At 30.2% G+C, this 112,267-nt stretch overlaps 4 protein-coding genes and 2 non-coding genes across 7 annotated transcripts; 3 read left to right on the top strand and 3 right to left on the bottom strand.

Moving 5' to 3' along the window:
• Positions 1-5,958: 5,958 nt before the first annotated feature.
• Positions 5,959-8,968, bottom strand: LOC111613187 (tigger transposable element-derived protein 6-like). Its single transcript, XM_023354535.1, has one exon. It carries the CDS (start codon positions 7,846-7,848, stop codon positions 5,959-5,961), a length of 1,890 nt encoding a protein of 629 aa, XP_023210303.1. The 5' UTR covers positions 7,849-8,968.
• A 7,922-nt stretch (positions 8,969-16,890) lies between these two features.
• Positions 16,891-37,709, bottom strand: LOC111613188 (mitochondrial-processing peptidase subunit beta-like). Its single transcript, XM_023354537.1, has 12 exons — positions 37,680-37,709; positions 35,730-35,939; positions 35,529-35,658; positions 33,848-34,046; positions 33,202-33,281; positions 31,318-31,430; positions 28,229-28,333; positions 24,425-24,463; positions 22,739-22,833; positions 22,442-22,507; positions 19,375-19,491; positions 16,891-17,050 (listed from the first exon to the last, which is right to left on the bottom strand). The coding sequence occupies exons 1-12, from the start codon at positions 37,707-37,709 to the stop codon at positions 16,891-16,893; spliced, it is 1,344 nt and encodes a 447-aa protein (XP_023210305.1).
• Positions 37,710-38,386: 677 nt separating this feature from the next.
• Positions 38,387-50,979, bottom strand: LOC111613186 (mitochondrial-processing peptidase subunit beta-like). The gene is made up of 6 exons (XM_023354534.1): positions 50,828-50,979; positions 42,865-43,074; positions 42,664-42,793; positions 40,983-41,181; positions 40,337-40,416; positions 38,387-38,565 (listed from the first exon to the last, which is right to left on the bottom strand). Exons 1-6 carry the CDS (start codon positions 50,888-50,890, stop codon positions 38,402-38,404), a joined length of 846 nt encoding a protein of 281 aa, XP_023210302.1. The 5' UTR covers positions 50,891-50,979; the 3' UTR covers positions 38,387-38,401.
• LOC111613185 (N-acyl-phosphatidylethanolamine-hydrolyzing phospholipase D-like) lies at positions 50,912-96,889 on the top strand. 2 transcript variants are annotated; one of them, XM_023354533.1, is made up of 8 exons: positions 50,922-50,988; positions 65,236-65,317; positions 72,088-72,603; positions 81,308-81,609; positions 85,410-85,596; positions 90,998-91,146; positions 92,913-93,027; positions 96,585-96,889. In XM_023354533.1, the coding sequence occupies exons 3-8, from the start codon at positions 72,106-72,108 to the stop codon at positions 96,720-96,722; spliced, it is 1,389 nt and encodes a 462-aa protein (XP_023210301.1). In that variant the 5' UTR covers positions 50,922-50,988; positions 65,236-65,317; positions 72,088-72,105; the 3' UTR covers positions 96,723-96,889. The 2 variants fall into 2 exon arrangements, with proteins under 2 accessions (XP_023210300.1, XP_023210301.1); XM_023354532.1 differs by lacking the exon at positions 65,236-65,317 and having other exon boundaries at positions 50,912-50,988.
• Positions 96,890-101,504: 4,615 nt separating this feature from the next.
• LOC111613190 lies at positions 101,505-101,621 on the top strand. The gene has a single exon (XR_002754731.1). It is a non-coding gene; the product is annotated as a U5 spliceosomal RNA (small nuclear RNA).
• A 1,503-nt stretch (positions 101,622-103,124) lies between these two features.
• Positions 103,125-103,241, top strand: LOC111613189. The gene has a single exon (XR_002754730.1). It is a non-coding gene; the product is annotated as a U5 spliceosomal RNA (small nuclear RNA).
• The last annotated feature ends 9,026 nt before the right edge of the window (positions 103,242-112,267 follow it).

Here is a 112,267-nt window from a genome sequence, read left to right on the forward strand (position 1 = left end):
ATAATATAATAAGTGAATTTTCCATTAAAATATTTGTCAACAGACAAAATGATTAGCTGAAAGGAAATTACAAGTTTTAAACAATGCATTGCAAATGATCATCATAACTATGATATAAAAATTTATGTTCACTGATGATAACAGAATTACTATTGAGTTATATGTATGAGGAAACAAATTATTAAACAAAAAGATCATGATAACAAAATTGTAATGTATTTTCTATGAGGAGGATAGAATAAGAGTCATTACATATTTATGAACAACTTTTATTCATTTTTTTAAATTATTAAAGAGAAAAACAAAGATTAAACGGGAAAAAATTACTACATTTTCTTGATTCCCATGTATCAATAAATCTAATGCAAAACTGATTTTTCAGACGTCAAAACCTAAAAAAATTAGTCTGCAAATGAAACGTGTACTCTATATCAAAAATACAGCCAGAATAAGAATGCATTTAAATAACAACGGTGAAGTACCGTAAACTAAAAGGAAAGTAAAATGCTTTTCAAAACATTCACTTTATTTTCATGTTTACAGTGTTTCAGTATGTTCACATTTTCAAATGTATTCATTTATGACTCCATTATCAGATACAGAAAAACTGTAGACCAACACAAAATGACAGTCAAAACTACTATATTATCAACACTTTAACAGCAAGGTATTGTATTAGTATGCACAAACACAAAATTTACCAGTTACATAGCATTCAACTGAAATATCTGTATATATGAGGCATGTCCAAAAAGTATATACATTGCATATAAGCAGAAAGTTAATGTTTTAGTGCATACATTGACAACAGAGATGATTTGACCTTGAACCCTTTGCACTCTTTTTGTGGTCATTTGTCATTGCTATGCTGAGTCTGGTTAAAGTAGCATGTGTTTACAATGGATGTGCCAATTCAGAATCCTGCCAAATGTGAAGTGCACTCCATCACACCATATTTTCATGGATAGACTGGCATGCCACTTATAACCGAGGGAGACCAGTATGCCAGAAACTGACTAAAAGATAAAATTAATCAGATCTAACAAAACTAATTGTTAAATAGATGTTAAAGAAAACATTCTTCCAATTACAATAAAATAATAACATTGCAATCAGCAACTTATTGACATTATTATTATTCTGTTGGATTTAGTGAGTTATACTCGATTGACACTAGTTGGTGTGTACTATGACAGACCAGTCAAGACATAGCAACCAAAACAAGACAAAAATTAAATAAGTATGTCAGTGTCTATATTCAGAAATTTCCTAACATTATGACATGTATTCAATATAGGATCCTTCTGTAGTGTGGTGTATGTGTTTCTATTCAACTGTAATGTTTTTAGGCTTTTGTGTAGTGTATATGGTATGAAACTTTCAGAGGAGAGAACAACAGGTACAATAAGCACCCTATTCATCCACTGTAGATGCCTTATTTCCTGGGCAAGTTCTGTGTACTTGCTGATTTTTTCAGTGCATGTGTTTTGTACATTGTAAATATTTGGAATGGATATGTCTGTAATATATGTGATTCTATTATGTTTGTCAATGAGTGTGATGTCTGGTCTTTTGTGGTAAATTTTTATCTGTGATTATGGCTCTGTCATAGTACATTTTGTGCATGTTGTTTTCCAATACTGTCTGTGGAATGCATTTGTAGTATGGTTTGTGGATGTCAAATAATTTGTGTTTGTTTTGTAAGCTCTTGATGTATTATATTTGCTACTTGATTATGTCTATGTAAATAATCTGTCTGTGCCAAGAGCTTGCAAGCAGAAGTGATGTGTTGTATAGTTTCTGGCATGATGTGACATTTTCTGCATGTATCATTTGTGAGTGTTGTATGGCCAGGAACACAAATGCGTAAAATTTGGCATAAAATCTAGCATAAAACAGAAAGTGTAAAAATTTTTCTGAAATTTTGGCTGAAAAATAACTGAAAAAAAAAAGAGTAGAACATGTCTCTACTTCTTACGCTGTAAAATTTTTACGCCAAATTTCTTCCAATAAAGAGAAGTCTTTTTTGTGACATCAAAGTAGACACGTGGTTTTTATTCTAATGGTGGCAATGAGGGTTAACCCTACAATTGTGACAGTCTCAAAAACACAAAAAATAAATAAAATAGAGGAGTTTATTGAATCTGTTTGACCACACCAGTGTCTTTATGACAAAAAATGTGTCATGTATAAAGACACTGTGTTTAAACAAAGTGTATAGACGGCCATAAGTGCTAAATTTCAAACAACAGGTAGTAGAATCAATATATGTATAGTATTTAGATCACACATTATTTTAATTCAAAATACAAGTCTATAAATTTAAATTTTCTGAATTATAGCAGAGGCAGCAGAGAAAAAATGGAAGGTACAAAGGGATAGATATATGAGAGAAAAAAATTAATAAAATGTAGCACTGTTAGTGGCAGTGGAGTTTCCTATTCAACCAGAATTTTTACGTATATGTTTTCTGGCATAAATGCTTAAAACAGAAAGTGAACCAAAAGCTGATTTCTGATTCAGTTTTCTGTCACACAATTTTACGCATGTGTGTTCTTGGCCTATCTTTGAGTAAGTGTTTTCTGTAGTTTTTAGTATTTATGACCTGATCCTGTATGGCAATCATGAACCCTTCTGTCTCCCCACAGAGGCATCCAATCTATCCTGACCTTAACACCTTCTCAGATTTCACACAAAGTGGACTTAATCAGTGCAAATTGAGATAATTTACAGCAAGTTTCCTAAATTTAGTATGTTTATTTTTGCATTTTTGGATGGAATTACAATAAAATAAACATAAAATAAAGCACTTTCTAATGATGTAAAGTATTTTACATCATTAGAAAGAAAGATGATGAAATGCAGAAATTAAACATATAATTGTAGCTTTTGATGTAATGCTGACAGTTTCACAGTTTTAGAATAAAATTTGTTCATTGTTATGTGATATAACTCGTTCGTTTTTTCATGTGCCCTCTAGAGAGAGAGAGATGTATAACTTCACTTAAACTGGCATGCTGGCTTTTACCATATAGAATATCCAATTTCCTGGTCTCCACTGAATAGACTGACATGCCCAACAATCCATGAAAATATGGTATGTTTCTCAATGCAAAATGTGAGTGCCCAGCAGATATTTGCAAACAAATTGTTTCCATTTCTGAAAACATTATGAATTGACAAAGTGTAAGAAAGTGGTGCCGTGAATTCCATGGAGCATAATTGATGTTCATGACGAACACAGGATGGTTAGGCTGTCTATGATCTCTGATAAACTTCAAAGAACTAAGGAAGCAATTCATGCAAATCAGCATCTCACAATAAGAGAATTGTATGAAATCATTCCAGAAGTGTCTAAGTCCACGCTTCTTGAACAATTCAAGTGGGACATTTTCGACCATTCGACATACAGCTCAGATCTTGCTCCAAGCGACTTCCACTTGTTTCTTTATCTGAAGAAACATCTTGCAGGACAACACCCATGATCCATGACAATGAAATCAAAAATAACATTGAAATGTGGTTCTGGCAGCAAGCTGTAGAATTCTATAACTCTGGGTTACAGAAGCTAGTACCCAGACTTAACAAATGTTTGGACTACGGCAGCAATTATGTACAAAAATAATGCATGTACCAGTAAATAAGGTGTAGTGGATGTTTGGTCAAATAAAACTGTTTTGAATGAATACTAGCTATTGTATCTTTACTTATTAGACATGCCATGTATGTTCTTCAGCATAGCAGATAACTCTGGTTAAACACAGCTTTACAAAAGATTCATCTACAAGACTTTATTCATTTGGTTTGCTGAAATTCTTTATTTGTTATTCAAAACATACAAGGTGATGCCCAATGTACAAAGTAAGCTACACCATCATTAACAATAACCAATTAAAATCTATAATAATAACAATAAAAACAAAAAAATAACCATGAATTTTAAAAAGAGAATGATGATAAAAACTAACATATAAGGATTTTTTTTCAATGTTGTTTAAATTTAAATATTCTAAAATAGAAAAGGTTTTCAACATTTTTAATTGAATTTATAAATCTGTAAAAGAAAGTCCTTTGTAATATATTAAGTCCAAATTGAGGTATATAAAAACAACAGTTATTATAAATAATGAAGTTAAATATGCATAAAGTAAAAATGCTTGCACACTTAGTCTATGCATATTTAATTTCATTACTTGCAAGGGAAAATAATTTATTAAAAAAATTGATGGCTGAATGGCTGAGTGGTTAATATAGCGGCATCTAAGATCAAATCACAAAGGATCAAAAACCCCAGGAACTTTTTGGAAGGGTGGTCTGTCTGAATATGTCAGGCCCAGTCCCTTACCATACGGTCACCCCATTCTAGGTCTGGCCAAATCCCTAACAGTGCTTGGTGCCCACAGATTGAAAAAATTTAGAAAAATCCATTTAAATTTATATGTAAAATTCTATCGTAGTATGTAACTATCTTGCATGTTTTGGAGACCAAGTCATGTACAAGCAATTTTGAGAGAATTAGTAAAAGGTAAGTTGGCAAGTTTGTTCAATAGAAGATATGTTTTAGAAATTTTTTAATGATTTTTTAATGAGAATATTAAAAGCAGTAGTCCATACAGACATACAAGAAAGACTTCGACTGTACACGAGGTGTTTAGCCAGTGGAAAAGAGGGTAAGGGAAAAGGGAGGGGAAGAAGGAAAGAGAGGAGATAGATAATAGAGAAAGGTAGGATCCCTCTGAATGGCATATGTATGGCTACAGTACCCTCTATGTTTGATGTTGGTGTGCAGTTTTTAGGCTGCAAGGTCTTAGTCCCCCAAAAGGTCTAAAAGAAAACCTGAGTGTAGCGAACACCAATGATTCAGTGCTGCCACGAATAGCTAAGTGTAGAAGTTAGTGTCAAGTGGCTGTTAGTAAGAAGACTTATAATTACTTAATGCTAATGAAACTGAATGCGAGTGTGAATTTTAATACTACTTAACAGCTAGATAGACAGTGCAAAAAAAACAAACAAACAACAACAAACTAAACAAGACGAACAAATGGACGGACAAAAGACAAACAAGCAAGACCCCTATTTTTTTATTTTATTTATTTATTTATTTTTAAGCATTAACTTACTCACTAACTAAACTAATCTACCATAACCTAGGACGAACCTAACCAGAAATCAAGCTAAGAGTCCTTAATCTAAGTTACAACTAGGACTAACTTAAACTAACCGAATTTAGACCGAAAAGAAGATGGAAAATAATTAAAATACAAAGTTGAAAGCAGCTATAGGGTAAAGATGCCGAATATGAGATACCATTTTTATTTTTGACTATAAAAAAATAACTATTACACTTGGAGCGTCACAAATTACAATTTTGAATAGGGAATTTAATATATTTAGCAATATAATTGCTATTTAGTCCTAAGTATAATACATTTTTAGTTATGTTAGATAAAATGAAAAAACTCCGAAATTGCGTCTTAGGTAAATGGTCTCCTATTATGAGATATTAGGGGTTGCTAATATGAGATAGTATCTCTTATTAGGTTCCTTCAGGTTTATAGTATAAATAACAAATGGAAAAACAAAACATACCCAATTAAAATCACACTTTTAATTTGCACTTATTAATTAAATGTACACTAACATCAATCTTCAAAATAAAGGAGATATCAATTATTGTTAATTATTAATCAAAGAACAAAAATATAATTACAGCGATTTTTATAATGGCACTTTTGAAACAATATCAAAAATCAATAAATATAGATAGCGTAGAGATCTCTTCAAAAGGATTCCAAATTTTACATATCNTTCAAAATAAAGGAGATATCAATTATTGTTAATTATTAATCAAAGAACAAAAATATAATTACAGCGATTTTTATAATGGCACTTTTGAAACAATATCAAAAATCAATAAATATAGATAGCGTAGAGATCTCTTCAAAAGGATTCCAAATTTTACATATCTAAACATAAAGAACACAAAAAACGATTTTCCGTTACTTCTCCACATTCCTCATGAGTCCACTTGAAACAACCTTGACACTTAGCCCATTTTTCTCCTCTCGTGTCTTCCGAGAACCTCCCACTGCAGTATGGACATTCAGCGTCATATGATTCATCATCACTACTGCTATCTGCGAGTTCCGGTACGTTATCATCTTCAGAACTGGAACCGTCCGGCTCTTTAATTTTCTTTTTCTTCGCAACTTTCTTATTATTCTTCTTTGTCTGTTGTTCTTTGCTTGCATTCTTAGAGCTTTTCCTCTGATCCTTTTTATTTTCCTTTTCTTTCTTTTTATTTAAACATTCTATAAGTGTGTTTTTATATGGAGAAGTAGTAATTATGGCAGCTGATCCAGCCCTGGTTTTCTTGGCAGAATCATTTCTAGACAGCCTGGGTATTGGCTTAAGTGCAAAAGGTGAGACATGAGACGATGTGCTAGGCATTGGATTTTCATATAAGCCAGCACTAGATGCCAATGCGTGATTCTCATCAAGAGGATTTCCAATTGAAGGGGTTACACAGTGTTCGGCTCTCTGATCCTCCTGATTCTCATTTGACACTCCATGATCAGGTGAAACGTGGTGAGTCTGGAAAGGTCTATCTGTCTGGTCATTCAGTACACCTCGACGTTGATCTTCATCATTAAAAACTGAAAAATCTTCATCTGTAAAAATATAGCGATTGCAAGGCAACAATCCAGTTTTCCGAAAACCATTGACGGGGTTACTCATAGTTGCAGCTTTTTCATAAGCAATGCCAAATAATCTAACTACGTATTTGTTGGTCACTGTGCGTCCTGGGTTATTTCGCAGCCATGTTTCAATTTCTTGGGCGTAATAAGTTTTCAGTGGTTTCATAAACGTCACATCCATGGGCTGCATTTTGTGCGTGCAATGTGGCGGTAAGCAAACAATAGCTACATTATTTTCTCGAGCTAAATTTATTACATCAATGTTGCATGTATGTGTGTAGTGGCCATCTAAAATCAAAATAACTGGATCATCTTCACTTGGTTTTACAAAATTTATAAAATGTTGAAACCACTTTGTGAATTGGTGTGATTGGATCCAACCAGAGGGATGACAATCGCCTATTGAACCTGCAGGTGCATCGTCCATTAGTTCTTGGCCCATATTTTTCCTTGGAAAAATTATCAATGGTGGCACATAGCTACCACAAGCGTTCATGCACGTCACTACGGTCATTAGTTTGCCTCTTTCCAATGATGTCAACGCACCAACCTGTTGCTCGCCTTTCACGCTGACGACTTTGGACCGTTTATGTTGTACTACTGTTATTCCGGTCTCATCAACGTTGTACACTCTATGTGGAGAGGATTTTATCTTTTCAATTTCTGGCTCATATAAGTCAAAGAAATTATTGACGGCAACAGGATTGAACCCTTTCACTCTTGCAGCAGAAACTGCTTCAGGTGTTCTAACTGATAAAGCAGGATGTCTTCTCATATAACCACGTAGCCACTTTTTGCCAGCAGACGCTTTAGACAAGCTGAAGGGGTGTTTAAGATTATTTTTGATAGCCAATTGAAACGCCATGTACTTAATATCCTTCAGACGTAAGCCATAAAATCGTTGATCCATTTCTTTGCAATATTTTTCCAGCTCTACTTCTAAATGGTCAGGCAAGACTGGATGTCTTCCCATACGAACCTTTACAAGTACTTCAGCATGAGCATCATTCTTGACGTAGCGCTCTAGGGTACCCTTAGGAACACCAAATTGTTTTGATGCCTTTAAGTAACCCATGTGGTTGCTCCGCACTGCATTCACGGCTCGTATCATGGCATGGTGATCCCAGGTTTTCCTTTTAATTGGAGCCATCTAAAATATATAAAAAATAACTTAAACTAATACGTATACTTTCGCCTCACATATGAAATGAGATATCTCATATTAGGATACACATGTATCATAATATGAGATATCTCATTTTAGGAACCCCCATGTGTCTCATATTGAGAACACATCCAAATTTTACAAAATGGCTTCCTACTTTTTTTGCTGACAAAGAAAACAACAGTACCACACTAATATCGTGGAATTGACCTTATAATTGATACAATGAATGTAAATTAAAAGAATTTAGCGTAATAATAACGTTGTTAAATACCTCGTAAACATTTAATGTCAAAAAATTTGTTTCGTACTTCTATGAAAATTCGCACTACCACGTTCTAACAGTGTCTCTGGCCGGCACGCACTGACATACGTTTTAAGGTGTTGCCAGGACGCTTCGGGTGACAGTAGCGCCAAATGGTTGCCGTTAATAGTTTGGCCAAAACCTCGGTATCTCAAATTTGGCGCCTATCTCATAATAGGCATCTTTACCCTATACCGACAGTTGAAACAAAGCAAGGGAAAGCTAATTGCCATCTGTGCCCCCAGAGGGAGTGCTCCCAAGAACCCCACTAAGGGATATTAATGCGAATACATAATGGAACATTGTTTGCGTGTGAATGAGATGGTGCTGGTTGCAAGGCCAGTTGCACCCTTCAAGAATATAAGACAATAATCAATATTCTTTTGAGAATTGGTAAAATAAATGGTGATAGGGAAGTTTTGATGAGATGTGTTTAGTTATTCCACAATATTCCTGTATGTATTGCAAAATCTTTTATTATGTTACCAATATGACATTTACAGATGAGTTTATCATCGACTATAATAGGAATTGACAACCTATGGCAAGCATACCAGACGTGAAATGCCGGACAATTTTCAATGGCATTCTGACTGAATAGAAATGTAGCAAAAATTGTGTTTGTGTTTCAATTATTAATTACACATTTAAATGGAAGCCATAGTTCAGTGTTTGCCATAGTATACATTAAAAATAAATCTCTTGCTTGTATATTTTTATTACAACAAATGCATTTACACTCTATGTTGCCATCTACATGTCCTGCATGTGCTTGATAATATATATAACTAGCTGCAAGATCCCGCTTCGCTGGGTTTTTATTTGTATGTAATAGTATAGTTTTTTATATATTTATAAAAGACTGTTTTTCTAAGTAATCTGGAATCTAGCTGCAAGGACCCGCTTCGCCGAGCAAAAAGTAACGATAGTGAAGATTAAGATAATTACATTATAGCTAATCTTACCCGTTTTCACAAAATGCAAGAATTAGGTCCCCCGTTTCCAGACTAATTAGAGAATTTTTACGTTTAGTCAAACGAACAAATTTCAACGTTTCTGGAACGTTTTCAATTGTTCTATAATCGAACCAATTCGAATTTTATGTTCAAATTTAATTCGAACAAATTCGAAAAAATCGAACAAAACATTCGAAATAGAAAGCCACTTTCAACCACTTTCAGCCTCATATCTCCCGCACCCTTATAGCTATCGAGACGCAACTACCCGTATGCACGAATGGAAACTTGGGGCTACCACCACATACAAACACCATTCACGTGAGATGTGTAGTTTTGGCGAAAAAGTGAGATATAGGGATATACATGTCCATTTATATATATATATATATATAAATGGACATGTATGTCCCTATATCTCACTTTTTTGCCACTATTATATATATATATATATATAGATGTAACAAAATTTGTTAAATCATGTTGACACCCAGAATAACACTATAACTTTGGTTCAGCATAACAATGCTGAAAGGTTGCCGACACCCAGGGTAGACTCTACATAGGGACTAATAGGGCTTAAGTCCTGGGCCCCAAGTGTCAAGGACCCACAAAAATTGAATTATTTTGGCTAATAATATTTCTTTATTTCTTATGTTTTTTTTAATATAAAATATAAGGTATTTAATTCAATACCATTTCATAAATAAATATATTTCAACTGTTAAAAGAAAATAATAATAATTATGAAATTTTGTATTTAAGCCTTTTGGCAACACTGCGTGCAAAGATCACATGGTTGTTATATAATATAGATGGTTAATAAAAAACTTAAAAAGATTAACTGCTGTCTTGTCAATTTTTCAAACCTTAACATAAACTCTGATTTTGATGTTATTAAAAATGAATTTTAAACCCCAATTTAAAGACTCTTAATCTAACAAAAAATGGGGCCCCATTAGACTTCAATAAGTCATAGGTCTCGAAAAACCTAGACCTGCCCCTGCCGACACCTAAACTATAATATCTAATTCATTAACTGCATTGACAAAAACAAGATTATGGTTGTAAATCAGTTCAAAAAACAAATAAACCAAAATAGAGAGACGTACATGACTATACCAATATAATACACATTAATTGTTGAGCAGAGTAAAGAGAAAGTGATGCAAATAAGGTTGGAGATGGGAAATTGGGATGGAGATTAAAATCAGGTGCAAAGTTGACTTTGCACCTGATTCTAATCTCCATCCCAATTTTTGAGATCAGAAATCCAAAAAGCATGCATTAGAATCAAGAAAACACTACCTCAAATAAAATCTCAAATTTCCTGGGGATTTTTCGACCTGTCCAGATTCGATCCTGGGTCCCCCAGAGCGGTAGGCTGCCATCTTACCCACTTGGTCATCCGGCCAACCTCAGTACTTAACTCCATCATATGATTCAATAAACACACAAACATTTTTTGCCCCATTCAGAGGCATTCATCAGGTAGTATAGTTGCTCCATCAAACTCTCAAACAAAATTCATAAAATTTAAAAAAACTCTAATTTTACAAATTGTATCAACTGTTTACATAATTTTACAGAGGTGTAGCCTTTAATAAAAGGTCATCTCTGTGAAGGAAGAGTGTTTTATTCCTGATAATTGGATATAATGGAAATGAAAACAATTTAGTTTATTCTACATATATTTTTTTAAATTGTAAAAATAAAATTGCCATTTTAATTAAACTTATACTGAAAATTCTGGTGGTATCAAAATTTGGGAATATGACAGTCAAAAACTTTTGTTAAGTGTATGTGACAAAAGTATTACATAAACAAAAATATTATATTCATCAGCATGTTACGACTGGTAAACAAAAATCAATTCCAGTTGCAGTAGCAGAAACAACAGTTGCAATTGAATGCATTAAAACTATAAAATGTAGAACAACTTTTGGTGAAAAAAAATAATCTTGAATTTCTTTTCAGCAGGACTAAAGCTTTTCTGGCTGCTGATACATCAATTTTCAAGCTAGAGAACAAAGAATTCAAGCATTTTGTTTGGAAAGTATACCCTCACAATGCAGAGCTGCAAGTTTTAATCATATTTTAATTTAAATGAAAATGATGAATTGAAATCGTGTCTCTTCTGGTCCTCTTTTGCATATAGCTAATCAGGGCCTCCAGCTCCAAGTTTTCCATATCTAATCATGATTTTCATCTATCTGATTCTGTTCTTAAGATTAATGAACAGATGGATGACAGAGGAAATGTATAGGTCTGCAATTTGAAAACTGCAACTCAATAACATGACAGCTGAAGATTTTAATTCAAATATTGTGAGCAAGTTTGCTAATGTTCCAATTGTCTCTGTTGAAGTAGAAAGATTGCTTTCCAAACTTAAGTCATTTTTTGCAAAGCAACAGAGAACATCTGACTGTGGAACATAACAAATTTCATTTAGTAACTGCATGTTGGAGATTTAAAAAAAACTTTATTGTTTTTAATTAAACAACTTAGTTTTGTAAAATTACTAGAATATAAATAAAATGATGTTTGTCCTATATTTATAACTGCTTTTATAATAAAAAATAAATAAAAATGGGGTGAATAGAAACACCTTTCTGTGATTTTAAATTTGAACTTGAATTTTCTTTGTTTCTTGAATTATTTTCTTAAAAATTTCACTTTTTGTTATCTGGACATTTCTAAGAAATATTTATACTAATTGTAGACATCTAAAACTTAAAAAGTAATTTTAAAGTTATTATAAAAAAAAAGTACATTATCAAACAGAACAATTCGATTACTGTCATAGATTTATATATTAGAATGAGAATATTCAGGCTGCTAGTGTGTTTCACAAGCAAGTGATTAAAACTAAATATTTTTTTATTTTTGTAAATTGAAATTTAAAAAAATATATAAAACTCAAAACAAAATATATTTAACTGTTTAAAAATCAAGTCTATCATTAAAAAAAAAAATTCTTTTGGATTTTTGGCTGTGAGTTTGTCTTACAGAAATAGCAATCAGGGAAAAGGTTAGTTTGGCTCACACTATCGACGTTGCAAACAATAATCTTCTCTCTCCACAATGCCTCTGTAACGCATTAAAATGTATTGCAACAAAAATGAAGAACCTAATTCTTGTCTCAATTTCCCATTTCACAACCAAAATAATTTTTATAGAACATCTTCACCTTTTCTGCAAATTTCTTGCATTGCTTGGAAAGCGTATACAATGTTCATAAATATGAGTAAAGCTATTTGAATGATTGACAAACCTTTCACTTATTAATAATAAATTGATTGACTGACATAAACAAACAAAAGACAGAAAACACATTAATTTAAGAACTAAATCTGAAAGAAAGTATTCAACGGTGCCAAACATGTTTTTGAGGTACCAAAAATAGTACTAATCAATGTACATGTCAGCAATTGTACCTGCATACTGACAGATGGCACTGAACAGTCTGACCTGTTTGATAATGTTTCTTTTAGCCATAACTTCAAAATAACTATAAACCTTTTTTTATGAACACAAGAATATAGCATTCCAATACTGGTTAGCTTATACATTACAATAATTATGAAATAACTGCAAATATTAATATTCTGTCAGGTGCAATATAATACCGTAAAAAAAATGGCATAATGTATCAGAATAATCATATTTCTACAATTTTTCATTATTAATCAGATATTTCATGAACTTTTACAGTGCATTAAAAACATTATTTCTGATGAATTGTTTAGTTTTAAATCATTATCATTGTTAGAAAACAAATTACAAAATACAAGTTAATAAATTAATCTTTATAAAACTCATATTTACTTTATTATGCTTTTTCATAAAAAAAAATTAAAAAAACTACAAGTGTAAAAATGATTAAGCTGTATTTTTCATACTACGCAAAGATTTTTGTGTGTTTCTTAACAATTCATTATGCTTTATCACATCTCCATCATATGTACAAAATACTTCTTTAAGGAATGAACAAACTTCTTTTTATATTTGTATTTTGTTAGTTGCTTTTTATTCTGTAGTATATTGCAGCCATCATATACTTTTCTTTCTTTTACTTGTTTTGCATTCAATGTTATCTATTTTTTTCATTGTTCTTTGCTTTTAATGTTTGCAATATGATATTAAGTTATAAAATTAGTTTTACTGGATTTTAGTTCTAAATACTATTTTTTGAATTTACTGTACTTATTAAAATAAAACCCAGACAAAATTACAAATTGCCAGTATATATAGCTGAACAGATTCAAAGCCTTAAAATGATAAAAGAAGCAATTATTATGCAGCTTGAACGTTTTTTAAATATTAAGAATAATGATCACCACCAGGAATGAGAGAAATGAAGCTACTGGAATGCAGGCATAGCTACAATTTTCCTATTAAGAAATGACAAATCAAAATGATCATACTGTATCAAATTAATCAAATGTGTCCAATGGAACATTAAAATAAAAAAGCCTGAATATTGGCAAAGAGAATAATTCTTTAGAAAAAAAATATAAAAAACTACATCTTAATATTTAATGTAATTATAAATACATTATTATTATTTAAATTTAAAGAAGAAGGCATGAGAGTTGCTTGATAAATATGGTAAAAAAAAAGCAAATTAAACAAATGTTTGGAAAAAAATCAATTTTATTTTTTAAGATAATATCCATTGAGGGCTAATTAATCACTTGGTCCAGCAAATTTCCAATTTTTAAATCCTTTTGGAAAGGTAGCTTTCGTCAAGGTATGCAAAATAAGCATTGACATCCTTATTCGATGAGAATTTCTTTCCACCAAACCAAATTTTTAAGTTTTGAAACAGGAAGAAATTGGATGAGTCCAAGTCTGGAGAATAGGGGAATGAAGAATCAATTCAAAGCATAATTCATACAATTTTGCCATTCCAACTGTTGATTTGCAAGATGGTGCATTGTCTTAGTAAAAAAGGCACATTTTTTGTGCACCAATCTTAACCGTTTTTATTTCAGCTCTTTTTTCAAATGATCCAATAATGTTGCATAATAGGCTCCTGTTATTGTTTTACCCTTCTCTAAGTAGTCAACCAGGACAATTCCCTGAAAATCCCAAAAAACAGTGACAATCACCTTGCTAGCCAACAAAACAGTCTCTGCCTTTTTTGGTACTTTCACCACACATTGTTCACTGCTCTGACTGTTGTTTAGGCTCAGATATATAGTGGTGAATCCATGTTTTATACACAATCACAAATCAATGCAAAAAGTCCTGTGGATTGTGGTTAAACATCACCAAACACTGAGTTGAAATGTTGTTTTACATGTGTTTTTGGTCCACAGTAAACAACTGTGGCACCCATCATGCACACAGCTTTTCATGCAGGATATTGTGAACTTGTTCAGTTGAGATACCTACAGTCTCGGCAAACTAATTCACTTTTACACAGCAGTCTTTTCTAAGATACCATGAACTTTTTCAATGATTTCTGTTGTGGTTATCACAACTGGATGTCCAGCTGGCCATTTCTCTAAATGAAAATGTTTTATCATTGCACGGAACTCATTTTTTTTCCATTTTTTTGGAAACTGCTATAATACTTGCTTCAAATGTCTATAAAATGAAAAATGATAACTTATGGTTGAAATTTGAAGCTAATTTGAAAAATGACAGTTACAAGCTGCAATGTTACCAAACGAATTGTGGCATCATCTAATTAAAATTTACCAAACTAATCAAACAACCCACATAAAAATAGATGTGATTTCAGCAGAATAAAACAGACAAATTTGATAAAAATAAGCAGCATTTTGAGTTTAAAATAATAACTTAATAAAAATTTGAATATATGTTAATGTGGTACAAAAGATAAAGAAAAGAAAATTTTAGACACATGAAAATACAGAAATGTTTTCTGCACTTTTGGTAGATAAAAATATTAAGTGTAAATGAAGTGAACCTATAAATAAAAACAGATAATTAAAATTATAAAAATTTACTGTTTTCATTAAGAACATTAGCTACACTTTTCAAAACAGTTCATAAAAACATGATTCAGTTTTATTAATATATAAGCTCTTATCAACTACTGCATGAAAACAAATTGGAAATATTTTCAAGAAACTAAAACTATAACATTTGCCACTATGTATACTATACTCTTGATGTTCATGGACATCAGTGTTCAGGTATTTGAACATTCATGATCAGAAATTTATGCACAAAAATTTCAACTTTTGTGAAAGGTTTCAACCTTTTCTAAAAATTTTTAAAAACAGCAGTAATAAATAAAGTCTTGAAACAAATTATGAATTTAAAATTGAAAATGGAACTCAAAGTTTGAGAATTTGATGTTTGTGGAGGATGACTTGGTCCCTCCAATTAATCACAAAGATCAGTGTATTTCTCTAAAGCTTTTCTTTAGTATAAAAAACTTCTTAAATACATTCTGCAAGACTAATATTACATTATTCATAAAAACTCGTTGATATAAAAAAAGTCATCATTTTAAAATACACACTTTCAAAAAAATTTCAATTTACAATTTTAAGTTTTACTTTATTTTGTAATATAAAATTACATTTAAATAGTTTTAGATTATTATTTCATCAAAGAATTAATAGAAAACTTACCATCACCAAAAATGATTCCATTTAAAAAACAGATTATAAAAATAGCAAAATAATTTTTCCAGTTTTCTATTATATTTACATTCATTTAAAGAGGTCAATCATAAGGCAGATTTATTATAGTATCTATATTATATTATATATTATTATATACTATAATATAATATCATATTATATTTCTATTTATTTACTTAATTTTATAAAATAAGCATGAAATGTAAGAAATCATATCTCAGAAGAAAAACATAAAAATAAAATGCTGATAACAGATAAGTGTAGTTCTATGTATATTCTATATGTAAACTAGAAAAGGTTCAGGGTATAGTATTGCATAAGCTACAAGTTTGTTATCCAACTGTTAAAAGCAATCATGAACTGGAAAACAAACTGATGGGGCTGACCCTTCATATATTACAATATTATGTTAAAAAAACAACCACCATTTGCACATATAAGAAACAACAAAAACTAAAATGTTAAAAGAAAAACAAAACAATAGAATAATTTATACACTAATACTTTTATGTAAAAGAGACTAAATTACAAAAAATATTTCAGATGAAGTAATTCCTGGAATAAATTTGTAAGCAATAATATTAAAGTAAAAAAGGACTATTGGTATTATACAAACAGTTTTATATATGTAACTTTAATAGAAATATACATATGACACGTGGCAGTAGTATTACAATAAAATATTTTATAAACTAACTTGTAAGATTCAATAAAAATTTATGACACAGTAATAAAACTTGGAAAAACAGTTTATTTCTTGCAACGTTGCTGGTTCAAGTGAAATATACTATTTCAATTTCCAAATATTTCAAAAAACCAGTATTTTTCTAATTATTTTTAACAGATACTGAAAATGAAAAAATAGCAGATAATTTGGTAAAACTATTTGCTATCTTGAAAAACTGTTCGAATTAAAATTAAATATTTAAATAACAAATCTAATTTTTTAAAATATCAATAAATACCTTATTTGTAAATAACAGTGTTACAATAATGATTTACAATTTAAATTGAAAAATTTATTTTATTTAGGATGAAAAAAATGTTAAAGCTTCAGTTTTTATGGAACTAGCTCTACTTCATATTCATTAATTAAGTACTATTATATACTATAAAAAACAAGGTTTTAAATAAGTCCAAATTAAACCTGATACAATTTCAAATTAGAACTTATAAAATAAAATTTTGATTGATTGGATTCAGTAATTTTTATTATTTTCAATAACAAATTTAAAAAACTTACTTCAATTCTTGCTTCCAATTCTGGTATTGGGATTCTTCTGCCATAACATAACATTTGTCTGCAGAAAAAAAAATTGTAAGCGTTATCATATATAATATACAAAGAAGAAAGTTTCTTAGTATGTTTGTTCTTTATACATTGCAGCATAGTTTGAGAAACTACAATGAAACTTTTCAGGAACCATTCTCTCATTCAGGAGGAGGTCAGTGACTATTTTTAATTGAATTAACTTCAATCCCCACTCGTAACAAGCCCTCTTTCTACCTGACCAGTGGGATAATGGCATATGAATAATAATAAAAAAAAAAAATACTTAATACACAGTTATCAATAAGTACAAAATATGTTTATAGAGGTTCATGTGAATGTCAAGTTTAAATATTTAATCCATTTTCATAAAATTTGATTAGTTAGCCAATTACAGTTTTGTATTTGGCTATAAATGGTACATTAGGAGTTAATATTAGAAAAAAAAATCTGGATATCTTGAACTGTCTTCTCATGAAGGCAGAACTCTAACTATTTTTTGAAAAACATCAATTCCTGTATATCCAACCAATAAAATTGTGCTAATCTATACCATAGCATAAAACATATACTTGAAAGTTTTAAAAGTTTTCTTATGCTATTAATTCATTAAATGTATAATTTATTACAAATACAGTAAAATTTTAATTTAACAGACTAATTCAGGTGAGTGTTCATTAATGCTAAAATTCCATTATATAGCCACAGTATATTTTCTGAATGAATGTGTTAAAAAATTGACAAACTAGTCAAACTTTTACTTATGTAGATACTTTTTATGTTTGTGTAATTAAAATTATTTATTTATTTATTTATGTATGTATGTATGTATGTATGTATGTATGTATGTATGTATGTATGTATGTTTTAACTATTAAATGAAAATACAGAAATGTTTTCTGCACTTTTGGTAGATAAAAATATTAAGTGTAAATGAAGTGAACCTATAAATAAAAACAGATAATTAAAATTATAAAAATTTACTGTTTTCATTAAGAACATTAGCTACACTTTTCAAAACAGTTCATAAAAACATGATTCAGTTTTATTAATATATAAGCTCTTATCAACTACTGCATGAAAACAAATTGGAAATATTTTCAAGAAACTAAAACTATAACATTTGCCACTATGTATACTATACTCTTGATGTTCATGGACATCAGTGTTCAGGTATTTGAACATTCATGATCAGAAATTTATGCACAAAAATTTCAACTTTTGTGAAAGGTTTCAACCTTTTCTAAAAATTTTTAAAAACAGCAGTAATAAATAAAGTCTTGAAACAAATTATGAATTTAAAATTGAAAATGGAACTCAAAGTTTGAGAATTTGATGTTTGTGGAGGATGACTTGGTCCCTCCAATTAATCACAAAGATCAGTGTATTTCTCTAAAGCTTTTCTTTAGTATAAAAAACTTCTTAAATACATTCTGCAAGACTAATATTACATTATTCATAAAAACTCGTTGATATAAAAAAAGTCATCATTTTAAAATACACACTTTCAAAAAAATTTCAATTTACAATTTTAAGTTTTACTTTATTTTGTAATATAAAATTACATTTAAATAGTTTTAGATTATTATTTCATCAAAGAATTAATAGAAAACTTACCATCACCAAAAATGATTCCATTTAAAAAACAGATTATAAAAATAGCAAAATAATTTTTCCAGTTTTCTATTATATTTACATTCATTTAAAGAGGTCAATCATAAGGCAGATTTATTATAGTATCTATATTATATTATATATTATTATATACTATAANGAATTGGAAAAAAAAAAAAAAACCCTTTTAATTTAATTACATATAAAAAGCATTTTAAAATTAACGGGATGCTAATTTTCACATATGACATACGGACCAGAAATTTTGTTCATTAAATCAAAGTTTTACTGTAATTGTAATGCCTGTTATTTAAAAATTTCATAACTCACTAAGAATTGCAATCTTTGGAATTAAGATTAAACAATATGCTGTTGCAATACTTATATGATCTGAGATATATTAAAGACATCATATCTCATGGATCATATGAACTATCAAACTTTCAAAAAATGTGATATACATATTCTATTATCAAATTGGTTATTTCAAAATTTTTATATTTACAATGAAAGAATATATTAATTAAATAAATAAAATTATTATACATTACAAAAGTAATAACTAATAAATATGTTTCAGCTATAAAAATTTAGTATATTCCCATTAAAACTAATAGTGATTTTCTTCATGTATTAAATACGGAAAAGTTGCCAAAAATATTTTGAATAAGCATTTTATAAAAAAAACCAAGTCATACAAGTAATAATTAATCATTTTACAAAAAAAAACTTTGATTATACCTTCCAATGTCTTCACATATAGGAGTTGAACCATCCAACTGAAGAAACATATTAGTTTTCAATAAATTTTTTGCTCTTATAACTTCTCCATCAGTGACACTTGTACATAATCTCATCCTAAATTAAAAGAATTAAGAAACATGTTTAACACATTCCGAGTAAAAATCTTATAATTTTAATTAGTTTGTGTTTAAATAATTATGAATGTTTAAAAGACAAGAAAATCTGTTTTATAGCTTTTATTACAATGACGACAAATTTTAAATATTAAATATTAAACAAATTTATTAAACATGTCAAATATAAAAAGTTAGATTAAATAACTGGCCATTTTCTTATATATATAAAATATACATATATACATACATATATTTTTATTATATATTAGCTTACTATAAATTTTCATAAATTATTTGGCAAATTAGATTTAGAACCAACTGCCAAGCATTTCCCTCCTTTCTCAGGTGTGACTGAGAAAGGAGAGTCAGGTAGGATTTTTTTACGTATATAGATATATAATAAAATATATATATATATATATATTTATTATATATAATAAAAATCCTTGGCAGTTGGTTGTAAATCTATTTTGCCAAACAATTTATGAAAATTTATAGTAAGCTAATATCAGTTAATACCATGTTGTTCCTTTTATTGATAGGCATAATTCTGATTATTATAAAAAAAATATATTAAGATTTGTGAGAACCTGGGCTAGTACTTTTTTGTAATTTCATTGATCTTAATTTTTGTTCAAAAATTAAAAAGGAGAATTATTTTATTTTAACAAATTCAAGGGAGGAAAATTTCAAGATTTTCCTATCGATAGCACTTCCTTTGTGGGTGACACATTCTGATAAAAACTACTCAACAAAAGAAGTGTCATAAAAAAAAAATAAATAAATAAATCAGGGATTGGGCTGACCACCAGCTCTCTGCATGACCTTACCAAATATGGTCATCAGAATACAGAATAGCAGGGGAAATAACTCCAAACAAAAATAGAGGGGAAGGAAAGTCAAGAGAGTTTACCTGTTTTCGAAGTGTATGCTCATCCCCACCAAACTCCACCACTGATCTTCCCACTGAACCTTTAGCCACTTTAAACTAATGAACAATCAATTGGAAAACCATTATTGTGGATTTTACTCTTATGAACTTTGGGATTCAAGACTCTTCACCATGATTCATCATAACTAAGCAAGTGACTCTCTTACCTCTCTCCAGGATGTCCAAGCCATCCAGCAATTGTCAAACAAAGATCCAGGTATTTATCAACCCACAAACACAACTGTAAAAACTCTCTCTCCTTTTGGCATGCATTAAGACACTCCTCTCTATTTCGATTTTCTTTGTATATTTTTTTATCCACTTGAAAAATAAATATTTGTTGTTTGCTGGTTAAATGCGTAGTGGAGTGCGCTATTTCTGACATGCTGTCTCTTGATTCCATTCTCCATCCCAGACCTATTCCTTCTTTCATATGCAACCACTCGCATGATAATTATTTCGAAGATTCTTATGCACCTAAAGTCACAGGGTGGTGTCAGTCATGACTTGGGCATTGCTGATGTAATGGTCACAGATTGTTAGAGCTATATTTTATCTTCCCTCTTTAATAAAATTCTTAAATTCTATATTACTGTATAGGAGAAAGAGCTAGCTCAAATCTAAAGGAAACAGGGAAAGAAGAAAATAAGAAAATATTAGATTTATGACAAAGAGAAGCACATCCAATACACCAAAAACTAGAAATCATTTACTTTAACTGATCTGATTAATTCCAACTAATCAGATCACCAGGAGCAAATGTCTAACTAATATACTATGTTAACATGTTAAGAGTTTTCAGTTATCTAGATTTGATTGTGTTTTACTGTTATTCTTCAAAACCAATATCAATCAAGTATTTGAATTTGTAAATTTCTGTACTTGTCCCATAATTTAAAGAATTCTAATATGTTTTAGAATCTTAATACGTTCTATTACCTGAAGAAGACTTGTTAACAGTCAAAAACATTCATTATACACCTTCTCCATTTCTGAAAAAGTGTTTAGGTTGATCCTGATACATATTGAGTTAAATTCCAGCTTTAAGAATTTGTATTTTATCCCTATATGTATTCATTACATCCAAAAACACACACCAGTGAATATTTCTTCCATTATCCAATCCGCATTACTATTTTAAAAAAGTCATTAAATCTTAGTTTGTTTAGTAGCACTTTTCCTTTTCTAACTGAACAATAAGTTTTCAACAACAACAAACTAAACTTTCAATGATGTTTGCTTGATCTCTCTCAGTGATGTCATGTGTTACATAGTTTTAGTTTATTTACTAAAACTAAAACATGATTCTAGTCTCTCAAATATAGTTTTAGTACTAAAACAAAAATTACAACTATACATATATAACTATTAAAACTAAAACTCAGAAATGTGACTAAAAATAATGTTATTCATGAGCAAACAAACTCTCTTGACTCAAACACACAAAATGTTTGGTAAAGTTCAGCACTGGTATCAGTTTGGATGCATCACCAGCACCATTACCCTTTCTTCTCCAGTTCACTGTCTGACAGATAGGACCCATAACAGGTCATAACTGCAGAGTTCAAACTTGATAATCACTATACTGCATTCCAAAACAACCACTTTTACTACTATCAATGTGTACTAACATTGATTATGTTGTATTGTTCTTCCTTAAAACTAATCAAGTCTGGAATTAACATTTTTCAGGATTAAAAATTCTGACCAACAGATGTGAATAAATGATAAATCAAGAAATGACTAATGCACATTTAATTACATAGTTTCAATGAAATCAGTTTAAAATATAGCTACAGTTATTGTTTGAATAAAATGGTATTTACAGACACAAAGTTTGATAAAACAAATAGGAAAAACAGGATAGAAGAAACAAAATGTACGAGTATTTTCATAAAATAAGCAAAATTAAGAAAAATCTTTTAAATACTAATTAGTCCAGCTATATTATACAAATCATGATGCTGAGAGATAAAAAAAGAATAGATAAGCTGCAAATTTTAGAAATATGACTTACCATTCATTCTGTACGTTATGAACCATGTCATCAATCGTCAAACCTTCAGACACAAAATAAATACCCCTGAAATTTAAAACTATTTAAATAATGTTGATATCTTCAAAATATCAACATAATTATTTTTTGAAATAACTTATGTTGTCTTTTGCTATAAGGCAAAAGATAACAAGTTAGTTCATAAAAGATAACATAAGTAAGAAATTTTTGATATTATCTTATGTTCCATGTATTTTAACATTTTATTTTATAAATAATTTGAAAAAAGTTGAATTAAAACATTAAAAAGCAACATACCAAAGACCAGTATCCTTATAACAAGTATTAAATGATTGAAAACTGTGACATAAGTTGTGAGTTGCTGTATTTTGTGCAAGTTTACTTGAAACATTCTAAAAATTAGAATATGTATAAACAATGTAATGTAGATAGCATAAAAATGTAAAATTATGTAATAAAAATATTTTAAATCAAAATAAATAATTTTAATTTAAAAAATACAGTCAAACTTCCATATAAACTTCTATACTGCAAATTTCTCTTTTTAACAAATTTTTCTATGTAACATTGAAAATGACTTTTATACATTTAAAACTATCATTATTTCATAAAGTTTAATTTCTATATGACACTTTAAACAGCTGGGTGAATAAAAAAAAAAAAATACTTTTTGTATTGATAAATACTAAAAATGGTTAAAACATCGACTTATTTCTGCAACTACTCCCACTGAATGGCTGTTATGAATACAGTATCTATCTGTATTGTACTCATAGCAAGATCAACATATCTTTATCTAAGGATAGTTTCAAATAATGACTTTTTAGATACACTTAACCCCTCAGTCTCCATTGACGTATATATACGTCAAGCCTACATAGCGTTACAAAAAATGTGGTCCTTAAGGCCATTTTTGAAAAAATTTTTTTTTTGAATTTTTGGAATGTTTTTTTAGGTCCCCAAATTTTTTCAAAATTTTTTTCTCGCGCAAAAAATTTTTATCGCGATTTTAATGAGCCTATGTGAAGGCTCGATTAAGGCTTAATTGTTTTTTAATGGGAGTTTTTTATCAATTTTATTTCATGGTTCCTAAGTTGTAGCGCACGGATTTTCATTCGGTAAAGTTATTTAAAGTTAGCTTCTGATGTCAAAAACGACCTCCAATGATTTTTTAACCGCGCGAAAAAATTTTATCGCGATTTTAATTAGCCTTTGATAAGGCTCGATTAACGCTTAATTGTTTTTTAATGAGAGTTTTTTATCAATTTTATTTCATGGTTCCTAAGTTGTAGCGCACTAATTTTACTTCGGTAAAGTTATTTAAAGCTAGTTTCTGATGTCAAAAACGACCTCCAAAAGTTTTTAAATTTTTTTAATTAATATATTTTATTTTATATTAATTTAATTGATTAGGGGGGNTTTTTTCAGTTTTAAGTATTTTTAATGTATTTTAATATTAATCTTATATCAATTTAATTAATGATTGGGAATGAACTAAGAAATTGCTTTCATTAGAAAGAAAATATCCTGGATAGAATTTTTTAATTATTTAAATAAAATTAGAATTGTTTGCTAGGCAAAATAATTTTTGTTAAAAAATTTACAGGAAAAAACAATTACTATTTTATTATTGAATACTTATTATTTCAAATCATAACGTTTTCTGAATTTTAATAAAAATTATTATACCTTCAATTTGATTTTTTCATAAAAGTAAAACATACTCATAACAAAACTAAGTAATGTGTATGCAAGTTCAAGGACATTTTTGTGAAGAATAAATTATTACAATATATCTTAGTTTTCTTTTCATTACCAGTACATTTTCCATTTAATGAATATTCTATATAATGAATTATTGGTGTTTCTCAGGTGGCAATTTGCTTTATAGAAGTTTAACTGTATGTTGTATATATATATATATAAAACATAACACTTTATATGTTTGAACTTTAATATTTTATATTTATAACAAATACTTACAGCACCACCTCCAAGTGATCTGTCCCACATGCCAATCAACTGTAAAAAAAAAAAAACATTTAAATGATCAAATTTCTTATTTTAATTTTATAAATTACTTATATATAAAAACTTACAAATACCAAATTATATGAGTTAATACAGAATTTATATTTATAATAAATTACAGATCAGGAGAGAATATAGTGATTATAAATTATCAGGGAAGAAGAAACCTTATCCAAACTTCTTGCAAACTATAAAAAGTCTAATATTTTCAACATTGATGAAATGGGACTTGCTTTTTAGGTGTTTCCCAAACAAGAGTATAATCTATATATATGAAGCTGAAAAACTGGATTCTTTCTTTCTTTCTGTCATGTATGCCAAAAATGGCTACTAGAGGTGCCCTAGCTATTATTTAAATTAACAATAAAATCAGTATATTATTATTTGATGCAGTTTTTTTGTATTTTTGGCTTCATTTTAGTAGGGTATGCCATGAGAAATTCTGTATATTATTATTTTTATTTGTAATAGGAATTTTTTTATTTATACCACAGAATGACACCGCTGCTGCTAGAAAGTTTTAACTATGGTAGTCAGAATTAATGCTTCTGGGACAGAAAAGTTACCTTTGTTAGTAATAGGAAAGTATAAAAATCCATGTTGTTTCAAAAAAAATGTGAAATGTCATCCTGTTCAATACAAGGCAAACGGAACGGCACGGATAATGCTGAATTTGTTTGAAGAGTACATTCAGAATTTAGACACAATGTTTTATTTCAAGATGCAGAAAGTTTATTGTTCATAGACAATTGCTCAAAACCTCTGCTAGCAGATCAACAAACTATTAAATGTCTCCAACATTTTTATAGAAAAAGACTGGTCTAGAAGGCCATTGACAATGTAGAGAAAGTATCTGTAGTCACAATGATATCCTGCAAGCAATTGGGATGCTTTCCAATGCATGTAACAATGATGTTAACCAAACAATGATAATTATCTGAGCACTATAATGGATCTTGCTAGGACTTATCACCAAGGCTGTGGAGTCAGAGTTGTAAAGTTTTGGTGTTTTAGTTGTAGTGGTCAAAAATCTGCCGATTCAATTCCTTTTTAACTTTCCCAACTTGTTATGTATATAAAAAGGAAAAGTATTGAAATTGTGTCAAATTTAGTCCTCTGAGTTTTTTGCAAATCTACACATTTGGAGACTTCCTCAACCCAAAAAGTGTCAAATAAAGGGAAAAAATTCCAGTGTGTCTGCATTTGGCATCTAATTTGTTTAATTTCTTTATTCTCTGTTCTGAGATATTAAACAATATCTCAGAATGAGTAGAGTTTAAGAAATGAAATTTGGCATGATAGTTTATGTATAAAGGGGCATTAATGCTATTAAATTTTGGTTCTTAATTAAAGGTTGATAGGGTGGCGACATAGAAGGTAGTCATGTGTCATATCTCCAGTGTGATCAGCCTTAATGAATATTTTACTTGTTATTAGCATTCACAATTTTTTATAAAACTTGTCTCTATTCTCAAAATTAAGCTTTTTGTCATTTTATACTAGTACAGTAAAACCCAGTTAAGACATTCTCACTTGAGATGTTTTTTCTCTTAAGTCATTCAAATTCTGCAGTATCACTACTTTGCCCATAAGCAGTGGTGTCAATAGATGGTGCTGGCCCAGGGAAAAAATTTACATTGGCCTCGGAAATGATTGAAAAAAGTGAGCTTCTATATCATCTTTATTAGAACTCCATTTATTGAAGCTTTTATTCTGAGGTCACATGATGACAGAATTCCTGGCCCTATTTTGTTAACAAGTCTGTCCCTGGTCAGAAACAAAGTTGGAGTCAGTAGATTTTTTACATAACTCCATAAACATTAGTTATTTATTTGTAACTGTGGTTACAAATGACTAATGTTTATCAGTCTCCAAGTGATTTCTCAATAGTGTGTGATAAGTCATAGTAAGAGCCATTTATAGTGCTCAGATAATAAATTAAGAATAGTGGGACAAGAAGCATATCAATTCAAACAATAATTACTAATTGCTTCAAGAAGCATGGATTTTTTTGCACCCAAACATGCCAGATATTGTTGAAAACAAGTTGATGAAAAAACTAAGATATAATACAGAAATTTTTATATAGCAACAAGTATAGAGAATTTTTAAATATTGATAAAAATCATCTAAGCTGAAACTTTTCTAGGATAAGAAGACACTAGACACACCTTAAACACTTTTCCAGCATCAAAATTTAATCAAAACAAACATTTTAATGCTGAAAAAGTATGTAAGATGTGTCTGGTATCTTCTTATTGACAAAAATATGCTTATCTGCAAAGCCATGTCTGACAACGATATTGTGATGGATATCAAAAAGATAGAACACACAAGGATGATTCAGAAGATGAAAAAGAAACTGCAATTCCTTCACCCTTGACAAATGCTAAAGTAACCATGGCCACTGCAATGCTACAACAATACCTAAAAAGTAAAGACAACATTGAAATGGATTTATTTATGTATTTGCAGAAGGTTGATGATTTCCTGATAAGTAAAAGACAAAAAATTATAGAAGCAAAGATAACTACATCCTTTTAAGAAAGATTGTTAAAGTAAGATTTATATTTCATTTCGCTAATCATTCTGTACAAAGTGTTATATGTTATCTAATAATTAAACTATTTTTACAAAAATTTACTGTAATGACTTGTACTTTGTTTTGGCTTTTGCAATCTATCTGACTAACAATAACTGGAAGTTTTTAAATTGAAAAATAATAAGATCTACAGTTAACTTACTTTAGACTTTATTTGCAATTTTTTGAAAAGAATGAGAATTTGTAAAAAGTAATTTATGTACCAATAATTTCTATATAATAAATTTGAACATGTTAATGCAGGTGCAAGTTATAAATATAAGTTACAAACTATTTAATGTTCTGACTTTGTTAAGAACTGCATAAAAATATATTAGTGTGCCAATTCAGAGACAATCAGAAATTGTTTTGACAATGAAGAATTTGTTCTTGTGAGAGAATCAACTTCTGTTAAAAGCAAATTTTAAGATAGATATTATTTTGCCTGATATGACAGAACAAGCATATGCTTATGGTATGCTTGCTGCAATTGTAACTTTTGATATATTAATATATTTAGACAAAAATAATGTGTATTATTTTAAACATGTATATTTTGTATATTATACATTATTGAGTGTGACAGATGATTTTTTCACATTATTTCATTATGTAACAAGCAAATTCTTTGGTATCCTCAAAAACAGTAGCTAAACTACAAAAATGTTGGAGATATTGTTATGATGAGAACTGAAATATCTGGTAATAACTGATTTCAAACATAAAAAAAACTTAACTGTTTTTAAATTTTTAATAATAAATTTTGATAAAATTTTTGAGTCTACTGTATTAATTTTTGAAAAGTGTTAAAGCAAAGATTCAGTCAAGAAAAGAATGGCTTTGATATCTTTGAAGTTGTATACATTAATATCCAATCCTATCTGAAATTAAAAAATAACAAAGACAGACTAAGATTTAAATATTATTATTTCATATATCTAAATACAAAAATTTTCATAGCAATTAACACTTATTAAAATTTATTTCACAACTATTCACTTTCATTTTAGAGTTTAATTTAATGAATTATTTCACAATTATAACCTTTTTTATCAGATAAATATTAATATTTTTAGAATGTATATGAATCTTATTTATTAATTTTTTATATTAGAAATTTAACATATTGAAATAATTATTGTCATTACAGTAGATATAAAAATTATCCAACTCACTGTATTTGCAACCATAAGGGGAATATTATCAGGATTAGTCCATCCACATCCTTCCACAGCAATAGCAATATGAGCTAATGGCATAGCATCATCTCTAACTCGAACCTAAAATTTTCATAAAGTTATTATTTTAAATATAAATTAATTTAATGTGATTACAATTATCACATAATATACTTTGTACTAAATTTAATAAATGTTTTATTCTGTATATAAAGTTTTATTTTCATTTAACACATAACATTAACAAAGCTTAATCAAATATTAATAATCTTACAAAAAAAGTATTATTATTCTAAAATTGTTGTTATTTTGAATTAACATTAAAATTTACAATGTGAGAGACAAAATTTAATATCAAATTTAACAGATCTTCAGAGATCCAGATTAGAAAATACATGAACTGAATTATTGTAATAATGTCAAATGAATAAACAAACTGAATTCAGTTACCCTATCTATCTTGCTGAATTGCTCCAAATAACAAACAATGTATAATTGAGGAAAGAATTTAATTCATATTAAACAGTAAACTTAAGATTTAGATCCACAGTTGGAGTTATTAATTAATAAACTGAAGGAGTGAACATCAATTTGATCAGATAAGTACAGTAGACCCTCCCTATAACGCTTAGATACGTTCCACGCTAACCGAAAATTACGTTGTAGGAACGATTAAATACATGAGCCAATCGCAGCCCGATAGGTGGGAACTTTACGGACTAAGGCTGTTCGAAAGGTTTTCTTCTATAAAATTAACCGATTCTAGACTAATTCGACTCAACATTTCCAAAACACGTATAATTTTTTGGGAGTAATCCGTATAAACTATGCTATAAACAAAAAATTATAGGATTACTTACCGAGTGTGTACCGTTCGACTACGCCCGTTGTTCAAAGCTTGTCTTCGTCGCGGAACAGCACACGAAACGGCGGCCGCGATATCTGATAAATAATTTATCGCAGAAAGATAACTTGACCTTTGTAGATATCATTAATATAAATAATTTTTATGGCCGTTAAATAAGAAGTGTTTCTTTCACAAGAAATGTATAAAATTAGTGCTGTATTAGACTTACGGTACCTAATTTACATACTGTGCAGACGATAATAAACTCAACTTACTAGACTAAAATCTCCGTAGCGTGTTGCCAGGCGGCAGAAAGCATATATATAATTATAATAAAGTTACAATAAATTAAGTTAATATATAATTATATATACAGTACCAAATTTATATATATTTAATATATAATTATATGTAAATACCTAATTTATATATAATACTAAACAGACGATAGCAAACTCAATTTAGCCGCTCCGTAGCGTGGCGCAGGGTCTGAAATAAGTATTTCGGCTGCTCATCCACTATTGGTCCAGACTCTATCAATCTTCTCGCGAAACGACGTTATAGGAGGTACGTTATACGAAAGTTTCTACAATTTTTTCGCTACGTTATAGGAATTGTCATTATAGGAACGTACATTATAGGGGGGTCGACTGTATATTTGTTAAAATGATATGATTAATCAGACTAATGCTAGTTCATGATTTATTGATATATAAACATTTGTAAAAAAGCATACCATTTTGAAAAGCAAATAGAAAAATACAATTTTAAACAAATGTTCATAGTTCATATTTATTTCTGAAATTATCTAACTATATAAAGCTGAAAAACTGGATTATTTGTCACTGTATGCCAAAAATGGCCATTAGGGGTGCCCCTAGCTATTATTTAAATTAACAATAAATTCAACATATTATTATTTGATGTGGTTTTTTACATTTTTGGCTGCATTTTAGTAGGGTACGCCATGAGAAATTCAGTATATTATTATTTTTATTTGTAATAGGAATTTTTTATTTATACCATGGAATGACACCGCTGCTGCTAGAACGCCCACTAGGGGGTGTCCCGGGCTTCTAGAATAGAAGGATTAGAAGTACGAAATAATCTAATAATCTTAATCTTTGTTGTTGTTTTTTGCCCGGGCAACGCCGGGCTCATCTGCTGGTATCTTTTTAAAATTAACTTTTATTAATGTTTATATATGTTTATTATTATTATTTTGAATTCTTCTGAAGATGAGTAATTACTGTTGTTCACTTTCAAGAGATAAATGAATCTCTTGAAAAAATGTTGATGAATAAATGAATCTCTTGAAAAAACTTTAATGTTGATAATATCCAATGACTGGTTTAAGAGTCAATTTTCAAAAACTTTAATGGTTGATAGATTTTACAGTATGTTTTTGAATTTTTGCCAAAAGAAAGATGTTTTCAATTGATAAGTATGTTGTGCTTTTCTCTCACACAGGCCAAAGTTTGCCATGGTAGATACATGTGTTTCATAAGCTGGAACTCAATTTCTTCACACTCCAGATTATTTAAATAGTTAAACTATATTTCCCAAGTTAACAATATTCTTTGCAAAACAAACATATAATTAAATTGCAAAAGTCATTAAAATCAATAATTGGTCATGCAATAAGTATCTAATTGAGAAAAAAACACAAAAGAACTTGATTGATTTTAGAATAACAATCTCAATTTAGGAGTACAGTTGTAAAGATTATAAAGTAAAATAGACAAATGAACACCTTGTTTCTCACAGAATTAATTGAAATATTATGCATAATCTAAGACCCTGCATGTACATTTTAATTTTGTTTTTTTTTTTTAATTCTTTCCAAATAGGAGGGGTTAAACTCCTCCCATGTGGAAAGAATTTTTTAAAATAATACAAAAAAATGCACAACTTATGTTAAAAAAAGCAATTTTTTTAAAAAAAACTTCCCAGTCTTTTAAAAATCCTACACTTGGATCTGCTATAATCCAATAAAAATACAGCTTCTTATAAAATGTTCAAATTACTGGATTTTATAAAAGTGAATTTAAATTTTCAACTTTTTTCTTTTCAAATTTTATTGTTATGAAATATCACTTGAAAACACATTTTAATAAAGATAAGGTAACTGTGAATTAGAACAATTCATTACATTTCATATTTGAAACACTGATTCATCTTTAAAAATTCATGTGATTATATAACATAATATATATGATACTTTTATACATATACTCACATCACTTCCAGTGAATCGACATGGGAGAGCTTCTGGAATTCCACTTTTGTATTCATTTGAAAGAGATCCCAAATACTTATCGGCATATTTCACTAATTCATCATGCTTGATTCCTAGTTATAAATTGAAATATATTAATAAAAATGCTTGTTAATAAAATTTATTAATATGTATTAAGATTTTATGACATATCAAATTTAATGATCATCATGTATATTTTAAATAGTCCAGAACATTACAAATTTTTGTAAACAGGTATCTGCCTTTTTGTTACCCAGATACTAGAGATATTTCAAATATATATACCTGAATTATCCAGGAAACCAAAATATCCAGTCATGTAGTTTTCACAATTAACTTCAAAAATTTGTATCGATTTATGTTTAAGATTTAAACAAAACTAGACTGTTGACATTAAAGTTAAAACCAATTAATCATTATAATACATATAAAATTATTCCAAATGTTTAATAACAATAAAATGTTAATTAAATACATGGTTGTAATTTACATTTATTATATTCTGGAAGAGAGTGCATAAACAAAGATTTGCACAAATGTATAATTCCAGATGATTTCCTTAAATGTGTAATTATTGGGTTAAAACAATTTTTCGATTTAATGCCAAACGTAAAGGACTATTTGGCTCATTGAATCAAAAGTTAAAATTTTTAACAAAAACACGTATGTATTATATGAAACTTTTTAAAATTCAACTAAGCTACTTGTATAATAGATATAAGATAAATAAATAATATCAATTCAAAACAAGATCAGTTCACTGAAATTTTTTTTAATTGTTAGAGGTAACTTTGCATGCATTTCTTTATTTTCTCACATAAATGTATAAAGTGCATTAATTTTAATTTTTACATGTTTAAATAAGATTTATTTATTATTTCACATTACAAATTCATATTACTTTACTTGCAAAATGCAAGTATCACCAGCATTATTGAATTATCCTTTACGGAATTTTTAAATTATTTACAACTATTTAATTTACATATATAAAACTAATATTGTTTATATAAGGAATTATGTATAAACAGCAACAGACAAAGATAGGAATAAGAAACACTGGGGTTGAGCTATAGAAAGTGATAAGGAACAGACAGATATTATATTATACTGTAATACCAATCACTATATTTAAATTTTAAAACGTTTTGTGATTTTTAAAATGATAATTAGACAAAATAATGAATTTGAGAAACAATCGACAATATTTCTAATAATTAAATATCAACTTTTTAAAATTTTGAAGCAGTTTCTTTTCAAAACCTTCTTTTCTCCCTCAGTTTGAGAACAGGTGTTAATGGATTAACTGCTTTCAGGGGAAACTTTTGAATTAAAATAATGTGACTTCCAAAAATTCATATAAAGTCAATCGATGCCTCCTGTCTCTAAGGTTTCCATATCTGGTCTTGTATTTCATCTATCTACTTCTGCTCTCAAGATTAAAGAAAGATAGATGGACAGATGACAGTAGGAATTTATAGATCTACAATTTTTTTCAAATTGCAGCAGAACAAAGTTAAAATTTCTTTTATTACCTACATTGTATTTATGTTATCTGTAATTTTTCTGCATTTTATGTTTAGATAGATAATGTGTTATACCCTGCATTAAGTTCATACAGTACCCCATTAGTATATTCTGAAAGATAAAATAATAATTCTTAAAAACTAACTATTTCTACAATAGTTTGTATGGTCTTTGTTCACTTTAGAATTGAGTCCTTGAAATATGCTGATCCCAGTAAAATTTAAGAGATAAAAACAAAGAATTGTGTAAATAAATTTTCTTTTACTCTAAAATGATTAATAGATTACATATTCAAATTAAAGTTTTGAACTGATAAAGAAAAAAAAATCAGCATACCACCAGCTCCAGCTAACACAATTCTTGATCCTTTGTAATGATTATTTATATAATCCACTAAATCATCTCTTGAAATACTCCTGAAAATATTACATTTCAGAAATAGAACATACATAATTTAAACAAATTCATAATAATGTGTATTTAAAATTATTAATTCAAATTGGACAATAAAAATACTTCAATTTAACTTACAAATAACTAAATAACCTACAAATATAAATTATTCATATAGTCTGTAAGTTAAAAATAACCAAAATGTGACCAAAAACATTTCTTGAAATAAATAACTTTTTGGTTACTTTGAATAAATTTGTTAATTCATTAAATATACATACCAAATTTCATTTAATTATTTCGTTTTTGGCATGATTTTGTTATTCAATATCTCAACGCTACAGAAGTTCTGAATTTTATAATATTTTTATCCAAAATACATTTTTAAAAAATTCATGATAAATTTTATTTTGAGTTATATAATAGATTTTCAAAATGCTCATTATTTTTTTATGCTTGAGTTTTTAAATTTAAATCTTACAGTTAAAATTGAATCACTTTATAATTTTATATAGCCAATATTGTCAATAATTAATATTTTATGTAAATCTGACACTTTTAATTAGTATTTCAAATTAATTTTTCTTACTTGATATTTTCTGTTGGGCCAAGAATAGTTCTTCCTAAAGGTGTACCTTGGTAAGCGACTGAATGCAAATGATCAAACACAACTTCCTGCAAATTTGTTTCTACTTCTTGCATTTCTCTCAAAATAACACCACGTTCTCGCTCAATTTCAGCTTCTCCAAATTTACTGTTTTGGATGATATCAGCTAATATTTCAACAGCTATACAAAAATTTGTTTAAAAGTTATGATTTTAAAATACAGTTTTATTTAAAACATTTATTTTTTTATCAGAAAAATTCAAAACTACTACTATGTAATGATAAAAATAATAAGTAATAGTAAGATAATTATCAACTAAAATTAATTTAAAAGTTTATTCAACCTATCTTAAAAATAAGTTTAATTATTAAATTATGCTTTGAAACAAGTTTTAAATTTTAGTATAATAATCCTAAGTTTAAAAATCTACACTGCTTCTTAAATTAGTCAAATATTTATTATATGCAAAAACATTTTTGGCCTTTTTAGGTCCATTTCAGTTAGAATTGTTGAAAATGGAACATAAATCAAAATGTTATAGAATCAAACAGTGAAGTATTAGTCTGATATCCCAATCTATATTCTGTGACTAAAACAAATGCCTCAGATACAGCTCAGATAATGCTCTTTGCTGAACTTGAATTTGTTTGTTTTATTATTATTTATTTATTTGTTTCATCTATTGAGTTTTTATTCTCATAAATTTTCAGATGTTAAATTGGAAATTTATAAAGCATAAATATTCCTTCACTATTTAGTCATTACCTTGTATGCAGGATCAATCTAAAATGGTTATACAAAAAGTCCTATATTTTTATTGTGTTGAAAGAAAGTTGTGCTGAAGTCATCTCTAATCTTTAAAGTAATAGGTATTTATTTGTATTGGTTATTAAAAATAAGTTAGATTAAATATCTTTTTCAATACAGTCATTGATCACAGAATGTAGGCAACAATAAATGGAAGTCAAAATTGTTTCTTATTCTTCCTTGTGTTGTGTTGATTTTGAGAGTAATAAGTTTTGAAAAAAATATTTATTTTCTTACTTTGAATGCTAACAAATAACTACTAGTTACTTGTAAGCATTCTGAAAGTAGATCTGAAAATAACTAGTAGTTATCATTCATATATCACAAATATCTGCTAACTGAACTTTCTATAGTTCAATATATTATGTAAATATTTTTATAATAATTATTTGTTTTTGTTAAGAAAAAAAACATTATTATTATTTTTAAATCTAAAAAAATTTTTTTTATTTAATAAAAACTGAAATATGCAATTATGAATTTTTTAAAATAAAAATTTTAGCAACAACTGAATTATCAATTTAGAGAAATAGCATTTTTTTTTTTTTTTTTAATTTTGTAAACTACAATGTTAAAATCTCATTTAAAAATTAAGTTATCACAAAATATTATTTTATTTCAAAATGTTAAATATGAATTAAGCTGAAAAAGTTTGAGCATCTTTAAATAAATGTTTCTCAGCAGTCATAAAGTGATTAGTGATTAATAAGTAGTTAAATGCACTTTATAAAATTTTTCTATACTAGTCTTTTTTAAAAATAAATTAGATGAATTAACTAAATGAAAAAATTTGAGAAAATATTTCGATATAACTTTTCTTATAAATTTTAAATCCAAAATTTAAAATAATCATACCTTTTTCTAAATCTTTTGAAAGACACTTTGCAAAATATACTGTTTGTTCACGAGAAGTATATGCATTAAGATGAGCACCCATATTTTCTACTTCTAACTCAAGATCAACTTGTGATCGTTTAGCTGTACCCTTTAAAAGAGAAATGTCTAAATTATAAATTGACGCACTATATATATAATATATAATTTTTATTAAATTACCTTAAAAGCCATATGTTCCAAAAAATGTGCAACTCCATTATTTTTTTCAGTCTCATAACGACTTCCAGCATCAATCCATAAACCAACTGTGCATGTGGATGTACCAGAATCTTCAGTAGCTATTCGTAATCCATTGTCAAGTTTGGACACTGTTGTTTCTGGTATATTTAATAATGTCTGAGCATAAGTAGCATGTTGATACCTTTTTATCTAATAAATATTAAATAATAATAAATGAAAAGAAAAATTTTACATATAATATTTAGTAATATCCTATTTCTTAAAATAAAAATACCATAGCTCAGTTAAAAAATAATAATTCATTTACAAAACACAAAACCTGTATAAAAACTACTATATATAATAGTTTTATTTACTAATACAGTGGTGCCTCGTATAACGTACTTAATCCGTTCCAGATGCACGTCCGTTAAGTGAATAGTCCGTTATACGAAACGCATTTTCCCATAGAAATGCACGTAAAAACATATAATTCGTTCCGCAGCATAAAACAACCGTACTGTACCATAAAAAAATGAAAATGGAGCAGTCACCAATTATGCTGGGTAGTCAGATGTTGTGAGGAGGAGGTGGAGGAACACTTTCTTCACACATTCATACAGATACAGACTTTTTACTCATTGCAGCGGGTCTTTTTTTTTATTGTTTTTTTAATCGGATTCAGATTCAGGAGAGGCTACCGGAGCTTGCAGAGTCAACTCCTCTTGTTCCATTCTTTGTTTTTTGGCAGCTTGCTTCTTGAAAAACATGTCCAAGGTGGTCTGTTTCTCTCTCTTCTTCAACACCTGTTGGAAATGACGGGCAAGAGTGTCATTGTAGAGATCATTGATCCTGTTGGCCTCAGCTCTGTTTGGATAATGAGTGTTGGTAAACTCCTGAACCTCTCCCCATTCAACAAGGAAGTTTTTGTCAACTTTCACTCCTTCTGATGATTTCTTGCTTTGTTTCAATTGAAATNTAAGTATTTCGGCTGCTCATCCACTATTGGTCCAGACTCTATCAATCTTCTCGCGAAACGACGTTATAGGAGGTACGTTATACGAAAGTTTCTACAATTTTTTCGCTACGTTATAGGAATTGTCATTATAGGAACGTACATTATAGGGGGGTCGACTGTATATTTGTTAAAATGATATGATTAATCAGACTAATGCTAGTTCATGATTTATTGATATATAAACATTTGTAAAAAAGCATACCATTTTGAAAAGCAAATAGAAAAATACAATTTTAAACAAATGTTCATAGTTCATATTTATTTCTGAAATTATCTAACTATATAAAGCTGAAAAACTGGATTATTTGTCACTGTATGCCAAAAATGGCCATTAGGGGTGCCCCTAGCTATTATTTAAATTAACAATAAATTCAACATATTATTATTTGATGTGGTTTTTTACATTTTTGGCTGCATTTTAGTAGGGTACGCCATGAGAAATTCAGTATATTATTATTTTTATTTGTAATAGGAATTTTTTATTTATACCATGGAATGACACCGCTGCTGCTAGAACGCCCACTAGGGGGTGTCCCGGGCTTCTAGAATAGAAGGATTAGAAGTACGAAATAATCTAATAATCTTAATCTTTGTTGTTGTTTTTTGCCCGGGCAACGCCGGGCTCATCTGCTGGTATCTTTTTAAAATTAACTTTTATTAATGTTTATATATGTTTATTATTATTATTTTGAATTCTTCTGAAGATGAGTAATTACTGTTGTTCACTTTCAAGAGATAAATGAATCTCTTGAAAAAATGTTGATGAATAAATGAATCTCTTGAAAAAACTTTAATGTTGATAATATCCAATGACTGGTTTAAGAGTCAATTTTCAAAAACTTTAATGGTTGATAGATTTTACAGTATGTTTTTGAATTTTTGCCAAAAGAAAGATGTTTTCAATTGATAAGTATGTTGTGCTTTTCTCTCACACAGGCCAAAGTTTGCCATGGTAGATACATGTGTTTCATAAGCTGGAACTCAATTTCTTCACACTCCAGATTATTTAAATAGTTAAACTATATTTCCCAAGTTAACAATATTCTTTGCAAAACAAACATATAATTAAATTGCAAAAGTCATTAAAATCAATAATTGGTCATGCAATAAGTATCTAATTGAGAAAAAAACACAAAAGAACTTGATTGATTTTAGAATAACAATCTCAATTTAGGAGTACAGTTGTAAAGATTATAAAGTAAAATAGACAAATGAACACCTTGTTTCTCACAGAATTAATTGAAATATTATGCATAATCTAAGACCCTGCATGTACATTTTAATTTTGTTTTTTTTTTTTAATTCTTTCCAAATAGGAGGGGTTAAACTCCTCCCATGTGGAAAGAATTTTTTAAAATAATACAAAAAAATGCACAACTTATGTTAAAAAAAGCAATTTTTTTAAAAAAAACTTCCCAGTCTTTTAAAAATCCTACACTTGGATCTGCTATAATCCAATAAAAATACAGCTTCTTATAAAATGTTCAAATTACTGGATTTTATAAAAGTGAATTTAAATTTTCAACTTTTTTCTTTTCAAATTTTATTGTTATGAAATATCACTTGAAAACACATTTTAATAAAGATAAGGTAACTGTGAATTAGAACAATTCATTACATTTCATATTTGAAACACTGATTCATCTTTAAAAATTCATGTGATTATATAACATAATATATATGATACTTTTATACATATACTCACATCACTTCCAGTGAATCGACATGGGAGAGCTTCTGGAATTCCACTTTTGTATTCATTTGAAAGAGATCCCAAATACTTATCGGCATATTTCACTAATTCATCATGCTTGATTCCTAGTTATAAATTGAAATATATTAATAAAAATGCTTGTTAATAAAATTTATTAATATGTATTAAGATTTTATGACATATCAAATTTAATGATCATCATGTATATTTTAAATAGTCCAGAACATTACAAATTTTTGTAAACAGGTATCTGCCTTTTTGTTACCCAGATACTAGAGATATTTCAAATATATATACCTGAATTATCCAGGAAACCAAAATATCCAGTCATGTAGTTTTCACAATTAACTTCAAAAATTTGTATCGATTTATGTTTAAGATTTAAACAAAACTAGACTGTTGACATTAAAGTTAAAACCAATTAATCATTATAATACATATAAAATTATTCCAAATGTTTAATAACAATAAAATGTTAATTAAATACATGGTTGTAATTTACATTTATTATATTCTGGAAGAGAGTGCATAAACAAAGATTTGCACAAATGTATAATTCCAGATGATTTCCTTAAATGTGTAATTATTGGGTTAAAACAATTTTTCGATTTAATGCCAAACGTAAAGGACTATTTGGCTCATTGAATCAAAAGTTAAAATTTTTAACAAAAACACGTATGTATTATATGAAACTTTTTAAAATTCAACTAAGCTACTTGTATAATAGATATAAGATAAATAAATAATATCAATTCAAAACAAGATCAGTTCACTGAAATTTTTTTTAATTGTTAGAGGTAACTTTGCATGCATTTCTTTATTTTCTCACATAAATGTATAAAGTGCATTAATTTTAATTTTTACATGTTTAAATAAGATTTATTTATTATTTCACATTACAAATTCATATTACTTTACTTGCAAAATGCAAGTATCACCAGCATTATTGAATTATCCTTTACGGAATTTTTAAATTATTTACAACTATTTAATTTACATATATAAAACTAATATTGTTTATATAAGGAATTATGTATAAACAGCAACAGACAAAGATAGGAATAAGAAACACTGGGGTTGAGCTATAGAAAGTGATAAGGAACAGACAGATATTATATTATACTGTAATACCAATCACTATATTTAAATTTTAAAACGTTTTGTGATTTTTAAAATGATAATTAGACAAAATAATGAATTTGAGAAACAATCGACAATATTTCTAATAATTAAATATCAACTTTTTAAAATTTTGAAGCAGTTTCTTTTCAAAACCTTCTTTTCTCCCTCAGTTTGAGAACAGGTGTTAATGGATTAACTGCTTTCAGGGGAAACTTTTGAATTAAAATAATGTGACTTCCAAAAATTCATATAAAGTCAATCGATGCCTCCTGTCTCTAAGGTTTCCATATCTGGTCTTGTATTTCATCTATCTACTTCTGCTCTCAAGATTAAAGAAAGATAGATGGACAGATGACAGTAGGAATTTATAGATCTACAATTTTTTTCAAATTGCAGCAGAACAAAGTTAAAATTTCTTTTATTACCTACATTGTATTTATGTTATCTGTAATTTTTCTGCATTTTATGTTTAGATAGATAATGTGTTATACCCTGCATTAAGTTCATACAGTACCCCATTAGTATATTCTGAAAGATAAAATAATAATTCTTAAAAACTAACTATTTCTACAATAGTTTGTATGGTCTTTGTTCACTTTAGAATTGAGTCCTTGAAATATGCTGATCCCAGTAAAATTTAAGAGATAAAAACAAAGAATTGTGTAAATAAATTTTCTTTTACTCTAAAATGATTAATAGATTACATATTCAAATTAAAGTTTTGAACTGATAAAGAAAAAAAAATCAGCATACCACCAGCTCCAGCTAACACAATTCTTGATCCTTTGTAATGATTATTTATATAATCCACTAAATCATCTCTTGAAATACTCCTGAAAATATTACATTTCAGAAATAGAACATACATAATTTAAACAAATTCATAATAATGTGTATTTAAAATTATTAATTCAAATTGGACAATAAAAATACTTCAATTTAACTTACAAATAACTAAATAACCTACAAATATAAATTATTCATATAGTCTGTAAGTTAAAAATAACCAAAATGTGACCAAAAACATTTCTTGAAATAAATAACTTTTTGGTTACTTTGAATAAATTTGTTAATTCATTAAATATACATACCAAATTTCATTTAATTATTTCGTTTTTGGCATGATTTTGTTATTCAATATCTCAACGCTACAGAAGTTCTGAATTTTATAATATTTTTATCCAAAATACATTTTTAAAAAATTCATGATAAATTTTATTTTGAGTTATATAATAGATTTTCAAAATGCTCATTATTTTTTTATGCTTGAGTTTTTAAATTTAAATCTTACAGTTAAAATTGAATCACTTTATAATTTTATATAGCCAATATTGTCAATAATTAATATTTTATGTAAATCTGACACTTTTAATTAGTATTTCAAATTAATTTTTCTTACTTGATATTTTCTGTTGGGCCAAGAATAGTTCTTCCTAAAGGTGTACCTTGGTAAGCGACTGAATGCAAATGATCAAACACAACTTCCTGCAAATTTGTTTCTACTTCTTGCATTTCTCTCAAAATAACACCACGTTCTCGCTCAATTTCAGCTTCTCCAAATTTACTGTTTTGGATGATATCAGCTAATATTTCAACAGCTATACAAAAATTTGTTTAAAAGTTATGATTTTAAAATACAGTTTTATTTAAAACATTTATTTTTTTATCAGAAAAATTCAAAACTACTACTATGTAATGATAAAAATAATAAGTAATAGTAAGATAATTATCAACTAAAATTAATTTAAAAGTTTATTCAACCTATCTTAAAAATAAGTTTAATTATTAAATTATGCTTTGAAACAAGTTTTAAATTTTAGTATAATAATCCTAAGTTTAAAAATCTACACTGCTTCTTAAATTAGTCAAATATTTATTATATGCAAAAACATTTTTGGCCTTTTTAGGTCCATTTCAGTTAGAATTGTTGAAAATGGAACATAAATCAAAATGTTATAGAATCAAACAGTGAAGTATTAGTCTGATATCCCAATCTATATTCTGTGACTAAAACAAATGCCTCAGATACAGCTCAGATAATGCTCTTTGCTGAACTTGAATTTGTTTGTTTTATTATTATTTATTTATTTGTTTCATCTATTGAGTTTTTATTCTCATAAATTTTCAGATGTTAAATTGGAAATTTATAAAGCATAAATATTCCTTCACTATTTAGTCATTACCTTGTATGCAGGATCAATCTAAAATGGTTATACAAAAAGTCCTATATTTTTATTGTGTTGAAAGAAAGTTGTGCTGAAGTCATCTCTAATCTTTAAAGTAATAGGTATTTATTTGTATTGGTTATTAAAAATAAGTTAGATTAAATATCTTTTTCAATACAGTCATTGATCACAGAATGTAGGCAACAATAAATGGAAGTCAAAATTGTTTCTTATTCTTCCTTGTGTTGTGTTGATTTTGAGAGTAATAAGTTTTGAAAAAAATATTTATTTTCTTACTTTGAATGCTAACAAATAACTACTAGTTACTTGTAAGCATTCTGAAAGTAGATCTGAAAATAACTAGTAGTTATCATTCATATATCACAAATATCTGCTAACTGAACTTTCTATAGTTCAATATATTATGTAAATATTTTTATAATAATTATTTGTTTTTGTTAAGAAAAAAAACATTATTATTATTTTTAAATCTAAAAAAATTTTTTTTATTTAATAAAAACTGAAATATGCAATTATGAATTTTTTAAAATAAAAATTTTAGCAACAACTGAATTATCAATTTAGAGAAATAGCATTTTTTTTTTTTTTTTTAATTTTGTAAACTACAATGTTAAAATCTCATTTAAAAATTAAGTTATCACAAAATATTATTTTATTTCAAAATGTTAAATATGAATTAAGCTGAAAAAGTTTGAGCATCTTTAAATAAATGTTTCTCAGCAGTCATAAAGTGATTAGTGATTAATAAGTAGTTAAATGCACTTTATAAAATTTTTCTATACTAGTCTTTTTTAAAAATAAATTAGATGAATTAACTAAATGAAAAAATTTGAGAAAATATTTCGATATAACTTTTCTTATAAATTTTAAATCCAAAATTTAAAATAATCATACCTTTTTCTAAATCTTTTGAAAGACACTTTGCAAAATATACTGTTTGTTCACGAGAAGTATATGCATTAAGATGAGCACCCATATTTTCTACTTCTAACTCAAGATCAACTTGTGATCGTTTAGCTGTACCCTTTAAAAGAGAAATGTCTAAATTATAAATTGACGCACTATATATATAATATATAATTTTTATTAAATTACCTTAAAAGCCATATGTTCCAAAAAATGTGCAACTCCATTATTTTTTTCAGTCTCATAACGACTTCCAGCATCAATCCATAAACCAACTGTGCATGTGGATGTACCAGAATCTTCAGTAGCTATTCGTAATCCATTGTCAAGTTTGGACACTGTTGTTTCTGGTATATTTAATAATGTCTGAGCATAAGTAGCATGTTGATACCTTTTTATCTAATAAATATTAAATAATAATAAATGAAAAGAAAAATTTTACATATAATATTTAGTAATATCCTATTTCTTAAAATAAAAATACCATAGCTCAGTTAAAAAATAATAATTCATTTACAAAACACAAAACCTGTATAAAAACTACTATATATAATAGTTTTATTTACTAATACAGTGGTGCCTCGTATAACGTACTTAATCCGTTCCAGATGCACGTCCGTTAAGTGAATAGTCCGTTATACGAAACGCATTTTCCCATAGAAATGCACGTAAAAACATATAATTCGTTCCGCAGCATAAAACAACCGTACTGTACCATAAAAAAATGAAAATGGAGCAGTCACCAATTATGCTGGGTAGTCAGATGTTGTGAGGAGGAGGTGGAGGAACACTTTCTTCACACATTCATACAGATACAGACTTTTTACACATTGCAGCGGGTCTTTTTTTATTGTTTTTTAATCGGAGTCAGATTCAGGAGAGGCTACCGGAACTTGCAGGGTCAACTTCTCTTGTTCCATCCTTTGTTTTTTGCCCGCTGGCTTCTTGAAAAACATGACCAAGGTGGTCTGTTTCTCTTTCTTCTTTAACACCTGTCGGAAATGACGGACAAAGGTGTCATCGTAGAGATCATTGATCCTGTTGGCCTCAGCTCTGTTTGGATAATGAGTGTTGGTAAACTCCTGAACCTCTCCCCATTCGACAAGAAAGTTTTTGTCAACTTTCACTCCTGATGATTTCTTGCTTTGTTTCAATTGAAATCACCTTTCTGTTTTTTTAGAAGCCATGATGCATTATAAATGACTTAACTTGCCAGATTATATGATACGAATAATTCTTTATTAATTAAGATCACTAAACACTTCTACGAGCTACTCTCGCTCCGTTTGTTTTTTACAACCTCTTTTCGTCCCGCCACCTCGGCATCTACACAATTACATTTCGTTTATTTGAATCGTCAACATATATTACATTACATTTAATGTTTATTTAAATCATCAACATATATTACATTACATTTCTACTTCAGATATACTAATAATACATTCTAATAATACTAATATATCCTAAAAATAGCAGATTGTCATTGGCAACGGCAAAAGAGTGGAAACATCATTCGCACTTGTTCGAAGAAAGTCCATTGTTCGCCTCACGTAACTGCCGAACGGAAAGTCCGTTGTTCGAGTCAAACAGCAAGTCCGTTATTCGAGGTGTACGTTATACGAGGCACCACTGTATATATTAAAAAACAATGATTTTTTGATCTTTAAGAGCTTTGACATTTATATACAACCCATAAACAAAGTATGGAATATTTTGTTATTATTGTGGAAAAAATTATTTTGATCCTGAAATAATCAAACTCACAAAAATATTATTGAACTTTTAACATGGTACAAATACAGTAAAACCTTGAAAGTTGGACATGTGACCTTTCGGGTCGGCACCTCTTTACTGCCCTGTCAGGATTGACACATTGTGTTCTAATAAACACGGAAGCTGAGACGGCAATTACTACATCACATCATCACGTGAGCGGTCCTGTAAGTGGTCAGACAAATTCGTAATGTCAGTCAATCGAGAGAGAGCATGTGGAAGAGACTCAACTACACTTAACAATTAACAAGGATTTAATAAAAAATAAATTGGACAAAGTTTTCGTCGCGGAGAGAGAGAGTTCACATAAGATTCACGTGGTGATAAATACCTTTGGTAATAGATATTCCGATCAGGTCATGTCAAATCAAAGAACAAGATAATAGTTCTTCTTATAGGCTTTTTCAGGATTTATCCAGGGGTGAAATATCCAGTCAAAATTCTATCATGCACTAACACACACAAAAAAAAGGTTGTTGATAAAGGTTATCCTATGGGCAATGACTCCTTTCCTCTCTGAGGACTAAAACGGTGACTGACTCTTTTTTGGCTGTCTCTGGCGATGTTCCTGGACAATTTCGGCCATGCAAAGGTTAATAGTTCATGAGAAAGCGTCAGGTTGCCTTCGAGAAAATGTAACGGGAGACTTTCTCAGGTAGCTATGAACAACAATCGTTACATCTCTCAAATCATGTTGGTATTAAAGACTAATTCTAATATAGGAATTTCTGCTATCTCACAGACATCTCTCTAAGCTGGACACCCTACTAGGATACTTTTTCCTTGCACTGGACAAAAGTATAAGCTTTATAATGTATTCCTACTTTCCTAACCTGGACACCTCACTATCCCATACCTTGGACATCTCTTACCATCTCTATCATATCTTTGCACCTCTTTATCTTAGGCTGGATGGCCGAGCGGTGAAGGTGGCAGCCTACCGCTCTGGGGGACCCGGGATTGAATCCGGACGGATCAAAGAATCCCCAGGAATTTTTTGGGGGTGGTCCGTTCGAATGTCAAGTCCCGCCCCTCACCACCTGGCAGCCCCATTGTGGGCCTGGCCGAACCCATAATGGGCTTGCTAAAAGAGTCCCTCTTAATGCCCACAGGGCGGAAAGAGTTAAAAAAAAAACCTCTTTATCTTAAACACTTCTTGATGGTTCCTCCAAGTTGGTAATAAATGACAACTAGTGACAGATTAAAGCGTGCTTGCTTGAGCAATAGATAGCATTACAGAGATTGTTATTGTACAGGAGGAAAAGAGATATTTAAAGAATTTGGAAGAAAAGAGGTTCAAGATTAAGATTGAGATCATGGCACCAGTGTAGTTGTTTATACACAGAAAGCTGCATCACAAAAGATTTGCAGGCCATTAGAGTACAAGATCACTTAACCTTTAAAGGCTGGAAATCCAATATATCAGTTTATCATCTTGAACAAAAATCCTACAAAGATGCTATATTGAATATTCATAAACTGATCATCAGCTTGACACTTTAGTTATTTAAATATCTTGCAGATGTATGCACTCAATGGGAATATCATCTAGAAGCTATTCCAGTGTTTCAGGAATGAATCAGAAAGTATTTTCAAAATGATTTCAAAAACATTGGAAGTGATGCATCAGATGATGTAGAACCAGTAGCAGTGAAACAGAAAGCAACAAACCATCAGTCTGCCCTCAGACATATTACAGAACTTGAACATTATGCATTTGCACTAGGATCTTGGCTAGAGCATTTGGCACCGAGCAAACTTAAATATGGCACTTTTTGAATAAGCCTTTCATTAGTCTGTTACAAATTTAAAAATCATAGAAAAAGAAAAAAACTTTTTATTAATATAATCTTTCATACTCATATGTGACAGTTTTCACTGAATTTATTAATTCACCCATGTAACAATTTTGGAATCTTGATGTCCCATCATCTTGCCTCTCTGTGCATGTTCCTCTCTCTCTGCCTCTGCCTTCCCATGGCTCTAATTTGCATTGTCAATCTGATGTTATGATGGTATTTAAGATTAAGGGAGAAACTGAAAAGGAACTGAAAACATCCAGACTGACACATCTCCAACAATTCCATGTAAAATAATTCTTTAGCAAAAATAAACATGTGTTTACTGTAAAAACGAATATATTCAAGTATTAATATTTCTCTACTGATTGCAGAATTAAAGCAGATTATTTAAGATCAAATTAACATCTGGAAAAACAATGTACTCATTTGCAGCATATCAGTATGTTTCTATGGAAAGTCATATTGGCATAACTAATATTATGTATGTGTAGACAAGACATTACAACTCATATGTTACAAGCTGGTTTAATGATTCTTTATTGAACTATGTAACATATACAGTATTATCAAGCATTTCAGTCATTAAATTTTGTGATAACATTAAAACATGATGCTTTTTTCATTATATTTAGCAAAACAGAGGTGTAATAAATATGATATGTGTATAGGGTGTACACGTCTGCAAAAATGCTCACCTCTATAACCTGGACACTTTGGATCTTCACCACAGATGTCCAACTTAGCAACATTTTACTATATAATAGACATATTAAAGTATTTACCTGGTATTTACACATTAACCTCAGAGAGATATTTGATAAATTACAAAGTTAAAAAATTTAAAATTCTGTAACTTTGTAATTTATCAAATACCTTTATGTAAACAAAGTAAAAGTTAAATAAAAGTATGGAATATTTTGATAATTATTACATTAAAAAAATATTGGATTTTAAAATGCTAAAATGAATAATATCCTTGTAAATAAATTATTAAATATAATGACATCATTATAGAGAAGTAGTTTGTAATAGTGTCATTATAGTAAATAAGTTGTAATAATGATACCTAATAGTAAAATTAAGTGAAGATAGGAAACAATTAATAATTTCTATATATCAAAAAGGAAAATCACAAATGATTTCATGTTCTCAAAGAACAGTCTAAAAAGAATTTCAAAGTTTAAAATATTTGAAACTCTAAAAAAAATCAGCAATGAGTTAGAAGACTAAGATCTAAATCCAAAAGAGATGATTAACTTATAATTGTTAAAGAAAACAATTTTTGTCATCAAGTAGCATTAATTTAGAATGAAGTGAAACAGGTATTAATGTATTGGGCACTACAGTAGGGAAGAGGCTAGCAGAAAAAGATTACCACTCAAGAAAAGCTAAAACAAAGCCTTGTATGTATAGCAAAAAAAAAAAAGTGTTTTTGAAATGATTCAAGTCATAAAAACCAGACTGTTAATGACTAGAAATGAGTTATGTTCACAGATGAATCAAAAATATATATTAGCTATGGTGATGGGCAGTACATCAATATACAGAAGATCAGATGAAAAATTTCATCCTGACTGTTTAAATTCATAAGCAAGATTTTGTAAAAGTATAATGATTTGGGGATGTATAACTGATAAAGAGATTAACAAGATGGTAATCCTTAATTAACAGTACATTGAATGCTGATGGTTATTTGGAGTTATTAGAACCTTTGGTTGTTAAAACATCTGAAGATCATTTTGATGATGAGGATTTCATATCTACCAGGATGACAATCCATCATGCCATAGGACTAGACAAATTAAGCAATAGATTCAAGAACATAACATACAGCATTTAGAATGGCCTGCCAATAGTCCAGATATATCTCTCATTGAATATGTTTTGAATGTTCTGAAGAAAGTTGTGTCTAAAAAAAGAGCTACAATAGAAAAATTCATGATGACAATCAAAGAATCATGGTCACAGGTTGATCCAGAACTGTGTAAAAAGCTTATTTCTACACTACCACAATGACTTAAGGCTGTAATTGGAGCAAAAGGTGGCCTTACAAAATATTAATCATCAGTATTCCATATTTTAAGTTTTTCTTGATTTCATCCTTTCATTCAACTCTGTTTAAAATGCTATAACTTTGTAATTTATGCAAGTATCTTTACAATATTTCATGTGTAAATATTTTAATATGTCTATTACATTTGCCAATAGTTAAAAGTTCAATAACATTTTTGTAAGTTTGATTAATCCAGAATCAAAATAATTTTTCCACAACAATAACAAAATATTCCATACTTTTGATCAGAATTGTACAAGCAAAGTAATTTTTCATTTATATAAACAAAAGTATGTCTTAAATGTTAAACACAATTGAAATTATATATATACAACACAAACAATTTTAATTACTCGATAAGCAAAACAATAAACCAAGTAACAGAAATAAAATACATTATAGATACAAATTAAATAAACTACTTTATATGAAGTTAACTAAAAAAACTTTTTTGTGAGTTTTAGATTCAAATAAAGCAATTATTAAGCTAATAAACCAGACTGTTGAATTTTTTCAAATCTTTTTACATGATTAAATTAAGAAATCATCTACCTCTAGCTAGAAATTTGTTTAAGATATTACTTAAGTAATGGCTTAAAAATAATTAATATAAAAGTGAATAATAATTTGAACAAATTTCATCAGAATCACAGTCATAAAAAGACTTTTCTTACGGAACAACAATACAGTTTAAAGAAACCTTCACTAAAACCATTTAATTCACAGATCAAAAATGTTAGTTTTTCCAGAGAAGTAACCTGTTGCTGGATTGGATAAAATTACTGTGATGGTGTATTTACAACCTTCACAACCTTGCCTGGATATATGCAGCAATACAATTGGGTATACCACTATCCTGTGACACATTTGTCCACAGATGTTGCAACTGCCACCAGGGCTGTGGTTCAGTAATGCAGAATACCTAAGTTAGAATTCTGAGTGGCTTAGTGGATGGAGCTAAGAATGTTCTGAGCATCATTAAACAATTATTCTTAGTTAGACAATTGGGCAAAATGGTAGACGAAGTTAAAATTATGATTGCAACAATTGTCACAAACAAACTGGTCGAAAAGAATGAAGTAACCAATAAAATTATTCAAATGAAAGCTGCATCAGACCGTGATAAAATTAATGAAGCAATTATTAATTGTAATCAATGAAATGGACAGTTATCTTCCATTAAATGTATTCGTGATAGATGATGTTTTACTAGGCAAATGTGATAGATGATGTTTTACTAGGCAAAACTTATAAAGAAATAAAAGAGGAAGCTTGAAATAGAGAATGTTGGAGAAGGAAAATTCTATAATTTGATTGCTTTCCATGGACCTGTCCTAGAACAGAACACCCATGAATGAATGAAATGTATTCGGAATCTGTTATATTGACGTATGATAATTTTACATTTTGAAGTCATTTTTGGAGGAGTTAATGATTTAGAATGAGAGAATAACTTTGTGATTGTTATAATAAGATACATTTAGTCAAACACAAGCAGCTATCTTGCAAATTGTACAACAAGACAAAAACAATGGTGTCACTAGTAGAAGTTAGCATAGATAAAAGAAGCTGACTGAACTAGCTAGAATTCTAGCGATGGGAGGAGTCAGGCAGTAGTTAGAAACAAGTTTAACATCACAGCATAAGTAGAGCAAGAATTCTGCATTACTGAACACAGCCCAGATCACTTACACTCATACATGGCCAAAGCTGGTGTCCCATATGGCCCAACAAATGCTCAATAAGTGAGAAATTTAAAGACTGGGCAAGACAAAGAAGTGTGGCAACAAGACAAAGATATTCCCGGAAACCCTAGCTGCATACATCCAAACAAGCATGTGAGATATTGCTGGAAAATGGCTTCTTGCAACACCATCATAAAAGGTCAACATCCTTTTGCATCACTACTAGAGGTAACCAACTACAAGACCAGCACACCAACAACAAAAACGGCATACCGCTCGACAATAAAAGTCGGAGAAACCGTACAACAAAAACACTCATCAGCGGTCCTACACACTAACATGCCGGTCATCCATTCCCCAAACAGAATCAGGATTCATTGCTAAAGACAGTACAGTACTAGTCCATAGCAGTCCAATCTTTTTGTCATAGCACCGCTTCAAACGAAGCCAAGGATGATTGGATACTTACTTATGGCAGGACACATAGTACAGTGTGTGATAAGGATTTTTCAGTTACACAGAAGCTTTTCACATGAAATTTAATATGACATTTTGAAAAATTGAATATTAAACTAATATAAATTCATCCATATAATTTTTAAACGTTCCAATGAAATATTAGCTTTTTTTTTTTAACTTGTAAAATAAATTATTTATTTATAAAAATCTCAAAATATTAAATTCTTCAGGTTATGAAGATATTTTAGGGTAAAAGTTATATAAGTTTATAAACAAACTTTAATTAATATATAATAAAAACTGATTAAATGATAATATTTACTTATAAAGTTTAAATTTGATAAAATATTTTCCGTACACATTTAAATTTAACTTACGATTTGCGAATGACCGGCAAATTTTCTCACAACAGCAGTAAACTTGAGTAACCTAGACGCCATCTTGCAAAAGATACACCAAAATCGTCTGTTTTATTACGCATGCGTCGCTGATGTTCTGCTTCGTTTCTCGGTCGCCATTTATCGTCGCTTCTAAAAAGGTATTCTTTAAACTGAATAAAAAACCAACCAAATAAATAAAAATATTACGAAAAATAAAATTTTTAAACATTTCCCTTTCTCTAACCGTTAACAATCATAAATTATGCCATTTTTTTTAACATGTTTGCATATTCGAATATCATAACAAAAAACACAGGCTAATTCATAATTACATAATTATAATCATTATAAGACGTTTAATGTGATATGGTTTTCTTTACCTCGTGTCCTTTAAACACGTGTTTTGCTTGTCCTAAGTCCTTTACGAATGTTATGATTTAATATTAAATTTTGAGAATTATTGTATTAAAAATTAATTAAGCAATAAAATAATATTTTTTTTTAAAGAAATTAAAACTTTAATATGTTGTAAATTCATTTCCGTAAACTCCCGGTTCGCGGGAATGGGGTTCGAGTTTTATGGACGGGAACGATGCTTCGTAGTCGCGTACCGTAAAATGTTCCGTTTTGAATCCGTCCTCGACCGGAGCTACGGTTCCGACGCTGCCGCGCGTATTTGCATTGGCAAAAGTCCGTAAGATTGGCCGAAAGTTACGTATACGGTAGTGGATGAGACTACTACTACTACCGCTATTAAAATGGAGAGACTACTTAACGTGTATGTCGATTGATATCTAGAGGAACGTACGTATGCTGTCGCTAATCCAAATGAGTTCTTCAAAAACTACGAGATCTTAATAATTTGATGGTGGCGTATTTCACGGAATGTGACTATGAAAAATTGTTCCCGTCCGTAAACTCTGGTGCCTGCTCTAGGTGTGGTATGACTAAACGGTGTGGTCGAGGTTCGTTCGGAGTACCGAGAGTAAATGGACACGAAATTTACACTAGTATATCGATTGGTGGGCCTGGGACTTACCGAAACTTTTCGCAGGGGATGCAGATAATGGCTAGAGCTGGTACTGCTTCTGTCGACTATCATTTTGTTACATTTTTATGTTATTTTTGTTTAATTATTCTTGATAAAAGATTTATCAACAAATAATATTCAAATAGTATTAAAAGTTTTTGCCGTTCGTAATATTATATATAGAATATAACTTCATGCGCATCGGGGTGTGTATAATAAATAAATAAAACCTACTTACTCGAGCTTCTAACCGGTGTGTAGAAATGTATATAGATTTTTGAAAATATTAACTATGATGCAAATTTATTTAGAGGTCATCTTCTGAATATTTTTATTAATTTTTTTCCTCTAATAATTGAAGAGTTTGCTTTGAATAAAGCAATATTTGATGCCATCTAAAATGTTTAATGTTTTCTAGCAAATTATTTTATGTAAGGCTGTTCGTAAATGACATCCACATTGGAGGAGAGGGGGTTAGACCAGGAGAAAGGGTGTGTCTGTGGTGTCTGTTTATTTCATTAAATTTTAAACAGTTTATGCACTTTATTATATTCATTTAAAAATTTCTTGTATGTTTTGTTTTTAAATAAGGTATCTATTATTCATAAAGTGATAAAGGTTTTAAGGGGGTTGAGTTTTGTTGGATATCCAAAAAGAGGAGGGGTGTTATGGAAACTTGGACAAACTGGAATAAAAGTGGGAGGGTGAGTAAAAATTTCAAGAAAAATGTAGATATAGTTTATGGATAGCTCCTAATCAAAACAATTTTCATTTATGGTATATTAAATCATTATTCATTTAAGAACTCTGAAATTATAACTTAGTTTCTTTATTTAAAAATTCAAAGTTCTTGAGTTAACGTTCAAGAAATAAATAATTTTTGGATTAAAATATTCATAATATATGATTTTTTATTATATTTTGAATATTAGTTATAAACCAAGGACCTGAATGTTTTAAGATGTAGATTATGTAATTATAGATTTTATTCATCATAAAAAAATACATAATTACAAATATTTTTTAATGCTATAATAGGCTATTTTCTGATTAAAAAAAAAAAAGTATTTTGAATAGTTAATCTCAAATATTACATGGACTACTAATCTTAAGAAGACACCTTGAAGATATTAAAGTATAATATATAGTTTAAAGACATTCAAAAACTATTATGATTTCTAATTGAAACTTTTTGTCATAAAAATACTGTGAAGTACTTAGTTTAAATAATATAAATATGAACGTTTATTTTTATATTAGCAAAGTTCAAATAATACATTAACATTCATATAATATTAATAATATATAATAATATATGGGAACATCCAGAAACCATGTATCCCAATGTTTTTTAAATGACCTCCAAATGATCCTTACCCTTAAAACTCTGTAGTCTAAGGAAGCTGAACTCCCAAATAATTTAAACACCAAGTATTAGAATAGCAAAAGTTTTTTTTTGTTTTAACTCCCTCTGAACAAGCAAAAATACACAAAACAAAAAAAACAGTAGATCAGTCACAGAAAACAATTTTAACAGTTTTAAGTTCAGTGGCTAATGTTTTCTCTGTTTTAAATGTTTCAGTTCTTTTAAGTTTTAGAATTTGTATTATACTATTATAATTATTCACATAAAAACTATAAAATATGAATTTTTAATGCTATTGTGTAACTATATTATATTTCATCTCTTATTAATTTTTTTATAATAATGAGTTAAATCAAATACAGTAATCCCTCCATTTATGTAAATTTACTTTATTACTGTGGTTTAAAATGTTTTAAATTTTAAATAATTAATATTATGGAAATAAGTGATAATTACATCAAAAAGTGTGGTTCTTGTTATCAGTAATCTTTTATATAAAGGTATATTTAAAATGCTTTAGTTAAAACTTTTCTATTTCAATAAAACACTGTATTTGAGAATATAAAACAGATTCCTATTTTAAACAACTCTGTAAGGTTCCATTTATGTGGTTTATATTTACATTCTGTTTTTGTGGAACTAATTACTTGCATCAATGGAGGGATTATTATAATTACAATTGTGTAATTGTATCGACTAGCACTGCTGTTGTATCACCAGTTCTTGATCAGTATTGCTGATTTATTGTCTCTTGCTCAACATTGCTTCTGCGAATATATGTTAAGGCATTATGAGTGTAGTTGGAAGGCCAGCAGCATCTACAGCAGTGTGTGGACTCCAGATGAAATCCCAACCTGTCATGAGCCTTAGGATCAAAGAAGGAGAAGTTTCTGCTAATATTTTCCCTAATATGATTCTCCACATGAATGACATCATGTCTATAAAACACTTTCAACAGATATTCATCTATATTTCAATTTAGAATAATTTTTTTTAAGAAGCTACGCTATATGTCCAGATGGTCCTGTATCCCTCCTCTGTTATAGTGGCCTTGATAACCACTGACTTATTCCCTATTTTCTTCAACTGGACTATGTGGTTTGTGGATATCCCTATTACAAAATATAATAAAAAGTTATTTTAATTGACAATTTATTATTAAAATTTATTTTATCATATACAAAATAACAAAGAAATTTTATTTTTAAGAATTATTTTGATTATATGGGAACTGATTAAATAATTTTATAAGGTATTTATCAATACAATAACTTTTTAATTTAGTGTAAAAAAATTTGTAATTCTTGACATTGGTTATATCTAAAGGTTCTTGGTTAATTAAACCTAGGATTTTTGTGTTTTAACTTTTTTATTGGCACAAAAGAATATTTATTATTCCTTCTACAAAGTATGTCTACTAAGTTTGGAGACTGAATTTATAAAAAAGTTTTTGGAAGAAATTAGTATTAGTTTTCACTTCTCTGTGATCTATACTAATTTTTGTACACTCCAGTAATTTATGTAGGCATTCATGAAAGGGTCTTTTGGAAATATTGTTTAGTTTCCTCCTCTTGGCCTCTTGGATTTTCTAAATTGACTGAAATTGTCACCCTTTTTTTTTTGCTTTAAAAGAGCAACAATTTCAGTCAACTGGGGCTGGGTCTGGTGAATCCTAACTGACCACTTCCTGTTTCCAAATTAAAATTTCCTTTGAAAGGCAAACAATTGCATAAATCCACAAGGTTATAATGAAGAGACTACACAGTATTCCAAAAAAATCCTTTCAGGAGTGCATACATCAATTACTAAAGCATGCAGAAATTTGTATAGATTATGGAGGAGTCTATTTTGAAAACTGATACTAAATTGAATCATTTCTGTCAAAAACTTGTATGAATTTAGTTCTGAACTTTGTAGTTGCATCTTGTATTTTCAATAAAATTAGCTCTTTAGACAGAATTAGATAATCTAATAAATAGAGCAGTGTTTTTCAACCTGTGGGTCGCAACCCCCAGGGAGGTCGCGAAGCCTTATACGGGGGGTTGCAGGTAGAAGAAAAAGACAAGTGTTTGTAGATCCTACACTACATTAAAAAAACTACAATTTCAGTGAGAATTACGGCCCACCCCGGAAAATGATAGCGGAAAAAGTGTTGATCTGATTTGCAAAAAGAAATAAAAAATAGAAAAGTAGAAGCTGAAATTTGAGGTCCTAAAAAAAAAAAGTCAACAGTTCACTGTGCCTAATGTTATAATTAAAGGAAGTTTCATACTTTATGTGTGTTAAATTATTGTCAATTCTTCTGAAATTTTCATTTTAATCAAGAATAATTTGTCTCAACAGAAAGAAAATTAAAATACATAGTTTTTAAAATCACTGATATAGTTTTAATATGGACCTAGGGGGGTCGCCAGAATTTTTTAACTTGTAAAGGGATTGCGTATTCAAGAAGGTTGAAAAACACTGAAATAGAGTATAACAATTTGCAGGGCTTATCACACCAAGGCCGACAGAAAGAAGGACCAGAACTTTTATAAAAAAGGGTTGGTGAAGGGGACTGAACATGGGACTGAAGCTACATGAGGGGTCAATTGATATTGTTTTCACTTAACCTTGAAACGGATGCTGAACAGATGTGGAAGTATAGTCACGTCACTTTGTAAAATGCACTGTGACAGAGCAGTTGACTTCACAAAGTCTTATAGATCAGATGTATTTTGTTTGTGTTAAAATCTGGAGACCAATTGGTTTTAATAAGAGTAAGTTCATTGTTAGCTTCCTTCCTTTTTTTGTGTGTTTTAATATACTTAATAATATTTATTATTAATAGTGTAACCGTCTACCAGAATTTGGAAAATGTAGGAGAAACTAAGACATTTACTGGTCCCAGATAATATGTTATACCACATTGTCATTGTATTCAAATTTATACTTGATATTTTAGTTTTTAGTGTATGGGTTATAGTGAGAAATTGTAAATGCAGTGCACTGCATATGTTGGTTATTCTGTTGTATTGGCTGGTTATTGGTGTTGTAATTGTTAAGTTGTTACCATGTGTTTGTAAGCTGATGAGGGGTCCTTGTACCCGAAATGCATACTTACCTAAATTTGAAATGTGATTATTAAAGACCCTTTTTTATAAAAGTTCTGGTCCTTCTTTCTGTCGGCCTTGGTGTGATAAGCCCTGCAAATTGTTATATCCTATTTATTAGGTTATCTAATTCTGTCTAATTTATAGTCGTGGGCAAAAAGTGTTGTTTATTATTATTAAAATTTGCTCTCCTGAAATTTCTCTTACTTGATAACCTTGACATGATTAAGCTCTGAAAACACTCCATCTCTGTTGCTAATGGCTAAATTGTTTTTACTCCTCAGGCTACAAAGGATACTTGTATAGCAAACAAAACTAGTCTAACAACTTTTCAATTGGCCAATTTCATTTTTTAACAGATTATAATGGAAGGTTAAGGTGTTTTGTTGTAAACTTGGAGTGAGATTTTTGATGTTTAATTGGAAATATTGATAAGTGTTTATTTTTAGCATTTTATGATATATTTAATTGTAATTAATTAATTTTATTTTTAGATTTTTTGCAAACATTTTATAAATTGCATAAAATTTTATAAAATAATTTACATATTTGGCATTCTTCTATTTTGTTATCCATGAATGCTATGATATAGTTGCAACAACTGTAATTAATGAAAATGGAATTGTGCATTCACCATTCACATCATGAATGATGGTTGAAACAATGTTACATTGCATATGGATGACAAAACAGAAGAGCAGAATAGAGAGCAAAAAAATAATTTATGTGGTTTAGCTAATAAAGTAAAAAATTCTTAATTATGATAATGCTATTAGTTTAAAATATAGATTTTATGTTAAAATTTAATTTATTATTTATATCTTTTATTTAATATGTCTAGTTTTATACAGTAAATCTCAAAATATATTTTTATTGCATTAAGTAGACTTTTTCAGTAAGATGCTTCAGAATAAATCAGGGATACAGATGCAATATTTCTATTCTCTAAAGTGATAGTATTGTATATGAAAACAATCATTTTATACATTTTTCTTAATTAATTAAATATAATTAACAAAACAAAATATTTTTAATGCAAAATGTATTCATTATTTTTATATTTTTATTTGAAGGTAGATTTAAAAGCTGCAAAAAATTTGATTTTTTCTATACCATTATAAAATTATCTACAGAAGTTCTTTAAAATTAAAATATACTAATCATGGCCAATCTGATTAAAATCTAGTTCTTCATAAATCTTATTAGTAAAGTACAGGTTAAACCTTACTAGTTTGTCAGCTTCAATGGTTTGGGATGGTGATTTGAATCCGGGAGTCGTTAGTTTGTACAACCACTGCTTGGCCAGTTGTGAAGTGTTATCAATATAAAAAAAATCTAGCAATGAGTTGCATAATTTTCCTGGTTATGAAATTTTATTTAAAAAATAATAGTTTTAATTATTCTAAAATGTCAAAAAATGCTTAATTATGAGGGTAAAGATGAGTTTTATAAAAAAAAAAATAAATAACTGTAAATGCTAACAAGTAAAATCTACATTAAGTCCAACCCTACTTGAGGTATGACATGTGACCACCCTCTATCTCTCCACCCCTAAGGGTCCATTTACACGCAACAGTGACATGACCATGCAGTGTCTACTCAGTGCAGTGATTTTTTGCCAGTGGGAAATCGTTGACCTAGTTTTAAATCACCCTCCAGACTTGTTCGTCGCAGTGCCAACTGCATGGCACTGCGACGAACAAGTCTATTTGTTTGCCATTGGCGTGACCATATCATGGAAATACATTTGATTAGAACGATATTTTCATTGATGGTAAATTTTGTTTTCCAATGGATGATAAACATTTAATTGAAATTGTGCATCAACACCCTGTTCTATTTGATTTATTTCATTCAAAATACATGGAAATTGGGTACAAAATAAATATTTCTGTTTTATGTAATAAAATTTGAAATGCATGTTGGGACATTCAAAAATATTAAAAAAAATATAGATTCGTCATCTATTAATTTTTTATAAAAAGTATGAAACTCCCATTCTGTTGATCTTTTTATCCATGCTTGATGTACTCAATTGTGGCACTTTCTTAATTGCATTTCTTTTTTCTTCATCCAAACATATAGCTATCATAGCCAATTCATCTTCAGAAAAGTCCATGACTACTCACCGACAGCATGGTCACGTCACTGTTGTGTGTAAATCTCATCACTTTGCCATGCCAGACATCACTGTTACAAAATGATCACTGTGCTGGCATGTCACTGTTGTGTGTAAATGGACCCTAAACCTTTCACCATCAAAATTTAATAGAATCAATGCCTCTTGTACAAAAGTTGCTGTACCAAGTTTTGTGTTTTAATCTTTACCCCATTTTTAAATATTAAATGAAATAGATGCCAACACACACACACACACATCCATGAAATTTTGTTTTACTTTTTTGGGTTCAGGAAGTCTTAGTGGAGATTTGCAAAAGCTCAGAGGGTGAAATTTGACATGATTCCTGTTGTAACTTGATCTGGGCATCAAGTCAAGGTGGAAATTCAAACATACTTTTCTTTTGTCTGAGAGAGTCCTTGTGTTGTTGTCACCCCAGTCAGTTGTATTCCAGAGTGAATAAAGTTAATTGTTAATTAGTGACGTGTTTTTATGTGAAACAGTGTCAAAAACAAAATCTATATAAAATTGGCAATGAGGATTAAAATAGAGATGTACCAGTGGAAATTACAATTTGAGATCAAAAGCCAGAAATTTCGATCCCAGGAACATCAACAAGTGCAGTTCATTTCAAACCATTCAAGATGGACAGCCAGTGGAAAGCATACAAGGACTGCTTTAATTTTTGCTTGAAGGCAAACCAGATTGAAAAGACCAAGATAAGTGTGCTCTATTTTTTACTGTGTGTGGTGAAACTCTATACAAACTTGTAGTAACACTCATAGTCCCAAAAGAAACGCAAAAGAAACAAGTTAACTTCAATGAAGTACTTAATGCTCTTGATAGCCATTTTAACCTGAAACCTAGTGAAATCATCAAATTGTTCAAATTTAACCAGAGGTTGCAAAAACTGGGAGAAAGTATCAACAATTATGTTGTTAAACTATGGAAAATTGCAATGAATTACAATTTTGGTGCCTCACTAGAGCATATGTTAAGAGATAGGCTAGTAGCTGGTTTAAGGAATAAAGGAATATAACATGTGTTATTGGCAAAAACGGTCACTACTTATAAGGCCATTTTGGATGCAGCAGTGGCAGCATTTAAAGATGTTAGCCAGCTTGGGTCAGACAGAAACAACACCCAGGTATATAACTTAAAGGCAGAAAATGAGCTGGCCATATTATGCTGTTTTTGGTGCACCAGGAATCATAACCCGAATAATTGCTGAATTGCTCAGGTAATATGTAAATTCTGAAGAAACAAAGGGTACATAGAAAAAGCATGTATCACAAAACAAAAGAGTGGAAGAAGAAAAATTCCAAACCAGGGAAGAAACCAATTTGGGGCACAATGGAAAGAGGTGTGGTGATTCTTGTAGCGATGTGTGATGGGTTCCGCGAACAGACCGACACAAAATAAAAGAAACGAATTAAATAAAATAAAATCCGGTTCCCTTTTATTATCGCCAGAAAGAATCGAAGCAGGTTCTTTATGGATCCCAACTTCTCGAGTACAAACACTCGTACAGGCTTGCCGTCTATTACAACAAAGATATCACGTGCTATATGTGACCCGACAATCAAGCGCGTGTAGATCTAAAACTAGAACTTAACCTACTTATAACTATCGAAAGAAAGATTAGATAGGAGAGAAGATAGAACAAGACAGAAATACCCGGGTTTCCTTTCCTAACGTACGTATAATACTGGGGTGAGATACCACTCTTTGTTTTCGTCGTGACTCCTTTGGTCGTCAGCGTCCTTTCTTTTCCTTGCACCACGTGTCCCTTCTTGACTCTCCGTAACACACTCACTTCACGCACTCTCACGCTGCTCGAGGACGATCCTTTCTACCACCTTGCCTTCTCTCGTCCTGGTACAAGAATGAGTTCCCTTTCCTTCCTGCAAGACCCCCTGGGTCTTCCTCCTATTGTTCACCGGGCTTTTCTTCGAAATTGTAATCCCACCCAAAGGGTAAGCGGATTAGAAGGGAAAATTTAGAAAATAATCAAGATAAAGAACAAAAGAGTTTCTAAGACTAACTTATATTACATAGAAAACTATAAATTATATGGCCGATGGCCACAGAGGTATCTAGCCAGAGAGCCAGCATACATCGATTGGAGAACATAAAAATTTGACATCCAACCAGATAGAGGAATATACATCTCTATTCAAAATATGTGGAAGTAGGATATCACCCTTAAAAATCTTAATCAATACCAAATTAATTGAAAATATACCAGTCATGATGGAAATTGATTCAGGAGTTGGGTACACTGTAGTGAGTGAATGGACCTTAAAAGAAATTAAAATCCAGTGAGACAAGTTATAACCAGAAGAAGTCAAATTACAGACATGGGCAGATCAGAATCCAGAGGTAGTGGGTACTACAATGGTGAGGGTGCAATTTAATTAAAGGAAAATCTGCCATTGTTAGTGATTAAAGGAAATGGACCGGGACTTGTTGGAAGAAATTGGTTTGAACCATTAGGAATCAGAATAGACGCACTATATCACCAACATAATGCAGATGATCTAATGCAAGAATTCCAGCATTTATTCAATAATTCAGAAATGGGTTTATTTAGAGGTGAGGCAGTCAGTTTAGCAATAAATAAAGAAGCAAAGCCTATTTTTATGTAAGCAGGACAGGTTCCTTTTGCATTGAGAACAAAGGTAGAGCAAGAATTGAATTGACTTCATCAATTAGGAGTTATAGAACCAGTTACAACTTCCAAGTGGGTCACTCCTTGTGTGAGATCCGGAATTTTTGTAACAGAAATCCTGCTCTAACGAATTAGAAAAAAAAATGATCTTAGCCGGGAATGTGTAAACCTTCCTGTCATAACTATCAACATCCATTGTTCTCTGCAGAACTTGCAGCTCATCTTGCAGAAAAGTTTACAGTTAACATTCAACTTTCTTCACTTGTTTTAAGTCCCTGGAACACCTATAACCTTTAACTCATGAACATCCGATTACGTGATGGAAATTCCCCACAAAAAGCTATAAAAGACAGTTCTTACCCCCTCTCGGGGAGTCTCTTAACGAACGCCAGACCGACGACATCGCGCCGATTCTCCGAACCCGCCAAATTCCAATCCATGAGCGTCGATAACACATCATCGCCAAAGTCGCAAATTTTTTAAATTTGTGCTCTTGTGGATAAAAGAAACCTTTATTTGAACATTTAAGTGCCTCCACGGATTAAACAGACCAAGGAACTCTATAAGAGGTATGAAAAGCGGAAAACTCTCTCGAGATATCAAGCGGTTTAAAAACGAAATTTGTGTAGTCTATGTCTAATTCGCTTATTTTAATAAATTGTTGTTATATTGGTTAAATATGGTAGACTCCTTTACTCAATCACGCTCTTCACCTTATCGTCGACCCCAAAATTCTCTCCCTTCACTCACCTGACGTGACATCCTGACTAGTGATGCAAGCCGGGAGACCCTTACCTCTCCCCTGCGGTTCACACTTGCAAAACAAGATGGAAGTGTATGTACATTTATGTAGAGATTACTGCTGCACTATAAACAGAGAGGCAATAAAAGTAGATGTATACCCATTGCCAGCCATTAACAATATACTTGCTTCATTATCTGGTGGAAAGATATTTACCAAGCTTGATTTCAAGACAGTTGCCATAATTTTCCATGCTGAAATGGACTGTTTGGCTTTCACTTTGGTTGACAAAGATGTGTGTCCCATTCCATTGACTGTTGCTTAGACTCAGGAGTCATGTGAGAAATCCAAGTCTCATCTCCTGTAATGATGTGGTCCAACAATTCATCTCCTTTTTGATCATATCGAGTCAAAAACGATAAAGCACTGCCCAATCTTTTTGTTTTATGATTATCAGAAAGCAGTCTTGGAACCCACCAAGAACATAATTTTCGATAATTCAGTTTCTCCAAAACAATGGTATACAAAACTGATCTTGAAACCTGTGGAAATTCAATTGATAACATTGAAATTGTGAATTGTCAGTCCTCTCGAATTTTGTTATTCACATCACAAACCAAATCTTCAGAAATCAGAGAAGGTCGGCCAGGGTGTGGCTCATCATGCATATTAACCTGCCTTCCTTGAACATTCTCACCCGCTTTCGAACTTTGCTGTCAGTCATAGCATTATTATCATAAACTTCACAAATCTGACAGTGAATTTCTGCTGCTGCCAAGTTTTTTGCACTCAAGAATCGAATAACAGATCATATCTCACAGTCAGTGGGCGACTCAATTTTCTTAAACTTTCTTATTATAAACTTTTACAGCTCAGCACACAGACAGATGATACGACTGCAAATGGTGTCTAAATGTGTGCAAAGCATGCTCAAAGCAGACGCACCTACGCACATCATTCTCACTCTCATTCACAAATGGACCTTATTTAAAAAGTAGCCCTTGTATTTCTTCAATAAAGTAACTTTTTCTTAAATTCACTTTACAACAGTGTTTGACAAGGCATATGAACTACCAAATGAAAAAATGGCATTTTTTTTAATCCTATAAATTATACTAGATATTATTTTAAAAAAGAAATATTTTTGTGGTTTTTCTTATAATTTTCTATTATAATTATTTTTATTTGAAAAAAATTTTTTAATACAGTATTTCACTTTCCTTGTTACTTGTTAATTTTATGCTACTAGATTTTATCTAGTAGCATAAAATTAACATTAGAATAACTTAAATATGACATCTGCAATTTTTTTACTGTCTAAACAAAATGTATTGCTTTCTGTTGAAATTATATAAAATAATTTCTAATTACACTGAGTTCATAACTTGATGTAACCAAACATTTTGAAATAAAACATATTTTAGTTTTTTGGATTCATTACAAAATAAATAAATTATATTAATACATTAAAATTGAAAGTTTTTTTTATCATTATGAAAACAATATTAATTTTTAAATCATTTATTGCAGACAGTCAATGAATAAATCATTATTAATACATCCCTAACCATAATTTATTTTTAAAACATTTAAATTTTTAATATTACAATTACCTATAGAGATTTTATAAATCTTTAATTAAAATTGTAATAGAACAATTATATTATCTATTAGATTTATAAACGTTTTAATACAATGTAATAACTTTAATCAATACTAGATTTTTTTTCTAATGAGGATTTTAGTATGTGATATAAAGAATGTTATAGGCTTATTGTTATTATGAAAGTGTAATAAGCAATATAAAATTGAAAATGCTGAAAAATTTATATATGGTATTTGAAAAGTTGGTTTAATAAAATAATAATAAAAATTTATGTTTTTGTGATTAATATATTACAGTATGGCTGTATTAATCTAAACAAATTGAGACAGCGGAAGCTTGCATTAATGAAAAGTTTGGATTAACAGGGATTATATGATGGCATACAGTACAAAATATGCTTATTATTCTTATCTTACACTGTAGTAAAAGATACACAATGTTTTAACAGTTAAGGAAATTTAAAGATACAATTTAAAAATATTTTCACACACAACACAACACAACACTACTTTCTTTATAAAGTACAATTAACATGTATTTTATAAAGAACTTAAAACTACGTCTAAAGTACTATATAGTGTATAGAAACAAAAATTTTTAAAATCACAATACACTAAAATAATCAGAAATTTTTTGTGTTTTACTCTATGCCTAAAGCTTGAAAGATTTTTCTTGTAAACAATGGAATAACAAATGTTCTGGGAGGGTGCTACAATTGTTTTCAGTTCATTGCAGTAGTTTTTCTGAACAACTAGCTGTGTCTTTGTGTGAAACTGGTTAGAACTGTTGTTAAGTCACATAGGGTCACAGAAAAAATAAGCAGCATTGTTTAAAATGCATGAATTATGTTTTCTTTACATGTGATCTGCAAGTGTACAGTTGATAAGTCTATTATTTTAGTTAAGGGAATGGTAGAAACTGTTTGGATTAATGTGATCATACAACTGTACTGTATAAGTAAATTTAAGTACTTAATTAATGACAATTCAATTTGCTTATAGTTGTGTGTTCTGAAACTGTGTCTTCTTTTTTGTGTTTTTATTGTCATGACTAGGTGCATAGATAGACACTGGGCATTTCTACATCATCTTTATTCGGAATATTCTATAGGCCAATACACGTTTTGGATATAAGCCCCTCATCTGTCGACATGACTTCCGGGATTTCTTATAGTTGGTGTTGACACATATACATTCCGTTTAAAATTACTTATTTACAGTTAAAATTGTTTTACTGTTAAAATACCATTATAGTTTAAAATATATTTACAATTAAAATTACTATTACTCATAAAGTTTTTTGACGTAACATCCATTATGTCAAATGTTACTTCAAAAAACTCTAAATGTAATAGTAATTTTAATTGTAAATATATTTTAAACTATAATGGTATTTTAACAGTAAAACAATTTTAACTGTAAATAAGTAATTTTAAACAGAATGTATATATGTCAACACCACCTATAAAAAATCCCAGAAGTCATGTTGATAGATGAGGGGCTTATACCTGAAACACGTATCGGCCTATAGGATATTCCGAATAAAGATGATGTAGAAATGCTCAGTGTCTATCTATGCACCTAATCATGACGATAAAAACACAAAAAATTCAATTTGCTTTAAATATTTCAAATTACTTACAAGTTGTATTTTTATATATATATATATATATATATATAAATAAGGATTGGATGTAACTTTTAATGTAAAAATGACATTATTATTTTATCAACATTTTTCTTTTCTATCTTTTCATTTTTTTTCATTTCCTGGTTTTAGGTATCCAGAATTTCGTCAGTAATTAGAAGTTAACTAAAGAATAAAAATATATTAAAAGAAATAAATGAAACAATAAAACAAGGTGGGTTAGTCTGTCTAGAGTGAAAATAATCATTTATTTAGAAACAAAAATTAATATACTTGTATCAGTTTTCAAATGAGTATTAGTTTAGGTGTTTTAACAGCCTTTTTACGAACTATATTCTAAAATAATACAGTGACCTCTCACTTATACACCTCTCATTTAAGTCTCTTATTATACACTTATACATACATCTCTCATTTAAGCAACTTTCTCAGTTATGAGACTTTTTCTCTTGTCTTGGCTGAAGCCTATGGGAGATAATATCTTAAATCTCTCATTTGAATGACTCTCAGTTAAATGACACACTCAGTTCTAAACCCCTACATATGTTTCTGACTAATATATTTTTATTTCACTTTACTGTTGTGATTATCAATTAAAGAACAGAATGGGTTCACTTTGCCATCGGTCAAACAGATGCCCAGGAAGATGATAAAGCAGAGAGCATTTTCGTACTGAACATATATCACTTTTCAGAAAGAGAATGGTTGCTGGCTGTATATTTAGATAAAACTAGTGGTAATGTCATAAAGTTATATTTTTAACATTTTTCATTCAAGTTGGTCAATCTCTCTTTTGTACAACTCTCTCATATATGATTTTTATCATTGGTTCCTTAATAGTTGTATAACTAAGAGGTCACTGTATTTTATTTATTTTACTATGTTAATAATAGCAATGTTTTACTTTTAGATAACTTTTACCTAAGTTCTATTTTTACTGAAATACTGAAGTATGGACATGAATTTAAATTATTGAGTTAGTCAAAAAGTTTGTCTGTTTTTTCAGACAAAAATAATACTATGGTATCCATGTTTAATGTATATAGAGTTACTATACTTAATATAATTACAAGTATCTCTTGTACAACATAGTACTTCTACAACATGACTTTGCTCTAACATGGTTTGAAAATTGGGAATATCCTCCAAACAACACAACTACCAGTTTCACTCTGACATGGTTTGGGAAATACTTCGTACAAAATTTCATAATTTTTAAGTGTAAACTCTGTTATTCTATATTTTTTTTTTATTCAAGAAAGCATGCATGTTGTCTGAAATTTGCCCATGGATTTTAGAATATTGAAATTTTCAATTTGTTTTATGCCTTTCGTCAGGTTCATTTTAATGAAAACTGATAATAGAATTTTTTTATTCTTTGTCCTAGCTTTCCTATCAACCAGGTGTCATTGTGATATAAATGACGACAATTTCTTTGTGCATTCACAACCAAACATATGGTCATTAGCTTCAAATGACAGTTCTTGATTATTTCCAGATGGATTATGATACGCTGAACCTTCACACACAGCAACCACTAATTTCCACACCTCATAATGTGCAGCAATCTGCACTTGCTCCTGAACAGACAAAATGTTGGCCATCTTTTTTGCCATTGTGCATGCAGCCTCTCTTAGTCATTGCCCTGACTGCTGATGTGGGAATTATAAAATTTTATTGATTGATGTACCGGTAAATGTACACACAAATTTTATTATGACTGCATGATTGCATTATTATTACAAATATTATAGTAAATTTCTCAATCCCTGGTTACTTTCCATCCACCGTGTAGATTCAGCATTTCATATTGTTTTCCTATAATAGCAACAATTATAAACTTTAATAAGATCTAGCTATAAGATTTTTCTCATATTTTTCAAGAAATAAATAAATAGTGATTGGATTTTATTTAACAAGTTGCTGTACATGATGAAATGATTATTCAATGAGATTATTCAAAACAATATCCATGTCCTACTGGCAGAAAATTCATATCCAATTTTGGATAAGAAAGATCGTTGTTAAACAGTCTCTATAGGCAGAGTCAACCTTTTTATTGAAACTTCTCATCCACTTTGGTAAGTAAAAACTTAAAATACAGTTTATTTATATTTTTAAAAAATAATTTATTGTGATTGGGCCACCACCTAAGAGCTGTATTATAAAAGTTTTTACATACTGAGGTGGATGAGAAGCCTTAATAGAAAGGTTAACTAATAAAAATAAAAAGATAAAAAAGATAAAAGAAAAAAAATAAAAAGACATTACCACCTGTAGAGACTGTTTGTTCCTGAAGGTATGAGGACAGAAGGCAAAGTGTTTCTTCAAAATGGAGATCTAATACTTCAGAATATTGTAATATTTTTTTAATGTACTGTACTGTACATATAATTATTTTCCTGGTCTGTTTTAATACTTTGTATTAATTGTAATATATATATTTTAAATAATATGTTAAATTAAATTATTGTGACATTGTCACAATGCCAGGCTACAATCTTTAATCATATTTTAATTTATTTACTTTAAAATATATGCTCTTAATTTTAGTAGTGTCTTACCCCTGTACATCATACTTTTCCTGATAACAATTGAATCATGGCAGTCATCTATCTAATTCCATTCTGAAGAAAATTTTTGAATTGAAATAACATGACTTCTGGTCCAGACTTGAAGTTCATATATAGTTAATTGGGACCTCCTACCACTAAGCTTTCCATAACTGGTCTCAACTTTCATCTTTCTTAAGATTAACAAAACACAAACAGATACCAATGAGAATTTATAGGTGTGCAATTTGAAAATTGTAGCCAAATAAAATTAAGATGGAAGACATTTAAAATAAGTGATAACATTGAACATCAAAAATCAAAGCAAGTTGACAAATGAAACTGTTCAAGTTGAAAATTTGATATGTTAGTTGATATTCAATTATTCTTAATGATGAAAACTAAACAGGGAATAGTAATGATAAATTATGTTTATGATTATTATAAAAGATGCATCAATAATATAACCTAATTATTGAATACATTTTAATAATTTTTATTACTTTAGTTGTTTGCGAAGGAAGTTTAGGCCTATCTTTACTTGTAGCTATATCAAACCTAAAAAATGCTGAGGAAACCCCAAAAATAGCAGATAACTCCATTTTAATAATTTTTATTAGTTAGTTTATTCAAATAATCAATCAGATATTAAATATTGAAATTAAATATAAAAAATAAATATTTGGAAGAAAATCAATTATTATTTAGTATTTTTGTTAGTTTGTAATAAAATTGAAATAATTTCAATTAAATAAATTTAATAATATAAAAATTAAAATAGTAAGGAGTCATTATTTTAAACAAGGTAAACATTTTTCAAAACATTTTGTCTCATTATCAGATGACAATTAATTTAATTAGTTTTTAAAAATATTCTAATGTTGCTATTTTAAAATTTAAAACAAATTATATCACTGAAATTTCTGTTATAAACCATAAAATAAAATACCTTACAATATACTCTATTTTAACATTATTTCATAAGATGTTTTATTTTATATTTACAATGCAAGTTTCAGTGACATACTATACTTCAAATGTTTAAATAGTACCATTAGAATATTTTTAAAAAACTACTTTATTCAAATTAGTTGTGATGATCAGGAAAAATGTCTTAATCCTGATTAAAATAAGGACGTCTTAATATTTTAGCACTTTTGTAATTATTTGAGTGAGAAGTTTTATAGATTTAAACAGGTTTAATAATGTATTAAATTTTATTATATTATTTGTATATATTGCATTATATATGATAACATAATGTGCATATTTCTTGGATAGTATAGATACTGTTATGAAATGAATAATTTAGAGCCAATAATATGAAAATGAAAATTATTGACTTTATTTTAGTTCATTCTTAAAAAATTGATAGTTTTATTAATATTACAACAGTATTACTTGTATTTGTATTTTTTTCTTGTTAAAAAAAGTTAAATATTCAATTTTAAAGAAATTTTTATATTAATAACTAACTAACTGTACATATCTTAAATTATATGTATTTACTATTTTAAGTTTAGATAGTGTTTAGGATCTGGAAATGGATTAATTGACTTTCCATTATTTCTAATGAGAAAAATTGTTTCGGAGGCCATTTGAACTTTGAATGATTCAAAGTTCAAATGGCCTCTTGGAATGAATTAAATTCAAAATATGAGGCATTATGGTATAACTCAAAAAATTAAAACAGAAACAATAAATAGAAATAACAATCAACAACAAAGGTTGTGCATTAGGTATTATATAACACAGTAATGCATAACTTTAATCAGATGCTTGTGTGTAATTATGGATGTTGCTTTTGTCGATACTCTCGACACAAACCAATTTGACCCACTAGAGCAGGGCTTCTTAAACTATGGGTCGCGACCCCATTTGGGGTCGCTTAGCGAAATCTTGGGGTCGCGAGATTTTAATGAAAAATATTGAAAATAATTTGTGAGAGTTTGAAAATGGCAAGCTTTGTGTCATAGGTTTCGTAAGTTGCTCTTTGTGTCACTTCTGGTGCAGGGAGACAATGATTCAGCAGCACTGATTGTAGTATGAACTAGTGCAGTGTTATCGCTTTTCCGTATATTCAGTTGTCTCTGTTCCATTGTAACACAAGAGACAAGGTAGTACATCATTATTGTTTTTGAAAATTTGTATATATCTTTATTTTATATTTTTCTTTGGGTCGCGAAAAAATCACAATCATAAATGGGGTCGTGAATAAAAAAAGTTTAAGAAGCCCTGCACTAGAGGGACCTACCCAATAATCAAACAAAAGGTTTTATGACCCTTTGTCTTAACTTGTTCCTTTGTTCGGACTACCGTCTGTCGACACATGCGGACGTTCGTCCTACCGTTATATAAAGACTCTTGTACATTAATTCATTGATTAAACAAAGATACCTTAACCAGTTTAATGTGTTTCATCTGAGTGTCTCTCTGCTGATTCCGAATTAACGACAGCTTTGCTGTAAGGGTTGGTGACGTAAGATTGCTGAGTGAACAGCTCAAAAACCTGATCATCAACTATGCCTTATACCTGACAAAACCAGGTGCCATATTCTGGTCACTTGTCTCTAGTCTCTTCTTTTGAAGATGAATGACATCAAAACGAGATGAAGCTCGTTTCCCAGAGATACAGGTATTTCTGGGAGACAAAACTCATCTCCCGGAGACAGAGGTGATTCTGGTTGTTCATAATAGCTTATCTTTGCTGTTGATGTCATGATTCTGTTAGATTAATTATCCATATTTGGGTTATCTATGTATGCAACATAGTACAGAATTTTAACAATAAAATTGTAAAATTTTTGAAAATTTAGAATACTAAATTATAGATCATGTGATATTTCATTATCACATGATCTATAATTTTGTATTCTAAATTTTCACAAGGTTCAAATAAAGCATGTAATTTTGGAAAAATATGTTTTTGTTTTATAATGATTGTAATGTCTGAATGTCTCAGATAACATTGTCTCTTAACAAATAAAAATTTTAGTAACCTAAGTTAGTTAGAAAAGTGTGCATACTTAATTAAGGAGAAATTAGATGGTAATATTTCAAGATACTTAGAGAGATGGATGGCTGGAAGTAAGAGATAAGATTAACATCATATTCAATGGTTTAGTAATTGATATAGAATCATTAAAAAAAAGATGGAGTTAGTGGCATTCCCAAGTAACTGCTTGAAAAAATCAAAAGCATTATCTCTCTCAAAATATTCTTTCCTGTGATAGAGAATATACAGACAAAAGACCAGTTTAAAGGTAACTACTCATTTCTGGATCTCAAAGAATCTCTGAGGAAATACAGAAGAATCTCATTATTATGAGATTCTTCTGTATTTCCTCTGTATTTCCTCACTCTAACTTCTAATAATATTTTTTGACCTAAGCTTGAAAAACTTTAAAAGAAAAGCAATTTGATTCAATAGAACTTATACAAAACAATGCAGAAACCAGATAATAATGTTGAACAAATGAAAAAAAAAAAAAAAAATTCCAGCACTTATACAAAATGAATGAAGAAAATTTTGTTATTCTTGAAAGAAGCTAATTTTCCCAATTATTTCCTGAATTGGAAAAAATCATTGGAAAAAAGTAATTGACTCTAAGGGTAATTATTTTGAAAATTTTTAAATAAACTTCTTTATTTATTATCTCTGGAACATTTTGAACACAACTTGTATATAACAGCATTATAAAAAATGAAAAATTTAGCAATGTTAACAGTTTTAGAAAAAAGTACAGTAGAGTCTCGAAAACTCGGCACTCAATAACCCTGCAGTCCGGATAACTCGGCCACACCCTGGCAGGGCAAAAAAATCCTTAGTTAATTAATTTTTTTTATAGGCAGCTTTATACCTCATAAAGTATTTTTCTTAGGTCTGTCTTATCAGGTAAATTACTGTACACAGTGTATTCATTAATTTTCATTTTCATTTAGTAAAGGCTCTATGCCTTCATAAAGGACGTACTTTTCCTTTGTTTAAGGGTATTTGGGCAGTTTATTCTCTGTTGTATTCTCAAGTAAACAATACATACAAGTACAATACAGTATTTTCTGAGGAAACACTCATACTTATTTTTTTTTAACCCCATTCCCGATAACCCGGCATTTTCACAAACTCGGCCACCCTTCGGTCCACATTAGGCCAAGTTTTCGAGACTCTACTGTATTTTTAAGGTATTTTAGATTTAAGAGATTTGATGTAAACTATACTTTCTAAAATAATAATAAGTATGTATTTATATGTGATAGCTATATTATAAAAGGACAATAGGACAGACAGTGCAATTGTTTTGTAATATAATACAGTTTTTAGTTTTTCTGTTTTAGAAAATATAAATTATGAATATGTTAGCTGCATTTATTTTAAATGTTTACTTTAATTATTAAATATTTTAATATTAAAACTATTTTTTTTCAAATTTAGATAAAACATTATGTGAGAATGGCATCTCGTGCAAAGAAAATCTTAAGCACTTCTGAAGACAATAAAATTACAAATGGAGCTGTTTCATCAAATGATATCAAAAATCAGAAAGATGGATATGATTCATATTCTGATGCATCAAATAATAATGAACGGCAGTTAATATGTCGCAGTTCAATGATCTGTTCTGCCGGCAGTGATAAATATACATATGATTGTGAACCACAAATGCCAGTGCCTTTAAAACAGTTTGAAAGAAGTGATGATACTTTTCGAAGTGTTAGTGATATATCATCATTAAGTGCCTGTGATCAAATTTCACTTCGTAGTGATATAGAATATTATCCTGTGGTAAAAAGAAATTCTCTTGTACATCCTGGAAAAATAGAACTTCAGAGGTCATTATGTGTTAATGGTCGTTTTCAAAATCCATGGCCAACTTGGAGACCACCTACAATTACAAATATATTGAAATTTGGATTATCGAAGGACAAAAGTAATATTCCTACAAAGCAGGTAAAATGAATATTGATTTTAAGATTCTGAAATAGCAAACTAATTTATAAACAATATTTTTATTACATAATTGAGATGATTAACATTTACAGTTATTTTCAATATTATTAAATATTAAATGTTTTTCTGAATTGTATGAGTATTAAATTTTAATACAGTAATACTCGACTTACGCTACCCCGACTTACGTGAACCCGGAGTTACGCGATTTTCAAATCTTGTTGATTCGTCTTTTGTTTGAGCACTACGCAACTCTTGATTACTCACTCCCCCCATACTATTGTTCAGCTTACATGTTCAGACATGTCACGCTGAATCGACATATAGCTACAATTTATTTTGTGTTATTTATTTCTGTGTTTGTTATATCTACGGAGACTTGAGAGATTCTATGTGGTGATTTCTTGTAACCGTAAACGAATCAAAAGATGAGATAAGATTAATGAGAACATTTATTATCTTACATACATCCGACTTGGATTTTACACAAATTGGGAAATTATACCCCGACTTACGCGAATTCGACTTACGCAGTTATCACTCGGTCCCACCTATCGCGTAAGTTNGTTTTTCTGAATTGTATGAGTATTAAATTTTAATACAGTAATACTCGACTTACGCTACCCCGACTTACGTGAACCCGGAGTTACGCGATTTTCAAATCTTGTTGATTCGTCTTTTGTTTGAGCACTACGCAACTCTTGATTACTCACTCCCCCCATACTATTGTTCAGCTTACATGTTCAGACATGTCACGCTGAATCGACATATAGCTACAATTTATTTTGTGTTATTTATTTCTGTGTTTGTTATATCTACGGAGACTTGAGAGATTCTATGTGGTGATTTCTTGTAACCGTAAACGAATCAAAAGATGAGATAAGATTAATGAGAACATTTATTATCTTACATACATCCGACTTGGATTTTACACAAATTGGGAAATTATACCCCGACTTACGCGAATTCGACTTACGCAGTTATCACTCGGTCCCACCTATCGCGTAAGTTCGGGGTATTACTGTACATATCTTATTAAAGTATTTAATTTTATTATTTATATTTAATTTATTTTTTATTACATATTATAAATGCAATTAATAAATAAATAAAAATTTGTTTTTCTGTATTTTTCTTTCTATATTCATATTTGTGAAAATAAAAAAGATTTAGTTGTACAAGTAAATAATTTGTTGTATTAATTAAAGGAGAATTATTTGTCTAGGCGTATTGCCTAGACCAGGGGTCGGCAGTTTGTCAAGTGAGAAGAGCCAAATTGTCATGAAAACAGGATAACAAAAGTACCAGAGAGCCACATATTAATTTAAATGTGCGAAATACGACACAAGACAGTGGCGTCTCTAGTGCATAACGTTACACGGATGGACGGACATGCGTTCAATGGGTTATATATATAGATATGCTTCAAATGCTGTCACTCTTATGTGACTCATATTGATCAACGCGAGTGTGGTCATGTGCAGACGGAGAACANGAAATACGACACAAGACAGTGGCGTCTCTAGTGCATAACGTTACACGGATGGACGGACATGCGTTCAATGGGTTATATATATAGATATGCTTCAAATGCTGTCACTCTTATGTGACTCATATTGATCAACGCGAGTGTGGTCATGTGCAGACGGAGAACAAATCGAAGTTTGTTCGGCGGCTCTATCTCATAAACTCATAAGTTATAAGGCCGCGGTGAAATGAGTTGAGATGAAATTGGAGTTTATTTTCGAAGAGCCGCATGCCGCTCACAAGCCGCTAATTCCGACCCCTGGCCTGGACAAATAATCTCACCTAAGATAATTTTTATAAAATAAAACAAATAAATTTTGATAATTATATGATAATTACTTACTCAACAGTAAATGAGCAAAATTCTTATTTATAAAATTTATACTGGTTTAAGAACCAATATTTCACATAAATTTTAAAATTACAGTATTATTCAACTTAAACATTTCAAATAAAAAATCATAATTTAATTTGAGAAGTTTTTAAACTATAACTTAAGTATTATAATTACAATATTGAAATAGTTTTTTATTTAAATATGATTCATCAGCAAGTGTTTCTGATATAAAATAAGCTTACAAGGAGAGCCTACGGCTTTGGGGTAACGGATTTTGACAATCTTTGGTGTAGAAGTAGTACACCATGTGAGTGTACTACCTGTAAAATACTAAAGTGCAATACTCAAATATAATCAAGAAAATCGAACTTAAAGGTTTTTAGCACTTTATATATAAATTTTACGTACTACTATTTGAGCGTCCTGTGGCAGAGTGGTAACGAGTCCGATGCATAAGCTTGAGTTCTCGGGTTCGATTCTCGCGTATAATTTTTTTTTTAATTCATAAATACTTATAATGTATTTATTTATTTACTCATTCATTTCTTATTATTTATTTATTTTAATATATTATATAACTTAAGCCCATAACCCGAGAGAACTCGGGCAAGTTACATAGCGTTACATAAAACGCGGTCCTTGAATTTTTGGAATGTTTTTTTGTCTCCAAATTTTTTCAAAATTTTTTTCCCGCGCTAAAAAAATTTATCGCGATTTTAATGAGCCTTTGATAAGGCTCGATTAAGGCTTAATTGTTTTTTAATGGGATTTTTTATCAAATTAATTCATCGTTCTAAAGTTCTAGCGCACGGATTTTCCTTCCTTAAAGTTATTTAAAGCTAGTTTCTGATGTCAAAAACGACCTCCGATAGTTTTTTAATTTTTTTAATTAATATATTTTATTATATATAAATTTAATTAATTAGATGGGGTCGGAAATCGCAATTAAAATTTCAATTTTTTAAAAATATTTAAAAATATAGGCCTAGCTAGTAGTCACCCTACTTTAAACCCTTGTCATCCCGAGACGTCTATGAGAATGTCCCGGGAAATCCAACTCCAGCTGTGTTCAAGGTCATCCAGATGTGTAAACAATGACTCATCGGTGTTAAATTTCACAGAAAGGCGAGACAAAGGAAAATAAAATTTGAAGATTTTTCTTCAAAATTAACGCATTTCTTTCGTTTTTTTTCAGTTTTTAAGTATTTTTTACGTTTAAATAAATTAATCTCAAAAATGTCTATGTCCTTAAGGAGTTAAACAAGTTCTCGTTTAAACATACCTTGCAATTGTAAAAAAGCAGCATTTATTTGTTGTTCTTGGTGTAGACAGAATTTTTGTTTTGAATGTTTTTATCATAAGTATCATTCACGATCATGTACATCTGACAATGCTATGTAATTATATAATATTGCTTCAATAAATTATATTCGTTTTTCTTGGTTATATTTGAGTTTTGCACTTTAGTATTTTACTTCACTATGCTGCTTTGATACATCACTGTATAAAGAGTTATCATCAACAGTTTTTTCGTCACAACATGAAGAACTTGCTTCTCTTGACGACATTTTTTAATTATAAAATAATTTTTCAAAATAAGTTTTACTACACAAATACGTCTATTCGTGTCGAAATTTAGAAACGAACTGTTAAAGAGTGAGTGAAAAAGAACTCTGATAGAAAAACGCTCCTAGTGAGAATTAGATCGGTCACCGTTAGTGATAACAATTAGATGGGAAAGTTGACACATAGGTGTCAAGAATGCGCCGTTATTGTCAACAAAAGTATAAAAATATTAGACTTGGAATAGTAGAAATTAAATTAAAATAAATAAATAATAAGAAATGAATGAGTAAATAAATAAATACATTATAAGTATTTATGAATTAAAAAAAAAATTATACGCGAGAATCGAACCCGAGAACTCAAGCTTATGAATCAGACTCGTTACCACTCTGCCACAGGACGCTCGAATAGAAATACGTATAATTTATATATAAAGTGCTAACAAAACTTTAAGTTCGATTTTCTCGATTATATTTGAGTATTGCACTTTAGTATTTTACAGGTAGTACACTCACATGGTGTACTACTTCTACACCAAAGATCATCAAAATCCGTTACCCCAAAGCCGTAGGCTCTCCTTGTTAGTTTTGCAATACTGAATTTTATTCGTGGTTATATTATGTTAAATGACATTTACGTAAACATTGATGCCATGAATGCAAATTTAGCATTATTATTCCTTGAATAATGACATTTAAAGACGTATGCTGTCGATATAAAAACAAATTATCAGTTCAATTTTATTATACAGTAATATATTTTGGAATAAATCACTTATTAAAAATTCATGTAATTTATATTTTTCAATAAAAATTATATATACAGTAATTGAAAATTTAAAAAATAAATATTGAACATACAATAGAACAAGAAAACTTAAAATTACAAACAGTAAAAATTCTTTTAAAAGCAAAATAAAGTATTGAATAACTACTGTATAAAAATTTTAGAACTTTTGGTTCAGAAATGAAGAAATTGGCAAAGAAATTCAATGGCAATTGATTTCTAAAATTTATTGACTCAAGTGCTTTTAAAATTTGGGCGACAAAAAATAGCATGATGTATCTGAATCCATGATATAATAAGGTGCAATATAATGAGCAGCTACTGTATTATAAATTTATAAGGTTATTCTTTTGATCATATGTACAAAGCAAACCATTTTCTTTGTTTTTTAGTTTTTACCATTTATTGATTATATAGGCACATTTAGAAATACAGTAGACCCCCCTATAACGCTTAGATACGTTCCACGTTAATCAAATTTTACGTTGTAGGAATGATTAAATACATGAGCCAATCGCAGCCCGATAGGTGGGAAGTTTACGGACTAAGGCTGTTTGAAAGGTTTTCTTCTATAAAATTAACCGATTCTAGACTAATTCCACTCAACATTTCCAAAACACGTATAATTTTTTGGGAATAATCCGTATAAACTATGCTATAAACAAAAAATTATAGGATTACTTACCGAGTGTGTACCGTTCGACTACGCCGTTGCTTAAAGCTGGTTTTCATCGCGGAACAGCACATTAAACGGCGGCCGCGATTTCTAATAACGAATTTTTCGCATAAAAATAACTTGACCTTTGGAGACATCATTAATATAAATAATTTTTATGGCCGTTGAATAAGAAGTGTTTCTTTCACAAGAAATGTATAAAATTAGTGCTGTATTAGACTTACGGTACCTAATTTACATACTGTACAGACGATAATAAACTCAACTTACTAGCCTAAAATCTCCGTAGCGTGTTGCCAGGCGGCAGAAAGCATATATATAATTATAATAAAGTTACAATAAATTAAGTTAATATATAATTATATATACAGTACCTAATTTATATATAATTAATATATAATTATATGTACAGTACCTAATTTATATATAATACTGTACAGACGATAGCAAACTCAATTTAGTCCCTCCGTAGCGTGGCGCAGGGCGGAGGAAAGTAGTTCGGCTGCTCATTGGTTCAGATTCTATCAATCTTGTCGCGAAACGAGTCGGCGACGACATTTTAGGAGCTCCTTTAAACGAATGTTGCTGCAATTTTTTTGCTACGTTATAGGAATTTCCATTATAGGAATGCACATTATAGGGGGGTCGACTGTATATGAGACTTGGATGCTTGTTTCAACAAAAAGCATTACATGAGAAATAAAACAATGTCATATGATAGTACACTCATTCCTGATCCTAAGTGTTTGTGCAATAGTTTCATTGACTGACATATCACAACATATGGAGGACTTTTTCAGTATTGTTTAAGCATCAGTCAGACAGAATGGAGGGAGACTACCATGGTCAACATTTGGTTTGTTCAAAAAATACACAGCTGCAGCTGATATTTATCAGTTGCAGCATATTTTTGGTAAAATGCTTCCAGTCATTCATTCATGTACAGATAGTTTGAAGCATTCAAAAAATGGACAGGAATCTTCTGATAAACAAATCAATTCTGGTTGTCCATGAATAAGTTGGAATTAAACAATAATATGCCTGATCTCTCACAACATTATGGCTAACTGATGAATCACAATAGAATATCAGCAGTTTGAAACAGGTTCAGGTTGAGTAATGATTCACATTAACATTAAGGAAGATCTGAAATGAAGAAAGTGTGCATGACTTGTCATGTAATTAATAAGAAAGATGTGAAATGTGTTGTCAATTGCTGTATATTCACAATCAAAGTTCTGTGATTTCTTTGAGAGATTAGTGACAGGTAGCATGGTTTTGAATAGCCTTCATTGAATGTTGTTTTTTTTCTGGAATATGCTGGCTGGTGACGCATCGAGCGCCCACATTCTGTAAACACACTTTTAAGGCACTCACCCAGCCATCACAAACCCTAGCAAGGCTTATATAAACAAACGACATCATTAAAAATCCAATACATTATAAAACTACAAGCCCACCAATGCCATATGTCATCAGGCTATAATACTAATAAATTAAGCTGGCACTGTAATGACCAACAATGGGTATAACATAATGCTATATGTACGGGAAGACAAGATCAGACCCGGAGGTTCGGGTAGCATAATTGGCAACACATCCTCACGGTAAGAGGAAGTTGTGGGTTTGAGTCCAGCACTGGGCCGATTATTTTTTTCCAGTAGATTTAAATTATTTAATTAAAAATTATAATTATTAAATTTATTAAGAGATGGCACCTAATGCCTCCCTCTAGTACCAAATTGTTTCATAATTTATTAGTATTATAGCCGTTATCTAGCCCGATGACATATGGCATTGGTTGGCTTGTAGTTTTATAATGTATTGGGTGAAATTGTCTGTTTCAACTGAAGAAGGGTCAAAAGACCTGAAATGTACATTTTGGAGTTAATTAAAAGAACCTAATTCTAATCTGGTCATTTTTTATTGTGGTGTGATAAGTCCTCATTAATAGCCAAATTGGTAGCTATATTGATAGAAGAAAAAAAAATATAATAATCAAAGGGTGTGAAGCTTTTTATAATAAGTAAATATATTACTGTTTACTTTTTCAATTATTAAAGAAAAAATTATTCTGCCAAAAAGAAAATTTTGTTAATCCATCGATATATAAATAAACCATACAAAACTGGTTATGCTTAATAAATACTGGCAAAATAAAAGCATTAGCTGTCTTACATTTTTGTGCTGGATGTTGGTTTATTTCACCTTTATCCATCAATATATTCTGATTTTGAAATATAAGGCAACACTTCAATTATCCGGTCAAAAATGTTTCATTATATTTCAATATTTTTAAAACATTTTTGGACTTGGATTGTTTTGTCCAAGTCCAAAATAAATCTTAAATTTTTTTACATAAAAGTTTTTACATCTTTTAATTTCTTTTTGCATTGGTAATTACAATTTTATATTTAAGCAGAAAATAAATTCTGTCATTTCTTTCAATTACTTTTCCTGACAATAAGCAAAGTTTCTGTTACAAAAAAGATTACATTTTCTTATTGTAATTATTTGGGACTGGCCTATACTGAGGACAATAACCAAGAGATAACATTATGTGGTGAAAGTAATTAGACCACAATTAGTGGAAATTCTAGTTTTATTGAATTAGATAATTTAAAAATATGTTTAAAAGTAAATTTAGTAATTCATTACAGTAATGATAATTATAATTTGATTAAAAACTGGATGAAATGCTATAAACATATAAAATGCAAATTTGTTGAAAATGTTATCAAAGCTATGTTTTTTACATCCAACATTTTATTAACTTACACCACAAAACACTGGGATGTGTTAAATAATGTACTCTTAGAACCTATAACCAGTGTGACATAAAAAACAAAAGATAAAGTTTACCACAAACATTTTCAAACTGCTGTGAGTTCTTCTTCAGGAGTAAAACAGAATTTCTGATGGATCAGAGCGAACAGTTAAGGAAATTCGAGAAACATTTGAAGGTGTTATATGAGACACATGTGTCTTTGTATGGTTAACATATCATGACACTTAAAGTTCAGAGTCCATCAACGCCTGCCAGGCTGGTGACAGAACCAACTCATCCTTAAAATTGATGCAGTTGTCATTGAGGGTCGATTTATAAAAGTGAATGGCATCTATCCACTTACGGTGTTCCGCATGTGATGTAGTGCGGATGAGTTTCGCCTGGTGGAAGGCCACCACAATGTCCGGGTCGGCAGCATATGTGGCAAGGGCAGTGAAATTTCGAGATGACTTGGTTTTGTCGCTGGCCTGGCAGGCGTTGATGGACTCCGAACTTTAAGTGTCATGATATGTTAACCATACAAATACACATGCATCTCATATAACACCTTCAAATGTTTCTCGAATTTCCTTAACCGTTCGCTCTAATCCATCAGAAATTCCATTTTACACCTGAAGAAGAACTCACAGCAGTTCAAAAACGTTTGTGATGAACTTTATCTTTTGTTTTTTATGTCACACCAGTTATAGGTTCTAAGAATACATTATTTTATTAACTTTTTTAATATAATGAAATAATATAAATAAATAATTTATGAATTATAATAATAATTCAAATAACGGGAAATCATTTTTCTGTATTTAAAAATATTTTATTATTTAATTTTTAATGACATACAATATTTAGTATTACTGGTAAATTATTTAAGTCAAATTTTATTTAGTTTAATGTCATGACTATCACGTACATTGTGATGCATTTGAAAAATTTAACCTTAACCTAATTTTATAAGAAGTATTCATGTTTTTATTTATTATTTTTAATGTTTGTAGTTGAACAAGCTTTTCGTTTCTTTTAATCTTAGGAATTAGATCTTGTTTTGCCTATTGTAAAACCTAGATTTACTGATTATATTGTGCCTCCTGAAGATGGTGTTAGAGTTACTTGGCTTGGACATGCAACAGTATTGGTGCAACTGGATAGTATAAATATTTTAACAGATCCTATATTTAGTGAAAGAGCATCTCCCAGTCAAGTTGTTGGTCCAAAAAGATATAGAGATATACCTTGTTCTGTTTTTGAATTGCCAGTTATTCATGCTGTAGTTATCAGCCACACCCATTATGATCATTTAGACTTAAATACAGTTGTGCAATTAAATTCAAGGTAAGAGATTAATTCTTGTTTTATTATCTAATTTAGGAAATATAAACAACATTAAATAAAGCTTTTATTGATTAACAAAATGCACATCATCCAAATAGAAATCTATATTCTCATATTTGAAACTTTTATAATATTAAAGGTACAGTATATTTTGAAGAAATAGAATATGTAGCCCTTTTAGTCATAATGATCTGTTGCAATCTACTTAACATTTATGAAAGTAAGAATTCAAATAAAAAATAATTGTCAATTATTCCTAATCACTTAGCAATTACTTAATTTATTAAGTAATTGTTAAATGATTGTACATATATACTTTAATAGTATTTTCTACTTAGGTTAGTATTGTTTCTTTTCCAAAGCATATGTATACAAAGGGTATATTTGACAAAGAAAAAAGTTACAATTTGTTGCAATACCTTTTAAGAATGAGATTGTTTTTTATTGTATGTAAATATATATAATAATAATTCTTTTTAGTTAAACAATTAAAATAAAAATACAATTTTGTTATGCATTAAAATAGATTAATCTAATTCAGAGTAAAAATGAAAAAATGCTTGTTAGAAATTCTATTTAATATATGTATTTTAACATTATTATTATTAAACTATATTTTTTATATCTGTGAGGAATTGAAATGTATTTGTTAGCAAGCAATTATTTATTGTGTCGTCATCACAATGTTGAGATACAATTTTTAATCATTTTTTAATTTAAAAAATAATGTAACTTCCAGTCCAGATCAGAAGTTCATAGATGGTTAATTGGGGCTTCTAGTCCCTAAGCTTTCCATGTCTGGTCTCAATTTTCATCTATCTAACTCCATTCTCAAGATTAATGAAGGACAGACAGATGAGATGACTGTGGAAATGTGTAAGCCTACAGTTTGAAAATTGCAGTCTAATTATAAGTATAGAATAATGTATTATAAGGATAAAATAACAATCATAACCATGCTGAAATGTGCTTTTCTTGTTGAGTTGTTTTATATTTTATGAAGTTGACTAGCTATTACCTGCGGCTTTGCCTGTGAGAATTTTGCTAGCAAACCCCATTTATATTCAGTATTTCAACAACCATAGTAATTATTATATAACACCTACTGCTGAGAATGATGAGAATTGCCGAGAATCAAACGAACTGTTTTCAATTTAATCAATTTTCTGGAATGTTAACAATTGTTCTATAATCGAAACAATACGCAATAACAAATTCAAATTTAAAACGGTTCGAACATTTTTAAAATTGAAATACATAAAAATATTTATAAACAATGTCTGAAATGTTATTAATTTAATGCACCTAAGTACTCAATGAACACTAAATGTAGTTGAAAACAAAAAATCACATCTAAAATAGTATAGTAGAAGCTGTTCTTCCAGTTAAGCCTTAATCCTCTCCCTCTCCCCCGTGGGGGAATTTCGAAAAATCCCTTCTTGGTGTGCATTCCCATGGCATGCCCTACTAAAATGCAGATAAAAACAAAAAATCGCATCTAAAATAGTACACTAGAAGCGGTTATTCCGCTTAAGCCTTAATCCTCTTCCTCTCCCCCCCGCGGGGGAAATTCGAAAAATCCCTTATTAGTGTACGTTTTCATGACATACCCTAACTGTGTACCAAATTTCACCTCTTTAGGTTCAGCAGTTTGTTCTGGGTGATGATGAATCAGTCAGTCAGTCAGGACAAGTAATTTTATATATTTAGATTAAAAATAATACCAGTGTTACAAGTACTGTTTAAGAGTTCCAACACCTTAAGAAATTGTGCCAAGTACCAAGAGTATTGATATGAATGATACTACAATGGCAATGTCTTGCATTGACCATTTTTCTGCAAGATTGATTACTTCCACATATTAGATGGTGTTTACAACTTGTCTTTCCAGACAGCATTGAATAAGGATTGGAATAAGGCAATCCCTATTCAATGCTGTTCAATGCTGTCTGGATATATATATTTATACAAACATATATACTGTTTATATATATGATCATAATTAAGTACATCTGCACTTAATTATGATCATATACATATATATAAACAGTATACTGTATATGTTTGTATACACATCAAATTTCAAAAAATGAGTTTTGCACTTCCAATTAGGACACTAGTATATTTGAATAATTATTTTTTAAAATGAATCAAATAAATTGTAATGATATCAGATAAAACAATTAAAATATAAATATATTGTCTGTCTTAAGAAAATATTGTAAGATTATTAACATTTATATAGGTTGAAATAACATTAAATCTCAGTTTATTAGTCTATTTTATTATTATATTTTTATGTATAAGATTTTTCAAAGTTTGTGCAAACAAAAAATGAAAGCTTTTGATTTTTGAAGTTATATAATAAAAATTGCTTTAAATTTTGTAATTTATTCAGATATTGCTTTAAAAATTTTTTACTCAGAATTGCTTAGAATCATACACTCATTGACAAAAATGTTACACACCAGAAGTTGTTGGAATTGAAAACAAACTTTATTAGTGTGAATGTAATAACAATAGTAATAAGTGATTGTAATATAATAGGAAAGAGACAATTTCTTATGGAACAATGATACAGTTTAAAGGAACATTTAGTGCCTTGTAGGATCTTAACTTGTCTGAATGCATGCAGCAAATATGTTCAGGCATGGAGGTATAGAAATACTCTCCTATGACAGAGTTGCCTAATGATGATGCAGCTGCTGCTTCCAATTCCACAAATACCTAATGGGCAACAAATCTGGAAACTGGAAAGTGTGGCAACAAGACAAGATATTTCTGGGAAATTCTGGCTATATGCAGCCAACCATAATCATACTGGATACTGGTTATTTGTAGTCCTGCCATGAAAGCAACATGAGAGTGCAGGATTTCATAAACATACCATTTTGCCATCAATGTTCCTTACACCACTGCTAGAGGTGACTGATTGTCACACAAAACAGCTTTTCAGACTAACATACCAGCAGTGCAGACAGTGTGCTGCTCAACAATAAAGGTGGGAGTGAAGCACTCAAAGTGATTCTTTATACACTGACATAGTCGTCATCTTTTCTCTAACTGAATCAGGATTTATTGCTAAAGACAATACATTGCCAGTCCATAGCAATCCATGCTTTTCTGTCACAACACCATTGTAAATGGAGCTGATGATAATGGGATGCTAATGACAGCTCATGCAACATTCAACATGCATGCAAATTTGTTTTTGCTAATCATCTGTTAATGGTATGGGAAGAGACAGAGTTTTGTAGCAAAGCTTGCATCTGTTTGTGTTTGTTTCATAATCAGATGATCATCTCTGCTGGTTTCTTTCTGGATATCCAGAGCCTGCCTTTTATATAAATTTGCCCCCTTGCATATTCATCATCTCAAAACCTCCTCATAGTCAAGTCAGAATGTTCTAAATGGTGGACAGTTTGGTAAAGTGTTATCCTACTTTTCTTAGCTTGCTGACATGGCCTTTGTCAAAATCAATCAATTGTATGTAATGTCATGTCTGGCATTTGAAAACCTCCCTCCAAACAAGTACACTGAAAATTCTGAGTACTGAGCTTCTGCAACTCTTTTTATAGGATACTGGAGTAGCAAATTTAAGACATTCTGTTGTCTGTTGTGTGCAATCAGGTCACAACTGTTATCATTTACATATCTGTATGTGACAAGTTTTACATTAATTGGACAATTCTATTTGGGTGCATAACTTTGTTGTCAATGACTGTATTAAAGTAGGTAATTATTATATTATTTTTATTAATAATAGAATTTGTTATTTAGTGTTATTTATTTATTTAAAGATTTGGCTCAGAATTAAGATGGTTTGTTCCTTTGGGTTTACTTACTTGGATGCAGCAAGTAGGCTGTGAAAATGTAGTAGAATTAGATTGGTGGGAAGAAAATACTATTGGAGAGAATAATGATGTTTCATTTATTTTCACTCCTGCACAACATTGGTGTAAACGTACTATTACAGATGATAATAAGGTATGTATTTACGCTTTGTATAGAAATGAAAAAAATTATTAGTTTTGTGAAGTTAGTTTACAGACGTAGGAAACTTAAAGGAGTGTGTTATTAAGATTTGGATGATAGTAATTTTTAAAATTTCCTATTATTTCAAGAATTAATTTATATATGATAGATTGTTAATGAATAATTTCAATAATAATTAATATCAAAAGTATTGAAGTGAATCAAAAGTAACAATTGAAAAAATTCTCCTTTAAACTATTTGTGTGCTAAGATTGAAAAGCAACAAGATCTTCAAACATTAATATATTTTCCAAATTGTTTGAAGTGAGATTAATTAGTATTTCAATATCTTTTTCTTGTATCAATTTCAGATATTTTAAATTGTTGTATAGTTCTTAAATTATGAATTTAAAGTTTTAAATTTAATCAAATTTTTTTGTTATTAATTTTGCTTGGTTTTTAAGGAAGTTTTTTATAAGAATAGAGTATTAGTTAAGAATTTTATTCTTGTAATTTGTAATATTTATATAGTTATTCATTTTAATTTAAGTACAATGAATTTAATTAACATTGTTTGAAAAAATTTTTGATAGAAATTCTGTATCATAACGTATTCACAATTACTACCAGACAAGTAGATCAGAATTCTACTTCACAAATAGAAACATTCTTCTATTTTATCTCTGCGTCATAGATATAATTTGGCAGATTTTGAAAAATCCAATCATTTTGAATTTACCTTTTTTCTATGTTTATTCCTTCAAGAATTTTCTACATATGAAATTAATTATATGGGAAATTTTAAAAAATTTATTTAGAAAATAAATAGTTTCATTATAATGTATTTATATGCTTTGAAAGTATCTGCTATAAATAAATCAGAGTAGATAATAAATATGATACAACTACCACAGAAAACTGGATAATTATAAACTAAACAGAAATTATATTAAATTTCAGTAAGAAACATGTAAGATTTACCAATAAACAAATGCTTTCAACAGCTTTTAGCTATCATCATCGAATTAAGCATCAATGTTTGAAAGTAGAACATTACATCAAACATCAATCTTTACATGATGGTGAAGGCCATCTGATTGGTTGTTGCCATAGTGATGTAGAAAATTAAAAATGATTCTTAAATAATGATCTCCAGGCCTGATGCAGGGTGTTAGTATCTTTAAAATAATTACCATATTTTTCTTATAGGCTTTATTTAAATTCTATATATTCCAATATTTTGAGGTGTTTGAGGAATGGAAGCTCTCTGGTTGGGTGTAGAAGTTGGGCTTTCTGTAAGTGCATTTGAATCTAGTGTTCTATGGCTACGGGGCTAAGGTGGTGGTGTTATATTCTTTATTTATAGACATTAGGTGTTTCTTCAAACATTGGCCTAGATGGTGGGTAGTGATGCCAATATATTCCAACTATCAGTTACATGTGTTATCTGTGACAGGGATGGTATAAACTCCTGGCAGTAAAGGGTATGGTGTAAATCTCTGGAAGTAGAGGCTTTCATTCCTCAAACACTTTAAAATATTAGAAATGTATGTCAAGGTTATAAGAAAATTGTGAAGATTCATTTTAAAGACACTACATCACACCTGGAGATCATTATTTGAAGTTCTGTTTTAATTTTCGACATTCTTACAGCAATTGCCAATTATATGGCACTTCGTCATTTAAAGATCAATGTTTGATGTTATGTTCTATTTTCGGACACTGGTGCTTAATAATCTGACAATGATAGCTGAAAGCTGTTGAACATGTTTGTTTATTTATTGGTAAATCTTTCATGTTTCTTGCTGGAATTTGATTTAATTTCTGTTTTGATATCAAATGTAATGAAATTTTAAATATCTACCTCTAACAATTTTTAACTATTTTTAACTATTTCTAAATAAAAATAAAAACATAAAAAATGTTTATTTTTTGTATTTTAACTATAATTCACTACTATTTAAAATGAATGTACAGGTATACCTTGGGTTACGTCATTTTGAGTTAAGTCATTCTCGATTATACGTCATTTGTCAAAAAAATACATGGAAAAATAAAAATCAAGTTTAAGTCATTTTATTCAACTTTGTCTGTCTGCCACAAATATTTAAGTCATAATATCACTAGAAAAGCATTAAAAGTACATAAAATCATATTAAAATATGTACATTCACAGTAAATGTAATAATAATCATCATAAATCCTAGAGAACAAAATATGAAAACATCTGTGACTCTGCGTTGTTTTATTTAGCGGTCTTTAAGAGCTCAATATTGGCATTTGGCATCGTTGTCAGCACCACATGATATTGGTAAATTTAGCATAAAGTAGTTTATTTTCTACTATTGCAAAATAATTTTAATAACTGTATTTGTTATTTAACCTTACAAAATCATCTTATTTTATAATGTCTTACAGCAAACCACATTCACAAATAAAGAGTCCATAATACTGTAAACATCGCCAAATTGTAAACATGTACATTTACAAGTATGTACATGTTTTACGAATACATTACGCTAAATTTACGAATACATGTATTCGTAAATTTAGATTACTTTTTTCTGTACTATATTAAAAACTAAAATTTATTTGTTTATAAGCTTAAAATAGATTCTTATTATATATTAACCATATATTATTAAAAATGCATTTACAAATAAAATACAGAACTGGGAATGATTATTTGTGGTTTAGCCTAGTGACAAATAAATTTGGAGACAAGTAAATTCGACTTAAGTCGCCTCTCCTGGAACCAATTACTGATGTAAGGTGAGGTATACCTGTATTAGTTATCTGTCTTTTATAATATTAAATTATTGATTGAATAAAACAAGTAAAAGATATTCAAAAAGAAGTAGCAAAAATGTAAAAATTAAAGATGGTAATTATGATTATTGGTTGAATATGATTATTATGATGGTAACGCTAGATAACAAAGCGCTAAGATGACAATGCCTAGATAACAAAGCACTAAGCAAAACAGCGTTAAATGAGGTCACTTTAACATAGAGTAAATAGGGATAGGGGAACATGCAATAAAAAATAAGCAAATTTTACTTAAAATTAAAGTTATTTTTATATTAATTTGTATAATATATGTTAAATAACACATAAACATATGCACACAGAAATGTAAAGTTCATTTTTTGCGAAGGTTCTGGCTCTTCTGAAATTCTTGTTCTTTTGCAATAAAGTTGTGAAGTTTCATTTGTTGCTTTTTTCTTTCCTTAAGCAAATGTTGGTAACAGAAGATCACATTCAAAATGCCTCGTTTTGCTTTTGCACTCTTTTGAAAAAATCTGGATCATTCGCTATAATTTGATCAACGATTTTGGTTATCTTACCAAACTTTTAATATTTATTATGTAAAGAAATTTTTTCGGTTCTTTGTTTTTAGAATCTCTATTTTCCAGTTCCACTCAAATCCCATGTTCTGCCAGTTCTTGAAGGTTGAATTGGTAGGGCTCTCACCAGAAACTTGCTGTAACTCCTCAATATCCTGCTTGTCCATCTATATCTCCTAGGCCTGCTATATCGATTAGGTTGAGTTTGGTCAACCTAACAATACAGCGATAGGCTCTTCTCACTGAGAATTCTTGGATACCTTTAGCCCATAACTTCTTCCACACTTTATTCGTGCATTTATCAGTTAATTTTTCCCAAGAGAAGGCGATATTTTCTATGGCATCCATGATGATATATTTTTTCCAAAATTGCATCAAACAAATATAGATTTAAAGAAAGTACACCTTTTTGCCGCCTTTTGCTGATTGGTTTGTGTTTGCAAATAATTGTATTATATACAAAACAATGAAATTCTGCGATAATTTAAATCAGTGTAAATTTTGAGCATTTTTTAGGCTTTGAGCAGACCACGTTATATCAAATCAGCGTTAAGCGGGGTCTTACTGTATTTCAAAACTTTTATGTAATATATGTCGTATGATGCCTGTGCAAGAAAGGACTGTTGGTAGAAGTACCTTATCCATTCTTTATTTCATGGATGAGTTCTGAATATTTGCTAATTTTTTCAGTATATGTATTTTGTATGTTGTGAATGTTTGAAACAGCTATATCTATGATGTATATGATTTCCTTTTGTTTGTCTGTAGTCTGATGTCTGGTCTGTTGTGCTTTGATGTTTTTGTCTGTGATTATGGTTCACTCATGATATATTTTGTGAGTTGTTTTCTATGACTATCTAAAGCAACGGTCGGCAACCGGTGGTCCGTGGAGAAATTTGAATATTGATCAACCGAAGGTAATGCGAAGTATTACGAAAGAAATGCAAAATGCTTATTACACTCATTGAGGTTGCTTTTTATACTCATTGGGATTTTTTATTTGAATCTAAAACCAAAAACGAAGTGACTGTTATCAATAAATAATGAACAATAAACAATATTGTGAGTGCAATTGTTGTCCTTTGTGGAAAAGTGCTAAGAATCCATAAACTTGTTTCAAACAAGCAGCAATGAACTTTAAGCTTGCATTAATTTGTTATAATTAAACATGTGAGTTTCATATTAATATAGTAAAATTGAACTTTTGTGATCATTATTCTACGGATTTTGTATTGTTTAAAAAATTCATGATAATGGTCCTCGGGATTCAAAATTGTGACTTTAATGGTCCGTGAGGTGAGAAAGGTTGCTGACTGCTGATTTAAAGTATGTAGTTGTAGTGTGGTTCCTGGATGTGTAAAAGTTTGTGTATGTATGTAAGCTTTTGTTGTATTATTTTTGCTATTTGGATATGCTGATTTAATTAATCAATTTGCTAAAAGCTTGCAGCCCAGTATGATGTATAGTCTCATCCATGATGTGACATTTTGTACAAGTGTTGTCTGTAAATGTTGTGTTTTTTAAAATGTGCTTTCTATAATTTTTTGTATTTATAACCTAATCTTGTATGGCAAATTCATATGTATTTGGTGACAATATATTTTCTTGATAAGCAGATAGAATAAAATAGTTTATAGTTATAAATTTAAATAATTAAAGTTTACAACTTTTAAAATTACAAACTTTTATTAAACATTTGCAGGTTATATTGGTCTATATTGCTACTACTATTAATAATTAAATGCTAAGTAATTTGGCACTAGAGCAACAGAAGGCATTAGGCACCTTCTCCTGCTAAATTTAATAATTATCCTGCCAAATTACTTAGCATTTAATTATTAATAGTAGAAGTAATATAGTGCGACATAATTCCACAATCATTTGGCTTTTATATATAATTATCAAATTTTAGATGTTGATATTTGTATACACTTATTCAAAACTTTTTGTGATTTGTGGTATTAAATTTTTAATAAACAACTCTAACAATTTTTAATGTTAGTAACAAATTAGTTGCTCTGTTATTAATTAGTAATATAGTATCAGTGTCTTATTTACAATTTTAGGTACTTTGGGGTAGTTGGTCAATTGTAGGTCCTAGACATCGTTTCTTTTTTGCTGGAGATACAGGATACTGTGATGTTTTTAAACAAATTGGACACATGTATGGACCATTTGATCTTTCTGCTATTCCAATTGGAGCATATGATCCAAGGTAAGTTTGAAAACTAAAATTATCTTAATTAATATGACGATTTTAGTCTCTGTAATCCAAAAATATTCTTGGTAGACAAATCTCACAGCAATCTTATTAATTAAAATTATCTTTGTATGCTAGCTGATAATTTCATTCATTTGGTATTAGGTTTATTCCAGCATTAACAAAAAACAGCTGTTTTAAATAAAATTCTTTGTTTATATATTTTTAGTTAACAATATATAAAAGACTTATTTTTTCCTCTTTAAGTTTTGAATAAAACCTGAAATTCATATTGCCAATAGCAAATATATAAAAAAAGAACTTTAAAATGATTACTTTTGATAATTATAGCATTAGTATGATACTAAACAAATGAAATATAAGTTATAACAAATGAAAATCATCAAACAATTGTATAAATCAGTTCTTCCCAAAGTACTAAAATCTACAGATTTTCAAAAATCAAAATATATTTGCAGACTCCTATACATAGGAATCCACAAACGTTACTCATGTATATACACAGTATATATTTGTGTGTTTGTACATATGTATGAACACTATGTTCTCTAAAATACTATCTGAAAGGGTCCATTAAATAATGCACAGGGTCTCCAGTAACAGGTCGGCACTTCCCTAATGCACTTTGTCAAAAATTTATTTCTGCCTGCAAGCTGCTTTCTATTAGCTGAGCACATAGATAGTTTATATATATTAATTAACTAACAGACCCCACCATGCCTTGTTGTGGCTCAAAATGTATCTATTATAAATGTATAACACTTCCCTTGTGGGGGAAAATTTTTCGAAAAATTTTTTTTTAGTGTACATTCTCTTGACGTACCCTATTAAAACGCAATCACACACGCAAAAACCCGCATCTAAAATAATATAATAGAAGCCAAGTTCTTCACGGTAAGCCTTAATCCTGTCTCTCTCCCCCGCGAGGGAATATCGAAAAATCCCTTCTTATTGTACATTCTGTTGACGTACCCTATTAAAACGCAATCAAAAATGCAAAAATTGCAAAAACCCGCATCTAAAATAGTATAATAGAAGCCAAGTTCTTCACAGTAAGCCTTAATCCTGTCTCTCTCCCCCGCGGGGGGAATATCAAAAAATTCCTTCTTAGTGTACATTCTGTTGACATACTCTATTAAAACACAATCAAAAATGCAAAAAACAGCATCTAAAATAGTATAAATAGAAGCAGAATTCTTTATGGTAAGCCTTTCCCGTAAAGAACTGTCCATCTCCCATGTTTAACGGAATAATATACAGCCTATGTCCACCCTGAAGTTCCATTCTAAATATTGGTGAAAGAATTTTTGAAATCGAATGAGTAGTTTCGGAGATTACCTGCTGCATACAAACTAACATACATACAAACATTACCTCTTTATAATATTAGTATAGATACATAAGCATCACTGGCAGGGATTAAATGCTTTCTGTGAAGGAACTACTTTTATACATATACTAATCATATTGAAAATAAATACTGTTCTGTAATGTAACTTGTTGTAATCAGTATATTTTTAGGAAAATTAAGTATTTTTCACTAAAAATCTAAATGTCTCATAAACCTTTGAGATTGGTCTGTGGACTCTAGTTTGGAACTGCTGGTATAAATAAATAACTTTTCATATAATGCAAAAATATTACTATATTATTATATTGTCTATTTTTCTTATATTTTAATTTATAATTCATGAAAAATAAACAAATATTTCATTCTGTAGAAGTATTTTCAATTATATTGGAATTATGCTATATTTCAGGTGGTTTATGAAATATCAGCATGTAGATCCATTAGAAGCAGTTATGATTCATATGGATGTTCAAAGCAAATGTACTGTGGCAATCCACTGGGGAACATTTTCTTTAGCAAATGAGGTATCATTTTTATATTATTCTAATTACTTGAATTTTACAATTTTACTTAAAATTTATGTGACATTTCTTATTCTAAACTGTTATAATTTAGTTTCAGATTGACAGAGGGTTACAAAAACAATTTTTTCATGGCATTTAGTAGATATTTAATAGTTTTTAGTAGCTAGAGAATAGTTTTCTTACATTACAAAATATATTTTTGTAAAATATAAATAAATTTTTAGTTTCCCAGCTGTTACATACAAGGTAGCTTCAAAAAGTTTCTGGAATTGGTTTATTACTTTTATTACTCAAAAGGTACCTGTACAATTGACAAATCAAGCAACATGTTCTTCAAAATATTATCCTTTGGCAGCCACACACTTTTGCCAATGCTGGTATAGCTACTGAAAACATTCTTGGAAGCCGTCTTGCGACAGTGCCTGCAATGCAGCTGTCATACTCTATAACAGACGTCGGCAAATGCGGTTATTTTTGAGTTACATACGGCTCTTGCTGAAAGTGTTAATTTCTGCTTTTTATTATTATTTTTACAATTTTATTTCTACAATTTTGTGAAAATATGTTTATTAAAAAAATTCAATATTTGTTTTATATTATATTTATATTATATAATAAAATCACGGTACAGAATAGAAAAGTACAGAACTGCGGCATCCATGCATTTTGCAAAACCTACATTTCGGCTCCCACTGAACTCTTGCTTGCCCACTCCACCTCGGAAAATTATATAATAAAATCACGGTACAGAATAGAAAAGTACAGAACTGCGGCATCCATGCGTTTTGCAAAACCTACATTTCGGCTCCCACTGAACTCTTGCTTGCCCACCCCTGCCCTATAACCTCATATGCATTCTTGAAGTAGCGTCCCTTGATGGCATCTTTCAACCAGGAGAAAAGGTAGAAATTGAATGAGGTCCACCGTGAGCATTCATGACGCAGTATGTTGAGAAACACATTGCACGTTCAATCGATCATGCAGGGTGGAATGGCAACTTTCAACCGAAATTCCTGCTGTCTTGGTGATCTGCTCAATTGACTGCTGTTGTCTGACCTCACAATCTCACATACAGCTGACACTTTCTCCTAAGATGTTGATGTCAATGGGTGACCACTTCGCAAATCAACGGCAATACATTCTTGTCCCTCAAAAGCATTTTTGCCAGTCATAAACTTGACAATGTTTCATTCAGATTCAACATAGGCATCCTGAAGCATCTTCAAGGTCTCAGAGGATTTTTTTCCCCAATAACACATAAAATTTGATATTTGCATGTTGTTCTTCCACAGACATTTTCACTAGACTCTGTTTTACATTGTCTCATTAACACGACCTTCAGTGAATGCTAACTGTTGTCATCTTTGCAGTAAGTATGGATTTGTTTGAACATATTTCTCTATTCCTGACATGTTTATCTAAGACATGCATTACATGTTTCCTTTTTCATCACCTTTAATTAACTAACTCAGCATAATTCTGAGAACTTTTTGTAGCTACCTTGTAACAAAGGAAAAGTATAGCAATTGGTCAAAAAATGACTCTTCAAGATTTTTATATTTTTGGACTCTGAGGCATTTGAAACATTGAGAAATGCGAAGAAATTTGGGGTATTTTTTTCCTGTATGTATGTATGTTTGCTTGCATGTGTGTTGGGGGACACGATTTTGTTCACCCTCTTTTAAACTTAATAAACAATGTTTTTTGTTGAAATTTTCTGAAATTTTGCAGGAAGGTTTGTGTATTAGGGGGATTGATGTTATTAAATTTTGATGGTTAAAAGTTGACGGAATGGAGGAGATAAATGGGTTTCTGTGTCATATCTCAAGTAGTGTAGGACTTAATGATGATTTTACTTGTTTACATCAGTGGTATTTTCTTTTTATTGAATCAAAACTTTATTCATTTAAAACTTTTATTTAACAACTCAATAAATTTTTTACAATATTGCATTATTTTGCCTCTTGTTGATTTCTAACTGTAAAATAACTTGGTGCTCATTCTGCACAGAAGTACCATTTATATATTCTTGTGGAACATTCTAGAATTTTGTTGAAATTTTGCAATTTGTTTCTTCTTATATTTTTTGAACTTTCTAACTTTTTCCCTGTCTAGTAACAGTATTAGTAGATTTTAATTAATTTAATGAGTTGTATTTTTTATTTAATGTTTTAGTTTTTTCCAAATTGGAGTTTTACTCTAAAAAGCCTCATAGCTATTTCTTTGATTTTTTTACTATTTATCTCCTTTGGTTATGCATAATGATTTTCCTGTTGAAATTGCCAATAAACATTAAAAGTTACTTAAATATCAAAAATATGAAAATTGACCATTAATTTAGTAATTAATATATTTACATTTTTTTTTACCAAAACATTGCAAGAAAATTCTGGAAACACATAAGCACAGATGTGTTGTACTGTGTATATGATTTGTCTGGGATCAAAACATCCCATATGCAAAAATCTCAAGTTTTTGGAAAATTGCAAAATCTTCTAGCTCTGTTTTATTTGATATTCTGTAATTGGACTTGTTATAGATGTGTTTACGTATACAGAATTATACAAAATTTTGAAATTGTGCATACCCAGAAGTGCATAAAATGAGGGCTTGGTTGTGTATGATGTTTTGCTAACTAGTTAATCCTAATTTCTTTGAAAATGTCAATATAGTATTTTAAATAATGATCTTCATTGTGTAAAACACTGTCAATATCAAATATCTTTTTGGCTGACTGCATGTTTCTTTGTCTAGGTTAGGTTAGGTTAGGTGTCCTTCCATCGCAAACAATAGTTTTTGCAGGACAGGTGTCAATGTTATATGCTGGTTGCCGAATGACATGAGAATGTTCTTTTGTTGGTTCTTTGTCAATACTACTATTGCTATCAAAAATAGAGAAGTGCAAATTCTGATGCATCTGCTACTCTAACCTTGGATGTGTTCCAATCATACAAATTCTATTCTTGGTCCAATTGACCAAGTTCCAAATTTCTCAATGATAGCAGTATAGTATTTTGATATTTCTAGAATTTCCTGGTGCCATACCTCTTTTTCAATAAGACCAAAAACATTAGTGAGATTCAAAGATTCATATGCTTTTGATGTCCCACTCAAACAGAAAATGAGTGATCATATGATAAGAAATTGCTTCATGCCTGAGAAACAAAAGATACCAATTCTTTGTTTCTCAAGCAGCAGCTTTTTCTTATGCAAATGATAACTTTGGAAAACATATATGCATTAAATTCATTAAATTAGTCTCAATTTTTGCCATTTATGTAATATGGTGTATGGTCAAAACAAATTATTCACAATAGTGTCATTTAGTACAGATTGATTTAATATGTGGGCCCATGTGGTTAATTCAGTTTATCAAAGAATATATATGGTACATTTTGATCCTATACCTTTCATATATAGTAATATGTTATTCATACGGTACATGCAGTTATTAAAAATAATTTTATAAATATTCATATATAAGAAATTACTTTTATATCAAAATGTTGATGTTAATTTTATATTATAATTTTGAATTTATTATATATATTTTCCAGTATTATTTAGATCCACCAATAAAGTTGCGAGAGAGTTTGGAAAGAAATAACTTACGACCAGACTCATTTTTCACCCTCAAGCACGGAGAAACTAAATTGATTCGAGATGGAATGAAAGTACGCTCAAGATTAAATTGAATGAAAATCTGTGTTTTGTTTTGTGATAGGATGTATGTGCAGATGATAAATTTTGTTAAAAATTTGTACTCATATACGATATAACTAATCAAAATAATTTTGTTTATAAAGTACAATACCTGTTTTATCACTGCATTTTTAGCAGTTTGCACTGTAACAAAATCAATCTTAACTTTTCCATTGTGTTTTTATTATGTTTTTCATTGAATTTATCCTCTTCCTAAAGGGAAGTTTTTGATTGAATATATTAAGTTAGATTTTAATTCATTCCACGAATTATATTTTATAATTTAACGAAAAAAAAAATGAAGAAAGTATTGGAATGTTTAACATTTTCAATTTTTTTTTAATTTTAAGTGTGTTTTACGTTTTGTTAGAAAGTTATGTATTGTTTTTTGTTTATTCATTTATTCAGAAAAATATCAATTGAAACCACTTATAAAATATGGGAATGTTTATTTAAAAATTTTATAATTTGTAAGATCCGATAAATCTCAATGTTAAAAAATTTTTTTTGNTAAACAAATTTTACTTAAAATTAAAGTTATTTTTATATTAATTTGTATAATATATGTTAAATAACACATAAACATATGCACACAGAAATGTAAAGTTCATTTTTTGCGAAGGTTCTGGCTCTTCTGAAATTCTTGTTCTTTTGCAATAAAGTTGTGAAGTTTCATTTGTTGCTTTTTTCTTTCCTTAAGCAAATGTTGGTAACAGAAGATCACATTCAAAATGCCTCGTTTTGCTTTTGCACTCTTTTGAAAAAATCTGGATCATTCGCTATAATTTGATCAACGATTTTGGTTATCTTACCAAACTTTTAATATTTATTATGTAAAGAAATTTTTTCGGTTCTTTGTTTTTAGAATCTCTATTTTCCAGTTCCACTCAAATCCCATGTTCTGCCAGTTCTTGAAGGTTGAATTGGTAGGGCTCTCACCAGAAACTTGCTGTAACTCCTCAATATCCTGCTTGTCCATCTATATCTCCTAGGCCTGCTATATCGATTAGGTTGAGTTTGGTCAACCTAACAATACAGCGATAGGCTCTTCTCACTGAGAATTCTTGGATACCTTTAGCCCATAACTTCTTCCACACTTTATTCGTGCATTTATCAGTTAATTTTTCCCAAGAGAAGGCGATATTTTCTATGGCATCCATGATGATATATTTTTTCCAAAATTGCATCAAACAAATATAGATTTAAAGAAAGTACACCTTTTTGCCGCCTTTTGCTGATTGGTTTGTGTTTGCAAATAATTGTATTATATACAAAACAATGAAATTCTGCGATAATTTAAATCAGTGTAAATTTTGAGCATTTTTTAGGCTTTGAGCAGACCACGTTATATCAAATCAGCGTTAAGCGGGGTCTTACTGTATTTCAAAACTTTTATGTAATATATGTCGTATGATGCCTGTGCAAGAAAGGACTGTTGGTAGAAGTACCTTATCCATTCTTTATTTCATGGATGAGTTCTGAATATTTGCTAATTTTTTCAGTATATGTATTTTGTATGTTGTGAATGTTTGAAACAGCTATATCTATGATGTATATGATTTCCTTTTGTTTGTCTGTAGTCTGATGTCTGGTCTGTTGTGCTTTGATGTTTTTGTCTGTGATTATGGTTCACTCATGATATATTTTGTGAGTTGTTTTCTATGACTATCTAAAGCAACGGTCGGCAACCGGTGGTCCGTGGAGAAATTTGAATATTGATCAACCGAAGGTAATGCGAAGTATTACGAAAGAAATGCAAAATGCTTATTACACTCATTGAGGTTGCTTTTTATACTCATTGGGATTTTTTATTTGAATCTAAAACCAAACACGAAATGAAGATTATCAATAAATAATAATGTCAATATATTAATAAATAAATTAATTAAACAACTATTTAATTTAGCTAGGCAACATTTTTAATAAAAAGAAATGTAATTTGGTCAAATATCTGACCATTCTCAGCTCATTTAAACAGATTAGAATAATATAGAAAATATTCTACATTATTTATCAAATATTATCATGATGCTCTTCATTAATTTATAGATTTTTAAGTCAAGAGATTATGTATCATCATTAATAAGGCACAGTTAAATGGCTGATTAAGTATATCAATACAAGTATTTAACAAAATAACATTACCACATTAACATAGTTTACATTAGAAGTTTTTCATTTTTGTGATGCCAACTTATATCAATATCTACTGTACAAACTGGCATATACTATAAGTCAACCTCATGAATTTAAGTGTAAAATTCTGATTTAGATCTATAATTTCTGTGTAAGTTACATCATATACCTGTGCACCCATTACACCTCCATAGTTATGGCACTGATGATAGCTTACGATAAACGCATAAAATAAGACCAAATCACTGAATTTATATATTCATATCGCTTTTAGTTTTGATTTCAGCTTATAAAGATGAATGTGACAACAAATAATTAATGTAACTAGCATTCTTTGAATATTAGTAATATCAGTTGTGAAAATTTAAGAAAAGATCTCAGATATTTTGAAGATTTTAATCTGGTGAATGGATTATTTAGAGCAGAGAATCCCTTTAGTAGCCACCTATTCAACTATATGATATTAGAGTAAGTATTCTTTTATACAAGAAGAAAATAAATAAAGAGAATGAGACAAATGCAAGATGTCATAAGTATCCATACAAATGGTGAAAGCGGTGACCAATTGAAAAGAAATGCCGCTAATGAAGAACGGATTGACATTATTCTGTTGCATCATACGATACCATTTGTACAAATAAAATAAACATTAGTCACCACTTTCACCATTTGTATGGAAACTTATGACTCACCATGTAGAGATAGAAGAAAGATTTTATAGTTTTCAAATTGTGTATCTCAAACTGTAATATGGAGATTACATTTGTTTCATTTCATAGGTAAAGAGCAGGAAATAATAGTTCATAGTGTTTTTTTATTTAAGCATCTTTTGTACTTTGTACTTGTACTCTGCTCAAGTTTTCAAATGTCGAAAGTTGAATAGTTCAAAATATATCTATACAATTTTGCCCATTTTTCCATATATTTTACTCATACCCTTGTTCTACTGAATGGCATTTGATAAAGGTAATTTTTCATTTAAGATAAAAGTCATGTGAAAACTTTGGTGCACTACCTGTACAAAGCATATGGGCTACTTGACATTGGTTATCAGATAATACAGGGCATCATCTGATATTTCTTGTGTAGCTGCGTAATGACAACATGCCACAACCCCTTTCCAAGATACGAGTGTTCAAGTAAATAGATTTTCCAATGTGTTCATGATTTTAAAACTAGTATAAAATCATTAAAAATGAATTTTTTAAAAAAACGACAGAGCTTCATATTAGTTAAAAACAAACTCACTCCTCGAAAATCAAAATCTAGCATCGTGAGGGTCAACTCCTGCCTGAACTAAAATGGAATGACCTATTATCTATTGTATATGCACGAGGACCATAATTAAAATACCGTATATGGATATACAGAATGTCTGTGATCTTTATATTTTGTTTGTTTTTATTCTTTCTATTGCGAGTACTAACAAGGACAGGGTCAGACATTAGGATCTCTGATTTGAACAAAACTTGTTAAGCATGTAGACCTAAACACGGTTCCTGGTCCAAATAATAGGACCACTTCTCAAGCTTTTCCGAAAAACAAATCTGAAAATTGAATGTTTAGCTTATAAGTGTGGAAGTGTGTCTTCTCTGCAGAATGGCAATAGATAAAAGGCCAGGAAGCTATGTACTAGAACAACACAATATGGGTTCGAACCTTTGCAATTTTAGTATTTCTTTTTATGTATAGCATAATTATTTTACTGTATCATTAACGTCATTATTACTACCATTCCTCACTTTTAAACTTATAGATTTAAAATAATGATTCCTCCTTAGGGAAAAATAAATCTGTAAATTTAATTATTTTATGTGGTTAAATAAAATTTTTATTTCTTCATATTTTTTTCAGATTTCTGCTTGTGGTTACGTACTATGCTAATACAAGCGAATAAGCTTAAGGCATTACAAGAAATACCTGTCTGATATGAAAATAAGGTAGCATTGTCGCCGTGTGTTTTATTTAATTGTTAATATTATGGACAATTTCGTTATGTGCACTCGTTACACTTCAAATGTAACAACATATCTGAAAATGAATACGAAGAAATAAAAAGATAGCCGTTCCCAGAAGACGTCACACCTCCAAAGACTTATAAGCTAAACACTCAATTTTCAGAAACCCGTTTTTTTCGGAAAAGCTTGGGAAGCGGGTCCTTAATATTTGGACAAGGAGCTGTTTTGATTAGATCTACGTGCTCGGCAAGTTTCGTTCAAATCGGAGACCCGAACGACCGACCCTCTCTTTGTAAGAGGCATTTTCGTGCGGTTCAGCCAGTTCACAACGGGAAGTCAAAGCGACGAGAAACGGGTCCTAAAATCCCAGAACCCTAAACAATGGCTAAGGTTTTGTCGACACGTTTGGATTCGTTCCCGGTATTCCAGAGCAATGGGCTTAAACTACTCGATCGTCCGGGGCTAACTGCTCTTTGGAAAAATCGTGATATAATATCAAATAGCTCGCGTTCTTGAAAGTATTTTACAAGACGTTTAAGAATTATTCCGTATCATATCGATTTCTTTTCACCGTTAAAAATTTATCAAAGACAATTTGTAAATAATTTCAGAACAGCGACGTAATTACAGTCACACCAGAGAAATGGACGACGCGATCCGAATAACCCTTTGAGCGAGGAAACGAAAAGTATTCTCTTCATACGCATTAACCTTTCGCCTTTTACTAAAGGTTACCGTGGAGGGGAACATAACAATAAGCCTATAGGCAATTTTTGTAACCCCACACTCCATGGGGTTTATCAATAAACGAAAAATAGAAAAAAATCGAGGACTTTCGATGGTGAGTTCCTTTCTTCTTTCCTGTTGTAGTAGCTGTATGTGAGCCAACAGCTTTTCCTTGCGCATTATTTACTCGAATTCTTATTGTTATTCGCAAACAATTAGCATGAATTTGCTTCTTTTCTATATGAAAACCTTTCTATATAATAATTAAATAATTTAATACTTCACTAATTTAAATTGGAAGTATTTATTAAATCGAACGTATTCGTTAAAAATCGTCCGAAAATTTACCTACAGTTGGTTTTTTTTTCAATAATTGTATTTATTAATTTATTATTATTATTTTACTTTACGTACATTTTATATTAAGATAATAACGGTAAAAGTTTATTTTAACATATCTTTTCAAAGTTATTATTTTAATTCGTCTTAAATTAGAAATGTAAAATAAAGAAAATACATCGGTTTTATAAACATTCAAAGTAAAACTTTTAATACAAAGATAGTAATTTTTCTTACTGAATACAAAATATGAATCAACTGTTTTTTACAGTTGGTTTTTTTTTCAATAATTGTATTTATTCATTTATTATTATTATTTTACTTTACGTACATTTTATATTAAGATAATAACGGTAAAAGTTTATTTTAACATATCTTTTCAAAGTTGTTATTTTAATTCGTCTTAAATTAGAAATGTAAAATAAAGAAAAGACATCGGTTTTATAAACATTCAAAGTAAAACTTTTAATACAAAGATAGTAATTTTTCTTATTGAATACAAAATATGAATCAACTGTTTTTTACACGTAATTTTTTTACATATAAATAAACTAAACACAGTTTAATCCTGTGTATGAAACTGTTAATACAAAGATAGTAATTTTTCTTACTCAATACAAAATATGAATCAACTGTNTTAATAAGAACAAACAATTTGTAATTTATTTAAAAGTTTTTAACAATTTTTTTTTTTTTATCGAAAAGACATTTATCATCATTTTAAAAATTTGTATGTAGTCTGCGAAGAAAATCAATTTTTTAAATAGTCTATTTATCGTAACTTGGCACCTACTGTAAACAAAGATTTTGTCGTATTAATCCAACGAAGATTAATCCTACCGACCCTCTCTTTGTAAGAGGGATTTTAGTACGGGTTCAGCCAGTTCACAACAGGAAGTCAAAGCTACGAGAAACGGGTCCTAAAATCCCAGAACCCTAAATAATGGCTAAGGTTTTTTCGACACGTTTGGATTCGTTTCCGGGATTCCAGAGCAATGGGCGTAAACTACTCGATCGCTAACTGCTCTTTGGAAAAATCGTCATATAATATCAAATAGCTCGCGTTCTTGAAAGTATTTTACAATACGTTTAAGAATTATTCCGTATCGTACCGATTTCTTTTCACCGTTAAAAATTCATCAAAGACAATTTGTAAATATGTTCAGAACAGCGTCGTAATTACAATGACACCAGAGAAATGGACGACGCGATCAGAATGACCCTTTGAGCGAGGAAACGAAAAGTATTCTCTTCATACGCATTAACCTTTCGCCTTTTACTAAAGGTTACCGTGGAGAGGAACATAACAATAAGCCTATAGGCAATTTTTGTAACCCCACACTCGATGGGGTTTATCAATAATCAAAAAATAGAAAAAGATCGAGGACATCCGATGGCGAGTTTCTTTCTTCTTTCCTGTTGTAGTAGCTGTATGTGAGCCAACAGCTTTTCCTTGCGCATTATTTACTCGAATTCTCATTGTTATTCGCAAACTATTAGCATGAATTTGCATGTTTTCTATACGAAAACCTTTCTATATTCGCAAACTATTAGCATGAATTTGCATGTTTTCTATACGAAAACCTTTCTATATAATAATTAAATACGGAAGAGCGTCGATTATCCAAATCAATTGGGAGTGGGGTTGTTCGGATAACCGATTATGTACGAAAAAATATATTAATTTATCCCATGTTGAAATTTTTTCTCCGTTGCGTGTCGCTTCGCGTTGACTTTTCGTCGATGTTAAGCCCCAACGACTATATACTACAAGGATAGCCAGATCCCTATTCTACAATGTTAGCCAGGAATGCCAAGTTAGTGACGTCAGCACGACACCTGACCTCTCTGTTTACATACAGCAGGGTGTGCACGTGTTTAGTTTTCGCTTTTAATATTCGTCCAATTTTGTGATTAACGAAGTGATTTATTTTAATATTTCTGTAATTGTTTTATTTGACTAAGTTTTTTATAAGGTAAGATGATTTAAATATAAGTCATTAAATATTTAAAGCTATATTTTTATGTTAGGTGAAGAACAAAATGCNTTGGATCTGCTCGCATCATTCGAAGGTATATCACACAGTCTTAAACGCTTGGGAAGTGTTCGACTTGTGGTTTTATGTTAACCAGCATTTCTACCCTATTTGCTGTGTGGACATTGAAATTGAGCATCATTTCAAATAAATATATATTTAAAAATATATTATGAATATCGTAACCACAACAGATTAAAAAATAATTTTTTAGCAACATTTGAAAAATAAAATACAATAAATAAATATGTATTTGTTGCATAAAAGTGTTATATAAAAATCAGAATGAATTAGCCGATGTAGTTAATCTGCTGAACTAATCGATGCGCTTTTAACAATGGGTGAAGTCGAAGGAATGCTTATGTTTTCGAGCTATTTTCGGGCATGAACAGATTAAAGTGGTATGCCAGTAAGTCATAAGTAGGCGGGCAACAAATATTTTATATATATGAACCATATAAAACATTTTAAAGCGATGTGTCAAATATGTTTGCGGGTCAGATTTTTTTGCATGTGGTTGTAGTTTGGATATCGCTACAATACACAAAAAAGATATGGGGAGAGAGTTCTTATTCCTGCAGTTTAAACACGTGTCGATTACATTATTGTTATAAATTTCACACAAATTAAAATTACATTTGTAACATTGACAGCAGAAAGTGGTCTGTCCGTGACCATCGTTCCAAGCGAGACATTATCGGCCTCCCATCCGTCTTTTCTATATGTTATATGTATAACCTTTACCCGAGTTCGTTGAAATCCGGCAGCCTGCCAGTCGTGTTACAAATAATTGGCAATAAATCCGAAAACGCGTCGTGAACAAAATGGTGTACATCGAATAGCAATTTCTCACCGAAGTAATATACTATGTAAGAGATATGGTACATTGCGGGGCAACTAAAAACAATTTATGCGCAAGTGTCCAGTGTACAATAAGAAACTGTTTATATGCGAATGTTGCTACTTGTTAAATACTTTCAACACCTAGTATAAGAAGGGGACAGCCGGATGTTTGAGCGGTTAGGACTTCGGTCTATCACTCTGAGATCGAATTTGAACTGTTCAAGAATCTGTATCCGATGTGTCAAGACAGCCCGGCAGCCCAAATTGTGGATCTTCGGAAACCAAGCACGGGTAAGATTAAAACGGTCCTCTCTTCGCGCCCTCTATAAAAAAAGCATCACCAGCTGCCATATTGCGAGTATGATGAAATATACGACGAGCAACAAAATCTTTAATTAATGATCTTAGATAAGAGTCAGCAATACTGAGATAGGAGCGCAGATAATTTCTTACTATAGTAAATTTCCAGATATTTAACTGAAAAATTCACAACAAAACAATTATTGATGCTAATGTGCGAAATTTCATTTAATCCACGCAAAGTGTGATTACCAGAGCCCCTTCGGCCGCCAATTTAAAGCGTTTTAATCTTTAAAATTGGCGTTTCCACTTCCCGGGACGAGGACCCAGAGGTTGGATTTGTGGGAAGCGAATGTTCGGGTTGTTTCATTGTGTGGAATCACACAGAACGAGGCCCTTGACGCGCGAGTGCGAGAATTCGAGTAAATGTTAAACGGTGTATATGTTTAACATATATATCTTCGTGTACAGTGATGTGTCCGTGCATGTGTGTGATCGAAGAACATCTTCGGCGTGTCTATAAACAGAAAAACAGTAAATTACGATACGAGAATAAGACGTGTTAAAAAATGAAACGAAAGAAGAGTTCTTACCATCGGAGATTTCGGAAAATATTTATTTGTATTATAAATGGCCAGTTCGTCCTCTTCGCGGTAAAGTTGGGAAGGGAAATTCTTCTCCCTCCCAAATGTTCCTGCAGAAAACAAAGACAGTGAGAAAACGAGAAGTTGATNTTGGGTTGTTTCATTGTGTGGAATCACACAGAACGAGGCCCTTGACGCGCGAGTGCGAGAATTCGAGTAAATGTTAAACGGTGTATATGTTTAACATATATATCTTCGTGTACAGTGATGTGTCCGTGCATGTGTGTGATCGAAGAACATCTTCGGCGTGTCTATAAACAGAAAAACAGTAAATTACGATACGAGAATAAGACGTGTTAAAAAATGAAACGAAAGAAGAGTTCTTACCATCGGAGATTTCGGAAAATATTTATTTGTATTATAAATGGCCAGTTCGTCCTCTTCGCGGTAAAGTTGGGAAGGGAGATTCTTCTCCCTCCCAAATGTTCCTGCAGAAAACAAAGACAGTGAGAAAACGAGAAGTTGATTCATTTATTACCTAAGGTCAACAATATTACCTTTATCAGGCAGTCTTTCTTCTCGAACAGTGTTACGAGAAGAGCGAAGGACTTGACCTAGCCTAGCCTAAGCGAAAGCTTAATCCTTATAACGCCTGTTTGGAAAGAAAGATCGGCCGAATGTCGCATCCGGTAAGTAAACGTGTCACGTCCGGGTAGTTAGAATCGGGAGTCAAATTCGTTGTCGTCGACCGAGTGTCACGTTCGGAAGAACGTCCGAAGAATCCACCCTCCCTCCGGCGCCACCACCTTCCGTCGGAACCTCCTCCGGAATCATTCCAACATTTTCATTCTGTAAAAAAACAAAATTTGCACTTATTCGAGTCAAAACAAAAGCTTAAATTAAAGCTCAAACTCCGAGTAAAGCAAAATGCTTTGTAATTAAATCTAAGAGTCCAATCGAATCGGCCGTCCATCGAACCATGGGTCGAGATGTCTTCTGGCAACGATTCTTCCGGCAACATTAAATAAATGCTTACGTCTAGATTCAATATGGACGAAGACTTAAAAAATCTTTCTTCTCAAAAGTCTTCTTTAGCAAACTCCGCAAACAACAAAAAAAAAGTGAACACAATCGAAGAGCTCGACAAAAGCACGTCCGACTCCGAGCAGAAACACAATCGAACTGCGAATCATCATATATAATTTTAATTAATGATCTTAGTTCTTTCTAATAATTGTTACTAAGGACCATACATTTTGTCATATAAATTGTATGTACTGTACTGTACTTAGCATACTTTGAATTTCCTTTATTGTTTGTACTTTTGTGTCATTGACACACTTTTAATGTCAAGTATTTCTCTCTGATTGGCAAGTTGCTGATTATTGTACTTATGTATTGTATAATCGAGTACATATATTTGATAATAATGGTGAACTTTACATGTATTTCAATACTAACAGCAGCTTGTCATGAATTTGTACATAGTTGTATATAGATCAGTTAACTTATTTTGTTTTTATTTTGATTTTCATGTTATTGATGTACTATTTTATGTATTTTATTTCTTATGTTCTTTTAATTCTTCATCATTAGAGTTATGTGTACAACATCTATACCTGAGCATTGTAATTTCTTTGTGTACAACCGGTAATGCACCAAAGCGGGACCGGTCTGTATATATATATTATATATGTACAATAAAATAATAAATGAATGAATGAATGAATGAATGCGAATCATCATGGATGATTCGCATGTGATGAATTTTGAACAAACGTTAAAAGACGGGTCAACATGTTCGAATTTCGGTAAAAATTAGAATAAAAAAATTAATTTTNATTAATATATATATATTTTTTAAAATTTTGTTAAATAATTTGCTCGTGTTTTCGTGATAAATAAATTATCTTTTGCATTTACATCGCGCAGAACGTCCACAGTGAAGAGATAAAAAGTCGGTAAAATAAACACGAAAACCTTTAAAATTGAATAATTAAATACTTCTTGAAAGTATTTTACAAGACTTTTCAGAATTATTCCGTATCGTACCGATTTCTTTTCACCGTTAAAAATTCATCAAAGACAATTTGTAAATATTTTCATAATAGCGACGTAATTACAATGACACCAGAGAAATGGACGACGCGATCCGAATGACCCTTTGAGCGAAGAAAGAAAAGAAGACAAAAGAAGAATTCCCTGCTTCGCCACTTACGCAATAGGCCTAAAATAGGCAATTTTTGTAACCCCACACTCCATGGGGTTTGTCAATAAACAAAAAAAACCCAAATTTCGAATGGCGACTTCCTTTGTTCTTTACTCTTGTATGAGCCGTATGCGAGGTAACAGCTTTTCCTCACACACCCGGCCGTATTTAGTCGAATTTTATTATTCTTCACAATCGTCTACATCAGGGATCACCAAACTACGGTCCCCGAACTCATCTCATCTCCCTCCCTGACACACTGCCACAAATGAGCTAAAATATAATCATTTATATAGCTTGTACATAAATTTACTATGTGCAAAGACTTAAAATAAGTGTAAGTAAAAATGCTAAAATTGGTCCAATCTGATTTTTGCATCCGAGAGTGTTATGTATGTAAACCTCCGAGGGATAACCCACACCGAATTGCCCCGTGACCTAATTAGGCGACCCCGCACCTCTGACCTTTGTCTCCGGTCAGTCGCGCGTTAGCTGTAGTAACACTTAGACCTGGAGGCGCAACGTTACGTTTGTATTAAAGTTACATTTTTATTATAATAAAGTCAATTATATACGTTAACGAGTAATCGTTTATTTTACGGACACAACAGAGAGTAATATAATTTTTAGGAAAATCGGTGAAATAAAAGATCCGTATGTAATAATGCTTGATATGTAATAATGCTATTAGTGTTCCGAAGTTATACAGCATGAATCGTCACTACGAACAACATAAATCAAAATATGATGTTTAGGAGGGATTAACGAGGCAAGAAAAGTTGAAAATATTTCGAGTTGGGACTGAAAAAATAATAGTTCGTGTTTACTAAATAATCACGAGAAAGTGAAGCGGCGGTACTATCTGTACTCTCTGTGAAAAATAGAGTCGTGCCGGTCATCTATTAATTGCTTTCGAGCAGGGGGTTTGAATTGAAAACACGTAACTTCCGGTTTGCATCGGAAATTCCTGTAATTGGGACCTGTAGACACGACAAAATTTTGAAATAAACGTAGCATTCATTCGAAAGTAAAATCGTCGCGTTGTGAGTAATGAAGACATAAAAAAAAAATTTCTTAGCTGTCAGAAAAGAAAATATAATCGCGTCAGATACCAGCGAAAGTTTCGAAGTTAAATCAACACTCGCGGACCAAGTCGAAAATGTCAAATTGATTAACCCATCAAATTAGGAATTTAGGGAAGAGATCCTTTAAAAAGGTAGAAATTCAAGGGGAAAGAATGGTGGCTTCTCCCTGGCTCAATCCGTTTATCCTTCGTGACGGTTTCCCTGTTGTCTCGAACTTTATTTTCGTTCGGTCGTATTATAAAGGTTTTTCGGTACAGTAAGACCCCGCTTAACGCTGCTTCGATATAACGTGGTCTGCTCGAAGCCTAAAAAAAAGCTCAAAATTTACGCCGATTTAAATTATCGCGGCATTTCATTGTTTCGTATATAATACGATTATTTCGAACACAAACCAATCAGAAAAAGGTGTACTTTCTTTAAATCTATGCTTATTTGGTGCAATTTTGGGAGAAAAATATCATGGATGCCATAGAAAATATCGACTTGGCTTGGCAAGAATTAACCGATAAATGCACGAACGAAGTGTGGAAGAAGTTAATGTTAATCATTACCTCGTCCTGAGATATTACTCTTAGACACCCTATTGTCTTCTTGTTATATAGCTTGTGGATAAGAGGCATTGATTCTATTAAAATTTGGTGGTTTCGAGTCGCTACCAAAGAAGCGAACAAAAGCTTCCTCGGTAGGGCTTTCTCAAATTATTGAAGAAAGACTCAGTATAAAAGAAATTTATACAGATAAGGATTAATTCGAATAAACCCCGGCCTACCAATGGCCGAGCGGTCCTCGTACCCCTAATAATGGGAGTTCGGACGGGCTGACCACGTGGGGTTTATACAAACGTCCGACGCGAAGCGGAAGTTACGTTATTTCGATTCGAAACTTCTCCCCGAAAGCAATTAATAGATGACCGGCGCGACTCTATTGTTAAAGGAAAAGTGTGATGTATACGGGCGAGCCATTACTAATAATTTGACGTGAAGCGCATATATTTTAAATTACAAAAATTAAAAATATGATTAAAACTGCATTCAGGTATCGTGAACGTGTCATAATAAATAATGAAAAATTTATATAACAAAATCTCGTAACAGATGGCGCCACGCACAATTTTATTTATTATAATGTAATTAAAAATATAAAAGTTATTTTCTAAATAAAATCTCACAACAGTCGAGAAAGTTACGCAACTCGTTGGTTTTGATAGATTTTTTTAATAAAAAAAACAGTTACATTTCTTTAAACAAACGATCTTTTTCTCAGTTTCAATATAGAAAGATCTATATTCGATTGTTTGCTGTAAAATAAATACACGATATTTCTGTCGGTTGGGTAAATTCATAAAATTCGCTTATTTAATATACAGTCGACCCCTCTATAAGATCATAGATACGTTCCATTTTTTAGGAATCCGATTTCTTACGAGTCGTTCCAATCACAGCCCGACACGTGTGAAGTTTACGGACTACGGCTGTTTGAAAGGTTTTCTTCCATAAAATTAATCGATTCTAGATTAATCCGACTCAACATTTCCAAAATACGTATATATTTTTTGGGAATAATCCGTATAAACTACGCTATAAACAAAAAATTGTAGGATTACTTACCGAGTGTCACCATTCGACATTGCCATTGCTCAACATTGTTTTCGTCGCGGAACAGCTCAGCAAAGAGCGGCCGATTTCTAACAACTTATTTTTCTGTGAAAACTTCGTAGAACTTCGGAGACATCATTAATATAAATAATTTTAATCGCCGTTGAATAAGAAATGTTTCTTTCACAAGAAATGTATAAAATTACAGTACTGTATTAGACTTACGGTACCTAATTTACATACTGACAGACGATAGTTAGCGTAAAAATCTCCGTAGCGTGGCGCCACGCTAGACGGCGGAAATTATATATTTAATTATAACAAAGTTACAATAAGTTAATATATAATTATATATACAGTACCTAATTTATATATAATTAATATATAATTATATGTACAGTACCTAATTTATATATAATTTATATAATACTGCCCAGACGACAGAAATCTCTTTGTAGCGTGGCGCTACGGACGGCGGGAAAGTAGTTCGGCTGCCCGATGACGTTTAACGTAATTATAGGGGGTTTTGTACTGTTTTTTACGGATACCGGTCACAATTTTTTTGCAGTTTTATAGGAATGGTAATTATTGGGACCGTAATTATAGGGGGGTCGACTGTACAAGTTACTTTAACGTTTACGTAACTGTGAGGTCAGCCGATTAGGGGTGAGGTGTTTTCGACAGCCGAGCGGTCAATACTGTCGTGTGGCGCGGAATGACTCACCGAGACAGGTTTACCATATAAAACCGTTTAATAATATACATAAATTGTTCTTACAATAATCCAATAAGTCAGGCGAAAGCCTATCCAACGATGGGCTACTGTAACAGTTCCCAAAAAGAAACGGAAAAGTTCGAATGTTCGATCGGTCCTTGGGGTGTTTTCGGCCCGCTGGACGGTGAGAGCGATGGCGCCGGGGCACGCACCTACATAGTGATGTCCTCGGTTGACACGTCGAACCTCGGCGATTCTGGACGCGGCGGGTTGGCGAAACCCGCTTCGACGCCCTAGAATCTAGGGCGTAGAAAGAGCCTACTTGTATCTCTGTCGTGAGCACCGAGTTCCAGCAGGTGAGCACTACGCACCAAAACCCAAGACTCCGTAACAATTCCGAAAACGCTGTTTTATCGACTTTTCCACCTCCATCGCCGCTCCCAGTGCCGGCCCGAGACAAGTTTTAGGATGGAGCGAGATCCTATTATGGCACCCCCTTGGTTGCCCTTAATTTATACCCTTTAATTTTCTTTAATACTGAGGCGCCCCCTAAAACTTAGCGCCTGGAGCGGCTGCTCCGTTTGCCCTATGGTAGGGCCGGCTCTGGCCGCTCCATTGGTCTCTCCTCGTCACATGGTGACAATTCGAAACCCAACTAAGGGCGCGGGAGAGGTCAACGTCGCATCGGAACACGACTCCTCTCCAACCTCGTTTTCCTCGACTTTATCTATTGTTTAAAATCTTTTAACAAGACAAAAGGTTCATTGTTTAAATCCGATCTTTAAGTTCTCTCTTTCGCGCTACGAAACTTGGCTCATTCAAGAAGTCGTTAATGGCCTCTTTTCGGACTCCGTTTGGGTCCTCACATAACTAAACTATAACATGCATATTTAATATAACCAACGTTCGATGACGTCGGGTAGCTTTTAAAATGGCGTCAGATTAACGAAATTTAGTAAAAATTGCTGTGTCGGTCAATCGGAAAATTCGTCAGCGAACGAGAGGAAGGATT

The sequence above is a fragment of the Centruroides sculpturatus genome, unplaced genomic scaffold, assembly GCF_000671375.1.
Source record: "Centruroides sculpturatus isolate CEXI.00-Female unplaced genomic scaffold, Cexi_2.0 scaffold1858, whole genome shotgun sequence".
Lineage (NCBI taxonomy): Eukaryota > Metazoa > Arthropoda > Arachnida > Scorpiones > Buthidae > Centruroides > Centruroides sculpturatus.

What these genes read in the sequence shown, in the direction of transcription:
- LOC111613187 (XM_023354535.1), bottom strand. Translation starts at nt 7,848, where the DNA reads ATGGCTCCAATTAAAAGGAAAACCTGGGATCACCATGCCATGATACGA.
- LOC111613188 (XM_023354537.1), bottom strand. Translation starts at nt 37,709, where the DNA reads ATGTATCTACCATGGCAAACTTTGGCCTGT. An exon ending in TGGAACATATGGCTTTTAAG is followed by an intron (nt 35,659 to 35,729) that starts GTAATTTAATAA and finishes TCTCTTTTAAAG; the next exon opens with GGTACAGCTAAACGATCACA. An exon ending in CATAACGTACAGAATGAATG is followed by an intron (nt 19,492 to 22,441) that starts GTAAGTCATATT and finishes CTTTTAATTTAG; the next exon opens with GATGAGATTATGTACAAGTG.
- LOC111613186 (XM_023354534.1), bottom strand. Translation starts at nt 50,890, where the DNA reads ATGGCGTCTAGGTTACTCAAGTTTACTGCTGTTGTGAGAAAATTTGCC. An exon ending in GGCCCAACAGAAAATATCAA is followed by an intron (nt 40,417 to 40,982) that starts GTAAGAAAAATT and finishes TAATATTTTCAG; the next exon opens with GAGTATTTCAAGAGATGATT. An exon ending in TGTGTTAGCTGGAGCTGGTG is followed by an intron (nt 38,566 to 40,336) that starts GTATGCTGATTT and finishes ATTTATAACTAG; the next exon opens with GAATCAAGCATGATGAATTA.
- LOC111613185 (XM_023354532.1), top strand. Translation starts at nt 50,941, where the DNA reads ATGTTCTGCTTCGTTTCTCGGTCGCCATTTATCGTCGCTTCTAAAAAG. An exon ending in TTATCGTCGCTTCTAAAAAG is followed by an intron (nt 50,989 to 72,087) that starts GTATTCTTTAAA and finishes TTTCAAATTTAG; the next exon opens with ATAAAACATTATGTGAGAAT. An exon ending in CATTTTCTTTAGCAAATGAG is followed by an intron (nt 93,028 to 96,584) that starts GTATCATTTTTA and finishes TATATTTTCCAG; the next exon opens with TATTATTTAGATCCACCAAT.